This window comes from Chelonia mydas, chromosome 1, assembly GCF_015237465.2.
Source record: "Chelonia mydas isolate rCheMyd1 chromosome 1, rCheMyd1.pri.v2, whole genome shotgun sequence".
Classification (NCBI taxonomy): domain Eukaryota; kingdom Metazoa; phylum Chordata; order Testudines; family Cheloniidae; genus Chelonia; species Chelonia mydas.
Window position 1 is genome coordinate 245,059,381 of NC_057849.1, and position 143,286 is coordinate 245,202,666.

Genomic DNA, 143,286 nt, shown 5'->3' on the forward strand with positions numbered 1-143,286 from the left:
CTGTGCCCAGGACTGTTAGTGTGAATCAGTTTTTAAAGTTAGGTATCAATATACTCAGTTTCAAAACTATTAATAAGTGCTGAGTCAAAGGAAACACTGAAGTTTGAACAGACCAGATTTGGTGGGGCCAGTTCATAAAAAGCTTTCCTGGCTACTGTCCTCAGCTCCAACTACAAGGTAGTCTTGGGCTGGAGGTAGTTGAGCAAAGATCTGAATGGACATGGGAATGCTGCCCTCTTGAGACTACTGGCAGGGATGCCAGTTCTATCCATATCACAAAAGCCACCTGTCCACTAGCACATGGAAACAAATGAACCTTTTCCTCTTCTTCCTCCCCTGCTCCCTGTACAGTCTAATGACTGGGCAGTAGCCAACTCATTGGGCAGAGTTGAGCTGATGGCCTAGAGCTAAAAGATCCCATCATCCAGTGCCTTACATGAACATTTGGGCATGGTAAGTACTTTGCACGTCTAGTCTTTAAGACCCACTTTTGAACACCTTCCCCATCCTAAAATGAGTCCCACACACACAGTTGTCTTGGATAAAAAGAATGGTAAAATCTTTATTTGCATGTTCCACTTTAAAAAAATAAAGGGGAAGGACTCAACAGCTTAAAGTCTGATGCTGTCCAGCAGCTGGAAGTGAAATAAATTAAATAAAATACAAACAAAAGCCAAGTAATCAAAATAGTCGAGGTCTTTGAATCTTTTTCTAGAAATACTGCCCCAGGCATAGCTCTGACTCCCAGGGATTTGGGCTAGAAGATAGTGAATAAGAAACAAAATGTCACAAAGTTAAATATGACAGGGGAATAAGATTTATTTTGAGTTTTAGTTTTAACACTTTATATATGTAATCCCCAAACTGAAGAATTCTAAAAATCACTTCTACCATCCCTCCACTTTGCTTAAAGACAAATCCTGCAGACAGGCAACTGTTCCATCTGTAACTCTGCAGAAGGGAAGGAGGATATACAGACCCACCCACCACCACATTAGAGAGGTTGTATCCTACGGGCCAGCTGTTCCACTGGGCAAAAAGCCCTCACAAATCCAAAGATCAGGCTTCAGGTGCTAGCCTGCAGAAGCCCAGCCACATAATGGTTATGGATGTTTCTAGAAAGGAAAAAACGTTCCTTCAGATTCTGCAGGAAACTCATTAGAAAGTAAAGACATTGAGTTACCTTGTGGGAAGAAAGCACAATGCAATGCCACTTAGTTCATTTCACATTGATCTGAAGTATCTCAGGACTGCTGTCTTAACGAGCATGTCCCAGAGCTCAAATCCTAACTTGACTGGGTGGTATCATGCTTAACTCCCTTTGCTCCACCAGGAGCTAAGTGGTAGTGTCCTGACCTATGGATGGACTTATCTCCTCTTTGCACTTGCCAATGCCCCTTTTCACTGTACCTGCACAGCCAGAATGTTAACGCCACACAAAGGTCTCGGGGGGTGGGGGGAGAGCCTCTAGTTTAGCTGCATGAGAGAAGTAGAAGGGAATCAAGCTATTCCTAGCCTAGAATACAACCAAAACTAACACACAGGTCAGCCAGCCCATTGCATCAGAAGTAACTGGTTTAAGAGCTACAGGACTGAAGCATTGTAATTTATATTGGGTGGAGAAGGTCTCAGACATTTGTACACTAGTCACTTCCAGTCATGACAGCATGAAGCTGTATGAGTGATGGAGTAAGCAAGAACTACTCCAGGGAGTTTTAGCATGGCACTTGAGTCTGTATGGGTCTTCTGCTTCCACAGGGACACTTGTCAGCCTGAACAGTTGGGTGATGGGATTTTCAGTAACCCCCCCACGTAAAGCTGAATGAGCGAGAATTCTTCCCTCCTACCAGGCGCTTGTTGCAGTTCTGTTTGGAAGAGGTTTCAGACTCTAGTCTGGCACATCCCAAGGACTGGTCCTTCCTGAAGGTCTGAGCAAGACGGGCTGCTCTCAGTTCCCTGAGAAAGAGGGAAGGAAGAGAAGTCAGAACTTGCCATACTCAATCCTCACCAGCTGCAGAGACAAGTCAGTGCTTTTCAAAGCTAGACAAGCACCATCCTCCAGTTTACCCAGGTAAGTTAACAAACCTAGATGGTAACATCACTGCAGTACAGTTGCAGGATTGGGAGAATTCATAGTGCTCCCAGCAATACACTCAGTCCACTAGGACTCTCAATAGCTCCAGCTAAAGCTTCTGCTCCACAAAGGGTTAGGTTTTCTGGCAGTTGACCTGATGTCTAGGGTAACTTGTGACAAACTTGCTTCCCAGTCTGTCACTAATATCAAGTGTCCAATTTATTTTTTCCTTCAAAGATTAAAGGTGAGTGGATATTAGTAGATCACAAGCAGTCCTGTAATGCAAGTCTGTTTATTCCTCCCTACTGCCCTGAATCCAGTCAGTCGAAAGCAGTGCTAGTCTCCATTTGCTGTAATACTCATCTGTAGGGGATTCCCTTTTCTGATTCTGCCTTGCTTTTCCAGAGTCTGCATGCTCTCTTGCCCATGGGGAGAAGAGTTTACCCCTTATCTTTCCCCTCCCTAGCTGGTGGTGGGAGAGCCAACACATCTTACCTGATCCCATAACCTCAGCCACAGCCCCATCCCCTTAAGGCCACTAGGAGCAGGAGCTGGAGGGGGATAGGGAGAAGTCTGATCTGCATTAATTCAATATTGCCACTTCCTTCTGGGCAGGGCAGACAGTTCAGTATTTATTCCCCTACCCTACACACTGATTTGATGTTGTAGCTCAGTGTTTCTCAATGAGCTGTCAGCTGATCAACGCCTGTCCCTGAGGCCTCCCTAACAGTTTAGGAAGGCAGCCTGCCAGTTCCTGGTATCAAAAAAGGTTGATAAACACTGTCTGTAGTTGACCACCTTCTCCCCTAGTGACCAGGATTATAGGTCAGCCAAATCATTGGTTAGTCAGATGATCTAGCCAGCATAGCGCTTAACCTGGAGGTGAACTGCTGTTTTCCTAGAGCTACATACAGGTGAATTGTGGCAGAGCCCTAGAATCATAGGTGTAGTTTGACTGAGATATGGGGGGGGGGGGGGAGGGGAGGGGAGAGGGAGGACGACAAAACACATGCATGACACATGTATGTATGGTGAAGCCAGGTACCTTGGCTCACTGGCTGTCTCCCCCTGCCTGGAGCAGTACTTGGACTGCTGGTGCTGGGGTGGGGTTTGGGGAAGATGGTCTGGCTTAATGGGGAGCCCCAGCTGCTGCAGGCAGCCATTCCAGCACTGACTGCTGCTCTGGGCAGCCATGGGAATGCCACATGCTGGGCTCCTGCTCCCCCCCCCACATTCCTGTATCCTCTTCTCCATCCCCTTCCTCTCCCACTTCCCCTGCCCCATCCCCTCCCCTTCTCTTCTCCCTGCCTCACTCCCTGCCCTGCCCCCCAAAAGGAGAGGGCACTCTCTTGAGCAGGAAGTCGGTGGGCACTAGGACCCAGGAGGCAGCATCCAGCTGCTGAGGCAGTGACCCAGAGCCCTTACAACAGTTGCTCCCCTCCAGCAACCTCTGCTGCTCCCTGCCAGCAGAAAGGTGCCAAGGAAGGGGATGCAACATGGGAAGGATGGACAGCCCCCATCTCCTTCCCCCAGTAGGCTGAGCAGAGCAGGGCAGCTCTGTGCTTGCAGAAGTCTGGGTGTGGGAAATGGTGCATGACTGCCCCCTTCCAACACCTTGCCTGTGTTTGGGGGTAATGCCCCCACACTCTCCCCAAACTATACCCATGCCCTTTAGCTGCACACCTGGGAACCAAGTTCCCTAGAGGCCCACTATTCCAGTACTTCTACCACCAGAGCCCTGCACAGATACAAAAGTTTGTATCTGCATCTGAGCTGTGATCTGAAAAAGTGGTCTGCAGATGTGGATATATGCAGGGCTTTGCCAACCACTTCAAGCCAAAGGCTGATGAGCAATTGCCGTGCCATTAAAGCAATCCGCTCAATGCACCACTGTCTGGCAGGGCTCCTCCTCTTTATGCACCAATAGGCCCTACCTTTCCAGCATGGCGGTCTTAAATTTCTCCACATTTAGCTGCTTCTGGAGCTGTGCAGCTTTTCCAAGAGAGGGCCGAAGAATTGGGTGTTTAGTAAGAGCCGTGGCGGATGGTCTTGCAACTGGGTCAGGGTGAACCATGAGCTAGACGAGGAAGTGGGGAAGGAGTGGAGGTTTATGGTTTCTTATAATATGCTAATCAGAGACATCCCTTCCCCCTCTGGATTGCACCCTGAAGAGCCTCACCTTAAGGAGTCCATGAAAGCCATGTGTGAGCTGCTGAGGGATTGGTGGAAGGTTGCCCCTGCGGATGTGGTGCCACATGGCATCATTGCGAGGTAGTGGTCCTGACCCTGCGGCTAGAGCCATTGTTAACGCAAGGGCAAAGATGTCCGCCTTTGGCAGATAGCAGTATTGCTGTGGAGAAAAGAAACAGTTACATGCACAGTCACCCCAGTATTTGGTGTAGTAAGATGGTCCTTCATTAAGATAAAAGTACTTCTAGAAAGAGATGTGCCTGACACTACTGCCACAATCCCACTCATTACTCTTTGCTGCTTTGACTCTGAAGAGAAAAATATGGTCCACTTCCACAGTTCCAAAAATACTGTTTAGTTTTAACAGGTTGTACACAGCTTCGAGTATCCTCCAAATCCTGAGGAACTCCTATCCCACATCCGGGAAGGCAACAGCAAGATGGCAGGACTCCTCCTTAAACTAGCTAATCTATGCCTCTGACGTTTACAACATGGTAGCAAGTCGGGCTACTGCTAGATTACCTCACCTGTCCATCTATTTGATGGAAGGGTGGAATGTGATGGATTGGATTTGGACACTGAATACATTTTCCCAAATTGAAATCTCCTTTTGTGGTAAGTCTCTGGGCCACATCCTCTAGTCTGTGGCCATTAACTTTTTGCCTTTGTGACAGGGTGGCGGCCTTTATTTTGATTTATGCCAGAGTGGCAAAGCTAAGGCTAGTCTAATACAGAGGATTTAGGTAGGAGACCCCCATGTAGGGAAGGAAGGGAAATCATACCTATTGTACAAATATTTGTCCACGTGTTAATGACCTTAGCATATAAAGGTGCTTTAGATATAATTATAGCTCCAATTCAGTAGTCAGGTTTCTACCCACCAGGACCAACTGCATTTGAGATGATCTTTTCCTTCCCATCCCATAAACAGAGGTAGTGTGGTTACAGAGATGACCAGAGACCCAATTGGGGAGTATATTTAAATATTATACATCACCATACAATTGTGCTTTACAGAAACAAATAGGGTTGAACTCTGAGGGAGGAACCCAAGTTGAGCTAAGGACAGGAGAGGACCAGGAAGGAAATGTATAAGCCAGGGTAAAGAAAATCTAATATTCCACTGCCAACCCTCAAGTTTCACATATATGCCCCATCCTCCCCCAAATGAAAGGGGCAACTGTACCTCTTGCAGAATCTCATTGGCCAGAAAACGACTGTCTCCCTCCTCCACTTGGGGATTAGTTATCGATGTCACATGGCCCAGGTCACCTAACAGGAAAATAAACCAACTAGAAATCCAACAGACAGCCCACAGTTCTGCTTTCCTGGGGGAAGTCATGCTATGTGTGCATCTTAAAGGAGCTCTGAGAGGCCAAAAGAACAGGTTGGGATCAGAGAGCTAGTGAGCCAGCTCCTCCCTCAATCCCAAGTCCAAAGGAAAATAGGGCTGTGGTGAATCCAGCCAAGTTAAGATCTATGAAGACTGACATTTCACCAAGTGTCTCTCTCTGCTCTGTGCCTCCAGGACTGAGTTTTGCAGGTCATGACTGAGGGACATTCCTATAGCCATAGGGATACTGTGTATTTAAGAGCAGCTTTAGAAATAAGTCACTAAACAGTTCGTGAGTCAGATTAAACCCACCAATTTTATATGCCACATTAGAAGAGAACCCATCATCTTCACTGTCGCTCTCTTCCTGAGCAGCAGAGCCATCAGTCATCAGCTTGTGACAGATGAAGATGTTACCTATAAGACAGAGGCTTGTGTAGTAAAACGCTTTACTATGAAATATCCCAATATAATAAATGTATCTGGATCTTCAAAGTAGACAAAGGAAATGGACATTGTTTTCTACAACCTCACTGCCACCACCATGGTGCAGGACACTTGAGCTGGAGTACTATATTGAGCAACAAGGGAATAGCCCTCTAAGGAACAAGGAAGTTCCCACACACACACACACACATACTTAGAGCTGACCTGCTTGGTCACCAAATCTGAAACAGAACACTTCTATGTGGGCCAGGGTTATAAAGAGGGAAGGAGAATGAAAGAAAAACCCTGGATCATGATTTCCAACCGTAAAGGAGAAGGTTTCACAACTACATTTTTCAGTACAATAGCAAAATTTGAGACAGACATGAGATGTTTGCTTAACTAGAGATTTGCTTCTTCTAGTTAAGGTACTGAACGTTACTGCAGTGAGGAGTATCAAGGGCCTGAATTTAGGATTTCTGATTGCCTGCAATTCCTAGTAGTCAATGGAAGCTGTAGGGGCTCAGCAAGAGACAAGCCCCAAGCTACTAATTTTACTTCTTTGGAGTTTAAAAGTTCTCATTTGGTCTTGATTTTCCCTCCCTCTGTCCAGTTGTGGGTTTGTTTTAATCTGGAAAAAACAGTCAATTTGAGTTGCGTATGGCAAGACAGTTTTCCCCAGTGATAATCACTAGGCTTATTGGATTAGGGAGGATAACCCCACACCCCTGATTTATGAGACTTTGTATAGAGTCTCCTGTTTGGAGACTAAATCCCTGGCCAACAATCCAACCCTATAGTCCTTATTAAAGCAAATTCTGACAGGCCAAACTCCTGTTAGAATTTTTGCCCAAGTAAAAACTGCAGGATCATGTCAACCCACAATTTTTCCAGCCCTCTTGGAAGCAAGTTACAAATGCTCAAAGTCTGCATGTAGGACACAGGCCCGTAGACCGTTGCCATCTCAAAGTTTACACTGTTCACACACATTTCAGAAACAAATCTGTGTGCAAACAGCACCAGTCAACTTTTGCTGGCTGAATTAAATTAGCTCTCACTTTGAGTAGCACGTTTTCCTGTTACCTCCCTGCCCATTTATGACTAGGATGTTAAAATCATCATTTCTTTGACAGCCAACTGTACAACTTTAAATACAGAGTTGTGAAACTCCACTTCTGTACCATTTTAATATTGGTTCAGTTTTGAGTTGTATACACTAGATTAGAACATGAGTTAGTCAGTCCATTAAATTTAGAGATTTGCATTGATAGCACATCTCTAAAGTGTCCCTTCCATGCTTATTTGAGTTTCCACTAATATCAAACTGTGCTCAGGAGTTCCTCCTCTGAGAGGTTTCAGAGTAGCAGCTGTGTTAGTCTGTATCTGCAAAAAGAAGAAAAAAAAAAAAAAAGGAGTACTTGTGGCACCTTAGAGACTAACAAATTTATTTGAGCATAAGCTTTCGTGAGCTATAGCTCACTTCATCGGATGCACTGTAGCTCACAAAAGCTTATGCTCAAATTTGTTAGACTAAGGTGCCACAAGTCCTCCTTTCCTCTGAGAGTTACTGTAAGTATGTGGCTCTACAGTCTGCAAAGAAAAGTATAAACATTCTTTTACTTTACTATAGGCATACATTTGTTGCTTGAAAAAGCAGGGTGTTTGCATGGAATCCAGTCATCTTACAGTACATTTTGAATATTGCCACGAAAAAGCCTCTTCCCATAGTGGAGCTCTTTAGAGCAACTGCTGTACTATAGGATTTCTTGTTTCCATACCACCCACAAGAAACAGGAAAAGGGAGTGTTATAACTGTACCTGAATGCTTTTTTAACCGTTACATGGAGAATAGCAGTGTTCTGTGTCCAGATCCAGAATGATCAGTAGAAATTTGGGGGGGGGGGGGCGTGTGGAAAAAAAAAACCTAAAAACAACAACAACTTTTCCTTTCGACTGCAAATCTAGACTCCAGGAGGAGTAGGAAGATAGATATCTTCCAGCCTACCACCACACAGATTACCGACACCAGCAGCATGAGGGGAGAGGGACCAGCCAAGGAAAGAGCTGTACTTACTCGGTTTGATGTCCATGTGTGCCAGGCCAGAGCTGTGTATGTACTTTAGCCCCATGGAGACTTGCAACAGGATCTCCTTTAACTCAGCTTCTTGGAAATAGTGCCCAGTCTTAGCATTTTCCAACAGCGCATCCTGAAGGCTCCCACCTAAGCAAAACATTCAAATTTTGATGCAGGTATTTTTCCCAGTGAAGTGAGATGCTTGAACTCATTTTCAGCTGGACTCTGGATACCCATTAATGCTAAGTACTAAAGAACTACACAAAGGGGTGGCAAACCTTGGTCAGAATAGCCATACAAAACGTTTAGGAAAGACTTATGCACTGTACCACCCATCTGGCATTACACTTGCCATTGCCTAGGATGGTGGTTTCTGCAGCTCTTTAGACCTACTTTGTTTGCCAGGAAGGGACCTAAGGCTATTAAGAGTGGCAGATCAGGGAGCAAGGAAGTCTAAGATACCTATGTTTCTTTAAATCACTGATTTCTGTGGCAAGACTCTCATAACAGTGTTGTTTTATTGCTCTTCATTTAGATACACTCAATCAGGTATTGCACAAAATGCTATCTTCTGCCTCTTCTTTAACTCTATGCTGCTGCACCCCCACGACTCTAGTCACGGGTGTCTTTGTAAATGGTGAAAGTTGTGCCAAGTTACAGTGGCGACTATCAAGAGTCATTTGTTACTGCAACCTAATTTTAAACTCGTGACTCCAAAGCAAAAACCAAAAGCACCGCACCACTGAAATCCCAGCCCTCACGAACTATTCAACTCAACCAGATGTTTGCAATAATGCTTGAAGGTGTCCAGATATGGACTTGCTGATCACCCACTAACTCCTGCCAACTGGAATGGGGTCAGGAGCAGGCTGTTCGGGAGTTCTTCCCCTCGCTGTGGTTCTGCCTCTGCGGCACTGCACTATTCACACAGTTAAGTCAGAGGAAAAGAATTTGCTTTCCAGGTATGTTCCACTCATGTACCAGATTGCCTCTTTTTAAACAGCTGTTACTCCAGTACTTGAGGCTTGATGGTGTACAGTTCTGTGGTGGACTCCCAAACAGCAATGGCATCAGGACTGCATTTCCCAGATCAGCTGTACCACAGCAATGAGGGCAAACCTTAAAAATACCTAACGATGAGCGCATACATGAGTGAGCTATGGGTCTCCCACCCTGCATTGAAAGTTTATTTATTTAAGACGGCTCCTGTACCCATTGTCATTCTAGACTTCCCCATCACACGGGCTAGCTGTGACCTTCCTGGCTCAAGGCAAAGCATTAAATGCTCTAGTTTAGAAACTGACCTTAAACCCAACTGAAGTTGATCTCCTTTGTAAGATGGAGCTCCATAGGTTTAAGCACCACAGGGAACCAGATGTCACCCTGCCATTTATGCTCTTAAGGCTGAGGTTCTTACCATTGCAGTGTTCATTTTGAATGATCATGTGATCATCCTCTGCCCAAGCAGAGTAGTAGCGCACAACATGGGGATGGTGTCCAAGCACTGCATGGGCATAGACTTCCCGCAATGCCATTTGCCTAGAGATGGAAACAGAACAGACAATGGTGATCCTCTAGAAATGGGGCTTCGGCGCCCTGCAAGAAACCCTAGTTCAGAACTGGAACTCACCTCCCCAGTCAGGCCAGGATTGAGAGCTACGAGCACCTAAGAGGGAGGAAGGGAAAGATGTGCATTTATGCTGAACAGCAGTTTTTAGCAGATTGAAGGGCATTACTCAGCTCTGAAGCCAGTCCCATCCTGTCCTTAGGAAGGGGCATTTTCAGAAGCTTATGGAGAGGAGCATCTTGAGACTAATATAAGCAGCAGTCAAGATCAGATGGAAGTAATCCGTACTGACACAAAGCCACAGCAGCCACTAATGGAATAGTGGCTGGGCATGTCAGAGCTAAAGCAAGGTTGGCAGTTAGTGAGAAAACCAAAAAGCTAGCAGTAACTTCAGAGTTCAACTTGTGGAGCCTCAGCACAGCAGGGCAATGGCCAATGGATGAAGCATCTGATATTTATTACCTTAGTTGTCTAGTCTACCATGGAGTGATAGAAGGGCACTCCTCCACCTGGCTGCACCCAAAGCTGTGAGAACAGGTGCATTCTTGTGAAATTACTCCCTCTTATGCCAGGAGCGAAGACATGGACTTTGGTTCAACAACCCCCCAATAACTGAGGAAGAGTGGCATTGCCAGAACTACAGAGGAAGCTCCTTTTAGCCAAGCAAGTATAACATGAGCAAAGAGACCCAAATCTTCTCAGAGTATCCATTTTGCATACCCTCTAGGTTTCACATAGTATTATTAACAGATACATCTATCTGGCAAACACCAGTGTATGGGATTGGAGATTATCCACCAGTCAGCAAAGTGGTAGACAGCTACTGTAATGCCAATATGTGTAAAAAAAAATTCCAGAGGCAATCCAGGCAATTACAGGCCAGTGAGCCTGACTTCAGTACCAGGCAAATTGATTTAAACTATAGTGAAGAACAGAATCAGACACCTAGATGAACACAAGATGTTGGGGGAAGAGTCAACGTGGTTTTTGTTAATGAAAATCATGCCTCAATTTATTAGATTGGGGGACGGGGAGGGGGGTCAAACACGGGGACAAGGGTGATCAAGTTGCTATAGCGTACTTGGACTTTCAGAAACCCTTTGACAAGGTCCCTCACCAAAGGCTTTTAAGCACAGCAGGCAGTCACAGGATAAGAGGGAAGATCCTCTCAGTCAGTAACTGGCTAAAAGATAGGAACGAATGGTCAGTTTTCACAGTGGATTGAGGTAAATAGTGGGGTCCCCCAAGGATCTGTATTGGATTAGTGCTGGTCAACATTCATAAATATTCTGGAAAATGGGGTGAACAGTGAGGGGCAAAGTTTGCAGACAATATCAAACTACTCAAGATAGTGAAGTCCAAAGCTAATTGTGAAAAATTAAAGGGATCTCCCAAAACTGGGTGATTGGGCAACAAAGTGGCAAATAGAACAGGAGTACTTGTGGCACCTTAGAGACTAACAAATTTATTTGAGCATAAGCTTTTGTGGGCTACAGCCCACTTCATCAGATGCATAGAATGGAACATATAGTAAGAAGATTTATATGTATACATCTATACATACATATACACACACACCCCACATAAAAAGGTGGAGTAAGAGGCTAATTAATTAAGATGAGCTATTATCAGCAGGAGAAAAAAAAAAACTTTTGTAGTGATAATCAAGATGGCCTGGGGCAAATGAAATTCAGTCTTGATAAATGTGAAGTAATGTACCTAGGAAGACAGTCCCAAGTACACATACAAAATGGGATCTAAATTTGCTGTTACCACTAAAAAAAATTTGAGTCATTGTGGATAGTTCTCTGAAAACATCTGTTCAATGTGCGGCAGCTGTCAAAAAAGCTAACAGGATATTAGGAACCACTAGGAAAGTGATAGATAAAACAGAAAATATCATAATGCTACCATATAAATCCAAGGTATGCCCACACCTTGAATACTGCAAGCAGTTCTGGTTGCCCTCATCTCACAGAAGTACATTAGAATTGGAAAAATTACAGAGAAGGGCAACAAAAAATTAGGGGTATGGAACAGTTTCCATATGGAGAGATTAATAAGACTGGAACTGTTCATCTTAGAAAAGACATGACTGAGGGGGAATATGGTGGAGGTATATAAAAATCATGAATAGTGCAGATGTGTGAAGGGGTAAACAACACTTCCTTATTCACTAACAAGAACCAGGGATCACCCAATGAAATTAATAGGTTTCAGGTTTAAAACTAACATGAGGAATTACTTCATACATTACACAATCAACCTGTGAAACTCATTGCCAGCGGATACTGTGAAGGCCAAAAGTATAACTGGGTTCAAAAAAGAATTAGGTAAGTTCATGGAGAATAAGTCATTCAATGGTTATTAGCCAAGATGGTCAGAGACACAACCCCATGTTCATGATGTCCCTAACTTCAGACTGCCAGAAGCTGGGACTGGATGACAGGGGATGGATCACTTGATCAATTGCCCTGTTCTGTTCATTCCCTCTTAAGCCTTTGGCATCATTGGAAGACAGGGTACAGGGCTGGATGGACCATTGGTCTGAACCAGTATTGCCATTATGTTCTCATTAAATCCAGGGTGCAAATTGAGGTGGTAAGTCAGTCCATATGGCCTCTCCTTACATTTTTATGAGCTACGAATATGAACACCCCACTGTTTTAGTCTACTCCTCCTTCCAAGGTTTATCTTGGAGACTGATGTTAGTTACAAGTTTCCAAAGATATGCTTTTGAGATCCTTAGATCTACACTACTCCCTCCTCCTCCATCCCTCTCAAAGATATGCCTAGCAGTCCATTAAAAAAAAAAAAAAAAAAAAAAAAAAAGATACCCCAACTGACACAGAGCAGCATTTTTACCACTATAGTTTCCAGATCATACACTCACTCATCTGAGGATCCTGCCAGAGGCCTCTTCGAGCGCTTGATAGCATACACACATCCATCTAGGCGTTTGATGCACTTGTAGACAGAGCCAAATTCCCCTACCCCAATTTTTTCTAGCTCCAGGAATTCCTTCTTGTAGCGGGAAACCATGTTGCTCTCTCTCAAGAGAAATCTCTAGGGGATTAGACAAAGCAATAAGAGAAAGAAAAGTTAAGGACTCATGATGCACCAAGGGTAGTCCTCTAAGGCAGGCCCTGTAAAACTAACATGTAGAGTCTCCATTGAGCTCCCTCTTCTTTTTTGTGTACTCTCAACCATTCAGAGACAGAGCTCCTGCCTGCTTCTCTGTAATGGCCTCCTTCCATCACCTGTTTGAGATTCCAGGGCCATGGATGACCTGACATAGACCAAGCAGAAAGTAGCTAAGAATTCCCTCTCCCCATGACTCACTAGCACTGCAATTAGTTAATGCAGATCTGGAATTGGGGATGGTGTTCTAGCTAACTGTGCATAAATGGTCCCATGGCACAGACCTCTAGGCTACTTCAGCTATGCACCTTTAGGCAGTTGTGACCTACAGCCAAGATAGCCATCCTGGATGGGGAACAGCAGAAGAGGGTAATGTTATTAGACTCCAATCATTAACTGATTCCCATGTGACTCTGTTGTAGTTACAGATATTTGATTGGGTGGAAGGAGACCTGTACCACTGAACAGTTAGTTCTTCTCCTCCAGAGAAGGAATTTCCAGATGGAAGACCACTGGAGGGCCAGTCAGAACATATCAGTTATCGGGAGAAGGCAAATTCAGAAGCATAGGGTTAGGTGGGCAGGGTCTACCAGTCTGCAGTGTTTTAAAAGTTTAGTCAGGAGTGCCACATGTCCGGCTGTGGTTTAAGTAAGAACTAATGCATGTTTTGAATTTAGAGGACAGTTTGGTATCTGTGCATAGCTTGGGGGGCATGCTAGCCACAAATTATTCCATCATGGTTGTTCTATATTTGCATGCAGTAAGTGCAATACTGCAGCAGTTCAGACTGTTCTATAAGCTTTCAATATTCTTCAGAGTATTTGCTGAACGTCTAGGACAAGTGAGGCAGTCACAATGCTGCCTGTCCAAGTTTCCAGCTACTACACCTGCCCAGGCCATTCTTCACACAATTAAGAGCCCAGGAAAGCAGCTGGAAAATAGTCAACTTTTGTGTATCAGTGCTACTAATATAGGTACACGAGGAAGGGAGGAACCAGGAGTTATCTGCCACCATCACTAGAGGAATGTCCAAGGAAGAAGGGAAAGATACAATACAGCTGGACAGTATAGCCAAGGGAGCAGGGGACCAGAGAAGATGGGATATGAAATGAAGAGCAAGAGTAGTCCATGAATTTTTTTCTCCCCCCAAAATAAGACTCACGTTGCACATTTTCTTCCCACATATGCAATGTCTGTAGTTACCTCAGATGTTTGTGATCAGTGGAAGAGGTGCTGCACAGGACAGTTAAGATGCGGCCCCCACATACTATTAAGCATAAAAAGCAGTACAGGTACCCAACTCATTGCAAATTTTTAAAGACTTTTTTTAAAGTAGTATTGAAGATACACCAATCTAGGCACCAAGCTAACATGCTCACACTTAACAGTAGGCTCTTTACATAGAGTTTTACTCACCTTAGACAAGTAGTTTTGTCTGATTGGTATCAAACAAAATCTATTGCTAAGTGGTAAGTTAATCAGAGGCTTCCTTTTAACAAGCATGGTAGCTCATAGTAATCCTTGATATCTCCACTGTTTGCCATAGTCATACATGTTGTTATATTGCTGTATTTATTCTGCTTTGCAAGAGAAATTCCAAGACCCAAGTCAAAGTTAAGCTGCATCACTGGCCTTCACAGGCAGGGAGCACCACCTCTCCATTCCTTAGCACAACCCAAGCAATGCTAGACTTCTTTCACTATGAATACACTTGTGGCTGCATTGATTCACTTAATGACTGTGGAGTAGGGAGAGACTCCAAGGTAAAGGAATTGAGATTTTTACTACATTTGAATGGGGATACTGAGTTTTTCCTTTAATGATTCTGGCTTTGTTTGCTTTTTAAAGCAGCTCAATTGTTTGGGTAGCTGTCACATAGGGAAAAACTAAAGTCTATTGTAATAATAAAAGCAAAAATATTGAGTAAGTCCAAGACTAATTCAGATGAAGTGATGAGCTTTTGATTATAAAGATTAGATCCTAAATTAACAGATTCTCAGCTGGTGGAAACCAGTTCAGCTCCAGTGAAGTCAGAGGCACTCAGCCAGTGTAGTTTGGCATCTGATGTGATCCTCTATGGCTAGGTCTTCACTACAGACTTCTGCCAGCACAGCCATGCCAGAGGGGCCACTCCGACCAACATCACTGTGCTAGCAGAAGACCCTAGCATGATGCACTTATACCAGTAAAATGTGTTTTTGCTCTGCTCGTGGGGAATGGTTTTACTATATGGTACAGAACATAGTTTCGCCATTATAACTCTAGGAGCTTTGCCAGTATTGTATGCTGGTTTCCTATACCAGTAAAGCACTTCTAGTGTAGGCACAGCCTCCATTTATACTTCATGGTAAATAAAATGGAAGCATTTAGCAGTGAGTGGGATCCTGACTCTTCTCAGCTCTGCCACTCTGTAGCGCACCTTCCTGATTGATAATACAGTTATGTCATCTTCATTCTTGTGAAGAGACTTCAGGCTTAATTGTCAGTGAAGTGCTGTGAGCTGCCGATAATGTGCAATACAAGTACTATTCAAAACATTTTGAGAAGAGGAGCATCCCTTTCACTTTCCATGACCAAGTACAAGATTCTCTTTCCTGCTGAAGGTGGTGACTGAGAATAAACCACCTAAGCAGCATTTAGGAATGTACTACCCTATTTCAAGTGTTTGTTATGTCAGCTGTTGCAACAGAACCACCAGAGCTGTTAAGACCTTTCACTGTAAAGTTACAATAAATATTTTCTTAAGTCTACAGACTAATAATTTGGAAACTTGAGGTTACTAGTTTACTGAACAATAGGGGTAGCAAAAGGATTATTCTTTCCAGCCATGTTGAGATAGCAAGAACTTGTCCATATTTATAGTAGTCTTATTACTTTCCCCATGAACGAACATGAGTCCTGGCCATCACATGATCGTTTCTAGAATGGCATGTTGGCCAGAACCAGTGAGAATTCTAGGACAAGTTGTAAGTTTCAGATCTGCCCAAATGTAAGTTTGTCAAATCAAGTAAATTACTTTCAGCCTAATGATGTTGACTAATGTACTGTACCCTATTTGGTTCTTCCTGGATTCTCTGCTATTCAAACTTGGTTATATAATCTTTTCTCATAGCATTGAGTTACACAATAGCATACATTATTAGTACTAGTACAAATATAGTAAGGGGCAATTTTTTTTTGTATTAGGCAACTATGCAGAGACACTCACCTTGGCTGGCAGCCCCTGTTCCACCTTGCCCCTGCTTAGAGTGGGATCTCCCCTAAAATGAGATTTAGCCACAAGTGAGCCTGGACACACGCACTATCCTATTGCAGCAGTCACAAGACTTAGGTTTCACATGTTTACATTTTTAAAGAGCAGCTTCAAGACTACTCAAGTCTGGTAAAATATTTATAAGACACTTCCAGAGGATTGGTACACAGTGAGTTTCTTTGTATTAGGCCAGAGAAGGCTGAGGTCCTGAGCTGGGAAATTCCTGTTCCAGTTTAGAAAGGCTACACATTCCAACTTCCATACGGCATCCACACGAGCTAATTTGTTAGTTTGCCACCATTGCATGCTATGCAGCTCTAACAGAGGTGAAAGTTGTGGGAGCACTAGGGAAGAACAGCCACCAGGGGTTTTGTCACTATGTTTATAGAACAGCCTGCTCAGAGCAGGTCTAAATGCAGATTGGAACCTTCGGAAGCGAGCAGAACCTCGCTATAATCAGGTTTCACGATGTACTATGGATTAGGCCACAACCTGATCTGAACCGGACTTTTTGAAGGGGTCAAGGATGTGCAATGTTTTCTGAACATACACCAGCCTTCCTAGCACATATGGGGAGCTATGCTAGACCCACCCTTCAGGACTTGGGAAAGAGGAAGGTGGGGCCCACTCCCACCAGTCTGAATTCTGTTCTCATCTGTTGGTTATAGTACTAGATACAAATATTGTAAGCTCGGGCTATATTACATTCATAGTCCCAATAAAAGGAAGCCAGGATGGTTCTTTATTCCACATTTCTGGTTTACCAACCCCACCTCCCCGTAGTGTTTGCTCTGCATGCCTGATTCCATTCCACTGAGTTTAGTTGTTTCGTCCTGGGAGAGCAAGGAGGAAGATGTACCAAATTCTTCCATCGTTGCTTAAGTTTCTTTTAAAACTCCACCCCCTTCCTCCCCCTTCTCTGTTTAGCAGCAGTACACTTACAGCTCTCCTCTGGCTTTCCTCTTGCCATTAGGAGGGAAGAGCATCTGTCGATAGGACTCTGGTGTAAATGGGTTAATGTTGACCAGCGAAGCCTGAGCAGAATCATCTGGATCAGCACCAGGAGTAAATCTCAAGTGCCGGGGACCTTTGGAGGGAAATTTTCCCATGGTTGAAGGAAAAGCAGTCTTTGTTAAGAGACTCTGGATTTAAAAATAAAAACAAAGTGAGTTACGAGCGTCCTCTAGTTACTGTTTTGACCATAGCTGTGTTTTGTTCTGGGCAGACAGCAATACTTTGCCAGTTTGTCTCCAGTGTCTGATCCACCAAAAGGTGGTTTTGCTGGCCACTAACTGCTCTACCCCACTCTGAAGAGGCTTGGACTTTCTGCAGTTCTTCCCTGCTTTCACGTGAGGGGACTGCAGAGCTATTTATGCAGCCAATTTGTCCAAGAAACCTGCTCCTCTTCCCCACTGCAGAAGTCATGGACACAGGATTGTCAATTTCATCAACCTGGAAGACCTGGTTCTATCAAGCCCCAGATAGAACGATCACAACTTGGTCAGGACAAGTTAGTCAGGAAGATCAGACTGACTAAAAAGGACATGGCTTTAAGTTGCCTTCTGGCATCTTTGCAAGAAGCAGTGCTCAGCGGAAAAGTTAGTTCAAACAGCTTTTCTATACTGCTATTAGAATTTATGATATTTTGACAGTAACTAGAATACAAAGCAATGGTGGTTGATTCCTCAGACATCCAGCTTGAATCAATGAGAACTGGGGAATTTCAAGTTTAAGGCCAGAAGTGACCATTAGATCATTTAGTCGGAGCTCCTGTATGATCAGATTCTACAGTTACCCTCTATGAGCCCAATATGGTTTGGCTAACATGCCTCTTCCAGAAAGGCATCTCCACTCTTGATTTGATGGCATAGGGAGACTCCACCACTTATCAGTGAGGGTGTCCAACCACTGGGAAGAGTTTGTGCCTTATTTCTAATTTGAAAAGGTCAGATTTATGCAGGGGTGAAAGTAAGTCGCCTGATTTACCGGTACGCTGGGGCCAGCTCTGGCCCCCGGAAGAGGCGGGGCTGAGGGGGTCAGAGCCAGCCCTAGCCCACCCTGTAAGGTAAGTGCCCCCCCCCTTCTCTTCCCCCCTCCCCCACAGGGGTAGCAGCAGCAGCCCAGGGCTCCCGGGGCTATTTAAAGGGCCCGGGGCTCCACTGCTTCTACTGCCCTGGTCCTTTAATTAGCTGCTGGAGCCCTGGGGAAGCGGCAGGGCTCCAGTGGCCCTTTAAATAGCTCCTGGAGCCCCCGCTACCCGAGGGCTGTGGGGGCTATTTAAAAGGCCTGCGGCTCCCCTGCTTCTACCACCCCAGTCCTTTAAATAGTCCCCGGAGCAGCGGCAGCGGGGCTCCGGCAGCTATTTAAAGGGCCGGGGCAGTAGAAGCAGGGGAGCCCCAGGCCCTTTAAATAGCTGCCGGAGCCCTGCAGCTGCTACCCCAGGGCTCCAGCAGTGGGGGCTCTGGAGGCAATTTAAAGGGCCTGGGGCTCCAGCCACTGCTGGGAGCCCCAGGCCCTTTAAATTGCCCCCGGGGAAGCCGGGCTGCCCCAGTACGGTGCACCGGCTCTTGCCGGTACGCCGTACTGGCTTACTTTCACCTCTGGGTTTATGCCTCTCTTTTCTAAATTAAAGGGCCCTTTAGTATCTGTATTTTCTCTCCATGAAGATTCATTCTTGTCAATCACTTTTCAATCTTCTCTTTTATAAACTAGACAGATTGAGATCTTTAAGTTTAGCCCATGAGATTTTACAAGACAAAAATGCAATAAGACAATCACTCAAGACTGAGTCTTTGTAGCTTGATGCTCCTCTAGACAAGAGCCTGGTTACTAGAAGGTGACAGGGTTTATTTGTTTTTAGTTAATGTTTTACTGACACAGTGCACTGAATCACCTGTTGGATGACTCATTAATAGTCATTGTTATGGTGCTTTCCATACAGATGGAGACAAGTTTCTAGCCTCACGCTGGAGAGTCATCCCTACCTTTTTTGGCCAGCTAAGGTGCATTTACACTGCTGCTGAGAGGTGTAGTTCCCAGCCTGGGTACACATAAACGCACCAGCTCTGCTCAAGACAACTTCTTGAAATGATAGCATGGCCTCTGTGGTACCAGCAGCAGCTCAGATACATGCCTAGGATCTCAGGTTGTACCCTGGCCACTAGCCTGAGCAGACACCTGTGCCTCCATGGCCAGGTGGCTGCACTGCTATTTTTAGTCACTCTGCTGGAGCAAAGCTAGTACCGCTATGTCTACCTGGGCTGGGAATTATTATACCTCCCAGCAGCACTCCTAGTAGCATGCTGAGATGGCACAAGAACAAACTATCCCAGTGCATAGGAAAGATAGGAAGTATGGTTAAGAGACCATCCTGCCTTAATCAAGAGATCTTTAGTGACCTGAAATGCAAAAAAAAAGTCATACAAAAAAGCAGAAACTCGCTCACATTATGAAGGATAAACAAAAACCCAACAGCATATAGGGACAAAATTAGAATGGCCAATGCACAAAACACAGTTAAACTATCTAAGGACAAAGGGTAACAAGTAAATATTTTACCAATACATTTGAAGCAAGAGGAAGACCAACAACAGAGCAGGCCCATTGCTCAATGAGGAGAGGAAGTCAACAACAAAACACAGCGATAGCCCAGTGTTAAATGTCCTTTTTGTTTGTTTTCACCAGAAAGGCTAGCCGTGATCAGACTACTAACGTAGTGAACATCAGTTTAAATGGAGGAAGATTTTGAGGCTAAAATAGGAAAAGAGCAAGGCAAGAATTACTTAGGCAAATTAGATGTCTTCAAGTCAGCAGGGCCTGACAAAATGTATCCCAGAATACTAAGGAACTGGCTTTTACTTATTTATGATATATAGAGAAAGGAAAGTCTCAACATTTCAGCATTTATTACATTAAAATCAGGTCTTGATTCCCCTATTTTAAGCTAAAGGACTTCTTGGAGAACTAGCAGGATGTCATCAAAAGGCAAGAAAATAAACTTGTGCAATTGAGGAAAGATTTCAGTCAGACTGTTTAAGATTCTGTGGTTTGCTAACATCTAACACCTGAGAGAAAGATTCATTATGCCAAACTCTCAAGTTAAGCCTAAGGAAGCTCCTACTCCAGTTCTCTAATGCTCGAAGGAGTAGAGTGTCCCCGAATTGGAGTAAGGGAACGTTGCAAGTCAGAAGTGGGACACCAGAACATCATCCTAGATAGCAGTTTTGTTTGCCCATCCACTATCTGCATTATTAGTCGTACGACATCTGTTCCTCACCAGACAGCCATAATCCATGAGAGATACAAGGAGATCCAAAAACAAAAGCAAAAGCCCTTTGATGTCCATTAGTCCCTGGATCTACTGGCCAGGAAGAAATCCAAATCCTATTCCAAAAAACTGTATCAAGAAGCACTAAAGGAATTCGGTCTGCTGTGCTCCATTCAACCAAAGGAGCAAGCTAGTTGCCAGTCAGTTGAGAAAGAAATACTGGGTATGATTGTGTGTGACCCTAGCCGGCCTTTGAGTCACAGCATGCAAAGGGACATCTGTGCAGTTACAACAATGCAGAGAAGTCCTCTGAGGACACAGTGAGTTCCAGGTCTCCACCAGTACAGGAGGGAAGCACTGTCTATTTTATTGATACATCACCCTATAGGGGAACTCATTCAGGAACTTCTATCGGAACAGAACCAAAATCAATGACCTTCTCCAAGAAATGTACTTGCGTGCAATAGATACAAAGTTATCTTTCATCAGTGAGCCAGAGGAAGGTGATTAGTGCTTCCACCACATTCCTCTCCTAAGTCCACCCCCTAAGGGCTCATACAAAGCTAGTTTGCCATAAGAATGATTCCTACCCAACCCCAACTTTAATGAACAGTTCAGTTTTGTGTACAGAAGAAAGTATCAGTGTAGCTGGACAGCAGAAACTGGTTAGAGGGGTTTCAGATTTGACAATGAATGGAAAATAGTTTCCCTTTTTCTAGCCAGCTCTTGCTAACAGCAAGTTCCATTTAACGATCCAAAGAATGATCTGGGAACTAGGAATAAGTAATCAACTGCAGCCTCTTGCTTCCAAGTACTATGTATGTCCAAATAATTGTCAGTTTTCTCCTTGAATCCTATTAAGGACAATTCATCTACCTCAGTGGTAGAGTGTTCTAAATACTGACCACTATGAAGAGCATTTCTTTATATGGAGCTTAAGCTTTGTTTTAAGTGGGAGCTGCCTAGACACCAAGAATGCCTAAGGGGCTCTCAACATGAAGGATACATCTAAGGGTAAAGGATTGCCAGTTAACGCAAGGTAGTTAAGCATGTTTGTTAATGCTGGACTAGACACTCCCCAAATGTTTGTTCCAGGGAAGAGACATTTGTGGCTCACAAACAGAACTAGCCCCTGCCTTCCAGTGCTCATAGTCTAAGTTTATGATGAGAAAGTGGGTAAAACATACAAACTGGAAGTGAGGAAGAGGGGAGAACCAATAAGGTGGCAGTCAAACAAGCACATTCCACACAGTAGGCAGTAGCCCCTGCTTATCTTTCTAATGTAATTCTTGCAATATATTTAAGACAACTTTTTCAAATGGGCATAGAGACATTTCCTTGCCTTGGGAGTGTGCGGGGTGTCACACAGCTGCAGTTTTCTCCAGGTGACGTAATGCAGTGGAGTCCCAGGACATTCCCAGGCAGGACCAGTGTTCTTTCTCAAGGATGAAGCAGAGTCCACAGTGGGACTCACCCATGCTTTAGTCCGAGTCAGAGACATATCACCTACTTTTCTTTTGGGGGTTACTGCAAGAGGACTGTTAACTCTCCAACTCTGAAAATCCCAGCTCTTCTGGGGGCTTGAACTTTGGGGAGCCTCTTCTTGTATACTACTGTCCTCTTCCTGTATACTGCTGTCCTCTTCCATCTCATTCTCTTCAGCGCAGCTGGAAAAATCCAGTTTCTGGATAAGTTCATCACTCTTGTCCCAGTCATCCATTGTAGCTAGAAAGACACAGAACAAATACCAGCCTATTTGATCAGTAAGGGGGGATACTGAGTGTTATTTACAAGATTGATTGTAAGTAATCACCCTATTTCCTCCACAGGAGATTCATTATTTCAGATTTGTAGCCTTAACCCCACATATACAGGAGTTTAGATTGATCATAACAGTCATTTGACTATACCAAGTAAGGGAAAATATCTTGGAATTACCCCTCGCCCCAAAAGATCCATTCAGAGCTTAGTTCAATGTTTGTAAAATAAACCCTGGTCCTACTCTCACCAGTGTAAATCAGGAATAGCTAAAATGAAGTGTTGTTGGGATATTAAGCCTATGTAAATAAGATCAGGATGAGACAGAGAGTATCCCCCTCCACCAAAAACAGTTACTAAATATTCCATCCACTTCCCACGACAGATACACAAATCACATTATACTACTTGATAAGCTAGATATAGTGACTCCCACTAGCTCCTTTGCACTACATCTCTAAGGAGAAAGTACTATGTTACATACAGCTGTAAAAGCAGAAGGCCCTCAGACAGTTACCAAATATTTTCTAGGAAAGCCCATCCTTAGTGAGAAACTACCAACTACTGCTGTTCCCGCAGCATTTATAACCACCAGCCTGCAGCTGTGCCATTGTTAACAGGTGACAATTAGAACTCAGCACCACCTGTTTACAATTGCTGGGGCCCATCCTGCTCCAATTGAAGTCAAAGGCAATTCCATTTTGTCATAGACTTAGCTGGTAGTGTGGCAGAGCCCACTATATGCAAACAGCCCGGTGGGACAGCTACACTTTCCTACACCCCGTCTCCTTACTTCCTAATTCTTGTCCCTCCCTCAGTTTCCCAGAGCCTAATGAAGAGGCTGCGCTTCCTGAAAGCTTGTCTATTTTATTTTGCATTAGTCTGACAAGATAGGTAGCCCTTATCTTTGTCAATTATTAGTCCTTTGGCTACAGGACTAATATCTGAGTCCCACTTCTAAGGTCTCCATTTAGACCTGACTGGGTAGTACATTGTTTTGGACTAGTGCTATAACCCATGTGGAGAGATTCAATAACCTTATTTAGAATGTGTTAGACCTCGAAGGGGAGCGGGAGGGGAGGGAGAACAAGACTGTATACAGGCCTCTACAAGGTCAAGGAAAAGATTCACAACTCCAGCTTCCTAGTGCTTGAGCAGCTAAAGATTAAAGAACCTTGTCAAGCCTGTGAATGTATTTGTGAGATTGCCCACCAAGGGGAGGAGTCGTTCATCTCTCACCCACCCAGGAGTGGGACAATGGCCCTTCTCTTTGTGGCTGTCCTTAGAAACCAAGGATTTTGTGTGCCATTGTGAAGTGCATGTTTTTGAAGAGGAATATAGAATTTTAATGAACTGGGAACTAGACTACAGTGGCCTTTTTTTCTTAGTGCCGGGGAAAGCTGCCAGAATGCAAACATGAAAAAGAGGAATCCTCTAGCCACAGAACAGGTACAGCTCTGGCATAAGCAGTGCATATGTTCCCTATCTCCCCTCTCTCTCCACACACATACACACCAAGGGGGCCTAGAGGGGCCACCTGTAGGAGTGAGCAGGGAGGTCAGCTGAGGGCCATGGAGTCCTAGCAATGTGAGCTGACTACTAATAAAAGGGGTGGTAATTTAGGTTTTTGTACCAGTGATTAACTCATTTTATATGGGCTATTAAAGAGCTATCAGAGGATAACAGACCAGTGACCAAGTCAGCTTTTTACCATCTGCAGCTGGCTAGAAGACTGTGAACTTTCCTCTTGGATGTGGACCTTGCCCAAGTTATCCATGCTTTTGTTATTCCAAGATTAGACTGTTGCAATGAACTCTACATGGAGCTACTCCTTAAACCATTCAGAGACTGAGGCTGGTGTAGAACACAGGAGCTCATTTGTTGAATGAGGCATTTTGCTGGCAACACATGACAACAGTGCTCCGGGATGGGCACTGGCTGCCTATTGGTCTCTGGGAGGACTTTAAGGTGTTGGTTATGACCTATGAAGCCATAAATGGCCTGCGACTGGCTTACTTGAGGGATCACCTCTCTCCTAGGCCATACTATCACAACTGCAGTCAGCTGGGGTGCTGGAGCTGGACCCCCAGAGACCAAGCAGCTAGCAGGGTCTTCCTTGTAATGTCTCTCAAACCTACATAGTCTGAAATAACCCAGATTCACTGACCTAGGCACACTGTCAAAGACACCTGTTTGGGAAGGGTTTTGGAGAGAGCTGAGGGTGTGCTTCCCAACATGGTGAAAAGCTGGAATATAGGTATCTGGCTGGCTGAGTTCTTGTGAAATGACTAATTTAATGCTGTGCGGGAGGGAAGGTTTCAATGTGTTCTTAATGATGTGCTAGGGTGACTAGAATTTGGGTAGGAATCTTTTATTTTAAATCTAAGCGAATAAATAAATAATTTCCAGCCACTATTAACTAGCTTTGAACTAGTGACCTAGAGACGAAAAACCTCATCCTGTTGGATCATATTAAAGAAGTTCTGTATTAAAATCACAAATGAGTTTGATTCCCCATAGTTTAAATTCCAGGGTATTGCTAATTAAGAGGTCTCTTGATTTTTGGTACTGTTTCTCTCCCTCTATGTGTGAAACTTGCAAGCTGCTAATTGTGTTAGTACATTCTAAGACAGAGTCTGTTCTCAAAGCAATCCTTTGTAACAACAACTACTCACAGAGAGAGAGAGTCAAAGCAATACTCTGTAACAACAGAAACAGCACCCAGAGACTCCCCGCCCTTTTGTTGTATTCATCTCGCTTTGTTAACAATTGTGATTAAAATAGAGATAGAGGATGTATGTGGATGGATGCTTGGTGTGGATAATAACTGAATGATCAGGGAGGTGCCAGCCTAAGAATCCAGTGTCCATTGGCTGAAGAAGGCGTCAAGTGGAAATAACCAGAGGACCCCCGGAGGGCAGACTGGAATCCACCCAACAGCCTCAAGGATGGGAGAACCAAAGAACAAGATAACATCTGGCAGCACAGAGCCGTCAGGAATGTGCTATCTGCTGATTGATTCAGCAACAGCATGATGAAGCAATTCCCATAGACTGGCATAGGAAGAAATTCCTATAAAAATGGACTCTAGAAAGTGAGAACTTTGGGGTCTGATTCTGCAAACCAACTTCCAGGAGCATCAGATGAGTATCTGACAAGGCCCTGCTCCCTCCTCATGTCCAGGCCACCTGGCCAGTGGCTTGGCATGAGCAACTCTAAGGCTGGTAACTATGATAACAACCTGGCAGAACCTGTGTGTGTGTGTATAAATGAATGTGTGAATAAATATGAAATTGAATGGAATGTTATAGCTATAACTAACTGCTTACTATGATTCTTTCTGTATTCACAATAAATGTGGCATTTTGCCTTTTCCGCTTTAATAAGATCCTGCTGGTTTTTATTTTATTGGTATAACAATCCCCCAATTGTCAGTCCCCTGTCTCCCAAACCGTCCCACCCTTATATCATAAAGGGCTTTACTGAAGAAAACCGGACATGTGACTGGAAAAAGAAGGAGGGGGAGGGGGAGGGGGAGGGGGAGGGGGAGGCTTGTGACTACTTTTTGTTTCTTTTTACCATATAAAGGAGGCATAAAAGGATGTTCACCCTTGCTTGTTGTGGTATATTAGAAATAACAAGTCTTGACTTCCTGTGTTGCTAGACAACTCTTTGGAGGACTGTAGAACTGGTTAAGAGATTTATCAGCCCTCAGTTAGACGTACGGGGATATTTGAATCTGTTTCAAAAAACACTTTTTGCCCAATTGTTTTTCAGTTATTTGAATTAAATATGTATTAACAGAAACAAATAGCACAGAAGGCAAATTCTCTCCTGGCATAATTCCCTTTGTTTCAATGAAGTTACTCAAGCAGAGAATTTGGCCTTGAGTTTTAAACTGTAAGTATGTCTAAAAATTGCTTCAGCTCTTAATGTACTCAGGTTTCTGTTTCCTAAGAAGTTATAATTGCTTTAGTCCTGGGAGGAATTTTTCCAACAAAAAACAACTAAATATTTGGTATTTCTAATATGAAAAATTAAATAATTGTTCAGACTTTTCCCTGGTCCTGCAAACACTTCAGCATGTTTTTAACTTTAAATATTTAAGTAGTCCTGTTGCAGTCAATGGGACTACTTGGAGCGTAAAGCTAAGTATGTGTGTAAATATATGCAGGACCGGCCTTTCTTTATGCCTCATACAATAGCAAAACAGGCCACTTTTTTTCCCCTTTACAAGTCACCTTGCACAGAAAATGCCACAGGCTAAATACCACATGCTGCTGCTAAGTAAACCTGTGTACAGGTTTTGTGAAACAAACAGTGCACCTTCTCAATATTGAATCTACCTGATCTGAAGTTCATAGCAGCTGGTCACCACTTGATCAATTTGAAACACCAAAGCCACTTTTGACGTCTATGGATCACAAGCTTTTGAATGGTGTATTGCATATCCAGATCAGCTCCATGGGAAAAAAGTTAGATCATTAAGAATTTTATGACAATACCTTCCTTTTAATTTGGGCTGCTTAACTGGGTAATCCAATTAATCAGAAAGTCTCCAAGGGAACTGAGTTAAGCCTTATGATATTTAATGACAATGATGGCTGCTTAATGAGGATGATAATTACACTCAACCTGGTTGCTTTTGGAGTGCCTTGGTAGTTCTTAGATTTTTGTGTTTCAATCCTATCCTGATTCTGTGTGCCACTCTGAAAACAGCTCTCAGTCCCTCTGTGGCTGTACTACATCTCAGTCATCATCGCTGCCTCCCCCAGAGGTGAGCTTGCAACTTCCGAGCCAACTATTCCTGATGACGGGTTTCAGAGGGGTAGCCCTGTTAGTCTGTATCAGCAAAAACAATGAGGAGTCCTTGTGGCACCTTAGAGACTAACAAATTTTGTTAGTCTCTAAGGTGCCATAAGGACTCCTTGCTGTTATTCCTGATGAGCATCTCTTAAGCTATTGAGGGCGCTGACATGGAGCAGGCAATAGGTTCTGTTTCTACCCTAGTGCAGATATTGGCTCTGCTCAATTCCATGGACTGATTTAGTATGACATGCTCAGTAGAGCTCTACAGCGACTCAGACAGTAGCATTTCTTCTGAAAAGAGGTCTACTGTTAGTTGGGAATTCTGCCTAATTGGGATGAAAGAGCATCCACCAGGGCCTCTAGATTCTTCTCTGTTAGGATTATAAAGATGGGTATAATAATGCACAGGAAGATTAAGTGATTTTTTTAAGAGAAACAGACTTTTCCAAGTTCCCCAAAAGAATCAGCAGTAGAGCCAGAAATTTAGGAGTCTGGGATCTCTGTTCTTTGCTCTAGCCAGATTACACTTCATTAGCTAGGTCTATTTTGGTTACCTTTGTATTAATTGTTATTAATATATATGGAGCGTTAACATTGCTCAGTGTTATGCATAACATAGCGGAAGTCACAAGGCACAGCCCCAAGGAAACTACATCCTTAAGCACTAATTCTGCAAAGAGATCTGTGCAGGAGTCCATATTGACTTCAATCGGGCTCTGTGTTGGTATAATGAGGCGCCCACACACATCCACTTTCAGGATCAGGCCTAAATTAGCACAGACAATATAGGTCAGAAATATTGCAGCAAATGACATTCTAATGTTTGGATCAGTGGCACAATTATCTGTGTTTTTTTTTTTTTCAAAAAATAATGGCATCAAAATAATTTTATAATCTAATCTATTTATATGATCTACAGTGCATGCCACTGAAAAGTTATCTCCTGGTACAGTATAAATAACCCATATTTATAATTATCTGATTGCACATCCCACTATGCCAGTTGCATTTAACAGGGATGATGAAACTGACAGTTTAGGTTCCAGTTTGTGAGGATACTAATCTCAGTAGAGAAACTGACTTGCACAAACTCCAAGTCACTTGAGATCCAGCAGTTTCTCCACTCTGGGGGCATGAAACTCATCTCTGAGTTGTGGCCCCAGCTGCATGCTCTAGGAAACAAACAATGTAGATTTAATTCCTTTTAAGAAAGTGACTTTAATCTGTGAGGGAAGAAGATGAGAATTTAGTTTTTCTTCCCGGAGGGAACTGATGTACTTCTAAGTTTAATTAATGGCACCTAATACAAGGGGGATGGCTAGAAATATCCTAAAACAAAGAGCAAGAAAAATAATACTGTAATAACAATATTCTAGGCAATAGCACAGTAGCATCATACCACAATACAGCATTTAATTTTTAATAGCACCCAGTATGTCTAATCTATCCAGGGCAGTGGTTTTCAACCTTTTTTCATTTGCAGACCCCTAAAAAATTTCAAATGGAAGTACAGATCCCCTTGGAAATCTTAGACATAGTCTGCAGACCCCCAGGGGTCCACAGATCACAGGTTGAAAACCACTGTTTTAGGGCCCCAGTCCTGTAAATTGCAGTGCCCCGATGGACCCCTCTACTTCAGCCCATTTATGCAAAGCAGTTTGCAGGGTCAGGACCTAGGTGTGTTTTCATCTCTGTCCTTTCAGACCCGAGGAGGTGCTGAAGGGCCTGCTTGTACTTGTGGGTAATGTCACTGGCTCCCCTTGTTAAACTCTGGAGCGCTCACCAGCACCCGCAATCAAGTGACCCCAGCCAGTGACGCACAAACACCCAGGGCACAGAGGAACGCCAGCCCCGCTGCAGCGCCCTGGGGACCCGCGGGGGAACAGCTCTGCTGCTCCGAAGCGCTCTCCGCAGGCCCCGTGCTGAGCGCGTGCCCGGCTCCCCGAGGACAGGGGGTCGCGTCACGCGCCACGCGCCGCGCGCCACTGCCTGCTGCCCCGCTGCGACTCCAAACAGCGCCCCCTCCCCCAGCCCCGTGAGCGCGCGGTCACGTGACGGGCTGCGGCCGGCCCACAGGCGGGCTGCGGGACAGAGCGTGTTCGCAGCCCGGAAGCCCCGCCCCCGAGCGGGCTGAGCCCCGCCCCCTGCTCCGCGGCCGCCCGCCCGGCTCTCCGCGGCGCAGTCGGCGGGCCGAGGCCATGGTGGAGCCGGCAGACGAGGCGCCGCTGCTCTTCTGGGCCGAGGGCCCCGCGGTCTCCCTGCCGCAGCCCGAGCCGGAGCGGGGCGGCTGGAGCCTGGCCCCGGGGGGCGGCGCGGCGTGGGGCGGCCCCGGGGAGCTGCCGCGGGGGCCGGAGGCGGAGGCGGACCAGATCGTGGCGGTGTTCGTGGTCACCTTCGATCCCCGCTCCGGTAAGGGCGGCCCGGCCCGCGGGGATGCTGCGCCCCCGCCGTGCGCTGCCGGGGAGCCGCGGGAGCCCCCCCCACCGCATCCATCCCCCGGGCTCAGCGGCCGGGCTCCGCTGTGATGAGCTGGGCCGGCCTCGGCAGGTTCCCAGGGAAACGCTGCTGCCCCCTGTCGTCTCCTTCCTGACCCCCCCCCGACCCCCACCCCGGTGATGCGCCTGCTGGGGGTGAGGGACACCCTGGGAATCTCGCTTCTCCTCCTCCCCTCCCCCCCCCCCCCCCCCCCCCCCGGGTCCCAGGCTGAGCAGCTTGGTCATCGCTGTTATGAGTTGGGGAAGCCTCGGCAGGTCCCCAGGAAAACACTGCCTCCCCTCGCTTCCACTTTCCCTTCTGCTTTCTATCCTCCAGCCCCCTGGTGTGTCTGCAGGGAATGAGAGACACCTTGGGAATCCTGCTCCTCTTCCTGCCCCGCCACTCTCGGGTTGAGCAGCCTGGCCATCGCTGTTATGAGTGGGGAAGGCCTCAACAGGTCCCTTCTCAAGAGACCTACTGAACACCTCACACAGCTAGTGCTTAGGCCCACAGGGGGATGAGAGAGAAACCGTGTGGAAATCTTTCTCTCCTACTCTCTCCCTTCCCTCCTCCCTGGCTCAGCAGCCTGATCATCACTGTGATGAGTTGGGGGGGGCAGCAGGTTCCCAGAAAACACTGCTATATTCCCCCTCTTTCAGAAAAGATTGCTACATTCCTCCTCTTTAAATCCTCCCCATCACCCAGTGATCTTCATGGGGTGATGGAAAAGCCCTGGGAACCTCTCCCCACTTCAGTACTCTGTATTCTGGTGATGAGCTTGAGGCAGGTCTCTGCAGCTTTCTCTCAAATGAGAATATTGTACTGCGTGTCCCTGTTTTCCCCATAGGTATTTATTGGTAGTGAGGTGAGGCAAGTCATGGAAGCCTCCCCCACCAAACATTGTCTACAAACAGTCATTCGCTGTACATACAGTGCGTTAGATGGTGATTAACATAGCCACCATCACTACAGTATCTGACCACTTCCCCAGCGTGCATGTTGTTTTCCTGTGACTTGCATTATATTTGCCAAGTATAATGCAACAAAATGCTAGTTACTTCCCTTCATGCAACTTTGAGATCTTGGTGTTACTTTCCCTTCCTCATCATGGGACCTGTGCAGATTAATAACACTCTGTTTATCTATAGCGCCTTTCTTCTAGGAATCTCAAGTGCTTTACATACGCTAAGGAATTAAGCCTCTCAGAATTCCTGTGAAATAGGTAGAAGAGTAGTACAGATAAGGAAACAAGTACAGAAAAAAAAGAACAGGAGCACTTGTGGCACCTTAGAGACTAACAAATTTATTTGAGCATAAGCTTTCGTGAGCTACAGCTCACTTCATCGGATGCATGCAGTGGAAAATATAGTGGGGAGATTTTATATACACAGAGAACATGTGTTACCATACACATGTAACAAGAGTGATCAGGTAAGGTGAGCTATTATCAGCGGGGGGGGGGGGGGGGGAACGGACCTTTTGTAGTGATAATCAAGGTGGGCCATTTCCAGCAGTTGACAAGAATGTGTGAGGAAGGTGGGGGGGGGGGGGGATAAACATGGGGAAATAGTTTTACTTTGTGTAATGACTCATCCACTCCCAGTCTTTATTCAAGCCTTAGTTAATTGTGTCCAGTTTGCAAATTAATTCCAATTCAGCAGTCTCTCGTTGGAGTCTGTTTTTGAAGGTTTTTTGTTGAAGAATTGCCACTTTGAGGTCTGTAATCGAGTGACCAAAGAGATTGAAGTGTTCTCCGACTGGTTTTTGAATGTTATAATTCTTGACGTCTGATTGGTGTCCATTTATTCTTTTATGTAGAGACTGTCCAGTTTGGCCAATGTACGTGGCAGAGGGACATTGCTGGCACATGATGGCATATATCACATTGGTAGATGTGTATGTGAACGAGCCTCTGATAGTGTGGCTGATGTGATTAGGCCCTATGATGGTGTCCCGTGAATAGGTATGTGGACACAGTTGGCAACGGGCTTTGTTGCAAGGATAGGTTCCTGGGTTGGTGTTTTTGTTGTGTGGTGTGTGGTTGCTGGTGAGTATTTGCTTCAGGTTGGGGGCTGTCTGTAAGCAAGGACTGCCCTGTCTCCCAAGATCTGTGAGAGTGGTGGGTCATCCTTCAGGATAGGTTGTAGATCTTTGATGATGCGTTGGAGAGGTTTTAGTTGGGGGCTGAAGGTGACGGCTAGTGGTGTTCTGTTGTTATCTTTGTTGGGCCTGTCCTGTAGTAGGTAACTTCTGGGTACTCTTCTGGCTCTGTCAATCTGTTTCTTCACTTCAGCAGGTGGGTACTGTAGTTGTAAGAATGCCTGATAGAGATCTTGTAGGTGTTTGTCTCTGTCTGAGGGATTGGAGCAAATGCGGTTGTGTCGTAGAGCTTGGCTGTAGACAATGGATCGTGTGGTGTGGTCTGGATGAAAGCTGGAGGCATGCAGGTAGGCAGAGCGGTCAGTAGGTTTCCGGTATAGGGTGGTGTTTATGTGACCATCGTTTATTAGGACTGTAGTGTCCAGGAAGTGGATCTCTTGCAGGTACCCATAGCAATGCCGCTGATTTGAAGGTATACGTTGTCCCCAAATGTGAAATGGTTATGGGTGAGGACAAAGTCACAAAGTTCAGCCACTGGGTTTGCCGTGACGTTATCGGGGATACTGTTCCTGATGGCTTGTTGTCCATCTTTGTGTGGAATGTTGGTGTAGAGGGCTTCTATATCCATAGTGGCTAGGATGGTGTTTTCAGGAAGATCACCGATGGATTGTAGTTTCCTCTGAAAGTCACTGGTGTCTTCAAGATAGCTGGGAGTGCTGGTAGCGTAGGGCCTGAGGTGGGAGTCTCCATAGCCAGACCATCCTGCTGTCAGGGTGCCAATGCCTGAGATGATGGGGCGTCCAGGATTTCTAGGTTTATGGATCTTCGGTAGCAGATAGAATACCCCTGGTCGGGGTTCCAGGGGTGCGTCTATGCGGATTTGTTCTTGTGCTTTTTCAGGGAGTTTCTTGAGCAAATGGTGTAGTTTCTTTTGGTAATTCTCAGTGGGATCAGAGGGTAATGGCTTGTAGAAAGTGGTGTTGGAGAGCTGCCGAGCAGCCTCTTGTTCATATTCCGACCTATTCATGGTGACAGCACCTCCTTTGTCACTTTTTGATTATGATGTCAGAGTTGTTTCTGAGGCTGTGGATGGCATTGTGTTCTGCACAGCTGAGGTTATGGGGCAAGTGATGCTGCTTTTCCACAATTTCAGCCCGTGCACGTCGCCGGAAGCACTCTATGTAGAAGTCCAGTCTGTTGTTTCGACCTTCAGGAGGAGTCCACCCAGAATCCTTCTTTTTGTAGCGTTGGTAGGAAGGTCTCTGTGGGTTAGTATGTTGTTCAGAGGTGTGTTGGAAATATTCCTTGAGTCGGAGACAGGATTCTAGGTCACCACAGAACTGTATAATGTTCGTGGGGGTGGAGGGGCAGAAGGAGAGGCCCCGAGATAGGGCAGATTCTTCTGCTGGGCTAAGAGTATAGTTGGATAGATTAACAATATTGCTGAGTGGGTTAAGGGAACCACTGTTGTGGCCCCTTGTGGCATGTAGTAGTTTATAGAGTTTAGTGTTCTTTTTCTTTTGTAGAGAAGCAAGTGTGTGTTGTAAATGGCTTGTATAGTTTTTGTAAAGTCCAGCCACGAGGAAGCTTGTGTGGAAGGTTGGTTTTTTATGAGAGTATCCATTTTTGAGAGCTCATTCTTAATCTTTCCCTGGTTGCTGTAGAGGATGTTGATCAGGTGGTTCCGCAGTTTCTTTGAGAGTGTGTGGCACAAGCTGTCAGCATAGTGTGTGGTATGTAGATTGTAATGGATTTTTTTATCTTCAGTCCTTTTGGTATGATGTCCATCTGTTTGCATTTGGAAAGGAAGATGATGTCTGTCTGTATCTGTACAAGTGTTTTCATGAAGTTGATAGATTTCCACTCCATACGGCTAAATTCAGTGCCTTGCATAATGACAGGTTTCAGAGTAGCAGCCATGTTAGTCGGTATCTGCAAAAAGAAAAGGAGTACTTGTGGCACCTTAGAGACTAAGAAATTTATTTGAGCATAAGCTTTCGTGAATTACAGCTCACTTCATCGGATGCATGCAGTGGAAAATACAGTGGGGAGATTTTTATAGAGGCTCTCTTGTCTGATGACTATGCAGGAAGTCAGTGGCAAAGCTGGGATAAGAATTCAAGATTTTTGACTTCCATCCTCACTAGATTCACTGCCTTTTTACTGATTCTGCACATCCGGCATGGGGGGAGGCAGGGCGGAGAATGTATGTAGGTAGGTGTGTTGCCACATCAGAATAAGTAACTGGGAGAAGAGGGCAGATGGGAAATAGGGGTTAGCACTAGGATTTAATTTTCTGTTAGTGCAGGAGTGGCTTTCTTTAAGGTGCAGCCAAAATAGGTGATCTCAGTGGTGTTACGTCAGCGTAGTGGACCCCACAGTATAATAATCAAGGGGGTGGGGTTTAGTGCTCTAAATAAGTATGATGTTAAATATGATTAGTCTCCCTAAGCAAACCTCAGTTTTTCCTAAAACTCCTCTGCCATTTTGTGAGTAGGCAGTTGGGCACACAGAGTGAAAAGTGGTTCTGCAGAAGCTGGACTACTTTCCAGCTGTACTTTTAAGTACTAGGTAATGGCGGGTAACAAACCAGTACCTCTTGGTTTTGGTGCTGGTTTTATCTGCTGTGGAGGGTTGTACTAAAGTGCTTCCACGTATACAATATAATTCACAGGGAAATATTGAAAATGGGATGTAAGGAGAGGGTCAAATTTGACCTCTATTGTTCACATGCAACTTTTCAAAGGGGGGAAAACAATCACTCTTCATACTTCTCTACAACAAATAACTTTAGAAAACTAGGTTTAGTAGCAATAGTTAAGGCTATGATGATGTCACGGTATTCGTGACTTCCAGAGACCTCCGTGTCCTTTTTCCGCGTCAGCCCTGGGGCAGTGGGGCTGGGCTGCAGCACCCAGGCAGCAGGGGGCCCTGGAGATGCCAGCTGCTGTGGGGGTTGGGGTCCCCCGGAGTTCCCAGCTGCTGTGCAGTGGGTGGGACCCTGAAGCCCCGGCAGCTGTGGGTGCTGGACCCTCCTCCCTCCCCATTTTGTCAGGGATATTTTTAGTAAATGTCAGGGACAGGTCACGGGCTTCCATGAATTTTTGTTTATTGCCCGTGACTTGTCCATGACTTTTACTAAATATATCCGTGACAAAATCTTAGCCTTAGCAATAGTGTCTGTATGGAAGAGGTAAATTACGTCCCTTGATGGGCATGTAGAGCACTGACTTGTGCTGCTTCTTCTTAGTGTATGCGTAACGTGCCTCAGATGGCCCATGACCAGGATTCATCACCGAATTTGGTCCACTGGTTGGATCATTAGCTTCCCCGGCTTGGGCTGGGTATTGACGGGGAGTGCGACATGAACGCTGATCTATGCCTCCTGACTTATGCTGACTGTACCCAACAAATCACAGCTCTGCTACATATTTATTGGTGTAATACCTGTCTTGAGTTCTGTCTGCACAGGCGACTTGGATTCTTTTGTTTGATGCTTAAGAGATTAATGTTGTTTTCCCGAGGAGTGGTGAACTTATCTCTCAACTGTCTTTCATCACGCACTTGCGATCTTGCTCAGTCCTACACAAACTTGGTATTAATTCTCTTCTGTTATTGACCTAAGTAACCAATGCTGAATCATGACACTGAGATTACAGAAAATGCTAACCCCTTCGTTGATAGCCCACCACTGCATCTGCTGTTGTCCATTATTAACTTCCTGTTGGTAGGTCAGTGCATACCTGCCAAATACATTCACACATGCTCTGCTGCTGTTCTGTCTGCCTCGATCTAGAGTCTTATATAGCATCCATCACTTATGTATATGTTTGTACATACACTTCAGATAGTGACCGGCTTCTTGTGGCTTTGTGTGAGAGGGCTAGGGTGGCTATGCAGAAGGGCTGGGTCAAAGAAGTAAGTTTTGCTTTTTGTTCTGAATACGCTAAAGTTTCTGTGTATCCTGACCTCTTCTGGGAATAAGTTATGGGCAGTAGCCAAGAAAGTTTGGTCTCCTGCGTGCACAAGCATTGCTCTTGAGGTTGACAGTCCCATAATGCCACAGGAACCTGGCTCTCATGGGAGATCATGACCACGCAGGGTGTGCTGGTCCCTTGGGTAACTTGTGCCAAGCCCATGGAGGACTCTGACGGCGAAGACTTCTTCTTTCGTATGGCTTGGGGAGGTAACAACAATTACAAACTTATATCTAGATCTGATAGTAGGGACTTTGCGACAGCAGTGAGCTGCTGCATGTCCTTCAGGCCCCTGGCGAAAGAACAAATGGACACTCAGAAATGATGTGCTCAATCATTTGTGCCTGGTGACCACAGTCTCATACAGGTGTTTGCCTCATTTTCCATTTAAAGAGGGTTTGTCCACATCTCCCAAGAGATGTCCTGATTTGATTCGATCTGCACCAGTCTTTCCAACATAAATCAAAACCTGGTGGTTCCTTGACAGGGTCAACAACGAGCTGTTTGTTTTGCGTGGTCAAAACACTCCCTGTGGTTCTCCATTTAGCCTCAGCATCAAAGTTAAGTGTAAGAGTCTTGATGCGGATCCATAGAAGGTTGCAGGATTTTAATTTTGTCTTTGGAGGGTTCTGCAGGTCATCATGCAGCGGGATCTTCGTGTTTGCATTGACATGGTTGAGAAAGTGAGATGTCTGGGCAGCTCTTCTGATCTGTGGAGGCTGGATATGCAATAGGACTGGGAGCCAGTCGACCAGTGTCAGGAATACTCAAATTGACTCTTTGCGCATGGCATTATTGAGTTGAGTATCAAGGCGTTTAGTGTGACTGATGTGAAACCACACTGGCGCACAGTATTCAGCCGCAGAATGTACCAAGGCAGTTGTTGTGGTTTGTAAGGTCCGTGGACTGGAGCCCCATGATGTTCTGGCCAATTTTCTGATAAGCACGACATGAGACCTGACCTTATAGTGGGTGTTCTCGAGGTGTTGTTGAAAGGTTAAACTCTGGTCCAATGTAACACCGAGATACTTTGAGTTAGCCTCATGGCTGACGCTCTCGCTGCAGAACTGCACCACGAGTTTGGTATTAGTCATTTTATTGTTCAGATGGAAAATGGTCACCATGGTTTTTTTCGTGTTAGGCCTAAGTTTCCAGCATTGGAAATAATTAGCCATTGTGCTAAGATCTCGGGTTAGGGTGCAGCTGATGGTATGGAGGGCAATGTCATCCGCATGGATGAATTTCCTCAACTCCATTGCTGGTATATCCATGGTGTAAAGATGAAAAAGTATCGGGGCCAGGACAGAGCCCTGAGGGATGCCAGACTGAAGAGTTCTTGGTCTACTGATCTGGCCATTAAGGTGTACCTTAACAAGTGGTCCCTGGTCATCGCTGCCAAGAGGCGGATCGTTTGCCGACAGTGAATGACGTGGGAGACCTTGAGGAGGAAGGTCCTATCTCCAGCTGGTGTCATATGCTGAGCACAGATCAACAAGGGTGATTCCTGTCTTCAGCTTCTGTTGGAATCCTGTCTCAGTGTGGCCGATGAGTGAAGCTACTTGGTCACAGCAGTTCCTCCTCTGGTGAAATCCTGCCTGCTTCTCTGGGAGGATGTCTTTGATAATGTCAGACAGATGGTAGAACAACCCCCCCTCCCCCCATGAGTTTTTATGTCTGGTAACTTTGTCGTCATCTTTTGAGTGGTTTCTTGGAGGTCCATGATGCCAATGTGATGGTCTTTGAGGGTCCTAGAGACGTAATCCGCTTTTTCTATGGACATCCCTTCTATAAGTTGGTATATTTGGAGGACTGGCCCAACTGTTCTTTTCTGGTCCTGAAAAGGGTGGTTTGGGGAAATATAATCATTGCTACTTTCACTGGGAGGTCGGTAAAATGACGTCCAGTGGCCAGTCGACAACATTGGTACGTTCGTGAATTTGCACAAAACACGAGAAACACCAGCACTTAACAGGAGCATCACGTGAAGGTTGTTGTCTTGCTCCAAAGGTGAAGACTGAAATATAGAATTTGACCTGGAATTCCATGAGCTAGTGAACAGTAGAGCACTGGAGGCGATGTGCTGTCAGAGGCTTGCTTTGCTGAACAGATGGGTTGCTATGTCCTGCGCCACCAGGAACTGTTCTAAGATCAGCTGTTTCATACCTAGGTAGAGACAATTATGGTAATTAAGCCTGGAGGCTGTGAATGCTTGGATCACCAAAATCCAAACCCAAATGGAGAAGCCACAGCTGATCATCCTGCCAGCTGGAAAGGGGAAAAGGTGTTTTTTGTGTGGCTTTATTGGGTATCCAGAAACAGCAAGGAGTCCAGATAGGGCTCACCTGTAGGATAGACACAGGAGGGACAAGATAAAGAGAAGCGCTGCTGTGGGAAGTCCAGGCTAAAGAGAGATACAGTCTCGCATTTTTTGAGAGGCACTTGTATCGAGCTTGTCAATGTTTGGCATCTTGGAATGTTGCGCACAGTGCTGGCTGCCCCATTCCTGTTTCCAGATGCCAATCTCTAAAAGAAATAGGAGCAGGTCAAATTATGTCTCTCACTACTTATGTGATCATGGTGGGCAGCTAACTATCTTGGTAGTAAGTTTGAGATGTAGGGGAAGCCCACGCTTAAAATGCTGCATCGGCGCAGCTGTACCATTGTATTGCTTTAATAAAGACACTCTAAGGGCACGTCTACACTACAAAATTAAGTCGACCTAAGTTATGTTGATGTACGCCATCGCAGTAATTAAATCACGTTTGCATGTCCAATGCACTTGGAGAATTGTGAGACTGTTTCTGAAAGGCAGTAACAGTCAATGTGAGTAACACAGTGTCTGCACTGACACTGCATCGACATAATTACATCGACTTCAGTGCTATGCCTCTCATGGAGGTGGAGTAGTTATGTCAGTGTAGTGGGCGAGTTACATCAGTGGGAGCTACATTTTAGTGTAGACGTTTACTGAGTTAGGTCGACGTAATTAACTCTCGTATAGAGCAGGTCTAAGTCGATGGGAGAGAGCTCTCCCGTCAGTGAAGTTGATCCACTTGCCTGAGATCCAGTAGCTCTTCTGCTGACAGAACTGTCTACATGGGGGTTAAGTCGGTATAACTATGTCACTCTGGGATGTGGATTTCATCCCTGAGCAATGTAATTATTATACCGATATAAGTCTGTAGTGTTCTTAATAACACTGTAGGTTGCGAAGGCCCTAGTCTTTCAGCTAGCTTTGAGTGGCCAGACTACTGGTCCTGCAACTGCAGGATTAGGCCTACAAGTGAACCAATAACTGCTTTAAAAAAGTCCAGTTCACCATTATTAAGCTGTTTGTTTCTCTTTTGTATTTCTTTCATTCTCCAAAAAATGTTCAGTTTCACTTTCTGGTTCTCAGGCATTAGCACAGCGTTGCAGTGTTGTGTTGCAGATACTGCTTGGGAGTGTATAGATCTAAAAGTGTCTTCACTAACATATAGATCTTCATGTCAGGGTGTGATGCCCCCCAGCCGCCGCCATCCCCATGAACAGATGGTTACTTTATTAAAGAGGCTAAATGCTGGTGTCATAGTAGCTTCTGGGAGCATCCAAAAATAAGAGGGGTAGTGCAGAAAGTTACAAGGGAAGCTTTTTTGGCTCCATTCCTTCCAGAAGCTGCTGATGCTGTTTCTGACTTATCCTGGTGCTGTCGAATGGCTTACAAAAGTTCTTCAAGAAACCTGCGAGCTTCTCTCTTTAAAGCCTCGCATTGTGCTCTAAAGTTCAAGTTGTTTGGATGATGCTTGGGAAGTCCTTCCTCACCAGCCTGGGAGCTGCTTTGTGCATGGCCAGGGAGCAGGATAGGCTTCTTGCTCTCACAGAGGCTTCTCCCTTCCCCCTCCCTGTTGTCTGCCGGCAGCTAAGCTTGTACCTGTGGGAAAAGTCGCTCCTTTGTTTGCTCTAGCGTCTCGCCTGACTGATTTTTATCTCTTTGCTTGCTCCGTGACTGCCACGTCGCACAGGGCAAGGTGGTGAGAGTGACTGCCCAGGAGTACAGGTGTTGGTGGCTAATTTTTTTTTTAATGGAAGATCCTAGAAAACAGTGCAACTGAATGAGTTTATTCAGGTGTGAGCATGGTGATCTCCTGTGGTTTAAAGCACAAGACAGGGTTCTAGTTCCACTTGCTCTGCCACTGACCTGCTTTGTGGAACTGGGTGTATTACTTAACCTCTGTCTGTTCACACATCTGTGAAATGGGAATAATACTTGCCAACCCCCGCAGCGATATTTGTGGCTTAACTAATTGAAGGTACTTCGGCTGAAAGGTGCTGTGGAACGATAACGTATTACTATTAACTCTGCAGCTGAAGATCAGTAGTTGATTCATTCTGAGCATTAGACTTTCAATTGTGTTTGAAAGAGGAACCTGCGGGAGAACTTGGGAACTTGGCGCTAACCACAACTTGTGGTTGAGGGAGCTCTGGTCTACTTCCTTAAACTCTTCAGGGAAGGATCATCTCGTGTCTTTTTAAAAACAGTTATACATTTTAAAAAGTGGCTACATATAACTCTAAATACAAACCACAGGCATTATCATAGTGGCTTCCTCTGCCAGCCTTGTACACTGCCGAAAAGGCACATGTACATCAATAAAGACTCTGTCTTCGTATGTATTTGTACAGCACCTAGGGTGACCAGATGTCCCAATTTTATAAGGACAGTCCCGATTTTGGGGTCTTTTTCTTATATAGACACCTATTACCCCCACACCCCCGTCCTGATTTTTCACACTGTCTGGTCTCCCTAACAGCACCTTGCACAGTAGAGCCCTGATTGGGGAATCGGGGCGTTACCATCATAAAATGAGAAATCCCCTTTGTACTCAAGTCAGCCAGATTCTGCCAGAGAGTCCTTTGTAATGGAAAAGCTCTCCCTTATCCCCACTTCCTTGCTTGGTTGTAGCAACTTTACGTTAGCTGTGTGATGACATTGCTGACAAGACAGCCTAGGACTGGCCTCCCCATCTGTGAACAGAATGGATGCACATGAAATCTCTGCTGTTATTGTCATTAACTTGCTGTATCACCAGGCCCCAAAACCTGTTGGAAACACTATCTACTTGAGCAGAAAAATAGGCTACTAAATTCCAGTAGCTAAATAGAATTATTTGTGCTCCCTCCTTTGTGCAATATGTAAAATACAAAGAAGGGCCAGGATTTTCAGCAATAGTCACCTAAAGTTAGGCACTTATTTAAATGTGGAGCACCCCACAGCTCCTACTGACCCACATGGGTGCTGCTGAGCGCTCAGCTAGTTTTGAAAATCAGCTACTTATATAGGTGTCAAATTTTAGGCTCTTGTTTCTCAAAGTGATGGCCAAGTCTAAGGCCTCGTCTAAACACACAAGTGGTACTGTTTTAACTACACTGCTATAAAGTGATGTATTCCCACACACATCCCCAGTGTGGATGTTGTTAAATACGTATAGTGTTTGGGAAGGGGAATAAACTATACTGATACCAGGTGCTTTCATACTGGTATAACTGTGTCTACGCTAGGCCTTGTTGTAGTATAACTTTTGGTGGGAAAAATCTCATCCCTGAATATTTGTATTGATCCAAAATCTGTGTGTAGCCCACAAATCTGTTGTGAAAGAGTTTAGGATTAGATTGATTTGTAATATTTTTTTGTCTTTTTATATGGATCATCTTTCATCTAAAAAAATATTCTCTCTTATCTCCACCCCAAGATCAGACTTCTTAGTTATTCTTTTCTATTTCAGGCATTAAACTTTTTCTTGTTGGGGTGATAGTTGCCAATTTATTCAGTCTTAATCTTTTCTATATCTGTGCACTTTTGAATTTGCTGGAACAATTATTGTGTTGTAGAGTTAGGAGGTTGGGAAATCTGTGAAACATTTCAGTCAGCTCTTAAAATATTAATTAATTTGAGAGGTGTTCCATGGAAGCTGTATTAGGGCGTTGGCTTTAAGATTCCTGTTTGACCAGTCTTACCAAGGAAGATAATGGGTTTCCAGAGAAATGATCCATTGCCCAAGCAGAGCCATCAAGAAGGATAGGCGTGGTCGTGGAGTCTCCACACCCACACTTTGGGTGTGAGGTGGAATACCAGCTGTCCTGTGGTTTGTAGACGTGATGGTTTGTGGGCTATCAAACCATGAAAATATCACAGGTCTAGGACTGAGGATTGCATGTACTGGGCCTTGGACTAGTGAAAAGGAGGAAATCCTTCTTGTAACAACGTTTTATGTACTAAAAAATACAGCCAGCTGATTTGCTCAGAGGCTTGGAATGTTAGAAGCTTTGACAAAGATGGATTTGTTGGCAGAGTGCAGGTGAAGCAGTCAAAGGTACACAACAAACTTGTTAACCCAGTACTTGAGTTTTTCACACGAATATCATGGCCACATATGTGGCGTGCATGTATTTTTATATATATATCTTTTTTTAAGCAGTAAGGTTCCACTGACATGAGCATGGCCGGTGCTACAGTTTACCGTGTGGTATGTGTACACTCCTCCCTACCAGTAGTGATCAGAACGCTTTCACTTTTAGCCATAAATCTACATACAAAGTTCTGGCCTGGGCTTTTTAATACCCCTTCATGAGCCTGGCAGAAAGGAGAGGGAGTCCAGTTTCCATTCTTCTTGGAGATTTGACTTCTAAATGATTTAGATAGTGGCACACAGAATACACCTATAAAGTTTGCGGACAATGCCAAGCTGGGAGGGGTTGCAAGTGCTTTGGAGGATAGAATTAAAATTCGAAATGATCTGGACAAACTAGAGAAATGGTCTGAAGTAAATAGGATGAAATTCAATACAGACAAATGCAAAGTACTCCACTTAAGAAGTAGTAACAGATTACACACATACAAAATGGGAAATGACTGCCTACGAAGGAGGACTGCAGAAAGGGATCTGGGGTCCTAGTGGATCACAGGCTGAATATGAGTGGAGAACAGTGTAACACTGTTGCAAAAAATAAAATAAAATAAGCAGACCTCATTCTGGGATGTATTAGCAGAAGTGTTGTAAACAAGACCACAAGAAGTAATTCTTCTGCTCTACTCCATGCTGATAAGGCCTCAGCTGGAGTATTGTGTCCAGTTCTGGGTGCCACATTTCAGGAAGAATGTGGACATATTGGAGAGAGTCCAGAGAAGAGCAACAAAAATAATTAAAGGTGTAGAAAACATGACCTGTGAGGAAAGATTGAACACACTGGGTTTGTTTAGTCTGGAGAAGACTGAGAGGGGACATAAGTTTTCAAGTATATAAAAGGTTGTTACAAGGAGGAGTGTGAAAAATTGTTCTCTTTAACCTCTGAGGATAGGACAAGAAGCAATGGGCTTAAATTACAGCAAGAGAGGTTTAAATTGGACATTAGAAAAAACTTCCTAACTGTCAGGGTTGTTACACATTGGATCAAATTGTCTAGGAAGGTTGTGAACTCTCCGTCATTGGAGATTTTTAAGAGCAGGTTAGACAAACACCTGTCAGGGATGGTCTAGTTATTGCTTAGCCTACAGGGGACTGGACTAGATGACCTCTTGAGGTCCCTTCCAGTCCTATGATTCTGTGCTTCTTTCCTCTCTTGAACAGATTTCCTCTAAAATCCTTTCTGAATCCAAGATTTTATCATGGCAACATGATGCACTTACCAAATGCCTGGCTATTTAACATTACATCCTTCCCTTTGCTCTGCTTTTGCACTACAGTGCTGTGGAGAGGGATCAGATTCTCAGCTTTGGAGACTGAAGTCTTCTGTCCACAGAACTCACGCAGCACAAACATCAGTAGAGTTAGCCCCTCTTTCACTGCCCTGACCCAATACCTGGCTGCTGCCTGGCAAGGCTTGGAGGGGCAAGTCTGCAAGACATTAAATAGGTTCCGAAATAACCGTTGAGGCTCATGCGATGTACTGGTGGTCAATGCAGCATGTCTGTCTCACAGGCAGTACATGGAGTGTGGTAAGGTTGCATTTGTGCTCTGTCTCAGGTACTGGAGAGACCCATCTCACTGTAATGCCATGTAATCACCGCCCTGTGTTGCTCCAAAAACTTGCCTTTTAAAATAGTGTTATCAGTGCACTGCTCCTTGGTACCCAAGTGGTTGAAACCTGACTGCTGTTGATTTGTTGCTGCTTTATCTTTAGTAGAGTGTGGGACCCTTTTCCATGCCAATGAAAAGTTATTGCTCCTTTGCCCCACAGGTAACATGGTGGAATGGTGTTTGCCCCAAGACATTGACTTAGAAGGTGTTGAGTTCAAATCCATGGCAAGTGGGTCGCACAAAGTCCAGTCGGATTTCATGTGAGTATATTTGTGCTGCGCTGCTCCTTCCCATCCTCCTTAGCCACACACGTCCTCCTCCCTTAGTCCAAAGCAGTAAAAATGAGCACTGCCCATCAACTAAGGCCTCCCAAATTGACTTGTCACAAAACTAGCTGCTTTGGAGTGAATTTTCCAGATGTTTAGCATCTGCTGCATCAAACATCTGCTATTTATGTAGGTCCTAAAGTATAATGACTTCTGCTGTGGTGGCCAGCCTGCCAACAAGAGCAGACCTGGTTCCTAGAGGTACTGACACTAACGCATGAGGCAGGAACAAACAAGGAAGCTAACAGAATTGCTAATTTCAGGCTCTGTTAGGAATATCCGCAGTCAGGCCACGTGGTGGGGATGGGGCAAATTCTTTTCCAGATGGAAAAGAGTAAAACTGGGGGGAACGGGAGGTTTTTTTGTTTGTGGTTTTAAGAGAGAACACAAAAGAAAACATGTTTAAAAAAACTTGGATGTCTCCTTCAGATGTTGAGTAGTGATCATGTCCTGTCCCCATTTCACTTCCTCTTCCCTCCCTCCTCCTAATGGGAATTCTGGTTCATGCCCTTCCCGTTGTATTCCTCCCCTCTCTGCTCTCAAGGGCCCCAAGTTGTGGTGCCTCCCTTAGGCCAAGGAGGACCGACAGCTGCTCCCTGTAGAGCTTGTAGATTCCACTCTCTGCTTGGCCAGAGGAGGTGTTTCATCTGCAATGCTTCCATTCTCTGCAAGCCTGGGAGATGGCTTGGGGGCCAAACAGGCCATTGTTATGACAGCTAGTTTCACTTACTTTATAAAGTGTGGTGTGTTATCCTCACTGTTCTTTGGAAACATGACGTTATGCTCCCTGGGCCTGGCTTTCTACCCGAGCCTCTCTTCTGAAAATTTCCCCATCATTGCTGACACAGGTTCCACTGCACCAGTGCTAGCAAAGGTCTGGCTTTTAGTGGCAGGAGAGGCACCGGAGGCTGCCAGCTTTCTGAATGCCGTGTAATGTAGACCATGCAATAGATTTAGAAGACTTGGTTAAAATGGCAGAGGCCTGTGTGCACAGGAGGAGATGAAGGGGGTGGGGAATTGATATTTTTGATGGCCCTTCCTAGGATCTGCTTGTTATACCTTGCCATGTATATGCCTCTCTTCCCACTCTCCCCCTTTCTAGTTATTTTTTGTTGCACATTTGTCCCCAGTTATTTCCGGAAAGGGCTCTGCTTCGGCCTGGCCTGCTTTGAAAACATGCCTGTGGAGAGCGAATTAGAGCGTGGCGCCCGCATGAAGTCTGTGGGGATTCTCTCCCCTTCGTACACCCTGCTCTATAGATACATGCACTTCCTGGAGAACCAGGTCCGGTAAGTTGTCTGTGGGATACAGGATTGGCTGCCTGTGCACCTGTACTGAAAGGTCTGAACGTTTGTGTGGATGGTTGGATGTGAAGGTTTCCCAGGCTACACTGAACATCAGGTTGGGTGTCATTTGAAAGGTAACTTTCCCTGAATGTGCAATAAGGTTTTGGCTTTGAGCTAAGACTTTGAAATGTTGCCCCACTAAGACCTTTTTCCGAGGAAAAAGTACTTCTCCGTGTGTGTGTTACAGGAAATGAAGATAATGATGGAGGAAAGAAATTAAACTTGAGTTAGTAATATAGGACCACTTCAGTGTGTAATTTTTTTTTAATCTGCTGGAGAATTGCTTGTTTTGAACAGGTATTAGAAAAAAGTAATTGTTGATTTCCCTCCTGTTCCTTAAAACATCAATTTGCTAAAGGTTTCTTGAAATATTTTTAGAGCCAACAGTGAGATTTTGTTCTTGGCTACATGCATGCTTCTGCTGTCTACATGAAAAGCGCTGTCCAGTGGGACTGCAGGATCAGAGCTTGCTAAGGGAATTAAGTAAGGGTAAAAGAGGACTTGCAGGAAAACACCATCTTGTTTGAACTTGTTCTAAATGTTAAAAACCAGGATCCATTCTACCATGCATGGAGTATGAGAGTCCTGCCTGACCATATCAGCCCTGCCCAGGTTCCTTGGATGCACTGAAAGATACAGATGCTCATGATGCTGGTGCCACAGCCTGTGAAAACTGAGGCACCCAAGGCTGAATCTCGGACTAGGAGACATATGTGGCTATGGGCACGGGCCCTGGGGTCTGTGGACTCCATAAACCTTTGCTACTTTTTGTCTTTTCCAGACACCAGCTGGAGATGCCAGGGCATTACTCCCACCTAGAGGCGTTCTATGATGACAAGAAGGGGGTTCTCCCTGCTGGCAAGGGTACCTCCAGCTCTCAGCCACCCGTCCACTGGCTGCCCTCCATCCACAGATACATGTATCCAGAGATGAAGGTGAGGCAGGCGCTGTCCAGCTTGTATGAACATGCAGTGCACTGATGCTCCCGATGGGTATAGGACTAGCTAATTTGCGTATAGCAAGTCTCTCTGCTGGCCAAGCTAGTGGAGTTTTCTCCATGCATTTCAGCATTCGTGGGCTGAGCCCTAAGCTACTCAGGCAGCAGCTATCCACCGTTGCAGTGTGCTGCTCTTGCTCCCACGCATCTAGTGTTACAAGCGCTGGGTGGTGTGTATCTACAACTTGCTCCCATATTCTGCTTCTGTATTTAGCATCTGTGTGTGTTCCTGTAGCATCTCTCACAAGCCATTCTCTTCCCCTGGCCCTCAGATCACACACCCCGCAGGCTGTATGTCTCAGTTCATTAAGTTCTTTGGAGAGCAGATCCTCATCCTCTGGAAGTTCGCTCTGCTACGCAAGCGCATTTTGATATTTTCACCACCGCCAGTAGGAGTTGTCTGCTATAGAGGTACGGAGTCAAGGTCAAAACCCTCAAACCTCTGCCTTCCCACGCCTGAAGGACAGTGACTTTTACACATGTGCACACACCCCTCCTCGCTGATACGGAAGGATGCAGTGCCGTTCTCCCAAGCCCACTGCTAGAGAAGGGGATGGGCAGGGTTTTGCAAGGCAACCCGGAGGCTCCCCTCCCCCACTTCTTGCAAGCATGCTTTGTTGGTCTGAAGAGCTATGAACCTGAACTCTTGTTTCTGTGTGGCCGCACCAGATGCTGTTGCCTGACTTTCATTCCACCAAGCAGCGGGGTGTAGGGGGAGATAATGTCTAAACATTCCGCAGGAACTTAAGTAAGAATTTAAATAATGTGTTGCCCAATGGGAGAGTCAGAGGGAAATGTAAGCATTTCAGTGTCAGTCAGATGCCACTACGCTGTGCTGTGAACACTGTGTGTTAAGGAGCACTTGGGGCAAATGGGGACAAGAGAAACAAGGAGGGGGCACTGTGGACCCTACTCAGAGGGAATATTGTGGGCATCATGTTATCCCTTTCTCTCACCTGCAGTGTATTGCTGTTGCTGCCTAGCCAATGTCTCGCTGCCTGGCATTGGGGGGACCGTTCCAGAGTCTAAGCCTTTTTTCTATGTGAATGTGGCAGACATAGAAATGCTGGAGACTGAAGTGTCTTATGTGGCCTGTAAGTACAACAGCTTCTTTCCTTCCCTACTGCTTCACCCCAAGCTGCAATCTCTGATGGGTCAGGAGGTACCTTTTAGAACTTAAGCTGAAAAAAATCTCCTGATGGTGAGAGATACTGTGAAATAAAAGAGGAGAGATCTTAACCTGCGTGGGTATGGCCAGGTCCTGTTCTCACCCAACAAAGACTGGATTGTAACGTGCCTGGGTGTGGCTGTGTTTTGTTCTCATCGAACAGCAAAGCAAGAGAGAGTGTCTGAAAATCTCCCTCTCCCTCTGGTCCCGGCAGGCACGACGGAAAAGATCTTTGAGGAGAAGCGAGATCTCTACGATGTCTATGTGGATAACCAGAATGTGAAGACACACCATGAGCACCTGCAGCCGCTCCTGAAGATTAACAGTGCCGACAAGGAAAAATACCGGCGGCTCAATGACCAGAGGTAGTGGAGGGGACCTGAGTGGTGGAGCGATGGGACCAGTATCTCGATCTCTGAATTGTCTTGTCTTCATTTTCCTGATTTCTTGCTGCTTTGGTTCATTCTTTTGACCCTCTCATTCAACACCTTTATGGTGGCTGTTTGTATTACAGCAGGGCCTAGAGACTCCAGCTGAGATCAGGTCACCTTTGTGCTGGGCACTGTGCAAACACATAGTAGTAACCTGTCCCTGTCATTCTTAAATAGACGAGGTAGATAAAGGGTGTGAAGGGAAACAGGCACGGAGATGAAGTGACTTTGCCCAGGGTCATGCAATGGGTTTAGGGGCAGAGCTGGGAGTAGAATCCAGATTTCCTGACTCCCAGCCAAGTGCCCTGTCTATGGGACTCTTCTGCCACCTATAGATTAAAGATGAAGGTTTTGGTATCTGTATTTCCAATAAATGGTGATGTCTTCAGTCAGAATACTGTTGCTATTGCTGTGGGTTTCGTTGTTTGTACATGCGTTTGATTTGCCTCCCTTCTCCCAGGCAGATGTTGATGTACTCTCAGGAGGTGGAGGAGGACTGCAGCTCGTGTGAAGAGGACCTCTTTATCTTGTGAGTTGCTCCCTGCACCACTGAATAACAACCAGGCTGTGGGGAGTCTTTAAAGTGTGGTTTCGCACTGAGGGCCTATGCACCAATGACAGCCTGGGGTCCAGTCGTTGTCTCACTGGTTTCATATCACACTAGCTTAGCTTGCAAATAGAGATGTTTGGGGGGCTGGAAGTGTTTGGAGGGGATATGGAGACCCATAAAGCATGGGCTGGAAATGGAAGAGATTTCTAGAACACCAGCATCTTCTGACCCTCTTCAGAATTCCTGGCTATGCTGGGGCAGGCTAAACAGCTTGTTGAGATGCAGATGGTGCTCTGGCTGTGGGGAGCAAACTGCCTCTGCTTGTTGGCTGGGCGGTTACATGTGTGGCAGTTTCAGAGGAGGCTGGGGTGAAGGGTTGGGTCATGCTTGTGCGGTTCCTGAAGTCTGTGAGGAAATACATGGCAGCCGAAGTACTAAGGAGATGCTGGCTCCTCCTATGGAACCCTTCACCATGGACTATTATTGCTCATGCCTGTGGTGGGAAAGGGATATACATGAGAGTAATGCGATGAAATTGTCTAAAGGAAAATTGAGGGTGAATATTAGGGAGGGCTTGCCAAGACTGAGGTGCTTTGGACTATGAACAGCCTGCCACAGTGCACAGGGGGAGCCTCGTTACTCGAGTCATTTAAAATTAGACTGTGGTTGGAGAGGATATGGGACCAGGAACAGTGCTGTACCTGAAAGGGGATGCAGGTGGTGGCCAATCGAGCTTTCATCTCCAAGTTCTGTTCATTGTTTGGTGTGGAAGATTAGTCATAGCTAGAATCTGGTGGCTCAAGAACAGGTAATGGAGAAATCATTTGGGTCAGCGTAGTGGCTTGGTGCTTTTGTCCACTCAGTTCCCCTACTGTATTAGGGGAAGACATATGTTGGATTTTTACACTTGGTCTTTTACTCCCCACAGTAAATGTGTTAGTTGAGTCAGCACCTAGCTTAAATAAGCCAGCCTGAAGCCTGTTGAGTAAAAGTTGTTACTGACCTATCACAAAGGTCAGGACTGTGCAATACCATGGTGCAAGGAAGGTAGGAATGTTTAAAGTGGGACTCTGGGAACGGTGTAGAAAATCTGTCTTCCATTTTTCTTTTCATTCCCATCTCCTCTTCCCTTTTGGCTGTGTCCTCCTGCAGGTTTTTCATGGAGCAGAACAATCGGATATTTCAGACACTGATGGAGGTGTCAGCTAGCCAGGACAAGACCTTGACAGCTGACCATGCCCGGGGCATGGGCCTGGACCCACAAGGTGACCGAAGCTTCCTAATGGACCTGCTGGAAGTGTATGGCATTGATGTCATGCTAGTCATTGATAACCCCTGCTGCACTTAAACTGAGGACAAGAGAGACAGGGAGCAGCGATGGCTTTTTATAGACTATGGAACATTGCTTAGGAGCATCACTGGAACTCACCACACAGTCACTGGAAGGATCTCATTTATTTAATAACTTTATACAGAAGAGTATTTATAATTTTAAACAATGTGATTTTATTTTCCTTTCTTCAGGATTGACTGCTCAAGGTTTGGTTTGTTTTTTTCCTGATATCCATAGGAGCAATGGCACCTTTTCATCAACCCTCACAGTTGACATTGGCAACTGTTTTTGGCCTAGTCTGGATTTGTGAGGCGCTGGAGATTTCAGGGAAAGCACCTTCTCTCATGGGGACCAATGTGGAATCACGTATATTTGAGCCTTCAGGAGTTGACTGTGGAGAATGTCCCCTCCAACTGGGTATCATACAGTGCTCCCCAATCTTTTCAACATCCTCCACCCTACCGTGTGTCTCACTGGGGACAGTTAATTATGCAAATTAGACTCTGTACACCCCACTTGCCCACCTTTTCAGCAGTTGAGTTGGGGATGGTGGTTGGACTCCATCTATGGCAGAAGAAAACTGTTAAGACTAGATGCGCTACAGGATCACGTGATCACTTTAAATTATGGGATGGTAGAAGGGGTTACAGTCTCACTTCCAGCATTTGAAAGGTGGAGTTATCTCGAGCCGAGCCTACCCTCCCCGTTTCATGCCAGGAGTGCAGCAGAACAGAGAAGCTCTTCACCTCCTGGTGTCTCCTAACTCCTCCTTTATTTATTAGTTGCATGGATCCTGCTTTGGTTAAAGATTTTAAAACAGCAGGATAGTGTCCAGGTAGCTCCTGCTGAGCAGCGACCAATATCACAACGGCACCCTGCAGTTGCTGTGCTTTGCAGTCTCTTCTGAGGGCAGGCTTGAGCATCGTTGATAGAGCTGTGTGGGAAATGCTTGGCTCTAACTCCTCATCAGCCCTTCCTTCATGGCTAACTTCAGCAACAGAACGGGCAGAATCTTTCTGCAGGGTCTGCTACTTACTCCAGCTTCCTGTTTTGTTCTCCCAGTGCCATGAGTTTGTATCTGTTTGTGCTTAGCCCTGGCTACCTACCAGTTATTGTTCTGCTTGGGCATTCAGTTAAGTGGATCATCTTTTGTCAGGCAGCTGTCAATGGGACAGTCCACTTATTTTTCAGTCAGAGATACCTTTTGTAGCCCTGGTGCCTGGCTGGCCTTCCTATTTGCAATGAGTTCCCTTGTGGCTTGGAGTTCTCTTCTGACTCAGCTGCCAGAGGAGGAAATGAGGATGTGTGTGTATTGGTGGGGGGGAGTCAAAGTATCAGATTTTTCTTCCTGCCAATTAGCTCTGCTTCTCCTCAGCATTAGGATTTCTCACTCCTCAGCAACGGGTGTGGGCCAGTGACCACTGGCTGGACCATAGGGCCCCTTGCTTGTTCCTGTGAAAGGCTGGCTGTGTTCAGCATGCCTTCCTCCCCTTGCAACACTTGAATGTATGGTGCTAAGTCCTAGGAGTAACTGGCTGCCTTGCAGCACCTGATGTTCTTACTGGCCCTCATTCAGCAAGGCAGTACCACTGACTGCCCTGTCCTGGTGACTTCAGTAGGTTTACTCACATGTTGGAAGTTAGGCTTATGCTTAAGTACCTTGTTTGAACTGGGACCATAATGATCTAGCTGCCCTTTCCCCTACCCTTATTTCAGCATCGTGGCTCTCTTGTAAGCCATAATCCAGCATTTCATGTTCTAGCCCTATAGCTACTATGGAAGTGTTTCTTGCCATCAGCAGAGTGGACACTCCAGTCCTTCTTTCTTCTGGATTTTGCTGCTGGATAGGGTTCAGCCTGACCACCCTACATTCCCCCAGTTCCTTGTTTTAACCCATATATTTATTTACACACACCTCCCCCTCAACGAATCTCCTGCACTGCATCACTGATTTAGCGTCCGTGCCTTTTGAGGTGCTTAGAGGCAGGCACGTTCCATCTCTCCATGGAGTTTATCTCCAGCAGACATCTCAGCTGTTTGCTTGAGATTCAGGGTCTTTCCTAACCCAAGGGAGCAGAGAGCTTGATGTTGAGGGAAGGGAAAGGATGTGGCACAGGCAAATCAAGGCCCTCCTAGTGCTAGTTTAACTAGTATAATACATAGCACTTCACAGGCTCCAAGTGCTGGGTGAGCAAAGTGGACTCTTTTTTTTTCTCTCTGCTTCTCCTGGGCTCTGGCTACTTTCCTACCAGAGAAAAACATGCTGCTACTTTTGCTGTGTATCCTCTGCAGTTGTATTGCATTAATTCTCCCAACAAGGCTAGGGTGTGACAGATGGAAGAATCTGAACAGAGCTGGTTGCAATTAAAAGGTCACTTCTGAGGAAGGCTTTTTCTTGATTTTTGTTTTGTTTTTCTTCTGACCTCTTTTTCAAGCAGAATCGCCCAATACAATCCACATTTGACTCTGCCTTCCCACCTCATTTCTGTTGGGTTCTATCTCTCTAGCCATCCCCACCCAAAGAAGATTCTCTCTGCAAGGAGGACGGTATGGCAGACTTGCATTACTAGGGCTTGAGTAACCTGTTAGGCATAAACAAAGGCATTGAAATGTGAATCACCTAGCTCCTTTTCGCTACTGCTTGCCTAGGAGTTTTGCTCTGATCAGCTTGTGGGGGCCCTCTCCTGCTCCCACTGAAGTCAGTAGTTCTGTTGATCTGAGTAGGAGCAGGCATTTAGTTTGTATCCTTGGAAAGTTACAGCCCTCTGCAACCTGAGTCTTTCGAACATGTTTCTGAGCTGTAGCAGGGCTGTGTGTTCATGTGCTGTCAGAAAACCAGCTCCACCAGATGGCATTGCCAGAAGAGGATAAAGGAGCAGCAGCAAAGCAATGGCATAGCTAGGGTAAAAGAATCGGCTGTCTTGCATCCCAGCTCGATAGCTGTAGCCTGTCTGCTCTCCTGTGTAATCCGGTTTCCATAAGTCTCCCTTGAAAGGCAGATGCTGCAGGAGGTGAGAAGTATCCAAACAAAAAGGGCCTCCTTGTTACCCTGTTGGAGGGAATTTGCTGCCTAAATATGAGGCAGTGCTGTGAGTCATCTGCTTTGGCTCTCTGAAGTAATTCCTCCTCGTGCCTGGCTTCTTGGTAGTGAAAGCAGTGGTAGTTCTGCAGCCTTAGGGTAGATGTGTGCGACCCAACAGTGTGGTAAGGGATTGGTTAAGAATTGCTAAGGAAGCAGTTACTGGTTTCTGCCTTATATGCAATAGTGCTTTGTCTTCAATTTCCTCCTAGCATAACAGCCAACATGGATCTGAATTCTTCCCCTCTTCCTTCAAAAGCCAATACTTGAGAATTACTGCGACCCTGGGTAGTGCTTTGCTGCTCTGGGTTTTTTTTTAAACAATGCAGCTAGAACATCTTGGTTGAGGAGTGTATTTTGGCGGTGGGGGCAGAGGAGGAGAACGTGTTTAACAGTAAAGCTTGTTTGTTGATTGTTTTGATTTAAAAGGAGGGCAAGATGTGACAGTGTCTTTCTGTAATTGGGAACTAGTGGAAAATCCTCTTCTGTGGAAATTTTGAAAGTACTTTGCCTTTAAAGTGGTGCCTTTAGGTTTTTTTAAGGTGACCTTGGCTGTTAGCATTTGTAGTTGCATGCCATCTGATCCCCTCATAACAGCCATAACAGCCCTCCATACAGTTTCGGAACCCCGATTTGGCCCTGAGGCCAAAAAGTTTGCCCACTCTTGGTGTAATCCATTGTTCCTTCTTAAGTGGAGTACTTTGCATTTGTCCTTTTTGAATTTCATCCTGTTTACTTCAGACCATTTCTCCAGATCATTCTGAATTTGAATCCTATTCACCAAAGCACCCACAACCCCTCCCAGCTTGGTATAGTTCGCAAACTTTATAAGTGTACTCTATCTAAATCATTTGATGAAGATATTGAACAGAATCAGACCCAGAACTAATCCCTGTGGGACCCACTTGATATGCCCTTCCATCTTGATTGTGAACCACTGATAACTACTTTCTGGGAATGGTTTTCCAATTAGTTATTCACTTACCTTTTGTGGCTCCAACTAGGTTATATTTCCCTAGTTTGTTTATGAGACGGTCATGCAAGACGGTATCAAAAGCTGCACTAAAGACAAGATATACCACATCTACTGCTTCACCCCCCATTCACAAGGCTTGTTACCCTGTCAAAGAAAGCTATTACATTGCTTTGACATGATTTGTTCTTGATGACAAGGTGAAAAGTAACAGCATGGATTTATCTTCTTAGTGTTTGCAAATTGATTGCTTAATTATTTGCTCCATTATCTTTCCGGGTACTGAAGTTAAGCTGACTGGTCTGTAATTTGCTGGGTTGTTCTCATTGCCCTTTTCCAGTCCTCTGGAATCTCTCCCTCCTTCTTCCATGATTTTTCAAAGATAATGGTTAATGGCTCTCCTCAGTCAGCTCCTTGCGTATTCTAGGATGGATTTCATCAGGCCCTGGTGACATCTAACTTGTTTTCCCTATTTTAGCCTCTGAGTCTACCTCATTTTCACTGGCATTCACTGTGTTAGACGTGCTATTGCTACTAATCTTTTTGGTGAAAACTGAAACAAAACATTTAATACTTTTGCCATTTTCACATTATCTGTTCCTGTTTTTCCCCCCTCATTGAGTAATGGACCTACCCTCTCCTTGGCCTTCCTCTTTCTTCTAATGTATTGTTTTCTTGTTACCCTTTGTCCATAGCTAGTTTAATCTTGTCCCTACATACTTGTTTGTTTATATTCATTCTTCATAATTTGACCTAGTTTCCGCTTTTTGTAGGACTTTTATTTTGAGTTTCAAATCAATGACAATCTCCTGGTTAAGCCAGGGTGTCCTCTTGCTATGCTTCCAATCATTCCTATGCAGTGGAATATTGTGCCCTTAATGTCTCTTGAAGTGTTTTTCCCCTTAGACTTGCTTCCCATGGGAATCTTACCTACCAACTCCATGAATTTGCTAAAGTCTGTCTTCTTGAAATCCATTATCTTTATTTTCCTTCCTACCATTTCATGATCACTTTCACCTGTTGCCTTCCCCTTGTCAAGCAAATCTAGAACAGCCTCTCCCCTCATAGCCTATGTGTCTGTCCCGCAGTGCCTACAGTCTGAAAGGGGTACATTTATTTCTCTGGGACAGAGAAATAGCATAGCTCTGTCTATCAATGGTATTTAAATAGCCCTATTACCATAGCATGATCAGCTTCTATTCTTTAGTGTATGCTCACAACAGCCCTGTGAAGAAGGGAAATGTTATTACCCTGCTTTACCACTAGGAAGTCTGTACTGGACAGGGAATTGAGTGCAGCTCTCTCAAGTCCCAGGCTTGTACACTAACCACTAGGCCACTATTTCTCTGTGCTGTCTTAATAAAAAGGGGGTCCCAGATTTAGTAAAATTCTGCAGGGGGTTTTCAGCCAGTTTCCTTATTTACCAAATGGATGGTTAGAGCAACCTGGTTTAGTAGACTGGTGAGTACTGCTTGAGGAAGGCTGGAGTTATTTCCTCAACTGTTAGTGGCTTCCAGAGCAACCACTAAGCTGCAAAAGAGCAGCGTGCATGGGTATAGTGACGCTTGTATTTCTCAGTGAGAAGAGGAGCACTGACGTTTAAAGGCTGAATTGTTTCCACAGAGGGGCCAAGAGGAACTTGCACACCAAAACAGCAATTTCATTTGTTTTTAAACTATTAAAGCTCACATTTTAACATGACTTCCTTCTTGTTTTTCTGTCCTGGGACTACAATTATGCCTAACGGGTTCATGATGAAAGCAGAACTCAAAGCATTAGGAAGCCTTGATAATTCACTGAATGCTGTAACCCAACTACTCCTGTTTGTATAACATGGGGGGAGTGATAAGTAGCCAAGCTTAAAAAAAAACAAACCCCACACCCTCACTTTCCATAGCACCTACAGTTAGTTAGGCATAGCAATTTATACAACAGAGAGAAGGAAAGTGATAGAAAAATACCACTCAGCTTGTGGTGTAGCTCTTTCAGGTAGGGTGGTCTCAAATGGGCAGTATTCAATTTGGCCTCAACCTGAGTGAAAAGTTGTATTTCCTTAGCCTGGCCCCTTACACTGAAAAGCATGTTGCTGCAGTGATGTTTGGAAAGAGAAGGCAGCAGCAAAAGTGTCATTCAGGCACGGATGGATTTCCTACCAAGGTCCTGTAATGTGATAATACAAACAAAGACAAAGTAATGAGTATTAGCAGGGACAATTTAACCTTCATGTTACACACTGCAGGACTAATCACCAAAACCAAGGACTGATTTTCTCAATTTACAGGGCCAGGCCCCCCAGAATACATAAACTGTTAGGAATATTCAGAGGGTTAAGGGATAGAAAAAGAACATTAATCAGTGCAATGACTTCATTTCAGTCACTGTAAAGAGAGAAACAAAAATAATTAGGTGGCAGCTACTAAGAAAGGACAGTGACCCTTCAAGTTTGAAAAGGAGAGGAATACAATAAGGAATGGGATAAAAGGGCCAGTTCAATGCTTCTTTTTATGTGCTATGCTGCTGCAAGAACAAAAAGGAGAAACTTATTAGAAAGCAATGCACCTAAACAGCATCAAAGGGCTAATTTTATAGAGTGTCACCTAGTAGAACTTGGTGGTGCTGAATATTTTTTGAAGATAAATATTCAAAATGTAAAGCCAACCACGCAAGGAACCAGCAAAGGGTTTGTTTTGCAGAGATGGTATTCAAATATGAATGGAGCAGGATGCTCTCTAGGCAGGAGGTTTCCTTATGGAAGGTCTTCAGTATCTAAAGTTACACTAGTTACAATAAAATTAACAGTTTCAGTTCCCACACTTAAAGAGCATAAGCTGAGGTCACAGAAGTATTTCCCGCCCTCCAATACAGTAAGACATCATAGAATCATATAGAATATTAGGGTTGGAAGGGACCTCAGGAGATCATCTAGTCCAACCCCCTAAAAAGCAGGTCCAATCCCCAATTTTTGCCCCGATCCCTAAATGACCCCCACAGGGATTGAACTCACAACCTTAAGTTTAGCAGGCCAATGCTCAAAACTACTGAGCTATCCCTCCCCCAAAATGTAAGTGCATTGTGGCCTTCCTCCGAAGCATCCATCACTGACAAAAGGAGATGGGAGACCGGACTAGCTGACCTGCGTATCTGTTCTTGTGTGGCAATTCCTGAATTTTATAAGCTCCCCTCCCATTAACCGCAGCAGCATCTTGTTCACAGTTTTTCCATAAATCCCAGAATTCGCAGCTCTAAACACAGGTAAGAAAGGTGGCTCTGAACTCTCAACCCACAGAAGTGTGTTTTCATTTCACTTTAATAGACGCTTGCGGTAGAACGGTAGCATGTATTACAGCACTCACCTGTAGTACCGTACCAGGAACAGGGACGGCTTCTTTAAAAAAAAAAAACAGACACCACTAACTTGATCTGTTTCTGAGAGTCAAAGTTACACTTTTTACCTCTTTGGTACTTGCCAAGTCAGCAGTTCCCACCAAGGTGCCAACACCTTGTGTGTTTACTGGCCAAGTAACTAATGACTCTATGGAGTTAATCAGCTTAGTGCTCTCCTGGGTGACCCCGAAGAGCCTGATGAGACTGGTCCCTCTGAGGTGACTTCTCACTGCACTGCTGGCTGGAGCATCTGTTCTCTCCTTCTGGGGTCACAGAAGAATTGGAGCTTCCGGGGTAACAGCTTCACTTCAACAGGCATGGCCTCATACTCCTCGCTATCTATGCCAAAGGAGCCCTCAGTGCCCTGTGTAGAATCAAGTGTAGGTCAGACGTAATAGTGAATCAATTGTTACAATGATGCTGTAACAGTGGTACCTGGGCCCACTTATGTCTCCACTTCAGAGTGCTGCTGGGTTCCCTGCTGGGTCTTGACCCCCCTCTGCCGTTTAGCCACACCAGTACATAGAGAGCTGTTACTGGCTGCACATACTGTATTAACCAGCTGTCATGTAAAATATTACCTCGCTTAGTAACTAATTGGCAATTTGGCAGGAATTAAATGCTAGATCCCTTTAATGGTCTGCATTGTTTAGGTTTAAGGATTCTTTGCCTTTGGAATTACTATTTACAGCTGGGCTGAGTTTTTCTTTGAGATTGAAAAAAAAATTAAACTGATTATTTTGGTTCAAAACAATCCCGCTCAGACCTCTATTTTACACTGACACATACACAAAATCACCAGTGATTAATGCCAGTCCATCAACATGGTAATGGGTTTACTTTTGTACATAAATCATGTGCTTGCCTTCTGTTATTAAAGACCTCGTCAGCAGTTAGGGAGTAAACAGAGTCTGTCTTGACTGTATCCAGCCCTGAGCCGGACAGTTTTTGCAAGTATTTGCAAAGCCACAGATTGTGATGATGTTGAAGTCATGTGTGAACGAGGATGCTGGCTAATGAAAACATTCATTATTCAGTCCAGTTGCCTGGGTGAGGACTTTACCAGAAGAGCAGAGTGCCAAAGATTCTCTCAACTCCTGGGAAGGGCCACTCTACCAGGGTATGGATCTCATTTCTCCACAAGGCACATCAGGTCTCTAAAGAGGATTATAATAGCTAAAGATGTGGACATAACCTAGTAGATCGACTCTATACCCTTGCAAATGCAGGGCTTAGTATGATGTACTGGGATGTTAAACCCAAGCTAACATCTACCCTGCTGCCTTATTTTTAGGAGGCAATTAAAAATTAATCTGCTCAAACATTTCCTCAGTGTACGGGCTGCCCACTTATCTAAGGTATTGGGATTTATATCCGTAGCGCCTTTTGATCATTATTTCCCTCCTGGCCTCAGCTCAGTTAGCATGGGTCTTCATAATCCCACACCTCTGCTCTCCATCTTTTCACCTCTGGCAAAACCCTTCTAGACTGGCAATCTAAAGAAAGATTTAAGTACTCAGAGACTAGCCAGCAGAGGGGATGTGCACGCACTAAGACATGAACTTTAGCAGGAAGCTGTTTTCCTATTCTACTCACACTGCAAGCATGTTGACACTTTTTGCTGGCTGGATGGACAGGAACGAACTGCTTCTGGAGCTGGGCCACACAGTTCCTACACTAGCCACAGACATGTGCAGTAGTGATGCCTGACTCGGGATTACATCTTGGGTCTCCTGGTTTGGGAACCCATTTGTCTTTCTGACGGGCTGCACTGGAGGTGGCTTGCTTTATTGACAGTGAGGACAGCATGACCACCTGTCAATGCTGGGCGTTGGGGTTTCTTAGCATGTCGCACTAAGAAACAAGTGACCCAGCTTTCCACAATTTCTGGCTTCTCACCTCTGTAAGCTGCAAGATGCATCTGCTGGCTTGGACACACTGACTTCCTTCAGGGCACAACTGGGGGTCACACATCTTTTGACTTCTGTTCAAATCAAATGAGGAAAAAGAAATATTAGCTTCCAGCAGAAGCAACCACGCTTACAGGCACAAGACATACAGGAGGGTCATCAAGTGCTTGTTAATTTAATTTCCTCCTTCCAAAAGAAAGTATGAGAGCTTTTGTGGCTGCAAGCATGAGGGACAGTTAGCGCTTCCTGGAGGTAGACGTTGCTTCTCTGCCACACAACTATTAATGCACCTCAATACTGACCTTTAGCACCCCACGCTTCGTGATGCTCTGGGTTTGTCCTGAGCAGCATCTGCCCACTGTGTCATCTCATAGGGTGGGTTTGTGATGTCCACTTACATGCAGAGCAGCATCATTCCTGCCTTCCTCATTTAGCACCAAACCCACAAAAATGACTGATGGCCTCAAAAAGTGTTCAGTAAATAGTTACGTGATTGAATACAGAAGCTAGAATCAGATGTACTGGTATTTTTAAGCTGGTGTTTGACAAAAGCTCTTCCAGTTTCATCACCAGCACAAGGTGAAGCAAAGGCTGCTTTATTAGTTTCACTCCTGTTTGGCGGTACAAACCCCATTCATTTTACCTATTCTAAATAAAATGTTCACTTTTGTAAACTACATCAGCCTGTCTCTCAGGTACTTACATGACCTCCATTGCCTTAGTATATGAGCACCTCAATCTAACATGTTTATGTGGCTACAGTGTATTTAGGGAAGTACTATCATCTGCACTGTTCAGATGGGGAATGGAGGCACAGAGCAGCTAAATGACTTGCCCAGGAAGTTTGTGGCAGAACAGGGACACGAATCCAGGTCTCCCACATCCCAGGCCAGCATGCTACCCTCTGGTTCATCCTTCCTCTCCAACTGGTAAAAATAATACTGTCATATATTCAGATCCTTTTGTTTTGTTAATTTATCAAGGGTTAAATTCACCTCAATGCACAGAGGCAGCACAAGGTCTATGCATTCCTAAGTCCCATTAACATGTGCTTCATTTAGAGGGATTCAGTGGCACACAGACCTTTTGCTGACCCTCTGTACGAGACATACCCCAAAAGAACTGATCGCTGTATGTCTCTTCCTGTTCCCATATGCCAGAGACAGGCAGGTAAACAGAATAATACAGTCCCAACCTTCGTGTATTGTGGCTCTCAAGAAATAAGCCAGAATAATCATGGCTATTTCCACACGAGAGTTACAGATCTCCAAAACAGGTGGAGTTGCTGCAGTATTATCTGTCCAGGGTTGTTCAATCAGGGCTTGTCTACACTTACTGGGGGATTGACGCACGGTGATGAATGCATCGGCAGTCGATTTAGCGGGTCTAGTGAAGACCCGCTAAATCAACCGCAGATCACTCTCCCGTCGACTCCTGTACTCCACCGATGGAGAAGCATAGTGGGAGTCGACGGGAGAGCATCTCCCGTCGACACTGCGTAGTGTGGACCCCGCGGTAAGTAGACCTAAACTACGTTGACTTGAGTTACGCTATTCACGTAACTCAAATTGTGTAGCTTAGCTCAACTTTTTCCTGTAGTGTAGTCAAGGCTTAAGGTACAGAAGGCTGTAACAGGCTGAAAAGAAAGGAAGGGGGGTTCAAACATCACTCAGTAATGGATGTCCTATGAATATATAACCAGGAAAGTCCCCTCAAAAGAGTTATGTGACTTTGGGAATGCAAACACTCTTAGAATTCATGCTGTGAAGTTGTGGGGGACAGGGGATGAGGGAAGAGGACCACAAATAGGGGAGGAGGACAAAACCACAGAAAGGAAAGCTGAGATACCACAGGAAAGGGACAGGTGAGGAGACAAGCAATGTAGACATTCGGAAGTTTGTTTTTAACCATCTATATTAAAAGATTAATCAGTGAATTCAAGGGAGTTAACTTTCTCATAGTAGTATATATTTATAAATCACTGACAGCATGCAATGCTCTTTATACTGTGCTTTATAAACCAACAGTTAGACACCTTCCCTATTTCAGAAGGGTTCATGTGTTTGAATCCTGCAAACACATCTGTACAGGCTGACCCCTCTGTCTGCATAGGGCACCACTAAAGTCAATGGGCCTCCATTGTGGATCAAACTGCATGATCAGGAAAGGCAAGACAGAGACAGGGAACAAAAGATCAGGAAAGGGAGCATGTTAGAGAAGCAAACAGGTACGCAGCTAGAACCAGTGTTAAGTACTCCTCTAGAGGTCCTACATAAGGGTCATAAGGGGTTTACTATTTATTCAGATCCTTACTCCGGTCTCTTACTCAGAGTAAGAAGAATCAGCAACAAAAATAAGTAACAACAACAAAGTTTTCATAGGTAATGATATCCCATTATATACTCTAACATACACACACAGAGAGGCAAAAAGCTACTCCCTGCATCACATCGCCAACTGGCAACACATGCTGTCGCTGGAACATACCCCAAAAGAATAATTATCCCCTCAGTCTGTTACCTAGTCTCCAGCAGTGGCCAATGCTAAACGGTTATGAGGAACCCAAACCCCATCATAACGCACAACAGTGTATAATGGAGAAATGCCTGACCTACTCCACCTGGTAACCAAGCTCATGCCCTTAGGTGATTTCCCTTATAATTTTATACAGAGCTCAAGCTGGGGAGCGGGAAAGAAAATTAGTAGTGGTACATGGGGTATCTCCTCTTTTTCCCCCCCCCACAGAGCAGCAGTTTGAAGTGGGGCTATGATGTAATCATCTCAACTTAAATATTGACTTCATCCTAGCTGCTTGTTGTTATCCACATCTGAGATCTACAGTCCTGGGGCCATACAAAGCACATGGTATGACCTAAATCTCACTTTGCAGTCCGATGGCATTCAGCCTCCAGCACTCCTTTCAGGTTCCAAAGCGTCCACTACCTTCAATCTCAACCCATCTTCTGATTTCCCACACAGATTTTAGAGAGGGAGGCACTATCAGTCCTGACAGATTCACCTCAATGCATTTCCACAAACTTTTCCACCCCCTGGCGAGGTAAAAAGGGACAAAACTCCTCTATACAAATGATTCCTCAAATGCTTCCAAAGACAAGCTCCTCTGCTCTGGTGGCTGGCAGCAGGGACTCTGTGATGAGGTGGCTTTGATGGTGGTGTCCTTTGAGAGCTTTTCTTTCAGGTGGCATTTTCTATTGGTGTCCCTCCCAGTCTTCTCTTTTGAGGGCTGAGCAGACCCTCTCCCTCTGTTCTCTCTTTCTTGATTTACCTACAGAATTCTGGGACTAGATTAAGAAGAGGTGTTGAGTGCATGCAGCCAGCTGCATGAGTTTACATTCTTCCGCAGCTTTCTGCACGAATGTGTAACCAGTCACAGAATGTGACATACTGCTGGGAACCATGTATCCCATGTAGCCGGGAAACAATCTGTGTTGGGTGTGTTGGTGACTGACTGGGAATGGAAGATACTTTTCTCTCTGAATTCCCACTAATTCGCTGGCACCTTCCTGGTGGTGAGATGTCCCAGGCAAGATCACGAGCTCTTTTTTCCCCCCTCTCCTGGTAAGGCAGATTCCTTTGGCTGCCGATGGTAACAGTATCATAAACATTTCCTTCTATAAAGTCTTTACAGCACAGATTCAAATGGCAGGCAACCTACAATCAACATGGCTGATTCAATTTACACCCAATGCCACCTGATCAGTTATGTATTCATAGTTCTGAAGATACTGTTCCCACTGAAGTAATGTGGTGTGCTCAAATAAGTTGCCTACTACTGCTATTAATATTGTAAACAAGGTACAGATGTGCAGTAGCCATGCGGCACCTAAAAGCTGCTTATGACATTTCCACACCTTTCCATCTGGTTTCACTAGAGGGGGCCCTAGGACTGGAAAACAGCAGCTGCAACCAAAAGACCAGCCTGCTGGAATAAGCAGAATCTGATATTGTGGGAGACTCCTTGTGACACTTCTCTAGAAGCCTCACACTCCACTTCAACAAGGAGTAATAATGTGATAAATTTGGAATTGAGGGTACTTAGAGGAGGTAGGAAAGAAGCTCAGATCAGCACCTAGTGCCTCCTTTACAGAGTAGGAGAAATGAGCATCTCACAGGAAAGCATTGCAAGCAGAGGGGAGATGGTGAATAAGGAGGTCAGAAGACTCCAGACCTCCTTCCATGTACCAGGCCCCCATGCCTGGACCCCCTGGTCTGCCCATGCTGTCACTCTATTTGTTCAAGTCCCTCCTTAAAATGCACTTCTTCCAAAGGGGCCTTTCCAGCTGAGACCTTACTTCAGAGGTGTGTTAGTCAGCTGAGGGACTGAAGATCTTTATCCCTTCCCTTAAAAACTGAATCCTGGCACTAACAAAGGCATGTGCCAAACATCACCAGTGCCTCACATTGATTCTGCTGTATCCCAGCCCCGCCATCGTTCATCTAAACTGCAAGATTTCTGGGGCGGGGATGTTGTCTTCCTACCTTTCTTTAAAGCACCTGGCCTCTTGATGGTGTTATACCAATAATAATGTCCGTCAGCATTGGAGGGGAGGAAAAGGGGAGAGTGCAGAAATCGTGGAAGGTGGGGGGGGGGGGGGGCGTTCTAGCCACACAACATTGGCTCTTGCTTTCAAAACAAGAAAATTAAAGTAAACCTGGATTTGAATGAACAAACCCAACAATCCCCAAAAGGCATTCCCCACTTTTGTCCTTGCCACAAAAGCCAAGAAAACACAATCAGTTTTGCGACTCATCTAGAAAATCTGACATCCTCCCCGTACTCACCCCCTATTTATGAAGTCTCCCTTGCTGACTGTATCTGGTTCAATGCAAATATTCATGGAGTCTTCTGTGCGCTATGGAAGAGATTTAAATCACAGACAGTTAGTGTTTCTGCAGCATCACACCCTCCATACTCTCTTTAAGGAGACAGCCCATTTCCACATCCTGAACTGTCCCAGGAAAAGAGGGTTGGGTTGGTTTGTATTTTGTAAGGGATGAAAGGAAAAAGAATTAATTTGTTTCCTGACTTAAATGGTCAGCGTCAGGTTTCGAATGATACCTAATGATTCCTTACCAACCATTATTCTGTACTAACCACCACATTACATATTCAACAAAAATATTAAACCAATTTTTATCATTTTACCGTTTATGGCATTGGTTTCTTTTTGCATTCCGTGCAACTAGTAGGACCATGGAAGTAGGCTATTCAGTCTGACTTCTGTTCACAACAGATCCTACCTAGTCAACGCCTCTTTCAGGTTCTTATGTAGCACGATGCTACAACATTTGGCCAGCAAGTGCTGCACGAGGAAATGTTATTCATTTTAAAAAAAACTATGCCCACTGGAGTTAAAAAATATGAACGATGGAAGCATTTATTTTGGTCCTTGATTCTGTAAAAGCTTATCTGTAGAAAATGTAGATTTGGGGTCAAAGTATAGCTGACATTGTCCCTTTAAATTCCTGGCTCAGTTGACCCGTTGTCTTGATTTCTCACTTGCTACATGTACTTACATCAGGCCTATACTACGAACATTTGCCCTTACAGTAATGTTGGTTAGGGGTGTGATTTTTTTTTTAACAACATTTCTATTATGGCAAAAGCCCTAGTGTAAATTCAGCTAGACTGGCAAAGAAGTTCTTTTGCCAGCATAGCTTATTCCATCTGCGGAACTGGTGTAAGCTACAGTGGAAAGAGCACTCTTTTGCTAGTACAAGCTGAATCTAAACTAGGAGGACTGGCTGATATAGCTATACCTGTACAGCTATACCAGTCAACTCTATCTACTGCAGACTAGACCTCAACCTGGGACAGGAGGGAGGAAGGAATGACTCGTGCTACTCAGCTGAGATGCCGATGGCTCATTAACGAGCTACGTGACAGATTCCAAAGAGTCTCTATCCAGTCCCTTCAGGCTGGGGGGACAATGACCATTATATGTGGTCTCAGGGATGAGTGTAAAAGCACGGAGGACCTAAGGGGATCCAGATGGGTGGGGATAAGACATGATATGAAAATGCTTGTTTAATGGGGGTGAAACTGCACGAATGTAAACTGTTTTGCTCCTCCAGCCACTCACCCAAAAGGTGGCCAGTTCGTGGGGCTGCACTGGTGACCACGGCAGCGAGCACATGCCCCTCCCCATTGACTAGTGACGTGCCACTAGCGCTGGAGGCAAAGTGACTGGAAATGAAGAAGTGGCCACGGGGACCGGATTATGGTCAGGGAACACTGAGTTCTTCACTTCAGTTCACAGGTTCAAATCCAGTCCAGCTCAGTACTGACCAAAGCTGTTACCAACCAAGGACTGTTGATGCTTTCAGTCCAGTTCCTGTTGGTAGCCTGCGCAGTGAGGCCAAAGGCTGCGTGGAAATTAAACTATCCCCGCTCCTCCATATTGTGGCACGTTGGGGCAGGGCAGCATGGGGAAGCTTACACTATGTTGCCGGTTTTTTACCTGGTCCTATAAAGAAAGGGCTGTGATCACTGAGAATGTCAGTCCAGCACTTTCCATCAGAACTAAAGACTTAAATCAACCCAGAAATCTTTGCTGTGATTTCACTGCTATGAAACATGGATTCCAGCCAGAGATGGTGTTAGGGGCGCTTGAAATAAACAGCGGCATATTGCGCCAAGGAGGCTCTCACAGGGACAGCTTTACGTATCTCTCCCCCGCCCCTCACAAAACAAACAAATAAAAATTACCGGCTCCTATCCTCTTTAATTTAAAATGGCCACTGTCCTTGTTTTCGTGCCAGCATTTCTGAGTCCTTCGCTCTGCAGTTGGCAGAGGGACAGGGTCAACATTCCAGGCACACATCCAGGCTTACTGTTCCACTTCAGCATCAGTAAATAATATCTCCCCTTTCCCATGGGGCAAGGAGAGGAGGTGCCTAGCCCCTGCCATGAAAGTGTTAGGATTTCATTTGGTTACTGAAAACTTCCTGTTACACACACTCTGCCCTCTCTGCCCCAATCTGGCTTCTGCAATCCAGGCTTGCAGGATCTTTACAATGACCCTTAAAACTGGCCCTCTCTCAGATTCTCCTGAAGTCCCATACTCACAAAGACAGAGTTTACTCTGTGTAGTCAGGAAGATGGGAGTTCAGCAAGGAAGGAGCGCTCTGCACAGAAAGGGATTTATTTAGACTGTGCTCTTACTGTCAGGTCAAGCTGCCTGTTCTGAGTCGTGATGGAGAGTTCAATGGTGGACAGCTGCATTTCCTCCCAGGCCTCCAGGGTCACCTCATGGGGGATTTCTGAGAATCCAGAAGGGAAGAGACCATTAGCCAGAAAGTAAATTACACAGACCAGAGTTTCACTGCTGTGAAATATGAAAGAGCAGTGCCGGCTAAAGCGGCTCTGTCCCATTATTTCCACAGGCTTTGTTTCCTTCAAATTTAAAAAGCGACAAATAGAGAAGGGAAGCTGTGAGGGCCGAGGCTGGAAAGTTGACAAACAGCACATTGCACAAATGCTTTAAAAGCAGTCCCGAGTGACCCCAGATTGACAGGTCTCCTGGGCTCACAGAACAGGAGCACTTAGCAATCTATTAAAGGGATGTAGCCCCCACTCCAACAAAATCCAAAAGCTGTGACATTGAGGATGTTGTGCTAATATTTATTTCCCATAGACAACCTCTACTCATCCCTGCCACAGCCTATGCTCACCACTTAGTCCTGCTTTTAGCTCATCGATACATTTGTAGGGCTTCTGGCCCGGAAGAACTGGATGGGCGTTGGAAGCCCCTCAATACCGGTGGAGCGTGCAAGGCACTCCCCTGAGGGGCTGAATGTGCTGCCCGTGTGACATTCCCACCCCCTGCTGGGCCAGGGACTAAGTGGCAAGAACTCCTACGGGGCAAGGTAGTGGGCCAAATCTAGGCCATCAAGATGGCCCTAGACTCACTATTTCAGTGAGTGTTTCTCACTCCTGTCGATACTTGCTCTCCATCCAGTAAACGAGAACATGCTTCCTCTGAGGGAGGAAGGATTCAGGGACTACTAGAAAGTGACATGGTTGGCCGCCTACCGCCAGAAGTGCCTGCACTGTGCCTCTACAAAGTGCTTGACTTCTGTCTACGTGGGCATTCATACCATGCCCATGGCCACTGTGTCTGAGCACTTGCTGGCCCAGCTAACAGCTCAAGTCCTTGTTGTACGTATGGTTTGCTGGGAGAGGGTCAGAGCATATAAAGTACTTCTCTGTCCTTTTTTTGAACACCATTACTTCCAAGCTAGCAATAACCATGATGGCTGCATCCCCGCAACCAGCCTGACAGGGCTTTTGGGACTGCAGACATAGTGAAAAAGGATGGAAACCAGAAATAAAACCTGGACAACGTTTATACACTGCAGTGGAGTCTAAGGATAAAAGCACATGCAGACAGGATCCGCTCCAGTGGTCTCTCCATGAAACAGCCTTATTGGATGGTGCACTGTTGGATAAAGCCCATCTCTGACTCTATGTCCACACACATGCTGCTTACCCTTTTGGGGAGATGCCCAGTACAGTGAAAGCCTTCTGTAAATCCTCACATACAAAGAGGGTCTGGACGGCTTCTCTTCTGGCTCCTCAGGGGGTCTCTTGGTTGGGCCCAAATATGTAAGGGATGCTTGATGTTTCTGAGGCCATTCCTTGGATTTACCCAAAAAGGAAGAAGAAAAATGGCCTTCTGGTGAGCAACCATCTGCTTATTCTGTGTGAGAGAGTGGGAGGTGACAGCTATGTTCCCTTCACAGCCCGAAGATCCCACTTTAAGGTTCTCCATCCTTCAGTTTCCCATGTGGGAGCTGACATTCTCCCAGCTGGGAAGGATTACACAAGACTCCAGAGCCTTTTCAGCTAGTCCTCCCTAGCAGAGCAATGAGGTGTATTTACTCCCTGGCAGAGGGCTAAGTGTGTGTTGCTCTGCTGCAGGAGGATGAGAGAGAGAAATCTGTGCTAGAAATCCAGTTCTCCTGCCCGGCAACAGACAGAACTAACCATAGGGCCACAGAGGCAGCTCCAGTAACGTTATAAAGAATTTGAGAGGCAAAACACTAACATATAGCACACCGTTACTAGAGCCCTGCAAATCTGCAGATATCTGCAGACCATGTTTGCAGCTTGCGGGTGGATGAGGATCCAAATTTTATATCTAGAGCCCTGCAAATCTGCGGATCTATGCAGACCATGTTTGCGGATCGGAGGCGGATACAAATTTTGTATCCATGCAGGGCTCTAACTGTTATCCACTGATATTTATGATTCTAATGCCAGAACTTCAGAGGCTAAAACAAAACATTAGCTACTCAAATAGTGCCCATGGCTAAAACTGGGGACACCATTTACTTCCTTTTTTAACTAACTTCTAAAAGACTAAACACATAGCCAGAGGGAATAAATGTTGCCAACTGCTGGTTTGGTATTGAAATTAACACACTACAGAAATTTAGCTGATAGCCCATGTGCACAAGGTACATATATTCTTCTTTGCACAGGACAATGGCGAGGACTGTAAGCGAAAAAGTTACAAGCTTGTTTTGGATCATAGGACTCACAGTGTAGAGCCCCGCCCCCGCGCAACTCTGAGCATGGTGAAAAATTGCATCATAGCTCATGGTCACATTAATAGGACTGATCGAATTGCTCAGAAAAAGCAGTACAAGCATAAGAATATTAATGATCCTGGGGAAAAAGCAGGGCCTGAACTTGGTATTTCTTCCAAATTACTGCTATGGCTCAAAACACTGTAAAAACTGCAATGTTTTGGACCACCATTTTAGAATAAAGGAGAATAGTCACTGTAATGACATTATATACAATCATGGTAAGTCCTTCACCCTGACTATTGTGATCAATTATGGGCACCCCATTTCAAAAGGGGTACAGCAGAAATTGGAAAGGTGCAGAGTAGGGAAGTGAACATGATTAGTGGCAAAGCAAGACTTCAGAAAAAGAAGAAATAAAAATAGTGGGACTATTTAGTTTAGAGAAGAGGTGAAAAAGGTAACGTAGTAGAGTAATGAATGACACTGAAAAAGTCGATAAAGCTCTTCTGTCTACAAGATGGCTCTCGAGGAAATTTAAAGGCAAGAGATTTAAAAATGAGAAAAAGATTTTTAAAAACACTATATATAAACAACCTGTGGAACTCACCGCCACTAGATATCACTGAGGCAAATATCAGAATGCTCTTTAAGTCAGACATTTATGTGAACAATAGGAATATACCCAGTAATGCTAGCTACAATATAAATGTATACTATTACCAACTCTCCTGCTTCAGGATCTAAAGACAACCCCTAGCTGCCTGGGGTTAGGGAGAAACTTCTCTCATGGGCATGCTACTGCATAACTATCAATTATGGAGACATATGAAGCATTCTGTGCTGGCCACTATCACAGACAGGATGTGGGCTACATGAATCTGATCTGCTGTGGCAATTCCTGTGTAATATCACAGCATTTTTATGAAGGTTTGCATGTTTTACAAGTTAAGGGGATCAGGAGGACAATGTGAATAGAAGTGCACCGCCTTTAACACAGGTCAGATGTTAAGCTTCACCCTGTCCCTTAAAGCATCTGAGAACTTTAAACTGAGATATAAGCAATTAACCTTTTTGTTCAATTTATCCTGCCTGGGAGCCTCTGTCTGATTATCAACACTCATATGCAGTCTAATTAGAGGCATTTTTTACATCAGATGAATAAATCAGGGTGAAACGTTACCATAAGGAAGCCTGAAGACAGACAGAATTGGAGAAAGATGGCTGAGCTCCCTCTACTGGTTATCAGCTGCACTAGCCTCTCTCTAGCTTCAAAAGTGGTTATTAGCTCCCTCTAGTGACTTTGACTATGGTTCCAGCAGTTCCTCAGACCAAGAATTTTACAATGTATTGTAAGAAACAACATACCCCACTCAGAGCTTCACAATTAAGGCGGAATGTGTTTCTAGGTATATAAATGAGCTGAACTTCCCTCTTAGTTTATGTTGTCACTGGAACTCCTCAATGGAATTATAATGCATGGAATATTGCTCCACGTACAATGCACACACACTGCCTCTCTTCCCCCCTCGCTGGGTATACTTTGCTTTATTTTGTTATTTAGTAATGTAATAATACTTTACCTTCAGTGTATTGAAAAAATGAGCTGCTTTGGTTTTCAGAGGCCCGAGGTACCAGTATCTGAAAAGAACCAAGGCAAAATTCATGAGAAAACTCAGGGGGCATTGGGTAAAGTAAAATCTTCCTTGGTGCAACACATGCCAATGTATATACACTTGCTTTCCATTGAAGTTTATTCTTGTGCACTTGAACTTCAAGATACAACAAAAATGACTTATACAAGACTTATACTACAAAATGTGTCGTTCCCACAACATAATAGCAGCAATATGTAATCATTAGCACTTTTAATCCTTTGATCTCAAAGTGCTTGGTGAAAGAGAGTATCACTATCCTCATATTACAGAAGGAGAAACTGCAGCACAGAGAACTTGCCCAAGGTCACACACCAAGTCAGTGGCAGAATCAGGAATAGACTCTTGACTCAAGTCCCATGTGCCATTGCTGGGTTGCACAGATCAGGGAAATGCATGACAAAACCTGCACTACAGGTGGCCCGACGCCTCAGCAGCAGAGTGCCACCTAGTTATCTGACACAATCCAAAATGACTCAGGTTCCCATGGTCAACAGCTGGTGGGATGCATCTCAGCAGGCTGCAGGAAGGGATGGGATGAAGGATGTGAAATCAATGACTTCAGAATTAAAGGAATGGATGCTCCTAACGTTTACTTGCCTGAAAGTGCTCTCAGACCAAATAAGTACAGTTACCATAAAGTACTGGATGACATTTAATGACACACGCAGAACGTAGACACAGCACACGAACTTCAGCAGATCTGAAGAGTAGGAAACCCAAACTATACAGGCTTCCATAAACCTCAGCCAGGATCCTGCCACACGTTACACTGCCACCACTAAGCCACTGACTCATCTGTCTACTAACCACCTCCCATCCCCACCATGGCCACCGCCACACAAGACCACAGACAACATCACGGCAGTCCCACTGGATAGCGTCTAGACGAGAACTGAGGGATAACCATCAGGCAGCCCACAGAGGTCCCTGGAGCCAGTTACTACTCTTACAGTCCCTTCCTTGCTGAACTTGTGGCCCAACTCCATCTGTGCCACACCTTAGCTGGTGCCTTCCCTTTTAGCTACCCATTATGCCACCGGCGCAACATGGAGTCTGAAGCAGACCAAGTCCTGCAGAAGGACATCACTGCACAGGAAAGATTGGGGGGTAGCAGTGTGTCGGAATGAGTGAAGACGTGGGAGTCTAGCGGGTGTTTAGGGGAGAAGAGAATGCATCCCATTAGCTACTGGCCATGGGAAACTTGGGGCTACATCTAAGAGGCACTCCTGTCACACAGTGGCAAGCACCTTAGTGCCCTCACCAACCGCTGAATCCCCCTAGTGACAAACACTCTGATCCAAGCCGGACCGTGTCACCCCATTCTGCTAACTCCCGACCCCTCATCTGCTGACTGAGGTGGTTCATTTACGAACTACCACATCCCTTTGCTTCCCAGGCACCCAACAGCTGCAGTATAGCTCAGTGCTATTCATTTGGAGCAAACCCAGCATTTATTACTTTAGTGATCAGAAAATCATCAGACAGTACGTTCCATGCCACTCCTGGCAGAAACTGAAGGACATTTCTATTGCATCTAATGTTCTTTGCTGGAGTTGAATTCCATTAAGAGTGAGTGTGTTGTGTCTTTTCCTTGGTGACTGATGAAACACAACGTACCTCAGACAGGACTCAGGAAAAAGCTTTCCCATTGGCTTTGTCTGTGAAAGAACTTCCAGAATTGGAGATCATAGGGCAAGTGTGAGGTTAACATTTGCAAAATCAGGTCAACAGAAAGTAAAATGCTAAATGCATATGAAAGGGAACACTGAAATGCCTTACACTTTATCATTATAAAATGCTATGGAATGGGCCTATCTTTGTCCTCTTCTAAAGCTCATAAGGACCTCACTGCAAGATTTGGGACAGGAAATACCAAGGGGTATTAAAAAAAAGGCACAGCTACAAAAAACACATTGTATTTCTTTACTTGCTAACTTTAACTCCTGCATCTCTGTAGGATCCCCATCTTAATCCAGTCACTGCAAACACTGGCTGCTCCTTCTCTCCCTGTAAAAAAAAAAAAAAAAAAAAAAGCAGTGAGTGCACATTTACATTCTTTTTTGCAACCATGAAACAGTCATTCAGCTAATCTATGACCAATCTCAGAAGTGAAATTTTATAGCAAGGGTGTCCTATAATAACCAAAAGCAATAAGGGCTGGACAAAGCTCAAGTCTACTCCAACAGAGAGAAAATCATAGCTGAAGGTTTCCAAGGTGCCAGCAGTTCACTTTGACTGCACGCCCAGCAAGGATTATTTCAGTTTGTGGATACCAGGAGCCCAAAGAAAGGTGTGCTGCATAGCACCACTAAACACCGGCTGGAAAAACAGATACACCAGAAAAAGGAGGTACACAGAAACGTGACAGACATGGTCAAAGGTTTTCCAGTCTCAGATTTTCCAGGATGGCAGGTTATTAATCCCAATATCTACACAAGATGTATTTTAAATCAATTCAGACAGCTATTATCATCTCATTCCTCCGGAAATACCAGCATTTGCAAGTTATGCATTCATCGAGCACTTTCAGCCTCAAAACAACATTTTTAAATACTCAAATATTCCCTTTAGCTCAGAACATCCCACTTTATTGTATGCAACCCATTAGGAGGGCAAATGAAAGGATTTCCACTATAATAACTATTGTCATAAGCACAAAGTGATGACATCACTGACTGGAGGGGGAGTATTCTTGTGTAAACATTATCTAACAGGATTCCCCAATACTATGGAGAATGGAATGGCCAGAGTGCATGAGAAATAAACAGAAAAGCCTTAAGAATACTGTTTTCACCTAAAAGTGTGAATGGAAGGTGCCATTTAAAAGATTTTTTTTTTTACCTTGATCTGCAGTACATCAAGTGGAATGGTCTCTCCCTTCAGAATGGCCAATGTAGCATCAGCAATGCGTCTGAAAAAAAGCCAGAAGGCCACAAAAAAGAAGTGTGGGCTTTTAAAGTATTATTTATTTATATTACAGTAGCACATAGAGACTGAGCAAGATCAGTGCCCCACTATGCTAGGCACTATACAAATACACAATAAGAGACAGTCACAGCCCCAAAGATCTTACACTCTAAATAGTGTGTCATCTTCTTATAGGATGGGAAGCAAAAGGAGTCAGCAGCAGTAATGAATGACAAAAGCCAGGGTAACTTTTTCAGAGAGGTTCATCACCCAATTACTTTTGAGGAGCATGCACCTACTATATTCCTTACCTCCTTAAGGATTTGAATTGCAAATTTCTTTTACTATTGGCAAGCAGAGAATGTGCTGGGGGTCTGTGCATAGGACTGAACTCAGTCAAAATACGAGTGCATATTGCTGCTGTTTTTGCAGCATATCAGTGCACTTATCTGGACAAGGGAGCACAATACCTATTTCCTTGCACAAGACAAGATTCATTCCTCATTGTCTTAGATTTTGTAGGCATTGACGCTAAGACAGTGACTTTTGATAAAATATGGGAGAGATTTAAAAATATCATTGCTCTTAGATGGTATAATTTTTATAAATGATTCAGGGATTTAATGTACGTTATTATACTAAATTAATCTGTTCTACCCTCCTTTAGCCATATATTGTGCCCATTATTGCCAGTCTTAACCCAGCCTTCATGCTGCTGCTGCTGGTTGCTGCTTATCCCCCAGGGTTAATATTAAGCCATGACACATGGCCTCAAAGCTTTTCTCAACAAACTATTTAAGATTCTGTACCACAGAGCCTGTTAAACATGTTTAAGGTACATTTTCTCCTTCAGTCACTGAATAAGACCTGAGTTCAAGATTGCGCACATTTCCCATGACAGCTGCATATATAAAACACTTTAGGTCAATCCAACGTCCACTGAAGTCAATAGGAGTTTTTCCATTGGCTTCAGTGGGCCTTGGATCAGTCCCTTAAAGAAGGAAAAGGAACCTTTTTGTCCATTCCTTGGCTCTTTATGGCGTTTGAACTCAGAATTTAAGTCCAATAAACAAAGGAGGAACCAATGTCCAAATATCTAAAACGTTACTATTTATCATTCTTATGTCTGCACTCAGGTTCTGTTACCAACATGGGCTGTTAAGCAGCTTATTGACAAACTCTTTTCAACTCCACCAATGTATTGTGGTCCCCATCTATGAAATTTATCAACGGACAATAAGATCTCTTAATTCAAATGGCTTCTTCAAAGCCCAAACATAAATTATTTTTATCCTACTGTTGATTAGAGCAGTGGTTCTCAAAGCCGGTCCGCCGCCTGTTCAGGGAAAGCCCCTGGCGGGCTGGACCGGTTTGTTTACCTGCCGCATCTCCAGGTTCGGTGGTTCGCCCTCCAGGCCAATGGGGGCTGCGGGAAGCGGCGCGGGCCAAGGGACATGCTGGTCGCCCTTCCCGCAGCCTCCATTGTCCTGGAGCGGTGAACCGCGGCCAGTGAGAGCCGCGATTGGCCGAACCTGCAGACGCGGCAGGTAAACAAACCGGTCCAGCCCGCCAGGGGCTTTCCCTGAACAAGCGGCAGACTGGCTTTGAGAACCACTGGATTAGAGCATTGTCTATCTTGTTGAGCTGCAAAGCACTCGGAGTTTTAATGAAGGATCAGATGTTATGCCAGTTTGGCTTGCAGGCACTGTGTATACCAGCAACGCTTCCACAGAGCAGAATGCTAATGAGTTACTGTGACAAGAGTGAACAGAGCTTACAGTGAAGGGAATAAATCCATTAGTATGGGAGAAACTGGAAGGTAGAAAAACGTGGGAAGAGGAAGAAAAGTTGATTAATTACATGTTTTTAAAAACAAACAGGAAAATAAGCTTATGTTTAACATAGCGAAATGCAGAAATATGGTCACTGCCTGACTGGATCAGACCCATGGTCTGTTTTGTCCACTCTCCTGTCTCCTGGTGACCTGGAGAATCCTAAACAGATGCTTCAGAGGAAAGCACAAGAAGCCCTGCAGTGGGCATATACGGTGTATATTGTCCTTTATACTGGGGAAGTTTCTTCCTAGCACCTATTAGGCAAATATTGGCTTATACACTGAAGCGGGAGAACTTGTATTCTTTCCAAAACCATTGGGTTGTTTTGTCTGTTGTATCTCTGGCTAGTCTCATTATCCATATAAATGCCCAATCCTGGTTTGAATCCTGCCAGGCTCTTGGCTTCAAGGGTATCTTGGGGTTAGGAGTTCCACAGGATAAACTGTGCATCCTAAGAAAAAAATATTTCCTTCTGTGAGTTTTAAATTGGCCTTTAAATTTCATTGACTCACATGCCCATCCAATTTCCCAATAAACTGTCAGGCCCTTCAGACTACCAATTACTGTGTAACCCAGAGGGGAAGGGAGGAGAGATAATAGAAGAAAGATCTAAAAAAAACCCCAAATTACCAAGCAGCACTTCCCCCTCAAAAATAAAACCAAATCTCCCCTCCCTCTCACATGCAAAACTTACTGGACTTGGTTTAAGCTTCCAGGGTAGAGAGTTTGGCTCAGGGTACTGGTCTTTCCAAGGGGAATGAATCCAATAGGAATCTTACTGAAGGTAGCCTGGAAACATGAGGGAAGTAAATTCACATTTGCATCAGCTGAATTAAGCTTACTGTGTGGACTATTGCCCCCTTGGCATTAAGCAGTCGGGCACTTCCCAAAATGAGACAGTAAACACATAATGACTCAGAACATGGCACTGGAATCTCTGAACCCACCAGTGCCAACTGGCTACAAAGGAGCTTTCTGTAATCATTAGGAGCATCATTACACACAGGTTGGCAGATATACACTACCTAATGTATGGATTTGGTCAGCAATCTGCCATCTCTCTGCAACTCAAGGTGGCATCTGAAGCCCTGCTGCACTGAATCTCATCTACCTTTGCAGAAGCCCTCTTGATAGAGAAACCTTGCATGACAAAAGAGATTTCCTCAAAAAAAAAAAAAAAAAAAAAAAAAGTGTGAATTGATACAACAGAGGCTTTGATTGTGGAAGTCATTGCTTGTGTTGGTTTCTGGCCCATGGTGCAGTAAAGGCCTTGTTGCTGGAGCAAGCTAGTGTACCACCATCACAATAAACTCTGTTCCCTGAAGTGTGTAAGCAAAACAATGTAAACTACTGTATATCACAATGTACTCTCTCTCTCTCTGCTGGGTACTGTGGCTTGTAGCACTGGGACACTGCAAATCCACATCAGTTAAACTGTATCCCTTTGCTATCACTTTTACCTGCTATCCCCTCACTTGTAAGCCCTTGCACCTCCTAGCACCCTCTTCTCACTCTACACAGTGTCATTTTATAGCTTGCAAGAGATTGGCTCTTCGTAGGCCTACTTGCTCCTACTTTGAAGTGAGCTGTAGCTCACGAAAGTTTATGCTCAAATAAATTGGTTAGTCTCTAAGGTGCCACAAGTACTCCTTGTCACTTTACTAAAGAGGGCATCTCTTTAGCGCCTTTAATGGGCTCTTCCTATAATCAGAAGTGTTGTTAAGACACAATCCATAAAGGGAAAGCAGAGCACAAGCAGGTGGACAAACCTGCAAGAAACCATTACCTCTACCATATGGACGGACCGTAGAGACAAAATTCTGTGGGGTAGGAGAATTCTGTGGCCCAAGAAAAGCAGAATCAGAAGCTCTGACTATGCTACAATGAACTCCCACACCCTGCAGAATAATGCAGCATACAAAATATTCTGGGCTGTTGTAAATTAGCATAAACTGCATTGCAATGCACAGTCTTTCAGAATACTATCAAGTGCTCGAAGTAAACAAATGGAGAAAACAGAACAGTCATTCTTTTTTCTCCACTCTCTTTCAATGATAGGGAACTTATGGGTCAACTGCAACAGTAAGAAGTACAAAAAACTGCAGAGAAAAATGTTTTGTTGTCGTTATTCGTTTTTTAAGTTCACAGAGTCCCTTTAAAAATTACCGGCTTATTTGCAAATTTTAAATATAAAATGTTTGTCTTGTCACATTCAGACAAAGTAATTGTGTAAGCAGCCACAATTCCAATTGCCAAGAGGATCATCAGATCCTTGTCTGGATTATTTCATTGCCTTTTTGCCAGAGTTCTGCCAAGAGGTTTTGGGAGCACTGCTCCCCTGCTTTGTTAATAAGCAGTGTCCCATCCCTGGTAAAACATATCATCGCTTCCAGCGTGAATATTCTAGCATGAGCCATTAAAATTAGCTTTCTGCAACCATTTATGTCTGTAGAAATTCACGGCTTGAATACGGACGTTAAGTGAGCATAAAAGGAGTAGGAGCACAGCCAGACTGAATTCAGTTATAGGTTGCAAATACAGAAAATCACTTGTAGTTTTTTCTACAGCTCTATTGCCAAACAAAAAACTAGACACAATTGGGCCACAGGCCTTTGAAAATTTTGTGTCTGGCTTCTGCACATTCCTTGCTCTGTAACTGGAAGCCCCCAACAGTTTGGGCTGGGAGCCATTCCACTCGTTGAAAAAGGGAGAGAGAGAAAGGAAGTGCACAAAACTGCAGGATACTAGCACGGCTGACTCATTAAACAGCAAGCTGGCCTTGGATTATCTGCAGGAGTCCACCTGGACCAAGAGGCTCAACTGGATGCTTGGGAGTGCCCCTCAGATATAAATTAAAATAAATAAAAAACAAACACACACCCTCACCTCATCTGCTCTGCGGAGGAGTCCGGTTATGACCTGAAAGATAGTGGAAATATTTGGCTTTTGGATTCTTTTGTGCAGTTTACAGTAGAAACCTATGAAATGCAGACATTTGCTGTTCAGAATAGATGCACTTTTATGAGGCCTCCAATGTTTTATGGAAGGAGCTGTAGTTTCTTACACAGAAAGGGGTACATTTTCTGTACCCACCATAGAGAATGGCAGGGGTTTGAATGTACAATCACTGATTAAATGCATATGCTGACTTCAAAGATGTAACAGAACCAGATGCTTGGGCATGTTTTATGATGGCACTCAGTGTGCTCTTAACACATGAGGAAATCTAAAACGTATCTTCCAGAAAGGCATGGAGAATCCACTACTTCCCTTGGTAATTTGTTCCAATGGTGAATCACCCATATAATATGAAATTACTGCACACAAACACCACTCTATTTTGAATCCTTTGTAACTGTTTAAACATTCTTTGTCTACATCCTTTCACCCTGGACAAAGCATGCATCCCTCACGCAGGGCTATGAACCCCAGTTTTCAGTCATTACAACTTTCTGGTTTGTGTGTGGAATATCTGCAGATTAGTTTTAACCCCAAAGTGATGGGATGTGCATGCATAGGTGGGTGTGTTCTTTCACAGAGTTTGAGTTATGCTACTATGAACATCAGTTGCTTGGGAAAGCATTTTCTGATTTCTTTATTGCACAGTAACTCTCAAGTGGTTTCACTGTCAAAACTAATCCACAGCATGTTTTGGAATGAACATGTCTCATACAAGAACAATAGCATTCTGCAACTATGTTACACAACCCTCCATCTTTCTATCCCCAATATGGTATTGTGACTTTTTATATACAAGCCAGGAGAAAGCTCCTGCGGTACCTCCTGTACAGTTCCATCCCCTCCTGCAATAATGATCAGGTCCGTATTTTCCATCAATTCCAGCAGCTTTTTTGCTTGTCCTTCGTAATCTGTCTGAGATACCAACAGAGACCAATGGTCAGAAACTCAGTTTACCATGCCTACGGCTGCATGTCCACAGAGAAGTCTTGGATACATATGATTTGCTCTATTATTGGTCGGGTCAAAACACCATACACTTATTACATTACATGCACAGAAATCACTTCACTGAGGAGTGAAACAAGTCCCCTGTTTAATAGCACTACTTGTTGAAGCAGCTCACATGCCGCAGTGAACCCAAGACAGATGTATTTGGAACACAGTTGTATTCCACTGAAACTGCATGGAGAATTAAGATTGACTGCATGTAGTCTAAAAAGAACTGAACACAAACACCTGGATTGTGACTCTTGTTCTTGCAAAAGAAAATATCACAGGATCTTTTAACGGTCATGAGTGGTAAGGACTGTAGTTTTGTCTGCTCCAAAAAAGGCAGCACATCCAGAAGAATAATGCCTCTAAACATGCTGGGGAAGTGGTTCAGTGTTGAAGGTACAATGCCCCCTACTAAACCACAAGAGGGTACAATGCCACCTTCTGAACCACAAACTTTTCTTCCTGCAGCACCTCAGTTTTTTGTAGTGGTCTCTCATCTAAGTACTGGCGCAGTCACATTCTGCTTAACTTGTGAAATCTAAAGCAGCACAGTTGCAGTTTGACAAGAGACTTGTAAAATAAATACAATAAATAGAATTTCCTCTTGGTCTGACACTGTATTTTTTAGTAGAACAAACACCAATAAAAATAGGGGGTTTATCATGGAAATAACACAACCTCATCAATAAGGCTATAAGACAGAAAGATACATTCATAAGAGTACACATATCTTCCAAAGAGCAGTTTTTATTGCCAGTGTGTAATGCATACTAAACAGCAAATATATCAGTCTCAAGGATTCTTCAGAAACAGCAGGAACCCTTCACGTTTGTTTTTCTTTTTCTTCCCAGTGAAGGCTCTTTGCAAATTCACACCCCTTTGTAGTTCAGCATTCCCTCAGGAGAGCAGAACATTTCATTTGGGGCGAGCTATTAAGGTATGCAAGATTATTTTTAATTAATCTGCAGCTCTCAGCTGGATCGCAAAACTTTCTCACATCAATTTTACATGTTGAGGCAGAACTGGTAACTCCAAGGACCGCGTGGACTGTGTGGCTGTATTACCATCTGACACTCAAATATTTGGGAGAGTCTCCTCTCAAATATCAGTTATAGAAGGGTTGCCACTCACACCCACACACATGTACACTTACCCTCAGTCAACCCTACTGAAAATTAAAAAGCATTCAAACAGTCTTTAAATTAATTGGGAAGTTTAAAAACTCAGCATCAGTCCAAGGTCTCAGCATAACACACAGGTTAATGTAACAGATCAGGTCTTACCTTAACTATGGTTATATCCAAGCCAGATAAATGTAAAATTGGGGCGGCATTCTTTTCAAAAAGGTTTCTTGCTTTTCTGGAGAAAGTAAGGGGGAAATCATTTAATCATTGAGGAGGAAGAGGAGGAGGGAGGTGGTGAAAATTCAAAGCAAAGAAAATCCAACAAAAAAAAAAAAAAGAGTACATGTTCTGTGGTACAAGTCTTTCAGCCTGTCTGTCAAAAGTCAGTCAGAAGAGGTGGGTTTTGTTTTGGTCCAAATGTATGAATTTTGTGTATGAATTATGTCAGCTTTTTTATGCAGTCTTTATAAAGGCAAAGGAGTTGTTTTAAACATGTTCCAAAAATAATTAGTAATAATCAAAACAAGAGCTTGAAAGAGTAATTTATTATTTATTACACAATTAATGTGCTATGGAGCACCATGCCTTAAAGTCATGAAGGAAGCAAATTCTAGTTTTAAAGGGGAAATATTTTTAAAGTTACTTCTTCTATATATTATTTAGTAAGTTTAAAAACAAAAACTTTACCTGACCTTATTTTGGTAAAGCTCACATGCATTTTATGCCTGGAACTGCATAATAAAATAACCAAGCCATTAATTATACATTACTTGCAAGGAGCAGAGCCCAGGGAATAGAAAACGGAGGCTTTAAATTATGGACACTGTACATTTTTCAAAGATGAGTGGTTTGTCACAATTCCACCCCATCGCCATAGAACAAAACATGTGAGACAAAGTACTTCCAGGACAGGTAACTTAATGGTCCTTTATTATTATTCACTGAACCCCTCCAGAGATGAGACAGGGAGTAAAGCCAATCAGTCGAGATATACACATGCATTGCCACAGACCATTTTTACCAATACAATTTTCAAGACAACCGTTGGCATCTTCTAGAAATCCAGCTCGGTGTCTTATTTAAGCGTGTATACCATGCTCAGCCCCATGGTACTGGACAGAACCCCTTCCCCAATGGCTGGCTTCCATGCAACAGGATCATTGGTTACCTCTGACCATCACAAATGTGGAAGACCCTATTATTACTGGTTACTATTGTTGCTGGGGTGGAAATCAAGGTCACTTGCAGGAAGGGAATACTGATGGCCCAAAAGCAGGAAACAAGAAAACCAACAATGGAGGAAGCTTAAAATGATTTGGGATCCATTCTTTTAACATAAACAACATTTTCTTTAACTTCTATATCTTGATCCAACATTTTTGGTGCAACTAACCTAAGTAAGAGCTAGATAATACCAGCTTTGAGTGGAGTGGAGGCACACGTAAGCCCAACAGGATGGCTGACCTTCACAATGAAGGGCAGTTTAGAAGTATAAAGAAGGGGTGCGTGGGATTTGGGGAACGGAATGTAAGGGGAACTTTACCCTTTGCAAGCTGCTGGGTTGAGGAAAACTGTTGCTTTCTTCACCTGCATGTTGGAAGGAATCAGCTGGTTGCCAAACACCTAAATAAGAAGAAAAAAAAGGAGGAAACAGGGAGTTTCTCTTCTAAGTCACCTGTCACTACAGTTTTAAATAATGCATAACAAACATCATCATCATCATCCCCTCACCCTACACTGCATACAAATGTCTTCCCTATCAGGCCTACCACATAGCTTCTCATCTTAGCAGAGCCTACTATTCCTCTTCTTCGTGATTCCGTGTTCCAGTGACACAGCGCATTTCAAAGGCTGAAGTCCTCCTGAGCAAAAAAAATCCTCTTTGTCTCTCAAGTCTCTGACTCCCATTACCATTCTTCTTTATTTCAGAACTAAATTTTTCGGCCACAGACAGAAATCTTGGGAGTTATTCTTGATCCTAAACTTCTTTTCCCTCCAACATATTCCTTGAGTGTCTACCTACCACCACCTCCACAGCATGGCCAGAATTTGCCCTTGCTTTGACCCCATTTCTGCTGAAAACCTTACTAAGGATGTAATCACTTACTAGGCTATTGGTACTCCGTCTTGTACATTCTCCTTAAATTCATATTTTCTAAGCTTTCATTTAAAGGGGGAAGGAACGCTGCAACCAGACTACTTGCTCTCACAGAGAGCAGCACCTTCCCAGGCCTGTGTTTTCAGATTCCATCAGTGGATTCCTATCCCACCTCTGTCCCCAATTCTAAATAGCCCCCTTGGTTCTCAGAGCTCTTCATGGACTTACTTCACTCAGCCTCTCATACCATCTGCTCACTCCTGGCCACCTTTCTGTCCCCTTCCCACAATTCTTCATTGTGGGGGTGGGCAAGGGAAGATTGTGCTTTCACTTGTGCTGTTGCACCTCTGTAAAACTCCCTCCTGGCTCACGGGAAGGCATCATCACTCCCATACCAAACCCTTACAGCCTTTATTATTAGTATTACTTATTATTTGCATTGAAGTAGCACCTAGAAGCCCCAGTCATGGACCAGGGCCCCATTGTGCTAGGTACTGTACAAAGAACAAAAAAATGGTCCTTGACTCCTTTTACCTGGGAACCTCGTCAAAGCATTTTGTGATGCTGAACAAGGTGGCCACTATATAAAAAAAATCTCATATTTTAGTGATTAGCTGTTCAAAATAGTAATTAACTCCAATCATCATCTTTACTATGGGAACCCGAGCTAAGAAAAAAATTATACAATTAAAAAAACCCACTGAGGGATAGCTCAGTGGTTTGAGCATTGGCCTGCTAAACCCAGGGTTGTGAGCTCAATCCTTGAGGGGGCCATTTAGAGTTCTGGGGCAAAAATAAGGGATGGTACTTGGTCCTGCTGTGAAGGCAGGGGACTGGACTCAATGACCTTTCAAGGTCCCTTCCAGCTCTGTGAGATAATAATAATCAGGAGATATACCTATTATAATAAAGCAATTGGAAAAACACGGAAAGGAAAAGGGTGTATGAAAGTGGTTGTTGGGGGAAAAGGAAGGGGGCGGAAATCAAACCATCAGTTCTTAAGTTTTATTGAAAAACATCTGGGAAAAGCCACTGATTAAATTTTATTACAATTCTTTAAGGAAAATCAGGGAAAATGAGGGCCTTCATCAATAATGCCCTGGCATGTTACAGCTGTTAAAAACAATTAATTATTCACTCTGGGGGAAATGTGATATATTTACTTGTTCTACACAAACAACCTGTCACTCGTATGATTTATGACTAATGACAATCATTTCTTTATGTGATATATTGGGGGTATTTCTGTAGCAAATGCCTGTTTTAAAAAGGGGAAATTAAAAATAATAAACAGAAGAGTTTTAAAAAACGGTTGAAGAGTCCAGCATCACGAAAACAACACAGGAGCATATTTTAAAATAATGTAATAATATATTTTAAGACAACATTTGAGAAGGTCAGTTTCTCTTTCATGTTACCTACCAACAGCAGAACTCTTTTACTCTTCACCTTTCATACAAATACGCTTCACAAATATTACTGCACCACTTTAAGGTGTATTATAATCCCTATTTCACAGAGGGAGCAGCTGAAGAGCAATGTGACAAAACAGAAAGTTCCTTAACGTCCTCAGAGGTCCAACAAGAGTAAGATTCAGAACAATGTCAACCAATCAGATCACATTTGCAAACAAGCATATATTTGCAGGTCAATGACAGCTAACTTCTTCACAAGAAGGAGTTGTCAAAAGTTTTAAATGGTGTGGTGGGTCCTGTGAAGTAGAATTTTAGATGGACATATGACATTACAAGGTGATGAATGTTCAAATCACCATACCTTGATGGAGTCTTTACTTGAAATGTAGATGTACTGGTCACTTTAGCACACAGCTTGCTCCTTCCTGAAATCTGTATGCATAGGACTTGCAATATGCTTAATTCAATGAAGAATTGATATTTTAAAAATTAGCATCTCTTGTATTATTCTTTCACCAGAATGGGTCTTTTAGTCTGTCTTCCTTGGATTTTTATTATTTAAATGGCACCAGAAGCCCGCATGGCATTTTGCAAACAATTAAACATTACTCTTGCCCTGAGGATCAGCTCTTGCTGCTGTTTCAATATATGTTTTTATGTCACACTCAGCATCACCATTTTGTTGATAAATGCATTTATGGAAATTAGAGATTGAAAAGAACTACTCATCCACTTAGTCTATCACCCTTCCAATGCAGGACAGTTCCCTGCAGGATAGTCTCCTGCGCTTTATCCACTAGAGTTTTCAAGTGTCTCAAGAGATGGTGTTTCCACCCTTTCATTTATGAGACTAATCCATAATCTAACATATCCCACCTTTATGACTTTCCCAATACACAGGAAAATTTAGCTTTCCTTAATTTCAAATCCATTACTTCTAGGGTAGTTCTACCTCAGTGGTTCTCAAACTTTTGTACCGGTGACCCCTTTCACATAGTAAGCCTCTGAGTGCGACCCCCCTTGTAAATTAAAAACACTTTTTTATATATTTAACACCATTATAAATGCTGGAGGCAAAGCGGGGCTTGGGGTGGAAGCTGACAACTTGTGACCCCCCCATGTAATAACCTCGCGACCCCTGAGAGGTCCCGACCCCCGGTTTGAGAACCCCTGTTCTAGCTCCTTGTTCCACTCAAAGCAACTCTCCCTCTTTGCAATGACATCCTTCTGACACTATGCACATTTAGGTCTTTTAAGCTTTCTGCTGGAATTATCAATAATATTTGAAATTATAAATATTAATATGGGAAACCACCAAACACTAATTTAACCATAAATTCTTTTATTAAACCCAAAGGCCAAATATTATACAATTGCTCTAAACATGCCTAAAAAGCCTAAATAATAGACAATTTACTACATCCAAACAGCAACAAAACATTTATAAGTATTTGATCAAGACACTTACCAATGGGCTAAACCCAGGGGTGCTGAGACTCATATTGGTCAGTTCCGACGTGACCAGGTAGTTATTAGCAATGAACCCTTTACGAGTTTACTTTTTATATCCTTTAACAAACAAGTGATGTCATTGCCAAGTACCAACTTCACCAAAAAACCAAATTGAAACAGTTTCACCCTTCTTTCCAGTCTTAATCCAGATAAAATTGACAACCTCCTTTCTTCCCAAGGCCTTTCCTCTCCTCCTTCTTGCTGCCCAACTGTTTTCCCATTGCACCTGGATTCAGAGAGGCTTTAACCCTGGTGTGTGGGGTGGGAAGGGCCACGGTGGCTCATTTTAAGACAGATTCTCATTTGTTTTATTAAAAACCATCTTTAGTCACTCCTACTGGACAGAGGCCTTCTTTTTAGACACTTCCCCTTGTCTCATTAGTTATTCTTTGAACGAGACATCCTCCCTACTTTACTCCTTCTTGCCTTATAACTCACTGTTTTCAAGGCATTCCTTCTACTTGCTAGTCAGGCCCTTTCTTTACAATGCCCGCACACTTCCCTAACCAAACTGAAATTAACTCTAATTCTTTAATTTCATATTTAGCCGACACTTTCCTTATAAATCAAATCAATCCCTCAAACCCTTTATTCGTCTTTACTCTTCCGTGAACTCCCTCCAATCTGGCAGCATCTTTCAGGTAGTGAGGTATTAACAGCTATTTATTGGAGGTACATATAAGGCACTTATCACTTTGTTATCCAAACTGAACAAGACCAGAGAAAGCATAAGAGTTTAGAGCAACTGATGTTTTCTATCAGAATTAGTGGAGAATTTGAATGTACAAATGTGGGGAAATACATTGATTTATTGTGAGTAGGGTTCGTGGGGAAAGGTTGGATATTGAAAAGGTTCTCTTATACTTTGATCAGGCTTGGGGTCCACAGACTCTCTTCCAGCGAGAAGCTGCACAGCCTGGGTCATGCTGTTGAGAACGCTCTTCCTCGCAGCACTTAGTCTACATTGGGGTTTCTCTATGGGCCTCACTATTGAGCAGTTATCTTGGGTGAAGGTGTCTGAGGAGAAAAATAATTTACACCCACACCTCTTGGCAGGCCAATACTACAGTGACGGGCAATGGTTCAGAGTCCTACAAGGGCCCCTGTCAAGGTTCTGGCACGGGAAGCATGATCAGAACAAGTTTTGGCTGGCACGGGCAAGGAGGCAGTAAGACTCTTGCAATATCTACTGTGTCAACAGTGGAATAAGAATGGAGTGTGCAGTGGCCCAGTCCCTGGTAGACAGCACCCACGCCAATGAAAGAATATTTGGTAAGAGCAGGCTTCCGTTGCAGGAACACTACAGTAAGAAGTCTGCCCTTAGTTAGTTGGCCTTACAGATCCTAGATGGCAGAAGTAGATGTGTAAAGAGAAAGCCGTGAGGCCAATGCTCCCAAAGCACAACCACGCAGACTTTCACTAGAAGCTAATATTCTCCTCGGTGACCTATGTGAAATAAGTTGACGGTCTCAGTTCACTTCCTCGTGGACAAGTAGGAATATTACAAAATCAGCCACCACAACTGATACCCTCATTAGAAAACTTGGTAGACACACACAGGATTGAATGGGCAAGTATACTGAACTACCCCATCAGCCCCATAGATAATCTCTCTCGGTCAAGATTAGCATAAAGCAGCTTGCATGGCTTCTGCCATACCTGCTCTAGGGTATATATAAAATTTCAGACTCCAGTCCTGTCGATCCATTTCCTCTTCACCATCACTTTGCAGACAGATGGAATAATTAAATCTCCGTAACTGAAGGACTTTGCAAACTGAATAGTACCAAGAACTACCTTAATGATGCAACCACGTTGTACCTGTAATTCAGTGCCATAATAACCAATTAGGTACACCAGCCCGTTGAAAGAAGGGGGCCTCATTTAGGCTATGGCTTGTCGCAAAAAAAAAATAAATAAAATAAAAAAAAAAAACTACAGCCAGCATCTCTGTTAGGTTTGTCACGTAGATGAGACCTGCTGGGAGAATCTCAGGAGTCCTGCACAAGTGAGATAAGATGGGGATTTTAACCTAATTGTATCACATTAAATGGTATTACCTGGGCTTCCTGGCATGCAGCTCTCCTTAGCAGGTTATCACTATCAGAAAAAAGAAAGGAGAAAATGGACGTTACATAATATAAGCTTAAGGAGCTAATGCAGAAGTGGTTAGTTTTTTCAAAACATATGCATCTGCCCTCTTTCTACTGCTTTGACACCCAGTAAAATATCAGGCTGAGACCTTTAAAGACCTGCTTAACGCCATATGGAAAACATTCTGCAAAAGAGTAATTTTGCTTTTATATATACACATATATAGCATGTACATTATATATTTAGTTATTTATTTCATTACTAAAGACCAGGGCTCCAGGTATAGTAATTTACAAGGCCCTAAATCTCTAGCTATTATGGCTGTGAATAAAACCTTCAGATTGTGAACTGAACTTAAACTAATGCAGCAACTGATATCTGCCTGAGTCTGTAGACAGCCTGAAACAATAACTCAGAGAGACATAAGTTACCCCATACACTTTAGTGTATGTAACAATACACATTCACAATACATATACACAGAGGTGTAACAATGAAGTCTTGTAGTGTATCAGTACTATTTCACTACTGATCATTTCAGCAGAAATTCTAGAGTAAATGTACTGATTTGCCACTAGTAAATGTGGTGGATAATGGGCCAAGGTGTAGTGGGTCAATTAGCTAATAATAAAATTTGCTTGGCTGGGGAAGAGAAGGTTACTCACCTTGTGCAGTAACTGAGGTTCTTCAAGATGATTGTCCCTGTGTGTGCTCCACTTTAGGTGTCTTGGCACCCTGCACTTCTAGTCAGAGACTTGTGGTAACAGTGCCCTGGTTGGCCACTCCAAGCGGCTACCCTACGAGCACAGACAACCGCCACCCAGTTCCTCCTCCAGAGGGAAGGAAGGTGGGTAGTGGAGCAACCACAGACAATCATCTCGAAGAACCTCAGTTACTGCACAAGGTGAGTAACCTTCTTTTCTTCTTTGATGAGTGTCCCCGTGGGTGCTCCACTTTAGGTGACTGAAGAGCAGTACCCCTCAGTGGAGAGGAGGGGCTTCGGAGTTGATATATGTACGGTGGAGCGCACCGATAGACCAAAGTGAGCATCTGCAGCTGACTGCTGTTCCAGGGCATAATGTTTGGTGAAAGTATGGGGCAATGCCCAGGTAGCTGCTTTACAAATATCCGTGATGAGTACATGTTTGAGAAAGGCTATGGATGTGGACATAGCTCTAGTGGAGTGTGTGCAAAGTCCAGAAGGAGCTTGCAAATTGTAATTTTGGTAACATAGTTGGATACAATTAGAGATCCATTTAGAAAGTCTCTGCTTGGAAATGATTTGGCCTTTAGATTGTTCTGTTGTGGATACGAATAGCCAGGACGATTTTCTGAATGTTTTTGTTCTCGCTATATAGAATGCCAGCGCTCTGCGGATGTCTAGTGTGTGAAGGGAATCCTCCCTGATGTTGATGTGTGTCTTGGGGAAGAATACAGGTAAGTAAATGGGTTTGTTGAGATGGAAGAGGGAGGTGACCTTGGGTATGGATTTTGGGTGTGGGCATAGGACGACTCTGTCCTTGAGGAATGTGGTATAAGGTGGGTGTGCCATAAGGGCACCCAACTCTCCCACCCTTCATACTCATATGATAGCTACTAAAAAGGCAACCTTCATGGAGAAGTGTAGGAACGAGCAGGTCACTAGCAGTTCAAAGGGTTTGCCCACGTGGGCACGGAGAACAAGGTTGAGGTCCCACATAGGGGTCAGGTCCCTTAAAGTGTTCTCTATACCCTTGAGAAAGCGCTTAGTTAGTGGATGGGTGAAGACCATGAGTCCATCCACCTTGTCGTCAAAGGTAGTGATGGCTGATAAATTCACTCTAAGGGAGCTAGTTGAGAGGCCCGATTTTTTGAGCGTCAATATGTAATCAAGGATAGTGGGTAACAGGGCCGATTGTGGAATGATGTGCTTGTTTCGGCACCAGATGGAGAATCTTTTCCACTTGTGTGCGTAATGTTTTTCGTGTGGAGAGACGTCGGCCATTAAGCAGAATGTCTTGGACCTCCTTGGAGCAGCATGTTTCAAATTCTGTCATCCTTGGATTAGCCATGCCTTGAAACAAAGCGTTGGAATGGTGGGGTGATGGAGGTGTCCTGTATCCTGTGTCAGTAGGTGAGGCAAGAGGGGTAGGGTTCGTGATCTGACAGCCATCTGGGCCAGGTATGGGAACCATGTCTGTCTGGGCCATGTTGGTGCAATCAAGATGACTCTGGATTTGTATTGTCTGATCTTGTGTAGGACACGACTCAACATGGGGGGGGGGGGGGGGGAGGGAGAGAAGGCGTACAGGAGCAGGGTCTCCCATTTGTTAAGGAAGGCGTCGCTGAGGGAGCTGTGTCCCAGTCCCACTCGGGAACAGTATTGTGGGCATTTGGCATTGTGGGTTGTGGCAAAAAGGTCAATACAGTTTGCAGAATTTGTGGGTCTAGTTCCCACTCATGCGTCCATGAGAAGTTCCTGCTGAGGTTGTCTGCTGTGACTTTCTGGTTTCCAGGTAGGTAGGATGCCGTGAGGTGTACGTTGTTGCAGATGCCACAGGCATTGCCAGAGGCAGACTACATCTGTGCAGAGCAGGTAAAATCAGGCCCCTCCTTGGTGATTTATATAAAACATAGTCGCCAAATTGTCCATGACAATCTGCACAGTTGTGTTGCGGATCAGGGGGAGAAAGCAATGGCAGGCGTTTTGAACTGCTCAGAGCTCCAGTAGATTTATGTGAAGATTTGACTCCTCTGGGGACCATCAGCCCTGGATGGTGTTGTCAGCCAAGTGTGCCCCCCATCCTACCAGAGAGGCATCTGTGGCGATAGTGACTGAGGAGGTTTCCCTTTGGAAGGGAACATCTGAGCAGATATTTGTTTGTTTTGTCCACCATGCGAGCGAGTCTTTCACTCTGCTGGGCACTGTAAGCTGTCTGTTGATCGAGTGCCTGAGGAATGTATACAGTGCATAGACATGTTTGTAGACATCTTATATATAGCCTGGCATGTTTCATGACAAACGTGGTAGCTGGCATGTGTCGAGAAGTTGTAGGTATGTTCTGGCGGACGTTTGTGGGCTGTCTTACCATTGTGATTAGCTTTTTTAAGGCAAGAAACCGTGGTTGGGGTAGCTGTGCTGATGCTGTGACACAGTCAAGGTGTACCCCTATAAAGTCCAGTTGTTGGGTTGGGGTCAAGGTGGATTTCTCTAGGGTGGTTTGTAACCCTAAGTTTGTAAACAGGGTTAAAGTGGTGTGAGTGGTGTGAACTGCCTCGTCGTATGTTGGTGCTTTTAGCAGGCAGTTGTCTAGATAGGGGAATATGGTCACACTCTGCTTGCGAAGATGTGCTGCTGCAATGGCCAGTACTTTGGAAAAAACCCTTGGAGCCGCAGAAAGGCCCAAGGGAAGTACCTTGTACTGGTAGTGTTGGCTGCCCAAAGTGAACCGTAGGAATCTCCTGGACGCTGGGTGGATAACGACATGAAAGTAAGCGTCTTATAGGTCGAGGGCCGAGAGCCAATCTCCTTTCTCCAATGTCGGATTTATGGTTGCTAGGGTTACCATCTTGAAGCGCTGTGTTCTCATGAACTTGTTCAGTTTGCATAAGACAAGAATGGGCCTCCATCCATCTGTTTTCTTTGAAGTGAGAAAGTAATGTGAGTAGAAGCCCCAACCCCTGTGCTGAACCAGTACTGGTTCCACAGCATGCAATTGCAGGAGATGGTGTATTTCCTGCTGTAACAGGTACTCATGAGCTGGGTCCCTGAAGAGGGGCGGGGAAGGGAGGTGAGTAAGTGGAATGGAAAGAAAGGGATGGAATAGCCCTTCTGTATAATTTCCAGAACCCACTTGTCAGTGGCGATGGTTCTCCAGACTGGGTAAAAGGGTTTAAGGCGGTCCTCAAATGGGCTGGAAATTAGAGGTGACTGGAATTGGAGAATGTTGGGCTCTCATGTCCTCGAACAACACTTCAAAATGTTTGCCTAGAAGTGGATGGCTGAGACGCTAACAACTGCTCCTGAGTCTGACGGCATCTCGTCTGGTGCTGTTTGCAGCGTTGATCATACTGTCGTTCAGGCTGAGTGTATGGGGCAGGAATCGTTGGACGTGGAATCTGCCCTGTTTATTTTTGTTCGCAGGGATATAGATTCCAAGTGTCTTTAGCAGGGATTCTCAAACTGGGGGTCGTGAGGTTATTCTGTGGGGGGTCAGGAGCTGTCAGCCTCCACCCCAAATCCCGCTTTGCCACCAGCATTTATAATAGTGTTAAATATATTAAAAAGTGTTTTTAATTTATAAGGGGGGGGGGTCGCACTCAGAGGCTTGCTATGTGAAAGGGGTCACCAGTACAAACGTTTGAGAATCACTGGTCTTTGGTGTCACACAGGAGTCCTTCATGGTGCATAAGGAGATGTCCGTGCTCTCTGCAAACAATTTTTGCCCCTCAAAATGTAAGTCCTCTACTGTCGCCTGAACTTCCCTGGGGAAGCCGGAGAGATAGAGCCATGAAGCCCTCCACATTACAATGGATGTGGCAATGGAGTGGGCTGCCGGGTCAGCAGAATCCAGAGAAGCCTGCAGGGCAGTTCTGGTGATGAGGAAACCTTCTGCTATATCAGCTTTATATTGCTCTTTTTTGTCAGCTGGGATTTGCTCAATAAAAGAGGACATCTGAGAAACAATGTTATTTGGGTACTTGGCCAGTAACACATTAGTTTGCTATGTAAAACTGGAGGGTCTCCGATGAATAGGCTTTCCTGCCAAAGAGGGCTAGGTGTTTCCAATCTTTATCATAGGGGGTGGCTTTGGTTTGATGTTTCTTCCCCTTTTGATTAACTGCCTCTACCACCAATGAGTTTGGAGTAGGGCGGGTAAACAAAAGCTCAGCTCTTTTAGCCAGCACATAGTACTTCTTGTCAGATCGCTCACAAGAAGGGGGGGCCCATGGCTGGAGTCTGCCATATGGTTTTTGCTGGGTCCAGGACGGCAGCATTAATGGGCAGTGCTATCTTATCTGATGGAGCAGCTTGCAATATATCTGTCAGCTTATGTTGAGTCTCCGGTGACTTAGCCAGTGAGATGTCTAATGAATCAGCTACTCTTTTAAACAAATCCTGAAAGGATTTGAAGTCATCTCCCAATGTGGGGGAAGGCAGCATTATTATTTCGTCTGGAGACAAAGTCAGGATGTGGGTAGGTGGGAGGGTGTCACCCTTCAGCCTGCCACAGATTCTTCAGCTTCCTCTTCCAGCAGTTCTGGGGAAGCTAGAGCAGATGGCGGAGGTGATCCCTGTGTCCTGGACCTAGGTGGATTGAATGGCTGGGTGTTTTGGGCTCTGTATAAGGCCCATGGGTCCCGGTATGCCCACTGCGGTGGGAAGGCCATGGGAGGGGGCACCCATGGTGGGGGTTGCCAACCCACGCCCTGTGGCCAAGTGGGCTCAGGTTTAGGAATGGGGTGGTGAGATGTGCCCACTCCTGTCTCGAGTTCCTCCTCTTCATCACTGGAGAGAGGAGGGGCCGAGCCAGAGGTGTGGTGATAAAGCTTGGCCCTGACATGGCCGGATGCCATCGGTGCCAAAGAGCGGAGATCCCGGGGTGGAAGCAATGAGTACGTCCACATGGCTGACAAACTGTTGCGGGACTGGGAGACTCAGTGCCAAGTGCAGGCAAGCTCAGGCTGGGAACCAGAGGGAGCGTTGTCAGTGCTGCAGACTTGTCATATTTTATTGTTGTAGCACGTGGTGCCACAGTGCTGCTCTGTGCCGGAGGTTTCTGTTCCCTTGGTGCCGAGCTAAGAGGCTCAGTTTTGCTGCTGTGAGAATGAGACTGCACAGGGTCTTTCGCTCCTCAGGACGTCTCGGTACTGGATGGTCCCGGTGCCTCATGGTCCGGTGCTCTGGGTGCTGTTGGTGTCCTGGACTCGGGGTCCGAGGGATCTCTCAATCATTAAAAGTTTCAATTGGCGGTCCCTGACCTTTCTTGTCCATGCTGTGAGTTTCTGGCAGTGGAGACACTTTTGGGTAGTGTGTGTCTCCCCCAGACAACGGACTCACTGTAAGTGGCCGTCTGTCACTGGTATTGAGAGTCTGCAGGTCAGACAGTGCTTGAAACCTGGAAGAGCCAGGCATGTCTGAGAAGCTAGCTGAATGAAGAATGGTAACAGTCCCAGTCTAATGCTTCTTCAGCGACTGCCCGCCTGAGGCAGGAAGAAAATTGGGATTTTTTTTTTCCTTTTTAAATATGAAAACTAAAAGAAAAATGAACAGAGATAAACAATGAGGAAAATTAACAGACATGAGAAAAGGGCAGAGATTAAAGAAATATGAGAGTAGATAAGGGCGCTGCTGTCATTCCGACCAAAACCAAGGGCGGTAGAGAAGGAACTGGGTGGCGGTTGGCTGCGCTCATGGGATAGCCGCTTGGAGCGGTGAGAGACGGCTGCCAAGCATGCGCAGCCAGCCGGGACACTACTACCACAAGTATCTGGCTAGAAGCGCACGGTGCCGAGACACATAAATTGGAGCACCACAGGGACACTCCTCAAAGAAAAAAAAGAATTCAAACCCCCGTCTCCTGAAGTAGTCACTTCTGCCCTTACCCAAAAGAAGGGGAGACGATGTATTGCCTTCCACAGTACCAAAAGCCCCAACTGCCTCCTAGATACAAAACCACCTCCCATGCCTTTCTTCCGAGCACCAAAAGCATCCCCAGCATTCCCTTGAAAATTTTTGAAGCATAAGTCATTGTCAACACAAAAAAATCTCTAGCACAGTAAAAATTTAAAATCTGTAGTGAGTGTATAATAAATTGAAAATAATACCAAAACAAATACTGACTGGATGGGACTGGGGGCAGCAAGGGAAAAAGCACCTGGACGACAGGGCAGCCCACTTCTGGAGTCCCTGAACTGTGTCAGCAACTCTTGTCAGGCCTGACATACTTACTATACATATCACCCTGTTGTCATGATATATACCCAAAAAGGTGGCATGTAACATATTGTGGGACAACTAACAACTTACTGATCGTTAATATTCTTGTGTCATGTATGTACAGGTGTGTACAAAGAGTTATGCATATGCTAGAATTATGTTCTTAAAATGTGTTTGGCAAGACAAAGGCCTCTATTTGCTGGTCGTCATCAGGCAGAGACAATGAAGGCACATTTACTTAAAAGCTAAGCAAAGCCATCAACCTAGGAAGCTGGGGAGATAACATCTTGGGAGAGTCTGAACCTGCAGTGATAAGTACCTGAATCAACTGATGGAATACAATATTACTGTATTATAAAAGTGTGTCAAGTAAGATCTTTTATGAAAGTTCATGACATACTGGTGATTAATATCATTGTGAAATATACGTATTAACACTATGTGAAGAAATATGGATAAAGCATAATATCATTAAGTAACATCTGTGACCAAACACAGGGTGAAATAGGTTCTCTCAAAGACTGGAGAAAGGGCAGCCATTTACCTGTGTCCAATTAAATTAAGCAGTGTGACCAAAAACAACGGAAGCCCCATTTACGTATGAATCAGCAGGGGGATGGGATGTCCGGAGGCAGGGAAGAATAGCATGAATTGATCATGAATCTGGGGACAAACCAGCGAGTTTGGGAAGACACAAGGAGAGAGAAGACACCATCTTGGCATTTCATCAACGGACAGACAAAGGGACGAGAGTTCTTGCAAGTTAAGAAATATGGGTCCTTCAACCAAGAAGTCTCTGGAAACTGAACATAGGTGAGAAACCTGCTTAGGCAAAGATCTTTCACCTACAAGAGAAAATAGCAACTTTTCACTTTTGAGGAAGGTCCTGACTGAAAGTCAGCCATGGCTGGGAAGAAAAAGACTAGTAAGAAATCTAACTTGAACCAAGGCTGTAGCTCGTTGAGTCAGGGCTTTGGAGCAGAGTCCGGAGCTGGAGCGCGGAGCAGCTCCAGAGCAGTGGAGCTGTAGATTTTTGCCTGGAGCTGGAGCGGAGCCGGAGCACAGCTCCAAAGCCTTGCGTTGAGTTAAGTCTTGGCCACTGGAAAATGTATTTTACTTTTATTTTCTTGTAACCATTTTTTGTCTTTATCCCTTGAACTTGAATTCACTTAGAACCACTCTCTTCTTCTTAATAAACTTCTTTAACTTTTAGTCCTAACCAACCCAGTTCTGTGTTTGAACCAAAGCAATTGTTAACTCCAGCTAAACCAACAAACCGCTGTGCGTTTGTCTCTTTGAAGGAGCAATGGACCTTATCACTCCTCTGAATGCTCCAGGAGAGTGCTGAGCATTCAGAGTAGACAGTTCAGGGGAAATTCAGGACTGGGGGTGTGCTGGGGTCACTCAGCAAGTCATAACTGAGGCTGCTGGAAGCCAGGCTGGGGTGGTTGCGTTGTAGGCAGGCTGCTGGTATCAGAGGGCTGAACCAGGCCTGCACACCACAGAGACACTCAGACAGCAGCATGCTTGTCTGCTGGTTGAAAGCGTCCAGACAGGGAGCTATAGCAGCACAGCCTTTTAAGGCACCTAGGGCTACAGGACAGATGGTGACAGTGACACAACCTACTACTGGTCTAGGTTGCACGACAGAACATGACACCTTGTTAAAGAAATTTGGATTAAAACAGGACCATTGATTGATACAATTTCACAATCTTGGGCTGTTTCCCTCACTCGGAATCAGATAGTCTGCTCTTTGTTACATCACCACTGGTTACTGTAGCAGACAATCGTGATGCCACAAAAGCAGAGGAATGGTGATTTCAGGTGAGGAATAAATTAGGGGAACAAATAAATTGACTTAGCAACACAAAAGCCATGGAAATACCCTTAGTAATAACAAAAAGACAAAAGGAAGACTAAAACAAGAGAGAAAGCATATAATATATCCTCCAAATAGTGCCTAATTGGAATATTAATCAAAGTTTTTCTCAGAGACAGCAGCATTCCTTTAACCTAATGTTTACTCTTTAAAACTAAAGAAATAAATCATTTGTATTAAAAAACAGGAACATTACTTCCAGAAGTGACAGATTTGTGACTAATTGCAGTAATTTTACTATGGAATAATAGTTAAAGCAATTCCAGCTCTCAAATGGATTGCACGTCAAATATTTCCCTACATTTTCCTTACTGAGTGCCAGGGTAACAGAACCCTCACGGCTAATTCCAAATAGCAAACCATGAAGTTATTAATACAGCCCAGTAAGTCCATACTGCACCACTGATTAGATACTTCAGCCCCATCTTCAACCTTCTGGGCTCAGATCAGTAACCAAATTATGGTTTGGACTAGGCTATCTCCAATACCTATTCTCCCCTATGTCCTACAGCAGTTATCAGATGGCATGCTCTTGTTGTTCATACCCAATGCTGGCCTCCTAGAGTGAGGCAGCAGTCCATTATTGGTGGAGAACCTCTACTTTAAAATTCACTGTCTCTTGTGATCCACCAAAGCCTGGGTTTGATGGATTTGAGGCTATAGAGCAAGATGAATCCATCCAAACCAATTTTCAACTCAGGAGAAGACAGTACCTTATTAACAGATAGGGAGTTCTTTGTCAACAGATGCGTATGGTCTAGTTTTTAAGGCCATATTATTTGAACATTCATGTGTGACAATCAGGGTTCAGACACCCTACAGGGGGAACAGAAGGCCTGAACCCCATAAAACAAGCAACTGAATCAACTGAATATATACAATATTGAGTAAGGTATATTATGAAAGCCAGGGACACACTGGTGATTAATATATTGTGTGATGTATGTATGGTTAGCATGTAAGGAGTTACATGTGCACGGGAAATATGTTCTTAAAATGTGTTTGGGAGGCAGAGCATAAAACCCAGCCTGCCCTAGACAAAGGAACATATATTTATCTGTCTGACCAGCTTGGTTACACGCAGAGGACAATGGAAGTTCATTTACATACAAGGTAAACAAAGCCATCCAGCTAAAGGAGCTGGGGAGAAGACCATTTAACAATCACATCTGCGGTGCATAAACTGCACAAAAGGACAAAGATAACTTGCTGAAATTGAGTTTTAGTCACTAGAAAGCATGTTTTGTATGTAACTATATCTGTCTTTATAGTCTTACCATCACTTAAACTTCTGTTCATTGTTAATAAACTTATTCTTGTTTTATTACAAAACCATTTCCGTGCTGTGTATTATAGCAAAGTGTGAGTCTTCAGCTAAACTAACTGGTATGTGTTCTGTCTCTTTGGAGGCAGCAAACTTAATAACTTCTGTGAGTGTCCAGTGAGAAGGACCAGACACTGCAAGGAGAAGTCTCGGGGAACTCTGGAGTTCACTGATTGTTACCTGCAAGGCAAGATTTGGATTGTCAGTGTCCTGAATATAAGGTGACCAGACGTCTCGATAAAAATCGGGATGGTCCCACTATTTAGTTGTTTGTCCTGCGTCCCGATATTTTGCTTCGGCAGCACTCCGGCTTTTTTTTTTTTTGCTTGGGGAGGCAAAAAACCTAGAGCCGGCCCTGGTGGGTGGGTGAGCCTGTGCTGCCCCCCCCCCTCATGTGTCCTGATATTTTGTTCTTGTCATCTGGTCACCCATCTGAATAGTTTGTTGGCAAGGCAGACAAGCTGGTGTATCAGGAAGCTGACACACAGCTTAGCAACAGCAAAGCTCTCACTTGCTGAGGCTGAGAGGGGTAACACAGTGGCTTACAATTCTGGGAACCTAGGATGACCAGACAGCAAATGTGAAAAATCGGGACAGGATGTGGGGGGTAATAGGTGCCTATATAAGCAAGAGCACCAAATATCGGGACTGTCCCTATAAAATCGGAACATCTGGTCACCCTATGGGAACCCCAAGCAGGACGTCCCATCATGCTCTCTTTAATATTTGTATTCAAGGCCAGATATGGTGAATGTGGGCAAGTAATACATAAATAATCCCATGGACCAATTTACACAAACTGCAAGTTTAAACCAGGATATTCCATAAAGTCTGCAGTGCTCATACCAACTTCCAGGTGCAGGTTGTCTACAGTGAGCTGTCAAGTCAGGAATATGCTAAATAGCCCCACCAGAGCATGCGCATGACACTTCCAAACACAGGAACTGCTGCCACTGGTGGTTTTTCATTCATTTCCTTCTTTGTTAATTTTTAGATTCAGTATATGTTTATTTAAGTCATAGAATATCAGAGTTGGAAGGGACCTCAGGAGATCATAGAGTCCAACCCCCTGCTCAAAGCAGGACCAATCCCCAATTTTTGCCCCAGATCCCTAAATGGCCCCCTCAGGGATTGAACTCACAACCCTGGGTTTAGCAGGCCAATGCTCAAACCACTGAGCTATCCCCCTCCCTAATTGTTTTCACCACATGGTTGGTGCTACCCCTTATTTTCTACGGTCAAAGTGGAGCGATGTTATGAGCCAGTACTTCTTCCAAGATAGCTGCTATCTTGTGCTCTAGTTTTAATTTCTTTAAAAATTTAGTCTATCCCTATGGATCCTTGGTAAATTGTTCCAATGGTTAATTACCCGCCCTGTTAAAAAAGAAAAACGCTCGGAGAAGTACCAGTACTTTTCCTCCATAATTCATCTGCCCTTATTCATTCCATATGGTGGAACCAAAGCTCTGAAAAATAGGTTTTTGAGGGCTTCTACAGATAAAGTTTGTCATAATTTGAACCATACTGCTCAAAAAACAGCAGATAAACTGGTAACATTTCAGCCTTCTGTCCATAAAACATGATTCAGTCTCTGTGCATACTGGGTTATCAGACCATGGATGTTTGAAATGCAAGCTAGTAAAGAATGATTAGTTAAATATGGGACATTTTGTACTGCTTTCTGTATTTTATTTACCAGCACCAGATAGTAAAGTAATGAAACAGTTAATGTAACACTCTGATAAGGAGAAGAAAGAGGCAGAGAGAAGTTACATATTTACCAGCTGACTGATCTATCATATTGCCTGAAAGAGTGCACAGACATTTCCTATAACTATGGTGATATCCACAGGTAAACCATGAAGCAACTTCTACCCTGGTCTTTCCCTCGAGGCTTACAGACACAGCTTATGCCTTACAGCAAAACAAATGTAAAGTACAGCACTCGCTGGTTTATCCAGTGCTGCTTTCCTGATGTCGAAATTAACCATTACATTGCTTACAACTGGCCTAGCTAGGTTACGCTGCGAAAGTGAAGGGAGAAGAAAAAAAGGGGAAGGGGTGCCTCATTGACCGACTCCATTGACAGAGCCCAGAGTGAAGCTCTTTGAAGAGTCCCGCCCGATTCTCCAGTAAGAAAGGTCACAGTGTACAGAGCCTCGGAAGGGTGGACAGGGCAGGAGGGGATTTTATGCGAAGAACCCATATGGGAAAATACTATTTGTTGCTTCTGTAAATTAGTTTTGGTCTTTTGCTACATAGTGTTGAACATAAAGATAGTGGCCCTGATTCTAGAACCTGCCATCTGGAAACACCTCCAGTGACACAGACCCAGCAGAACAGCTGTATGGCATCCTCCCCTTCCTCCGCCCCAACACAGAGGCATGCCACAGGAAGAAAGGACACGTGGCCAGAGTCCATTGCACTCTAGCTATTCTGGGCTGCCATGCCAGACCACTGAGAGCTGCTGCAGCACAGTGTACATTAGAATATCCCTTGGGGCTCCTCTAACTCATACCTCCAGAACCCTGGACATACAGAGGTGCTCTCTCCCCCTGGTTTCAGTACTGAGTTTCCTCAGCCAGGACTGAGAATCAAAGACAATATTTTACTCAAAAATCACCCAAGGAGAGTATTACATCTTCCTTTGTCTTTTGTATAGCACCAAGCACAGGTTCAGCACTTAACAACTAAACTACCACAACAGCAGCTCCTAAAAGATGTTCGTTATAGCAAAGAGGCCTTTGGCTTTTCCTGATATAACTGCAGCATCCGTGCCACTTGTCACGACCAGAATATTAGTGTTTCTATTACAAGCTTGGCTTTGGGAGGATGTGAACATCAGATGCTCAGTCTGAATCAGCTTCCCCAGACTTTGCACTTATGCTCAATGTTTTTAATGAAGTTAATATCAAAAAAGCTGCAGCAGCTGCTCAGGATGGAACCTTCAAAAAAGTGACAAACCGAGTTATCATCTGGCAGGGACATAAAGTGCAGCAATCAAATTAACGCTACCAATGACACTTAGCTTACTGGCAATGAGAGCCAAAGCCCTGTGAACCTTGCCAATATTTTCTGTGGTGAAAGTCAACTCCTTGTTTGCCACACATGGAAGGTGAAAATGCATCACTTATTTAAAACAGATATTTATACACGGTGCCCACCACTTTGACACAACAAATATAAAGGCCCACCATGTCAATTATGATTCAAGAGTCTATCAAAAGCATCACTGTAACAGGCTGGCAGCATTTGCCTGAAACACCCACTTTGTTAAGCAGGTGCCGATCGTGACAGGAAAGAGTTTAGCAAACGTAATTTGGCAGAACTCACTTAAGCAGGTGACTCATTATGCCACCTGGATATACGGGAGGTGTGGAGGAGAGGTCCTGGGGTGTAAGCCGAGAAGTATTTTGAGAAGTAGCCAAAACTGGGTAGAAAGTTTGAACTGACTTTTATGTTATAAATTGTTGTTTTCTTTGTGAGTGATGGGGCAGAGTTTGGACTTCATGTATTGCGTGGAGTATGTCTGTAGAGCAGGTTGGACAAGGCACCCGCTCACATTCAAAGAGATGATTTGTGCACTGTGCCAACAAGGTTGTCCAATTCAGACCCTGTTGCCAGTCTTGGAGAGTTCCAATACCAACTCATTACATCTAACCGCTGAGACAGAATGTAAGAAGAAGCAATCTGTCACCAGGGGGTTCCAAACTTTTAGGATTTTAGAGATCATAACCACTTAGGCCAGCCAAGTCACAGAGTCTCTTTGATCCTCTGAAATGACTCTACTGTAGTTCCAGCCAATTACCATGCAGTGACATAACCAGATGAGGTTATCTATCCTGTCCTCTCCCCATTTCCAAAGATAATTCAACTCTATCACCTTGATTTTGTAACCAAAGTCTCAAGTAAACCTCTATTTGACTTTCAACAAAAGTGCAGTATTGTCACATAGCTGCATGCACACAAAGCTTACCTTAAGCTTTCGCCTTGCATCTTGAGCACATCCTTAAATATGATACACCAGACAATATATACACAGGACAAAAGGAAACCCAAGTGTAAACTGGCATAATTCCAGGGAAGGTCAATGGAAACATACTCACATGCAGCAGGACGGTATTCCACCTTTCCTTTTCCTGTGCTGCTGGAGCAGCCTCTATCCTGAATGCAAGAACTTGGATTTTTTTAAGCATTTGTATTTTATGAGAAATTAGAGTTTTGTAATAATAGCACCAGGGCTATAGTCAGGCACAGCCCAGTCAGGTATGGTACAAATTATCCCACTTCCCGTTCATCTCTCACATCTTTCTTGCCTATTTTACTTTTTACCTGCAATACCTCAGCTATTCCAGTTCAGTGCCTCTCTCAAGGCGATACCATCCACCACACTAGAATATGGGACCTCCCATGCCAAACTCATTTTCACTTGTGACCTAAATCAATCAGGATGTGAACTAACGTGTCTGAAGGTGAAAGGCTAGTGCAATGACTCACTGTCACTCCCTGGGGCAAATGCTGCATTTAAAAATTGTGTCTGCCACAGCCAGGCTAAGATACCAGCTCTTTGACCTTCAAACTGAGCTACCACAAGCCTCTGCCATCTGATTAGCATGGTGGCGAGTTACCATGCTCTACTCTCTCTTTCCTGTTACCAGCTGTAGGACAGAAGGGGCATTTTCTTCATACCCAAAAGGTAGGTTCTGGGGTCCATCCACTATAGGACACTAACCAATTTTCCCACAGGAAAGGGGTGCAACTATGGAGAAATTATGAAGATCAAGTGCAAAATTCTTGCCTTAGATATACATGTGCAGCTCTCAGTAAAGTCAGTGAGAGCCACATATGTATCTGAAGGGAGGATTTGGCCAAAAGCAGCTACTCCAGAGTTCTTCTGTCCCTAAGCAAATCTAGGATGGCTTTGGCTGGTTTGCCATTCATTTGCTGGAGAGGTCATTACTTTAAATAGCTCAAATGAATGCTACGATCACAGCATCTGAATCCAAAAAGGGATGAACTTTGAAATGGCAAAAACTAAATGAGCTTCTTCCTGCAAAGTCTTGAGGAAAGGATGGAAAAGCCAAAGGGAACAAAAAACCTTCCTTCCGCAGCACAAATGAACAAGCAAAGCCTCAGACAGCTAATTCCAAGATGTCAAAGGCTAATATGAATTGATGTCAACTAAAGTAAACCCTTTCGTCAGACACTCCAGCAGTGCCAGAAACAGAAGCACAAGACTTCACTAAAGCTTTAATCTTTTCTAAAAGGATAGATATAAGTCTAGTCAAGTACACCTCACGCATAGTAATTTAGCCTCAGATGTCGACAACGGCAAACCTCACAGGCAACATAATCTACACTCAGTTTATTAAGCGCTTCAAGTGTTGCCTCGCGCACAAGGTACTTGGGGCTAAACGCACCTCTAGTGCTCCCCAGTGTAACCAGTACGTCACCAAGGGAGCACGGGTGCATGAAAACATGCTGCCACAGTCTGACAGCCCAGACCCTGCAGCACATTCCATCAGTGGAGGAATAACTATAGACAAGGATCCTGACCTGTCTCTGCTCCTCAGAAGCCACAAGACACATCCTCCTCCCTAAGGAAAGCGGCCCCTAGAGGTTTATGGGGAAATCCTGGAAATTAGACCATTCCCATATGATGTCCATCTGGGAGAGGTTAGCTAGTTTCCTGAAGATTAGCATTCCTTTCTATTGTATTTATACAGCCCTATAGATGGACCTGGAGCTCTCTATTTTTAACAACGTACTTCAAATCAGAACACACTAAAGATAAAACAAGCCAGTTCTAAGCCAGAATGGATTATAACAAGGAAACCACAAACAATGCCTAATAAGTAATAATAATAATAATAATAATAAAAAAAACAGACAAGTTTTAAGCAAAGGGGTATTTTAAAGGTTACTGTCCCAACAGGCTCAAGATACTCCTAGGAATATCCATCTTTCCTTTCCACAAAAATCTGGCACTCTGACAAGGGATGGGAAAAAATATTAAACTAAATATGCACATAAATAATTCACACCCATCTTTTGGCTTCTCTGTCTCCTGCCCCAGCAATAGCACTCCACAGAGATCCAGAAAGATCTCTATGTCAAGCCTTGTTTTCAAGCACAAGAAATACTGTTTTGAGATAAATAACAACAACACTTTACAGTTATGTTTCATCTTCCACCCAAGGAACTCAAAGCACTTTGCAAATGAATTAATCATCTTCACAAAAACCACATCAGGTAGGAAAGTGTTATTTCCACTCTGTAGACAGGAAAACTTAAAACACAGGGAGGTTAAAGGGGCATCAACTTGAAAAATCACACTTCCATGTGAAAATACTGTGCCTACTTTTGTTACAACTAATCCCCAACATTACTGAAACCGAAAGAGATTAGAGGGGTTTTTTTAAACTCCCCTCTATTTTTTCCTGTTTATTTGTGTTGTGCTTTTGACACACTTTGTTTATAGTCAGTTTCACTGTTTCCTTGATGGTGCAGGCCCCTTCCCCAGGTCCTAAGGAAGTGTGTTTGCCAGGAAAAGCATGGTGGAGTCAAAATTGACAGTAAACAAGCAGGTGCTCTCACAGAGAGTGGCTCTTTGGCCTGTCCACGAGACCCTTCTACACATAAATAGGGGAGTGGGTGAGGCATGTTTAAAACAGGATTTTTTAAAAACAAATCTCACAACATTCTATTTAAATAGTTCTTTATAGTACAGAGACATCTCCACCCCCAACCCACGGTGGCAGCAGCTAGGAGGGTCTGTGATAGGAAGGGAGACCAATAAGAAAGGTGGTCTAAGTGAACAGGGTCTACAGACAGGACTCTACTAGGACTCCCCACCACTAGTGGAAGGGCCACTTGGCTTCTCAGCTGGACGTTGCTCCTGAATAACAACCCATCCCCATTATTTTTCATATCAATTTTTGGCTAGTGGGTTTAGTCCTCTGGCTTTCAGGAATCTAGCAAAATTTTCAAACACTTTGTGGTTGTGAGGTGATGGTTTAATTTATGTGGGAGTGGCCAGGTGAGAGACCAACAAAGTAAGTTAGAAAAGGGAAGTATGGTAGAGGGAGATTTTTAGAGTGGAAGAAAGGAGACTGAAAATATGGGGAAGGAGGTAATGAACATAATGTAGGGAAAGAGATATAAAGGGATTGGAGGAAGAAGAAAGAGAAAAAAAGATGCTGAAAACAACATAAGGAGAGATAAAGCATGATTATAGAAGAGAAAATGCAGAGTTAGTGTTTCTAATTCTCATGATTTTATTGTGAATCTTGTGATATTTGGTGTTCTTCATTATAGCTCAATTCCTGGAGACATGACCATGTGAGAATCTCAGTTTTCATTTAAAAAAAAAAAATTAAGCTTCTAGCTCTCATGGTTGTAGCAAAAATGTAAAACGTGAGCCCTAAATGCTGAAAGCTCCAAAGGCAACCAAAGAGACTCCAAATTTAGTGTTTTTAAAATCTCATGATTTCTAAGAAAATCTCGTAGTTTTCAAATGCTCTGAAAGCAATACTGTGGATTGAAGCCCAGAAAGAAATGAAGGCATTTAAGGGGGGGGGGAAGGAAGGAAGAGGGGGAAGAGATAGCAAGTCAAAATTTTAAAACGTATGTAGAAAGGTGAACGACAATTTATTGTAATCAAACAGCACACAGTAAATAGTGCACAACTGTTTTATTCCTTTTAATTTCAGGAGGGTGTGCCAACATGTATATTTTTCAGGTGGGCTAGGATGTGTTGGGATTAGGTACATTTTTCAAGTCCTAGCTGTTCTGTCTTTTCCCACCAAAGCATTATATTTTATATATATTATATTTATAGGGGAGAGAAAGATTCTGAGACGAAGACATGGAGAATCTCAGATACTTTTCAAAGAGACGAAAGTGGAGAAAAGTATATGAAATTCTCAGACCTACCAACCTTTACAGCGCCTTTTTAAAGTTAAATAGGATTATATAGATTAGAGATATAAAGGACCTATTACGCATTTTCTTGTCCATTCTCTCCTGCCTGTGTGGCATTGTTCCCCACAGTATATTCTCTTGTGCTTTGTCCAACATAATCACCTCTCTGTAGACATACTACAGAACTTGAAATAATTGCTCAATTAAATTTTATTATTTAGAATGAATTCAGAAACAACTGAACTAGTTATTAAGTTACAGGTAATTACATGGGACCATCTGCACAAAAATCCGTTGCAATTTAAAACATGAAATATACCATATGCAAAATGTTCACATTGTACAGTAAGTAGAAAAGAGTACTCCAGAATACACCATGTGGGCCAAAGGCAGTACAGTGATTTTCCCTCTCTGTGCCTCTGTTTCCCCTTCCACCATATGTCCGTCTTGTCCGCTTTAGACTGTAAGCTCTTCAGGGCAGGGATGTGTCTTGCTACGCAGATAACATGCCTAGCAGAGGGGGGCTATGATCTTGCATGGGCTTTTAGGTGCTACTGTAATACAAATAATAATGGAATAAAGCTCACATAAATGGACTGATGTGTCTTGGGGCGGGGGAGTCACCTGATGAAAAATGGAATTCTCTGTGCCAGCTACTCTTATGACAAGACAAGACGAGCAGTACTGAATGTGGCCCATCACTCCTTCTGAAGGCCAGTGGATCATGCAATATGTTGACCCACTGGGCACATATTCCTGTGCTGTCCACAATCCTCCCTGAATATTGCTGCAGAGGACTGTTCCACTGTGCTGTATGAGGAGGGAGTGTGGAGTCACCCTCAAGGGGCTCTCCAAGGCCTGCCCTCCCCCACCCCCGACCCATGCAGCAGAAAGAGCTTGAATATGGTTCTATTTGGGCAAAGCTTTCGCACAGGAACCAAAGGTCAGCTTTTCTGCTGCTTCTGGGGAAAGAAAGGGGGGAATAGCCTCACTCAAAGACTCACTGACATCTCATAGAAAAATTGTGAAAGGCAACCTATTAAGAAGAGACACTTCTACTTATAATTTCGTGTAGTTGACATTTCTCTTTCATTGGTCTTTTGGTTATTGGAGGCATGTACATGAAATCAGAACCTCCGTTCAAGTGAGGAATAAGCAGTGACAGCAGATGAAGTCATCATGCTCCATGGCATCAATCAGTGCCACAGTAACCAATTACACTATCACAAAGAAAAGACTATGGGCCAAATTTTCTGCTGGTGTGACTTCCCTGAAGACAGCTAAGCCCCAAGAGTTAGGCATGAAGAAAGCAGCCAAAGCAGACTGACACTTCAAAACAAAGATTCTGATTTAATGCAGATATCCCTAGGAAGAAAAAAAGAACCGGGAACAAGAAATAAGAAAAATATAATGCACAGTATAAGCAGATTTGTTTTCCACTGAGGCCTTGGCAGCATTTTAACATTAGGGGGAAAAAACAGTTAAGCCCTTGTCACACTGATTTAAAAGACACAGGGAGATGATGGAGCAAATTGCAACCCCCAAAGCAACAGCACTTCAGAATCATTTGGCTATATTTGCACTATAGTGAAATCATGTTAACAGTAATCTTAAAAATTGGGATTGAAATTTAAGTCTGTTTAAATCTTTTCAGAAACCAGTCCAGGATTTAGAGCCCTGTGGGGAACATTTATTCCAGAGATAACAGAAACGAGCAACAGAGGAAACTACACTATACATGCTGTTGCTCTAGTTGGTGAGGGAGGAGCGGGTGATCTTATTTCAAAAGGCAAACAATATTTTGCCTATGGCAGATGCTGACATATCTAGAATGCAATCACGGGAACTAAAGTTGTGCTGATGCTGAAATCACATGTGTGCTTATTGATGGGCACTTAAAAATAGTACTTTAACATGCAGGTGAAGATAACAATTGCACTAGTTGCATATAAGGTAATTAGAATGACCGTTAGTGCCCTATCCACACTCTGGTAAGGGAGCTACCAGTAGGGAGGTCAAAAACTGAGTATGAAGCCTGAACTACCAAATCCTTCCTGAAGGTGGCCCATCCAGTTCTGTTGGTTGCACAAGACAAAGCAAGGCAGGGAAGCTTAAATGCTGCGGCTAATGCTGTACCTGTTATAGAACTAAAGTTTCCAAGGCCTGTGAATTTGGCACCTTTCATAAGAACTACATTAACAACAAAAATAATGGGGAAAACCCTACTTGTGCAATCAGATCCACTTGGGCATATCACTGTGTGCATGTGGAGTGCTACTGACATCCACACAGGCACAGGAATCTGTGCTAGAGAAACTATTTGCAGGCGCAGGACCTATATTTTTATTCATTGCTATAATGCTGTTCAAACAACAACAAATATTTGGCCGACTGGATTTTACAACTTAGAGGAGAAAAATCTCTCTCTCCTCCAGCCTAATTCCGAGGTGATCCATGCTACTCCACTAGTCTGTCTCTTTAAGGTACTGTAGGAACTACCTCAAATTTATGACAGAGAAGCCATTGGATGACTGAGTCTGGAAGTCATAGGTTAAGTTCAGCAGTCTTCTTAAGAATGTGGCTTAATGGAAGGGGACCACCAATAACCCCAAAGGGCTTCCTGTGCTTTAAAAATGTATTTTAAAAAACTTAGGTGAGCTTGAAGGAGAGTATCTCCAGCAGGACAAGTGCTTCTCAGAATGTCAGAAGAAAAGGAAGACAAAGAATTAATGATATATTTTTTTAAAGTGATATGATGCTTTCAAAGAGAACTGAGCCATGTACATAGAAGGTACCTGTCTTAATAGAAAACAAGCATTCCTGTTGTGTCGAAATTTAAGAATAATATTTTTTTTTAAGAGCCAGTCATTATAAAAAAAGTTTAAAAAGTAATCCCTTTTGACGTATCAGATACTCCTGGGGGAATTCTGCGTAACTGTGGTGCACAGAATTCATGTCCCCCGCAGATTTCTTTGCTTCCCCGCAGAAAAATTACTTCTGAAAGGGAAGCAAAGGGAAGCTGCAAGAGCAGTCAGGCGCCCATACCCAGCAGTGCAGGCAGGTTGGTCCGGTAGAGACTTAAATCACCGCCAGGGAGGGGAGTGGGAGCTGGGCAGTCATGTGTGAGAGAGAGACACACTGTTCCTCTCACTTGCTATTACAGCACGGTCGACGTGGAGGGGCAGGGTTTTGGGGTGTTTCTGAGGAGGTAGGCATGGGGCAGGCACTGTCCCCTCAGGCAGAGCAGAATGCAGCAGCCTGACTGCTTAGTGAATTGTTCCATTGTCTTTGTGAATTCCCCCAGGAGTATAAAACAGATGTAAACATTTTAAAGCTCCATTACGTTGCCAGAGTGGTGTAAAGGGCAGTATGGCCTTATAAATGCTTATGGTACATTAGTGATTAGAATGAATCTAAAGTTTTGTACTGTAAAATTTCCTATCAAAATCTGCTCCATGAACTGTTTGTTACTGACCTTTCTGGAGATGATCAGTAGCCAATATAAATTGTGGGTTTGATTCCCCAGCTCTCACTTGCTCTTCAGTTGCCTATGATGTAACACTGAGCATATGGCTGCATATATTTGTTGACTAATAAATATAAGAAATAAAGGGTCAAACCTATCTACATTACTATTAGGCAAGGGGGTTTGGGGATTTCCTCCAGTGCTTCCCCACTCCCATTCTCCAGCCGTTGTATTGTAGTTTAAATAAATTATCAAAATAATTAAAACCAGAGTGATTACACTGTGTTATTTTGACAAATAAAATATGCTGAATTTTAAAATACTGTGTGCAGAGTGTTTTATTTTTTGGTGCAGAATTCCCCGAGGAGTACACTTCCTATAGCTAAGCTACTGCAGCTTCTCTCTGGATAACCATGCCTCTCAGATAAAAACCTCTCAGTCTTGTCATTGCCCTGTAGGCTGTTAACGGGTCCCAAGCAAGCCGCTCTATCTATAACCACCCTTCTCAAGTTTTACAGATGTTTGCCCAATTACACTACTATCCACATGTCACATCAAAAGGTATTAGCAAAAATACAGACAAAGGTTCATTGTTATTGTACTTCTTTAAGGCCAGGTAATAATTACCAGTGTTTTCCATAGAGCCAGTTTCCTCCCCAGGTGAGCAAGCAGACCCCAACTGTGGTTTTCTTCCAGTGAGTCTTGAAGGTTTTAAACATTCTGACCACCCTGGCCATGTCTATCTTCACGGGGCAATGCAGGAAGAGGATGGAGGATGAGAACTTGGAAGTCTCAGTGTGATGAGCTAATAATAACAAGATTAATTCAATGAGAGCAGAGACAACTGTGATATTATTGCTTCTAAAACCCCTGCTTCCTTTCCCTTCAAGGAAACTAGACACTTCCTCAGCTCTCGTCCCCTTACGCCCCTACTCTACTTCTGCTACATTGATGACATCTTCATCATCTGGATGCACTGAAAGGAGGCCCTTGAGGAATTCCACCAAGATTTCAACAATTTCCACCCCACCATCAACCTCAGTCTGGGCCAGTCCACACAAGAGAACCAGTTCCTAGACACTACAGTGCTAATAAGCGATGGTCACATAAACACCACCCTATACCGGAAACCTACTGACCGCTATACTTACCTACGTGCCTCTAGTTTTCATCCAGACCACATCACATGATCCATTGTCTACAGCCAAGCTCTAAGATATAACCGCATTTGCTCCGATCCCTCAGACAGAGGCAAACACCTACAGGATCTCTATCAAGCGTTCTTAAAACTACAATACCCACCTGCTGAAGTGAAGAAACAGATTGACAGAGCCAGAATGGTACCCAGAAGTCACCTACTACAAGATAGGCCCAACAAAGAAAGTAACAGAACACCACTAGCTGTCACCTGCAGCCCCCAACTAAAACCTCTCTAGCGCATCATCAAGGATCTACAACCTATCCTGAAGGACAATCCCTCACTCTCACAGACCTTGGGGGACAGGCCAGTCCTCACTTACAGACAGCCCCCCAACCTGAAGCAAATACTCACCAGCAACCACACACCACACAACAAAAACACCAACCCAGGAATCAAACCCTGCAACAAACCCCGGTGCAAACTCTGTCCACATATCTATTCAAGGGACACCATCATAGGACCTAACCACATCAGCCACACCATCAGGGGCTCATTCACCTGCACATCTACCAATGTGATATATGCCATCATGTGCCAGCAATGCCCCTCTGCCATGTACATTGGCCAAACCGGACAGTCTCTATGCAAAAGAATAAATGGACACAAATCTGACATCACGAATCATAACATTCAAAAACCAGTAGGAGAACACTTCAATCTCCCTGGCCACTCAATAAAAGACCTAAAAGTGGCAATTCTTCAACCAAAAAACTTCAGAAACAGACTCCAACGTGAAACTGCAGAACTGGAATTAATTTGCAAACTGGACACCATCAGATTAGGCCTGAATAAAGACTGGGAGTAGTTGGTCATTATAAAACCTAAATCTAATTTCCCCAATACTAATTTCCCCCTACCGTTACTCACATCTTCTTGTCAACTGTCTGGGCCACTCTCATTACCCCTTCAAAAGTTATTTTCCCTCCCTTGGTATCCTGCTGTCAATTGAATTGTTCATGAGACTAACTTCACACATGGTAAGGCAATTCACATCTTTTCATGTATTTATACCTGCTCCTGTATTTTCCACTCCATGCATCTGATGAAGTGGGTTCTAGCCCAAGAAAGCTTATGCCCAAATAAATTTGTTAGTCTCTAAGGTTTCAGAGTAGCAGCTGTGTTAGTCTGTATCCGCAAAAAGAAAAGGAGTACTTGCGGCACCTTAGAGACTAACAAATTTATTTGAGCGTAAGCTTTCGTGAGCTACAACTCACCTCATCTAAGGTGCCACAAGGACTCCTCGTTGTTTTTGACCAAGAGCTGTAAAACACCTATTGATAGAGGGATAGATCCGTCTGCACAGTTAGCCTGCACAACAAACATGCTTTCCACAACAGGAAAACTATTATAAGGTCACCTAACCATCTCTAACTGGTGAGGAAATCCTCTCCTCCCTTGGCGGGTCCATAAAAATGCTCTCTGTTTCTGCATACCATATACCTAGGGCCCTACCAAATTCACAGCCATGAAAAACACATCACGGACCTTGAAATCTGGCCTCCCCACATGAGAGCGGTCTTTTGTGTGCTTTTACCCTATACCACACAGATTTCACGGGGGAGACCAGCATTTCTCAAATAGGGGGTCCAGACCCAAAAGGGAGTTGTAAGGTTATTTTAAGGGGGGTCGTGGTATTGCCACCCTTATTCTGCACTACCTTCAGAGCTGGGCGGTCGGAGAGCGGCGACTATTGGCCGAGTGCCCAGCTCTGAAGGCAGTGCCCCACTAGCAGTAGTGCAGAAGTAAGGGTGGCAATACCATACCATGCCACCCTTACCTCTGCGCTGCTGCCTTCAGAGCTGGGTGACTGGAGAGTAGTGGCTGCTGAGGGCCCAGCTCTGCAGGCAGCAGTGCAGAAGTAAGGGTGGCAACACCACACCATGTCATCCTTACTTCTGCACTGCTGCTGGCGGCGGCTCTGCCTTCAGAGCTGGGCTCCCGGCCAGCAGCCGCCGCTCTCCAGCTGCCCAGCTCTGAAGGCAGCTGCTGCCACCTGCAGCAGCGCAGGAGTAAGGGTAGCAGTACCACGACCCTCCCCCGCCCATACACACAACTCCTGTTTGGGTCAGGACCCCTACAACTACAACACTGTGAAATTTCAGATTTAAATAGCTGAAATCATGAACGGTTTCAGAGTAGCAGCTGTGTTAGTCTGTATCCACAAAAAGAACAGGAGGACTTGTGGCACCTTAGAGACTAACACATTTATTAGCGCATAAGCTTTCCTGAGCTACAGCCCACTTCATCAGATGCACCATTGAAATCATGAAATTTACAATTTGTTAAATCCAATGGCCGTGAAATTGACCAAAATGGACCATGAATTTGGTAGGGCCCCACATGTAGGCACTCAATGCCCATACGCCACACACGGTTTTCACCATCGAGTGCAAAAAAGAACAAATGAGAGACACTCTCTGCAGTACAATACCTGGGGGCACGCAACTAACTGAACAGCCCAATGCCCTCTGTGCAGCCTACCAGACCCAACCCCGTGCCCGGCAGCCTCTGCAGCCCCCCACGCCCGGTAGCCTCTGTGAGCTCTGCTCCCCTCTCGCCCCGCAGCCTCTGCGCCCCACGCCTGCCCTGCCCCCCTGCAGCCTCTGCGCCCCATGCCTGCCCTGCCCCCCTGCAGCCTCTCTCCCCCTGCAGGCTCTGCGCCCCATGCCTGCCCTGCCCCCCTGCAGCCTCTCTCCCCCTGCAGCCTCTGCGCCCCATGCCTGCCTGCCCTGCCCCCCTGCAGCCTCTCTCCCCCTGCAGCCTCTGCGCCCCATGCCTGCCCTGCCCTCCTGGAGCCTCTGCGCCCCATGCCTGCCCTGCCCCCCTGCAGCCTCTGCGCCCCATGCCTGCCCTGCCCCCCTGCAGCCTCTGCGCCCCATGCCTGCCCTGCCCCCCTGCAGCCTCTCTCCGCCTGCAGCCTCTGCGCCCCATGCCTGCCCTGCCCTCCTGGAGCCTCTGCGCCCCATGCCTGCCCTGCCCCCTGCAGCCTCTGCGCCCCATGCCTGCCCTGCCCCCCTGCAGCCTCTCTCCGCCTGCAGCCTCTGCGCCCCATGCCTGCCCTGCCCTCCTGGAGCCTCTGCGCCCCATGCCTGCCCTGCCCCCCTGGAGCCTCTGTGCCCCCGCAGCCTCTGCGCCCCCGCAGCCTCTGCGCCCCATGCCTGCCCTGCCCCCCTGCAGCCTCTCTCCCGCCGCCTGCCCTGCCCTGCCCTGCCGCCCCCTCTCACCCTGCGGCCTCTGCCTGGCGGGGGCTTCGGACGCGCAGCCGGGCCCGGATCCCCGCAGCCCCCGCACACGCCGCAGCCTCCTTCCTGCCGCCGCCCGAGCACGGTCCCCGCTGGAAACAGCTCCCGCGGCGCTCGGTTCCGCCCCGCGCCGAGCTGGCGGGGCCGCGGGGAGGGTCAGCGGGGCGCTGGGCTGGGCTGGGCTGACTCCGGCCCTCGGCCGCCGGGCCTGTGTTAAGTGGCGCCCTTATGGGGCCCAGCCTCCTGCCCCGAGGTGGTGCGTTCGGGCGCTGCCGCCAGCCAGGCGTTTGGCCAGCTCCAGCGCTTCGGGGGGGGGGCCTGTCTGGGCTGGTCAGTGCCGGGTTTGCCCTTGACTTCAATGGGGGAAGGGGCAGGATTTCACCTTTCCTGGTTTCCCAGCTGTGCCTATGACTTACCGCACACCACCTTATGGTGCCAGGTCCCCCAACAATAACCGCTCTCCTCCTTTTTTCATAGGGGTATATCCTGGGTGGCCTTGAAAAGCAGCTGATCCCCTCGCTAATGCTAATGCCAGGCACGCAAAAAAAATTGTGAGGCAAGCCCCAACATATCTCGAGATTGGCTTAAAAATCATGAGATTTTAAAATATAATACAAGGTGGGGTTCTTTTTATTTGCCTCCTGGTTTTTGATCATTTAGCGTTCCTGTTTTCCCCGCTTTGCCCCTCTCCCATGAGGGCTAGTGTCTTGTATTGTTGTTGTTGTTAATGATAGCTGAGATTTTCACATATTCACAGGCCTCTAAGAGGTGAGGCTCTAAAAAGAATACTAAATGTCGCTAGAGCAGTGCTTAATTTGTAATGAAAGGTGCCAGGGCTCAAGCAATTTTTTTACTTTCATAACTGACACGGCAACCCCAAAGGTAGCAGGGCTATGAATTGCCAAGCCTTGAGGTGCTGAGGCTCAGCCTTGGCAAACCCTTGCACAACTTAAGCACTGTGATAGACTCATAATAAAATTGTCAGTTGGCAACACAGTCCCACTAATTTGACCGGAGCTGGATGCATTGGGCCCACCTGCGAGCTATACAACCCCAATAAAATTAATTGAAATAGAATCACTTTTTTGAGAAATAAAATGAAATAATACTGCAACTGTAATGGGGACTAGCCCTCCGCTCCCTTCCTTTATACATATCTTGCTCCATGACTCACTCATTTAATAATGGGATACTCTTTGGGGACTAATTTTAAGGTAGTGTTTAAAGTCTCTCCTGGATCGCTTGGTAAAGTTGGTGCAAGCAAACAATGTATGTTTTAATATGGCTAGATGTACATGTATACATCTAGGAACAAAGAAGGTAGGCCATACTTACAGAATGGGGGACTCTATCCTGGGAAGCAATGACTACGGAAAAGATTTGAGGGCTTTGGTGGATAATCAGCTGATCATGAGCTACAGTGTGATGCTGTGGCCAAAAGAACTAATGTAATCCTGGGGTGCATAAACACGAATCTTGAGTAGGAGTAGAGAGGTTATTTTACTTCCGTATTTGACACTGCTGCAACCACTGCTGGAATACTGTGTCCAGTTCTGGCACCCACAATTCAAGAATGATGTTGATAAATTGAAAAGGGTTCAGAGAAGAGCCATGAAAATGATTAAAAGATTAGAAAACATGTCTTACAGTGATAAACTCAAAGAGTTTCCACAGTATGCATCCGATGAAGTGAGCTGTAGCTCACGAAAGCTCATGCTCAAATAAATTGGTTAGTCTCTAAGGTGCCACAAGTCCTCCTTTTCTTTTTGCGAATACAGACTAACACGGCTGTTACTCTGAAACCTGTCAAAGAGCTCAGTCTATTTAGCTTAACAAAGAGAAGGTTACGGGGTGATTTGTTTACAATCTATAAGTATCTACACAGGGAACAAATATTTAATAATGGGCTCTTCAGTATAGCAGAGAAAGGTGCAACATGATCCAATGGGTGGAAGTTGAAGCAAGACAAATTCAGACTGGAAATAAGGCATACATTTAAAAAAATGAGAATAATTAACCATTGGAACAATTTACCAAGGATTGTGGTGGATTCTCCATCACTGACAATTTTTAAATCAGGACTGATTCTAAAAGGTATGATCTTGGAATTATTTTGGGGATGTTCTCTGGTCTGTGATATACAGGAGGTCAGACTAGATGATCACAACGGTCCCACCTGGCCTTGGAATTTATGAATAAAGGTTTTTTTCAGTGGGTTACTGTGTGAACTGAGCCCTAAACTGGGAATCAGGAAACCTGGATTCTATACCCAGCTCCACTGCCGACTCACTGTGTGACCGTAGGCAAGTTACTTCTCTATTCTGTGCTCACTTAGTTGTTATGCATATGTCCTGTTATGTATATGTTCCCCAATATGTACAAATCTCTTCCACTTGCTAAAATCCTCTTCCAGGGCAAGTATCCCTTACCCGGCTTTCACTCACCCCAGTCTTCTTCACTAACCATCCTCCAAGCCACTATCTGACCCTCACTCTCACATACATGACATTCCTGGGCAAGTCATCCTAGGTACCCTCCACACTTGTCCCTGAAAATCAGTCCTATGCCTCAGTACAAATCGTCTTCGTCTGATAACAGAGATTCCCAGGGCTACAAGGGCCTCTCCCATTCTTTCTCTGCCCTGTCCAGTCAAACAGCCTGCATGAACAAATAGCTGGCAATGTTTCTCATGCATAAGAACATGAACATGATGTCTGTTTAGTCCATCTGCTATCTGACTCCTCCTGTGCTCATAAGGTCATCATGTATATCCAGGAACAAATGAGCAAAATGTGATAGGGTTGCAGAGGCTTTGAAGGCACCAGGTGGCACACACTTGCCCCATCTACAGCAGATGTAGCTGCTGCTGGTACAACTTCTAGGAGTAACTGTTTTTTCCACAGGCCACATCCTGGGGGTCTTATGCCTCTTGGGAGAAGGGAGTCATTTCCTCCACTGCTTTTCCAGCTCCCAGGTACAATATAACTTTCATTCCTCTTACGTGCTGGGGACAACGCACATGATGATGCGGTCATAGGTCTTTGGCTGTTCAAGAAGCCTGTCATGGAGGTGACGTAGGGGAGAATCCAGGGGGCATTCCGCCCTTAGCATTTTGGTGTACAGAAAATAGACCAAAACCTATGGGTTCTTTCCCCTGCTGTGAGATATCTAATGTTTCATTTTATGCTCTGGAACAAATTGTCTCTGGAATAAAAGGTCTGTTTTGGTTTGATTAACTGCTGATGAACATTCCAGGTACATCCTGATGCAACAAACATCCTTTGCTGCTAAATATTCCAGCTATTTCTCTGTACAATGCACCTGGTGTGTTGTTAACTGTTCTAAATATGTCCACTCATTCATAGATTCATAAATTCCAAGGCCAGAAGGGACCATTGTGATCATCTAGTCTGACCTCCTGTATAGCACAGGCCATGGAATTTCCCAAAAATAATTCCTAGAGCAGATCTTTTAGAAAAACATCCAAACTTGATTTAAAAATTGTCAGTGATGGAGAATTCGCCATGACCCTCGGGAAATTGTTCCAGTGGCTAATTACTCTCTCTCTTAAAAATTTATGCCTTATCTACAGTCTGAATTTGTCTAGCTTCAGCTTCTAGCCCTGGTATCATGGTACACCTTTGTCTGCCAGCTAGACTGAAGAGCCTGTTATTAAATATTTATTCCACATATAGATACTTACAGACTGTAATCAAGTCATCCCATAACCTTCTCTTTGTTAAGCTAAACATATTGAGCTCTTTGCGTCTATCACTATAGGGCATGTTTTCAAATCCTTTTATCATTCTCATGGCTCTTCTCTGAACCCTTTCCAATGTATCACCATCGTTCTTGAATGGTGGACACCAGAACTGGACACAGTATTCCAGCAGCGGTCACAGCAGTGCCAAATACAGGATAAAATCACCTCTCTACTTCTATTCAAGATTCCCCTGTTTATGCATCCAAGGATTGCGTTAGCCCTTTTGGCCACAGTGTCACACTGCTGGCTCATGTTCAGCTGATTATCCACCAAAACCCCAACATCTTTTTTCAGAGTCACTGCTTATAGAGTCATACTTGGGGTGCTGCTGAATGTTCCAGTTATATCCAGGTAGAATAGGATGACTGAATGCCCTACTTTTTGTAGGATTGTCCTATTTTTTGCCTGTCTTAAGGCAGTGTGGCCAATTGTCCTTTTTTAACACTCCCATTCTCCCTATTTTGTGAAAGTATAATATGCAGTTATAACTTTTTAAAATGCAGGGACACTTTATGATGTGTCAGAAATAACTGGCAAATACTTACAATTTTATTTCCTCGGCAAATCTCTTCAAACATGTCAAGTCCCCGTGTGCTTATTGAAGACTTCTGCCATGGCAAGTGTACACTTTTAAAATAAAGCCATTTTTGAGTATGTAAACACACACCCAAAACAATCTGGAAAATGGTTAATGTCTGAAGCATTTTCTATGCTTGGGGATCTCTGAAATGGCCAAATGGAAATATATCAAAGTTCATACACAGGAAAACACCTCTGGGCTGAATGTAAGCTTGAGAAATTTAGTTCAAAGAATAATTGTCTATCAACACCAGCGCTGAGCCCCAGCACCCTAGGCTTGGCAGTTTGTAGCCCAGCACCTCTGGGATTGCTGCATCAGTTATGAATGTAAAAAATTGCTTGAGCCCTGGTACCTCTTTCTTTACAAGTTAAGCACCGATCAACACCTTAAAATAGGGTTTGGAATAACACTGGGGAAAAGGGTTTAGAATAAAATTGCAAAAGGGCCTTTCCATAAGGTTAGTGGGACACTACAGTAGCAAAATCGGTCTTTGTATCTACTTAAAGTTAGCTTTCAGCTAGATGCTTTCTGTTTAATGTAATCACATGGGAAGCAAGATCCTCAGATGGTGTAAATCAGTGGATTTTAATGATATTGTGCAGACTTACAGTAGCTGAGAATCTGGCTTAGAAATTCTAGATGACGCTTTCAAGTGAGCTGTAGCCACTAGTAACACTAAAGAAAACAACAGATTTTACGCTTGCCTTACTATCTGGCTTTGCTTATGTACGGTTGCAGAGTCCTTGCTGAAATCCCTCCTGGCAAAAATACGTGTCCTATTTTTTGGCTGTGAACATCTGATCACCCTAAAGGTAGAGCGCACCTACTGTGCCGCTGAATATACTAAGTACCTTCTTCCAAGTATTCAATTATTTTTCATATAATGTTAAAGGCTATTGGTAGCACAGCAGGTGCAGTGGAAGACAAGGTAAAGGGTCAATCTAAAACACCCTCTGGATTCTATACTGTAGTCATTTTTTAAAATCTAAACAAAACAGTTCTGCATTTGCAGACTGAAGGAAGCTGAAATAAATGTTTTCTTCGCGTCTGATTGTTAGGAGGGTTTATGTAGTTTGGAGGGAGTCAATGTTCAAAAGATTGGCCTAACTGTCAAAATGCTTCTTATGGGAGCTTGAGATGTATCACCTGAAATTAGCCCATAAATTGTTTGCAATTGTAGGGTGATGCCTCATCCTCAGTTACTCAGGTCTGACCCAATTTGAAGGACAATGTTTTTCTCATCCTACCAGCCTGCCTGCACTACCACTGCCAAGTTTGCCAGCAAAAGAAGCCTGAGAAATATGACACTGCCTCTGGGACATCTTTGTTTTTAGCTTACGTAAATTCACTGCATGTCAAAGATGCTTGACTAAGAGCTCTATATCTTGATTCCTCTCTTTAGCCATGCAGAAGCTTCAGCAGGAGCACAGGCAATGGAAAGCTTCTCCCCGCTACCTGGCCAATGTCCTTCAGTTACTCACCCACACGGGGCAGAGTAGTTCAATCTTCATGGCTTTTTACACTGAGGCTATGTCTACACTACCGCGATAAGTCGACCTACGCTACACAACTCCAGCTACATGAATAACGTGTAGTAGCCAACGTACCTTAGGTCAAGTTACCGCAGGGTCTACACCATGGCGGGTTGACAGGAGAAAATCTCCCGTCGACTTACCTTACGCTTCTCATCAGGGGTACAGTACAGGGGTTGACTGGAGAACGATCTGCAGTCGATTTGGCAGGTCTTTACTAGACCCGTTAAATCGACCGCTGGTGGATCGATCTCAGAGCATCCCCTGCTGTAGTGTAGACCTGCCCTTAATCTGTCCTAAGACCACCAATTAGGGCACTAATTCAGATGTGGTGGTAGGCTGTGACCTGGACCTGTCCACTGAGAATGGGACTGAAGTTACCTTCTTGTTTCATATAGGCCATTGAATTCATCAGCTGATATGTAATTTTGAGTGACATTTTCAAAAGCACCATGAGTTATAAACCCAAATTCCACTAAAAGTCACTGTTGAACACTACAGGTTCAAGTTCAAGATCTGAAGGCAACAGACCTGAGCTCGATTCTGGGCTGCATGTGGAAAGTGAGAATTGCAGCTTCATTGAGTAATTCTAGTGTAGCCGACTAAGTTGCACCATGCTGAATCTCCAGTTCGTTCTTACACCAGAAATACACAGTGCATACAGGAGTGTCTTTAGGTAACTGGAAGAGCCAAGGCTGTGAGCCTCGCACTCACACGTCCATCCCTATCTGTTTGTTCTCTTCTTTCATCTTTGCAGCAATGGAAAATGGAGATCTCTGTATCATACTACCAGTTTGCTGGGTAATCCAAACCCTGACCTCTAAAATTTCAGCCAAGGCAAGGGTGTGGTGGTGGTGGGACATTCTAGGGCTACAACCAAGAGCTCCTACACCAGTACCAGAGCTCCCTCCAACTCAGTGGTGACTGTACTTCAACAAATTCCCTGCATGATTCTCAGTGGCGGAAATGGAAACAAAGCCACCTGCACTGCCAATAGGCCGAATGCAGCTGTCAGTAGGAGTTGCGTGCTTGATAGGCCAGAATACGACTATATTCTTAACCAAACAAAGGCAGCAGAGTGCCTGGTTACTATCTTCCTCTCCCTGCACACTACTAATGTTCAGCTGGTTGGGAAAAGGAAGTGCTTCTTGCTTCTGACACAAAACACTCAAGCTTTCCTTTTGATGGTGAAGAAACTGCAGATTCACACTCTCCCATTGTCTCCGACCCAATTAGGGGATTGTAATCAAGTCTCATTCAGGCCACCAGAATCTCTAAAACCAGGCCTGGTTTAGAATATGGTGACCAGTCCCTTTTCATTGAAGTAAAAATTGTTCTCAGGATTGGAAGAGGGCCCACTAGGTGGCTCTCCAGCTCAGGCTGTTAGAAGGGAACTCTGGCCTTGTAAGCGTACACATTCCTCCAGCTACGATACTCTTTGGTAGGCTGGAGCCTTTCTATCATGGCTGAGCCATAGAAACAGGCTGGGCTGCAGAAAGCAGCAGTCTTTCCCTACATGAGGTGGGATCCCTCAAGAGACTTGTGTCTTTGGTGGGTTTCCCTCCTCACGTCTTTCACTTTGTGTGTCTATCCTCCTTCTGCTTCTATGCTGCTATCTATGCTGCCTATCCATCTGCTGGGTCTGCTTGTTACCCTTTCTTCCCTAGCCTCCACCTTCCAATACAAGGCACAGCCTGGCATGGGGGAGGAGGCACGAGGCAGTTAGTGAAGCCAGGCTGAGCGGTTTTCTGGACTGCAAGAACAGAAAAGGTTCAGGATGGGCTCCCTTGCCCTCATTTCTGACGCTGCCTGAGGCGGCTGGTCCCCAGGCTAGTCACATCCATCGTTAATGCCTGCTCCACTGGCTTAGAGAATGATCTAAATTACACTGGCAGAGTTTTGGTTGGGCAACTCAGAGAAAATCTGCCAGGGAATAACATTTCTTCCTTCCCCTCCACGCTCTCCTTTTGCTCTTGTACTAGAAGAACAGGTTCTGGGAAGATTTCTTTACCTTCCCCAAGCCAGAAATTTAGAAGGGATGTTCCTGACACAGCACTGCAGCAAATAACAACCACTTGACCCACAGCCACCTCCCTCCCAATACTAGCCCATGGCTCAGGAATATTCCCTGGTTCTCAGATTGTATTCTTTATTTCCCTAGGGAAAAGTTTATATGGAAATATTCATGGCTTTTGAATTACACTGGTAAGCCATTAAACAGCTATACTGCATCACCCAAATAGCAATCCTGTAGCAGGTCTATTCCTAAAATGGGGATTCATTTCAAAAGTCTCTGCACTCATATGAGGCATATTTTGGACAGAATGTCACCTAGATATTAGAGAGAATGTCCAGGCCTGCATCCTTAGCTCTGGCACAGCACAACTGAGGTGGGCAGGGAGGCAAAGGTGGATCTAACCCACCTCCTCTGATCCTGGCGCAGGCTGCAGGTCAACTGTCCCCCAGCATAAGTTAGAGCTGCCACAGGGCTGCCCTACTTTACACCAGGTGGAAGAGTCCCCTAGGGAACTCTTCTGACACCCCCAACATTGATGGAGTGTAGTCCCATTCTGGAGTCTCCCGTGCACAGAGGAATCCCAAACTACTTCTTTAATAATCATAATACTTAATTCGTCAGAAGATCTCAAAGCACTTTACCAAGGAGGTCAGTGTCATTAACTGATACTGATTCCTACTTTTAGGAATCTCCAGCTGCCCAAGGTGAAGGCCATATATCTATTCCTATCTGAATGTATATCATTAACACAGAATGGACTGAGTAGCAAGGACGCCTTCAAAGAAACTAGTTTTACACAGAGACAGCAGATTTCAGAACTGCTCACGTGATTGTTATGCCTTTTAAAACAATGTTCATTTGGAAGGGCGTTAACTACAGGCCAACTCTTTGGAAATAGCTAACTTCTCTCGGGCTTAAACAAACAAGCAAATATTTTCACTTCCATACATAGAATCTCAGGAGCCTCCAGAGTGGATGATTCAGAATGGATGAAGGAAACCATGGGTTTTTCAAGTCAGATATCTTACCTCTTGCAGTGACTAATACCTGATGTTTCAGAGAAAAATGCACTTCTCCTTTTCTCCATAATTCATCTGGTCAACTGTGCAACTCGGTACAGGTAAGGGGAAGGGGGAGGGAATTTAAGGTTTTTCCCTTGTTGCTGATCCCTGTGGCAATCAGCTTATATTCCAAAGCATGAACTTTGATTATCTGTATCTCAGTCTACATTATTGATAGTTATAATATTAGAAATCCAGACCCAATATTTAACTCATGGCTGCCATTAATGTAGTCATGTCTACACCCCATATCTAGATGACACTGTTTTAATCAGAGTCTTTGGAAACAACTAATACATCATTAACAATTCGTTCATTTTGTATTGAGCCAGTGACCTGTGAACCTATGGGACAACGCATGGAACAATGTTAATCAAACAGCAACATCTCATAATCCAAAAGAAAGAGGAAAGATTCACTGATGATTTTCCATTAAACATCTCAATTTTCATTTTGTTTGACTCAGTCGTGTAAATCACATTAGCCCCACTGGATAAGTCTCTGACAACTTGGACCATGTGTCCTGTGCATTCTTGCATATGCTTGATCTTTCACCTCTTCCAAATTTGGTGCCAATACTCTACAAAGACAAGATTTTTACTTCCCATCCTTAGGCAGAGATGGGGGCAACATTATTAATCTTAATTCAAAGCAAGAGGAGTAAATCCATCACTGTAATAGTCACTCCCACACTCCGATTTTTTCCCTATCGGCAAAAATCTTTGCAATCAGAAGGGCATGAGAATTAACTTGATTTATATTCTGGAGAATAAGGAACAACCACCTGGGAAAAGGATCATCCCACTGAGTCACTCAGGTTGGACCAATCCAACCCCTGCTGAAATGCATGTCCTGCACTTAATATCAAGAATTCTCTTTGCTTAGGAAAGCTTACTTGCCACTTCAACAATTTTTATGAGATAGTTTTATTTTATGTCTTTTAAAATAATGTTGATGAATGCACATCCATTTGTCTTTTCAGTTACAACTACTATGAACCCAGTTTAGATTATTCTGCCTGTTCAATAACTCCCATTTTTTCCATATTATAAACTTTTGTTTGTTTGTTTGTTTAATGTGTGAGAGAAAATGGAAATTTTCTTGGTGGGTGGATTGCTGGAGTTACTGATTTGTCAGTTTTAATGTGATAGTCTACTTCCAGACACCTTGGAAGATACCTAAGAATTCTTCCAACTCTGCTTTGACTGTAAGTTCTGTGACATTTACTGAAAATATGTTTGTACCTGTTTTCATGGCCAGTTAGGTTTTGAGTCATTACACTGGTGGTACAGATGAATTTACCTTCTGGAAAGTTATTACATGACACTGTTTTTTAAAACAAGTAGTAAAAGATATTTGACTTTGTATTGGGAATTTATGTCCTCAATATGAAACAATCATTGCTTTAGAATTCTGTGCAGTTTCTTTAGCTACTTAATACATTTTTTCTTTGAAGTAACATTGCATTGTGGTCTGGGATCCAATTTAAAGGATACAACTCTGCCATTAATGTTTAGTCATATTCATGTCACTTAATACATTGCTGGAAGGTGCTTAGGCACTATGGTGATGAGGGCAGTATACGAACTTGTACAGAATTGAAGCCGTTTCCACAGTTACCATTTACTGCACCTACAAAGATATCCATCCCACTTTGTTGCTGTTCTCGAAATGGACCCTCTTGGCTGCGACCGTGTGATGTTCTTTGAAAAATGATTTTCTTCCATTGCATTAATTGCGTCTTCACCCAAAAGCCAGGCAAATTCTCGACTTGTTATTTTGGTTGTCTTCATTTGTTTCTCCTTGTGAAACGGTGGTACATTGATGAGCTCCTCAGGGTATGTCTACACTACGAAATTAGGTCGAATTTATAGAAGTCGGTTTTTTAGAAATCGGTTTTATATATTCGAGTGTGTGTGTCCCCACAGAAAATGCTCTAAGTGCATTTAGTGCATTAACTCGGCGGAGTGCTTCCACAGTACCGAGGCTAGAGTCAACTTCCGGAGCGTTGCACTGTGGGTAGCTATCCCGCAGTCTCCGCTGCCCATTGGAATTCTGGGTTGAGATCCCAATGCTTGATGGGGCTAAAACATTGTCGCGGGTGGTTCTGGGTACATATCGTCAGGCCCCCCTTCCCTCCCTCCCTCCGTGAAAGCAAGGGCAGACAATCGTTTCGCGCCTTTTTTCCTGAGTTACCTGTGCAGACGCCATACCACGGCAAGCATGGAGCCCGCTCAGCTCACTGTCACCGTATGTCTCCTGGGTGCTGGCAGACGCGGTACTGCATTGCTACACAGTAGCAGCAACCCATTGCCTTGTGGCAGCAGACGGTGCAATAGGACTGGTAGCCGTCATCGTCATGTCCGAGGTGCTCCTGGCCGACCGCAGGGACAAAATTTGGAGTGACTTGATCAAGTCATTCTCTTTAGTCCTGCAGTCAGTCCTATTGAACCATCTTATGGTGAGCAGGCAGGCGATACAGATTGCTAGCAGTCCTATTGTACCATCTTCTGCCAGGCAGGCAAGAGATAAGGATGGCTAGCAGTCGTATTGTACCATCTTCTGCCGAGAGCCCTGAGATGTGGATGGCATGCAGTCCTTCTGCACCGTCTGCTGCCAGCCAAAGATGTAAAAGATAGATGGAGTGGATCAAAACAAGAAATAGACCAGATTTGTTTTGTACTCATTTGCTTCCCCCCTCCCCCGTCTAGGGGACTCATTCCTCTAGGTCACACTGCAGTCACTCACAGAGAAGGTGCAGCGAGGTAAATCTAGCCATGTATCAATCAGAGGCCAGACTAGCCTCCTTGTTCCAATAAGAACAATAACTTAGGTGCATCATTTCTTTTGGAACCCTCCGTGAAGTCCTGCCTGAAATACTCCTTGATGTAAAGCTACCCCCTTTGTTGATTTTAGCTCACTGAAGCCAACCCTGTAAGCCGTGTCGTCAGTCGCCCCTCCCTCCGTCAGAGCAACGGCAGACAATCGTTCCGCGCCTTTTTTCTGTGCAGACGCCATACCAAGGCAAGCATGGAGGCCGCTCAGATCACTTTGGCAATTAGGAGCACATTAAACACCACACGCATTATCCAGCAGTATATGCAGCACCAGAACCTGGCAGAGCGATACCGGGCGAGTAGGCGACGTCAGCGTGGTCGCGTGAGTGATCAGGACATGGACACAGATTTCTCTGAAAGCATGGGCCCTGCCAGTGCATGCATCATGGTGCTAATGGGGCAGGTTCATGCTGTGGAACGCCGATTCTGGGCTTGGGAAACAAGCACAGACTGGTGGGACCACATAGTGTTGCAGGTCTGGGACGATTCCCAGTGTCTGCGAAACTTTCGCATGCGTAAGGGCACTTTCATGGAATTTGTGACTTGCTTTCCCCTGCCCTGAAGCGCATGAATACCAAGATGAGAGCAGCCCTCACAGTTGAGAAGCGAGTGGCGATAGCCCTGTGGAAGCTTGCAACGCCAGACAGCTACCAGTCAGTTGGGAATCAATTTGGAGTGGGCAAATCTACTGTGGGGGCTGCTGTGATGCAAGTAGCCCATGCAATCAAAGATCTGCTGATATCAAGGGTAGTGACCCTGGGAAATGTGCAGGTCACAGTGGATGGCTTTGCTGCAATGGGATTCCCTTACTGTGGTGGGGCCATAGACGGAACCCATATCCCTATCTTGGCACCAGAGCACCAAGCCTGCTAGTACATAAACCGCAAGGGGTACTTTTCAATAGTGCTGCAAGCACTGGTGGATCACAAGGGACGTTTCACCAACATCAACGTGGGATGGCCGGGAAAGGTACATGACGCTCGCATCTTCAGGAACTCTGGTCTGTTTCAAAAGCTGCAGGAAGGGACTTTATTCCAAGACCAGAAAATAACCTTTGGGGATGTTGAAATGCCTATAGTTATTCTTGGGGACCAAGCCTACCCCTTAATGCCATGGCTCATGAAGCCGTACACAGGCAGCCTGGACAGTAGTTAGGAGCTGTTCAACTACAGGCTGAGCAAGTGCAGAATGGTGGTAGAATGTGCATTTGGACGTTTAAAGGCACGCTGGCGCAGTTTACTGACTCGCTTAGACCTCAGCGAAACCAATATTCCCACTGTTATTACTGCTTGCTGTGTGCTCCACAATATCTGTGAGAGTAAGGGGGAGACGTTTATGGCGGGGTGGGAGGTTGAGGCAAATCGCCTGGCTGCTGCTTACGCGCAGCCAGACACCAGGGCGGTTAGAAGAGCACAGGAGGGCGCAGTACGCATCCGAGAAGCTTTGAAAACCAGTTTCATGACTGGCCAGGCTACGGTGTGAAAGTTCTGTTGTTTCTCCTTGATGAAACCCCCAGCCCCTTGGTTCACTCTACTTCCCTGTAAGCTAATCACCCTCCCCTCCTCCCTTCGATCACCGCTTGCAGAGGCAATAAAGTCATTTTTGCTTCACATTCATGCATTCTTTATTCATTCATCACACAAATAGGGGGATGACTACCAAGGTAGCCCAGGAGGGGTGGTGGAGGAGGGAAGGAAAATGCCACACAGCACTTTAAAAGTTTACAACTTTAAAATTTATTGAATGCCAGCCTTCTTTTTTTTTGGGCAAACCTCTGTGGCGGAGTGGCTGGTTGGCCGGTGGCCCCCGCACCGCGTTCTTGGGCGTCTGGGTGTGGAGGCTATGGAACTTGGGGAGGAGGGCGGTTGGTTACACAGGGGCTGTAGTGGCAGTCTGTGCTCCAGCTGACTTTGCTGCAGCTCAGCCATACACTGGAGCATACTGGTTTGATCCTCCAGCAGCCTCAGCATTGAATCCTGCCTCCTCTCATCACGCTGCCGCCACATTTGAGCTTCAGCCCTGTCTTCAGCCCGCCACTTACTCTCTTCAGCCCGCCACCTCTCCTCCCGGTCATTTTGTGCTTTCCTGCACTCTGACATTATTTGCCTCCACGCATTTGTCTGTGCTCTGTCAGTGTGGGAGGACAGCATGAGCTCAGAGAACATTTCATCACGAGTGTGTTTTTTTTTCTTTCTAATCTTCACTAGCCTCTGGGAAGGAGAAGATCCTGTGATCATTGAAACACATGCAGCTGGTGGAGAAAAAAAAGGGACAGTGGTATTTAAAAAAAGACACATTTTATAGAACAATGGGTACACTCTTTCACTGTAAACCTTCCTGTTAACATTACATACATAGCACATGTGCTTTTGTTACAAGGTCGCATTTTGCCTCTCCCCAGCACATGGCTAGCCCCTCCCTCTTCTCCCCTCCCCGTGGCTAACAGCGGGGAACATTTCTGTTCATCCACAGGCAAACAGCCCAGCAGGAATGGACACCTCTGAGTGTCCCCTGAAGAAAAGCACCCTATTTCAACCAGGTGACCATGAATGATATCTCACTCTCCTGAGGATAACACAGAGAGATAAAGAACGGATGTTGTTTGAACGCCAGCAAACATACACTGCAATGCTTTGTGTACAATGATTCCCGAGTATGTGTTACTGGCCTTGAGTGGTAAAGTGTCCTACTATGAAGGACGCAGTAAGGCTGCCCTCCCCAGAAACCTTTTGTAAACGCTTTGGGAGTACATCCAGCAGAGCCGCGAATGCCAGGGCAAATTAATCCTTTCACATGCTTGCTTTTAAACCATGTATAGTATTTTAAAAGGTACACTCACCGGAGGTCCCTTCTCCGACTGCCGGGTCCGGGAGGCAGCCTTGGGTGGGTTTGGGGGGTACTGGCTCCAGGTCCAGTATGAGAAACAGTTCCTGGCTGTCGGGAAAACCGGTTTCTCCGCTTGCTTGCTGTGAGCTATCTACAACCTCATCATCATCATCATCTTCTTCGTTCCCAAAACCTGCTTCCGTGTTGCCTCCATCTCCATTGAAGGAGTCAAACAACACGGCTGGGGTAGTGGTGGCTGAACCCCCTAAAATGGCATGCAACTCATCATAGAAGCGACATGTTTGGGGCTCTGACCCAGAGCGGCCGTTGGCCTCTCTGGTTTTCTGGTAGGCTTGCCTCAGCTCCTTAAGTTTCACGCAGCACTGCTTCGGGTCCCTGTTATGGCCTCTGTCCTTCATGCCCTGGGAGATTTTGACAAATGTTTTGGCATTTCAAAAACTGGAACGGAGTTCTGATAGCACGGATTCCTCTCCCCATACAGCTATCAGATCCCGTACCTCCCGTTCAGTCCATGCTGGAGCTCTTTTGCGATTCTGGGACTCCATCATGGTCACCTCTGCTGATGAGCTCTGCATGGTCACCTGCAGCTTGCCACGCTGGCCAAACAGAAAATTGAAATTCAAAAGTTCGTGGGCCTTTTCCTGTCTACCTGGCCAGCACATCTGAGCTGAGAGTGCTGTCCAGAGCGGTCACAATGGAGCACTCTGGGATAGCTCCCGGCGGCCAATACCATCTAATTGTGTCCACAGTACCCCAAATTCGACCCAGCAAGGCTGATTTAAGCGCTAATCCACTTGTCAGGGGTGGAGTAAGGAAATCGATTTTAAGAGCCCTTTAAGTCGAAATAAAGGGCTTCATCGTGTGGACGGGTGCAGGTTTACATCGATTTAACGCTGCTAAATTCGACCTAAAGTCCTAGTGTAGACCAGGGCTTAGTCTGTAATAGCCAGAATGCGCATATCATTGGTTCTGCAAATGCCTGTAGCTTGGGTTAAGCTTAAATCAGCTTCCTGCAGCAATTTGCACCTCCTGTGGCCACTCATACAAGCCTGTCTTTCATTAAAGGATGACATAGTTCCCTAAATTAATATGTTTGAAATTCAGGTCAGTCACGAATGGAGCAGAAAGTTCATATTGCCTTATATTATGAATAAAAAAAAACTAATTAGTCATCCTAAGTAAATTTTTAGCTACAATTCCAACATCTCTCATATTTATCCATCATCTTTGCCAAATGTTCTTTATCCTCTACCTCCCCACCTTTAAACGTATTGTTATAGGAGACACCAGGTGACACTGTTACACATATTATTGCACATTCCTTTTCACAGAGCGCACCAGTGTATGGTCTTTGTTGTTTGTATTGTTGCAGTACCGGGTTTAACATGGTTTAATACTTGCTGGGCCCATTATGGTTGCCAGGTGTCCAGTTTTTGACCAGAAAGTCGGGTCAAAAAGTGGACCTGGAAGTGTCTGGTGAGCACTGCTGACCGGACACCAAAAGTCCAGGAGTAACCGCAATCAGCCTCCATGCCAGGAGGGCAGGAAGAGCAGCGCTGCTGCCTGGAGGAGCTGCAGCTCAGTTGGAGAAAAAACTGGCTCCCAAGGACCTGGCTCTGGCGGAGAGAGTTAGGTACTGGCTCTGCACCGCTCCAGGGGGGATCCTGTCCATACCCCTCACTGCTTTGCTGTGCTTGTCCCTGGCCCCTGTCTCTCTCCAGAGACTGACCCTCCCCATCCCACTGTGCTCTTGCCCCGGCCCCTGCCTCGCTCCGGGGTCCAACCTCCCCACCCTGCTGTGCTCTTGGCCCATGGTGGCCACAGATATGTCTTGCGCTGGGCCCACAAAAGGTTAATCTGGCCCTGCACTGTTGTTAGCTTTATGATGCGGATCCCTTAAGGGGAGTTGTGACAAACAACAAGATAATTTGCTCTCTACCTTAATCCTCCCACTAGACTCAGTTCTTCAGTGGGATAGAATTGCTTCCTGGTCACCAGTGCTGAGGTTGAAATATCTGAACGAGGGGTTTGCCTGCATGCTGTTTGTGACACCTTTGTTTCAGGACTTGTGTATATTTTGTAAATAAACAAGTTACACTAAGAAAGTATACAGATTCCATGTCACTGATTTCTCCTTCAATGGGAAATTTTGAAGCCTCTTAATCTGCTACCACTTGGCAGAGGGGCAACAGTACCTGTCACATTGCTCGGGTCACTCCAGGGAAATATAACATTATCTGTACTATGGCCCCCACGGCAATGAGAAGGATTTCAAAGTGTGGTGCAGCATTTCCTTTCAAATTGTGTTGCAGAATCAATTACTCCTTCTATGGTCTGATATAACTTCTGACATCATGTCATGTTTAGCAAGCACTCAGGAGGCAGGCTTGCTAAGGAGCGAAAGGGCTGATGCTGTTATTAACTATAGGAGCACTCAGCTCAGTCTGGCTGCTTAGTTTTCTCAAAACATCATCACTCATACTGGCCCTGTCTAATGGCTTCACACATGCACTAGGGCTGTCACTGCAGTAATTACAGCCTCTCATTAGTAAAGACACGCCTCATGCTAGTCACGTGATACTTAGCCATACAGCAATGCTCTGAACAGGGCTGTCCTGCCACTGTTTGTCAGTGTGCAAGTTGTGTGGGGCTGGGGCCACACCCAGGTGCACCTCTTGTGGGTCCTGGAGCACTGCCAGTACCACTAGACTGAATGGAAATTCCAGCACAAATCTGCCAGTTGCTGACTTTTGGTTCTTGTTGGTGACTAGATTTTAGAACAAAAGCAATAAGTTTACTTGATCTGCTGGTTCCTGGGCACACAGTTGTTCCAGGGGAAACCAGCTGAGACCATTTGAAAGATTCTAATGAAGTTTACTGGACTAGTCTAATGCACTAGAGCCAGTCAGCAGTCTCACTATCTTGCATTTCTCAGCACTTTGCAGCCAGATTCAATTTCCGTGTGCCCTCTCTGCCCCCTAGCATTCCCATGCAAGACAAGACAAATGAGCTGAGGGGTTTGGTATTTCAACATAATACTAATATGAGGGTGTATCCTCTTAACTTGGTAATAACTGCATCCTGGACTAACTACCATTACAATCTTCATCCTCAGAGTTTATTTACTCCAGGACATAGCTATTGCTATGAACAGAAAGCACCCTCAAGATGTCATCTAACTAGCTAATCATCTTTTTGAAAATCTGTTTCCTATTATCAATACAATTGCAGTACTCATTAAGTGAGCAGAGCACAATAAAAATATATATATATACACACATACACAATAATTGCACGCAAATGAAATTCAAAGCTCATCATGAATGATGGATAATTGTGGAGCAGATTGTTCTTCTCAGAGATTTTTATCTGTTATTTTCTGAGAAAGGTTTACATCCTTCAAGGAAATCATATTCCAGTCTCAGGATTCTCTAGTAGGATCTGGCCAGTTTGCACCACTCAGGCAGTGCGAAGTGGCCAGGTTATGCCCATAAATGATTGGTAGAGAATACCCCTTGTGAAGGGAAACTCTCAGCTGGTGTAAAACTGGTGGAGGCTCTTCCTGCACTAGGTGCTACCCCTTTCCTGGTGTAGGGAGCAAGCGAGCGGCAGCTCAGGGATGTGATGGAGCTGAGCACTGCTACAACAATCCAAAGGTCCTTAGGTACATAGGCTGCTCTAAGTGACACTGGGGCCAGATCTTAATTTAATGCCTAATCCAAAACCCATTGGAGTTGATGGATAGACTCTCACTGACATCAATGGGCCAAATGTTCAGACTGCTTTTGCATGCCTACTTTTGTGCATACAAATGATTGCATGTCTCCAAGTGGGATCACCTATTTTGCACCAGCAAACTGCCAATTGCACATGTAAATTGAGCAGCCAGTTTTACATACAAAAGCGGGCATGCAAAACTGGAAACTTGGCCCAATAAGATTTAATACATAGATCTCCCCTTAATCCATACTGAATATTCTAACATAATATTCATTCTGTCTCTGGTAAAAGAAATATTGGCAGATAGTTTCCATTTGGAAGAAAAATGACTGTTTGAAAGTACATTGGAGCAGCTTTCTTGAGGTGTCGTGTGTGATGTAACATTTATGCTTCTTTCTTGGCTTGGTGTATCAAAAATGTCTTCCTCTAACATATCTATTTTTATCAAGTCGATTTTGTATTGTGTTTTATTTATTTATTTTCTCCTGGAAGTTGTTTCCATTTATCAAAGATTAATTTGTAAGCTCTTCACTACAGTTTGGTCCAAAGAAAAATCTCTCTTTATCTACAGTTTAATAAAATAGGCGTGTGTGTGTGTAAAGCTCTTATTGAGAGAAAGCTAAGGCAGAAAGATGAGTTTTGCATGTAGTTCAGAATGAAGAGAGATTATTTGTCACTACTCCTTTCTTTTATCCTGTTCCTGTCTACTTTACATTAATCTGAATGAATGACCTTGATTTCTTCAGAGACCTGCGTTTATTTTGAATTTTTTGAGGGTGGGATGAGGGGATATATAAACCCCACACGAACAGAAAGAGTTAAGGGCGTGCTTTGGGCTGGAATGGCCCCATCCCTATGCACCTGGAAATCAAGCTAGGACTGGAGCAGTAGTTAAAAGGGAGGGAACGTCTCTCAGACCGGGAAAACGCTGGCAAAGGAACAGACTATTGAGCCTTTCCAGCCCTGAAGAGAGGACCGATGGCTTGCAGCGCCCCCTGCCCTTGCAAAGGGGGGTTGCAGGACCGCTGAGCTGAAGGGGAAACAGGACTGATACTTACACTGGAACGAACCCAAGTGGACCTTTAAGTGGACAGTGATACCCCTAGGCCCTTCTGACATCAGAGAGGCCCATACCCTGGAGGGAGCTGCTGACAGGTTTTCCTTTAGTTTGTTTAGCCCCATTTACCGCCTGTGGGCTGTTTGGTGGTTTCACCTGCGTCAAGGTTCCTTCCCCACTCTGAACTCTAGGGTACAGATGTGGGGACCTGCATGAAAACCCCCTAAGCTTATTTTTACCAGCTTAGGTTAAAACTTCCCCAAGGTACAAACTATTTTACTTTTTGCCCTTGGACATTATTGCTACCACCACCAAGCATCTAACAAATATATAACAGGGAAAGAGCCTGCTTGGAAACGTCTTTCCCCAAAAATCCTCCCCAAACCCTACACCCCCTTTCCTGGGGAAGGCTTGATAAAAATCCTCACCAATCTGCATAGTGAACACAGACCCAAACCCCTGGATCTTAAGAACAATGAAAAAGCAATCAGGTTCTTAAAAGAAGAATTTTAATTGAAGGAAAAAGTAAAAAGAATCACCTCTGTAAAATCAGGGTGGTAAATACCTTACAGGGTAATCAGATTCAAAACATAGAGAATCCCTCTAGGCAAAACCTTAAGTTACAAAAAGACACAAAAACAGGAATATACATTCCATCCAGCACAACTTATTTTATCAGCCATTTCAACAAAACAGAATCTAACGCATATCTAAATAGATTACTTACTAAGTTCTAAGACTCCATTCCTGTTCTGTTCCTAGCAAAAAAACAACACACAGACAGAGAGAATCTGTGTTTCTCCCCCACCTCCAGCTTTGAAAGTATCTTGTCTCCTCATTGGTCATTTTGGTCAGGTGCCAGCGAGGTTATCCTAGCTTCTTAACCCTTTACAGGTGAAAGAGTTTTTTCTCTGGCCAGGAGGGATTTTAAAGGTGTTTACCCTTCCCTTTATATTTATGACAGAGAGCAACTATGCCACCTGTAATGGTAATACCACTTAGCAATTACCTCTCCAAAACATCTTTTTAACATTAAACCAATAAACCCTCACAATACCTCTCTGAGGAGCACAATTACTACCATTTTACGGGTAGGTAAACTGAGGCAGACAGGTTGCTTGACTTGCCCAAGGCAACAAGGATGTCAGTGTCACAGCTGGACCTAGAATTTGGGAAGGATGGCTCTCAGTCCTGTGCCACCTCTCCCTAAAGGGCTCCTGCACACATCTCAGAGGAAGCTTTCAGTTTCCATCGTTAGCTTATGAGCATTCAAACTATGTACGTAGAAAATGGATTTCAGTTCTGATTGTGAATGTTTCCATGCCTCCACTGACCTCCTTGCTCCTGAGGAAGTGTCCTGAGACCCAGAACGGAGACCTCAGCAATCACAAAGTCAGCCTATTTGAGAGAGAAAGACAGAGAAGCCACCCTGCAGCTTTAACAAGAAACAGCTGGGATTGGCTAAACCAGTGGTTCTCAACCCATGGCCTGTGGGCTGCATGCAGCCCAATTAGCACACAGCTGTGGCCCAGCTGTGTGAGAAAGATTGCCAGGCTGCGCGGGGTTTGGGTTCCCGGCTACCTGGCCGCCCAGCGTTACGGAGTCTGGGCTGCCCAGCCAGGTGCAGCAGGGTCAGGGTCACCGGCTGACCCTGTGTGGCAGGGGTCGGGGGCTGCCAGCCGGCCCCATGAGGTTTGGGCTGCCTGACGACCAGCCCCACAGATCCGGTGGGGTCCGAGGCTGCTGGCCAGCCGGCCCCACAGCAGCAGAAGGTCTGGGGGCTGCCCCACAGGGTTGGGATCCGAGGTCGGCGTCAGGGCTGCTGGCCAGCCCTGCGGGGTTGTGGTCTGGACTGCCCTGCCATCTGGCCCCGCATGGCTGAGTCCAGGGTTGGGGCTGCCACCCGACCCTACACAGAGGGGTCTGGGGTCTCTGTCACCCAGCCCCCCACCCAGGACTCCACTCCTGGCCCCACTTTGTGGAGGGGGTCTCTGGGCAGGAGGAGCTGGGCATAGGAGTCAGGGGAGGGGCTCCGGGGGGAGCGCAGTGGTTTTCAACCTGCGGCCCGGGTAACACACTGTGGGCTACATATGCATCCCTCAATGATAAATAGGTTGAGAACCACTGGGCTAAACTGTTGTGAGGACTTGGATCTTGGCCATTACTATCTATACACAGTGATTTCATTTGGCATGCAAGAAGCACCTGTGTCCTCACTGGAGAAGCAGCATTCTGGGCTGATATTTTTTTATTTTCATTCGCTTCCTCCTTCCTTCCCAGCTAGGTAGTAGGATGTCAGTGAGGAAGTAGAACTGTGGCACAAGGAGACTTGCCTTACTCTGAAGAGAGATGTTTTCTTTGGCTTTGCATTAACCTTGTGTACCTAGGGGCCTATGTGCATGGGTGCTGACATACTCATTCCCATGTTTGCTTAATCATCACAAGGGGCTGCAGTGCTCTCTTCTCTTTTGGCCTGGGGGTGTGAGTGTGACTAGGGGAATGGTCCTATTGTGGGGAACTTTCGTGGCTTATAAAGTACCTGGTGGAATTGGCTAGCGAAAGGATCTGAGTCCTCACTCCCACTTCCTTTACCCAGAGGCCTACCTGACCTCGAGGACTCCCCTTCCGCTCTCATGTGTGGCAGAGTCCTCGTAACCCCGACAAGGCTGGGCCCAGGATTCTTGGGGGGCTCGACCCCCCCATCTTAGGGCAGGGGCTAGGATGTCCCCACTCCAGGGTACTCTCTCCACTCTGGATGCTTCCCTGACCCACTGATCATGGCATGTAGTTCAAAGCAAATACAATTTATTAAACAGCAACTGATTAAAAAAATAAGGAAAAAATGGAAAAGGTGAACGGAAAACACGTAACCCTGCTTTGTGGCACAGGGAACCACAAACAGCCATCGCAGGAATGTCAGGGCAGTTTACAGTCTATTCTTCATATGTCCCACGCCTCCCACCCAGGCCCTGGCTGTGCTGCAGTGATGCTGTGGTCACACACTTGCTCTGGCAGTGGCCACACGCCTTCAGGCTCTAGGTGGCAGGACCCTTCTTCCCAGCATCATCCCCCCATTGGGGTTACGATCAGTGATGAGCTGCCAAAATCTTAACAACCGGTTCCCTATAAAAAGTTCTGGTTTAAGGGATGTGCCCCAGTATGTATTTTTTGTACAACAGGGTTACCATACGTCCGTATTTTCCTGGGAGGAATTTTAAAAATTTAAAAATTCCTCCCGGAGAGCGATTTAAGAACCAAAAAGCCTGACCTGTCCGGGAAAATATGGAGGTATGTTAACCCTGCCTAAAGTTCTTTTATAAAAAGATGGGCCTGAACTAGAAATGAGCTCCCTTTCACAGGTGTGGGTCCCCGCCACTCCCTGGGGGTGTGCTAGGGTGACCAGATGTCCCGATTTTATAGGGACAGTCCCGATTTTGGGGTGTTTTTCTTATATAGGCTCCTATTACCCCCCCACCCCCTGTCCTGATTTTTCACACTTGCTGTCTGGTCACTCTAGGGTGTGCACATGTGTGGGTCCCAGCTGCTCCCTGCCCCCCTCATTGAAGCAGGTGTGCAGGGTTACTGCCCTGGGAACTGCAGGGCACCAGTGGACGTGGGGCCAGCTGCAGATAGGGGCATGGGGCAGGGCTAGCTGGAGGCAGGGGGTGCCGGGCTGGCTGCAGGCAGGGCAGGGGGTGCAGGGTTGGCTGAGGCAGGGGGGTGTGGGGCTGGCTGGAGGAAGGGCAGGGCAGGGGCTGACTGGAGGTAGAGGCTGGCTGGAGGCAGGGCAGGGGGGGTGCGGGGCAGGCTGGAGACGGGGTGTGGGGCTGGCTGGCTTCGGGCAGGGCTGCAGGGGGCTGTGGCAGGGGTTGGCTGGAGACAGGGGGTGTGGGGCTGGCTAACTTCGGGCAGCGGGGTGCGGCAGGGGCTGGCTGGGGCAGGGCAGGGGGTGCGGCAGGGGCTGGCTGCGGGCAGGGTAGGGGGTGCGGCAGGGGCTGGCTGGAGACAGGGCAGGGGGTGTGGCAGGGGCTGGCTGCGGGCAGGAGGTGCAGGGGCGGCTGGAGGCGGGGGTGGCTGGAGACAGGGCAGGGGGTGCGGCAGGGGTGGCTGCGGGCAGGGCAGGGGGTGCGTGCAGCAGGGGCTGGCTGCAGGCAGGGGGTGCAGAGGGTGGCTGGAGATAGGCTGGCTGCAGGCAGGAGGTGCGGCAGGGGCTGGTGCGGGCAGGACAGGGGTTGCGTGCGGCAGGGGCTGGCTGCGGGCAGAGGGTGTGGGGGTGGCTGGAGACGGGGGCTGGCTGAGGGCAGGGGGTGTGTGCGGCAGGGACTGGCTGCGGGCAGGGGGTGTGGGGGTGGCTGGAGACGGGCTGGCTGCGGGCAGGGCAGGGGGTGCGGCAGGGGCTGTCTGCAGGCAGGGGGTGCGGGGGTGGCTGGAGACAGGGGCTGGTGCGGGCAGGGGGGGCTGGCGTGGCTGGAGACAGGGGCTGGTGCGGGCAGGGTGGTGGGTGCTCACGGGGAGAGAGGCTCGGAGCAGCCCGAGCAGCAGAATGCAGCCCAGGCCCAGCAGAGCAGCCGGGGACCCAGGGCCAGGGGAGCAGCAGCAGCACCAGGGCTCGTGCCCAGGGCCATGCGGCAGCCCACATGGCTCCCGCAGCGCAGTGCCCCCGGCGGCCGGAGGAGGAATTACATCACTTCTCAGCCAGAGCCCATCAAAGGCTCAGCGCCCCCTGCAGGGAAGCGGGTTAACAACTGGTTCTAAAACTGCTTCCAAATTTAACAACCGGTTCGTGCGAACCGGCTCCAGCTCACCACTGGTTACGATCCCCCTCCCAGTCTGGCCTGAGAGGCGTCTTGGCTGAGGGCTTCTCCCTGCACTGGGCCCTCTGCCCAGGGCCCCCCTTCACTCTCCCCAGCTGCTCACCCCACCCGGCTCTGGACTGCTCCAGCCCCAGCTCCTGCTTCAGCGCTAGGGTGACCACGTGTCCAGTTTTCGACCGGAATACCCAGTCGAAAAGGGACACTGGTGGCTCCAGTCAGCACTGCCAACCGGACCATTAAATGTCCGGTCGGCGGTGCTGCAGCACTAAGGCAGGCTAGTCCCTACCAGTCCTGGGGCACTGAGCTATGCCTCAGAAGCGGCCAGCAGGTCCAGTTCCTAGGCAGGGGTGCCACGGGGCTCTGTGTGCTGCCCACACCCTGAGCACCGGCTCTGCACTCCCATTGGCTGAGAACTGGCCAAAGGGAGCTGGGGGGTGGTGCCTGTGGGCGAGAGCAGCAGGCACGGCACCTCCTGCCCCCCACCCCCAGCCTACTAGCGCTGGACCTGCTGGCCACTTCCGGCACGCGCACAACACGGTGTCAGGAGAGGCAGGCAGCCTGCCTGCCTTAGCCCTGCCCGCTGAGCCACTGACCGGGAGCTGCGCAAGGTAAGCTCATGCCCCAACCCTGAGCCCCAAACCCCTGTCCCAGCCCTCCCAAACCTGGAGCCCCCTCCTGCACCCCAAAGCCCTCATCCCTGGCCCCACCCCAGAGCCAGCACCCTCACCCCAGAGCCCTCACCCCCCCCGCACCCTAATCCCCTGCCCCAGCCCTGAGCCTCCTCCCACACCCTGAACCCCTCATTCCCGGCCCACCCCAGAGCCAGCACCCCCACCCCAGAGCCCTCACCCCCCTGCACCCCAACCCCCAGCCCAGAGCCCCCTCCCACACCCTGAATCCCTCATCCCCGGCCCAGAGCCCACATCCTCTCCCGCACCCCCAGCACCTGCCCCAGCCCAGTGAAAGTGAGTGAGGGTGGGGGAGAGCGAGTCACCGAGGGAGGGGGAACGTAGTGAGCCGGGGGCAGGGCGTCAGGGAAGGGGTAGGGCGGGGGGGGCCTCGGGGAAGGGGCGGGGCTAGGGTGTTCGGTTTTGTGCGCTTAGAAAGTTGGCAACCCTACCCAGCGCTGCTGCTTCTCTGGCCCCTCTGGCTCTGGCTGCTGCTCTCTCCTTCGCTGGGCCCTGCTCTGGCCAGGCAACTTCAGCACACACAGGGGACAGGACCCCACGCTCCTGTCTCCCTCATTGGCCTGCCTGCCTGGATAATCAGGCTGACCTGGACCACTGACCTCTCCCCATTGGCCCTGGAGACTGTCAGTCTCAGGGTCTTGATTTCTCATTGGCCCTTCCCCTTTCTTTTGGTATTGGGAGAGGCCAAGCAAAGCCCCCCACTAAGTTTCAGTAAGGGGCTAAGGGTCTGCTTACATTAGCAAATGTGTAACTAACAAGACATGTGCCTATCACTGCACAGATTGCTCTCCCTTTATCTGAGTCTGTGGCTGTCTTTGTCCTTTCCGACAGTACTCCTCTTTGGGGCAGGGACTCTTTGGCTCCTCTGTGTTGACCTGGTGGGATCATTTCAAATGGCGAGATGACAACAGAGTCTGTAGTTGTTTAATCTGTGAGCTGTTGTCTGAATGAATTTGCAGGCACACAGTCCCGCCAGGAGTGGGCATGCATTGGGACCAGTGACTTGTTTCAGATTAGGAAGTAGCCGTCAGAGGACAGTAGGTTGCTATCACTACGAACATGTGCAGGATTGAAACCAGCAACGCACAGATGAAAGGTTCTAGGTACCCATTACCACCAGTAGTCTGAGCCATCCAGTCCGTGGTCCCCCTCCTCCCCCCGGCCCAGCTCAGTGTTAATGTTGAAATCAGAGCCATGTGAAACTTAGTGGATTTAATTCCCTGAAAACATTTCCCTTGGCTTTCATTTATTGGATTTGATTTTCACTTTGAGTTCTGGCTTTGAACAAACCCACAAACTCACTTACAGTCCCAGAGTCTGGAAGAACAGGGAGTGCTGCAAGTCAAAACTGAGGTGCATTAGCAAAGCTGGGAGAGGGGGACTTTGCAGAGCACCTTCCTACCCTATACAGTCTGTAACTCTAGTCATTTCTGTTAGGCTCCCATTTTCATGAACAGAATGTTTTCTACCAGAAGTGAGAGCATAAATGTGTGACAAAGTGGCTGTTCCTTTAGCTCTTGCCTAGGGAAAGGGTTCTAATCCCTGCACAGGCCTCGACTTCAAGTCACGGATTCAGGACTATTAAATGGCACATTTGTGATCACCTCTTGCAGTGCTCTGTGCATACAGATTATCCCCTTCCCCTCCATCACACATATTACATGATGAGTAATAGTGAATGAATGGCATTCAGGGCCTGATCTGGGGGATGGATGCTTTAAACCCTAGCTCTGAGAAGGTTTTAAAAGTGATCTGACGATTGGAAGAAACAATCATGAATTAGCAATCAAAGGAACAGAAGCAGTCAATATCACAGAAAAGCTTGGCTCATGCTAGCAGAGATCTGAAGTCAACCTTTGCGCACACATACTGGGATCAGTATAGCAAAGAGCGCGAGAGTGGGATAGTAGATGTGCACTGGGTCTACAAGGACTGGTATAGCACAGATTAACTCAGCCCAGTATTGTAAACTATACTGTATTCATCAGAAGCTGTGCTGTATGTACGAAACAGGTCTCATCTCAACAGTCAGGCAGCCATTCTGGAATAGACTGGTCAGGGCCTTGATGCCACTGCAGAAATGAAGCAAGTGCAATGTCCTTAAGTGTAGGTGCATGGTGGCAGCTGGTTTCTGCAAATTACCAGCCCCCAGAGATCCAGTCTCTTCTTCATGTGGCTCAGGATCGGGTCACTGCCAGGAGAGAGATCGGAAAGGGTGCATTAATGGGTGTCATTGTAGACAGTGAATGCAGAGGACGTGTCCAAGATGCACCCAATGTGACCCAGTTGTTATTCCTTAAGACTTTCCATTTACCAAATAAGTGCTCTTCAGCCTCTTCAGAACTGCTCTTCAGCTCTTCACCTCCTGTGCTAGTCACTTTTCCTCCTGAAAGGAAGATGTAGCATTCAGGCTTGACTAGCCTTGAAAGACACAGGGCCACACATTTTGCTTTGTTACTCCAGCATAGCTTCACAGGAGCCGGCGGAATTCTTCAGGGTTTACAGAGAGTGGGAGTTAGTCCATCAGCTCTGTTTGGTGTGGGCTATAGGCTGATGATAGCACAATAACACTGTCACACTTAGCCCTGGTCTACACTAGGAGTTGAGATCGAATTTAGCAGCGTTAAATCAATTTAACCCTGCACGCGTCCACACGACAAAGCCCTTTTTTTCGACTTAAAGGGCTCTTAAAATCGATTTCCTTACTCCACCCCCGACAAGGGAATTAGCGCTGAAATCAGCCTTGCTGGGTCGAATTTGGGGTACTGTGGACACAATTAGATGGTATTGGCCACCGGAAGCTATCCCAGAGTGCTCCATTGTGACCGCTCTGGACAGCACTCTCAACTCAGGTGTGCTGGCCAGGTAGACAGGAAAAGGACCACGAACTTTGAATTTCAATTTTCTGTTTGGCCAGTGTGGCAAGCTGCAGGTGACCATGCAGAGCTCATCAGCAGAGGTGACCATGGTGGAGTCCCAGAATCGCAAAAGAGCTCCAGCATGGACCAAACGGGAGGTACGGGATCTGATTGCTGTATGGGGAGAGGAATCCGTGCTATCAGAACTCCGTTCCAGTTTTCGAAATGCCAAAACCTTTGTCAAAATCTCCCAGGGCATGAAGGACAGAGGCCATAACAGGGACCCGAAGCAGTGCCGCGTGAAACCGAAGGAGCTGAGGCAAGCCTACCAGAAAACCAGAGAGGCGAACGGCCGCTCTGGGTCCGAGCCCCAAACATGTCGCTTCTATGATGAGCTGCATGCCATTTTAGGGGGTTCAGCCACCACTACCCCAGCCGTGTTGTTTGACTCCTTCAATGGAGATGGAGGCCACATGGAAGCAGGTTTTGGAGACGAGGAAGATGATGATAATGAGGTTGTAGATAGCTCACAGCAAGCAAGCGGAGAAACAATTTTTCCTGACAGCCAGGAACTGTTTCTCACCCTGAACCTGGAGCCAGTGTCCCCCAAACCCACCCAAGGCTGCCTCCCAGACCCGTCAGGCGGAGAAGGGACCTCTGGTGAGTGTACCTTTTAAAATACTATACATGGGTTAAAAGCAAGCATGTTTAATGATTAATTTGCCCTGGCATTTGCGGCTCTCCTGGATGTACTCCCAAAGCCTTTGCAAAAGGTTTTTGGGGAGGGCAGCCTTATTCCATCCACCATGGTAGGACACTTTACCACTCCAGGCCAGTAGCACGTACTCGGGAATCATTGTAGAACAAAGCATTGCAGTGTATGTTTGCTGGCGTTCAAACAACATCCGTTCTTTATCTCTCTGTGTTATCCTCAGGAGAGTGATATCATTCATGGTCACCTGGTTGAAATAGGGTGCTTTTCTTCAGGGGACACTCAGAGGTGTCCGTTCCTGCTGGGCTGTTTGCCTGTGGGTGAACAGAAATGTTCCCCGCTGTTAGCCACGGGGAGGGGAGAGGAGGGAGGGGCTAGCCATGTGCTGGGGAGAGGCAAAATGCGACCTTGTAACGAAAGCACATGTGCTATGTATGTAATGTTAACAGGAAGGTTTACAGTGAAAGAGTGTACCCATTGTTCTATAAAATGTGTCTTTTTTTAAATACCACTGTCCCTTTTTTTCCTCCACCAGCTGCATGTGTTTCAAGGATCACAGGATCTTCTCCTTCCCAGAGGCTAGCGAAGATTAGAGGCGAAAAAAATGCACTCGTGATGAAATGTTCTCTGAGCTCATGCTGTCTTCCCACACTGACAGAGCACAGACGAATGCGTGGAGGCAGACAATGTCAGAGTGCAGGAAAGCTCAAAATGACCGGGAGGAGAGGTGGCGGGCTGAAGAGAGTAAGTGACGGGCTGAAGAGAGGGCTGAGGCTGAAAGGTGGCGGCAGCTTGATGAGAGGAGGCAGGATTCAATGCTGAGGCTGCTGGATCAAACCAACATGCTCCAGCGTATGGTTGAGCTGCAGGAAAGGCAGCAGGAGCACAGACCGCTGCTACAGCCCCTGTGTAACCAACTGCCCTCCTCCCTAAGTTCCATAGCCTCCTCACCCAGACGCCCAAGAACGCGGTGGGGCGGGCCTCCGGCCACCCAGCCACTCCTCCCCAGAGGATTGCCCAAGCAACAGAAGGCTGGCATTCAATAAGTTTTAAAGTTTTAAACTTTTAAAGTGCTGTGTGGCCTTGTCCTTCCCTCCTCCACCACCCCTCCTGGTGCCTCTCTCCTCCACCACCCCTCCTGGGCTACCTTGGTAGTTATCCTCCTATTTGTGTGATGAATGAATAAAGAATGCATGAATGTGAAGCAACAATGACTTTATTGCCTCTGCAAGCGGTGATCAAAGGGAGGAGGGGAGGGTGGTTAGCTTACAGGGAAGTAGAGTGAACCAAGGGGCGGGGGGTTTCATCAAGGAGAAACAACAGAACTTTCACACCGTAGCCTGGCCAGTCATGAAACTGGTTTTCAAAGCTTCTCTGATGCGTACCGTGCCCTCCTGTGCTCTTCTAACTGCCCTGGTGTCTGGCTGTGCATAACCAGCAGCCAGGTGATTTGCCTCAACCTCCCACCCCCCCATAAACATCTCCCCCTTACTCTCACAGATATTGTGGAGCGCACAGCAAGCAGTAATAACAGTGGGAATATTGCTTTTGCTGAGGTCTAACCAAGGTCTAACTGCGCCAGCTCGCTTTTAAATGTCCAAATGCACATTCTACAACCATTCTGCACTTGCTCAGCCTGTAGTTGAACAGCTCCTGACTACTGTCCAGGCTGCCTGTGTACGGCTTCATGAG

The 143,286-nt window shown here is 45.4% G+C and overlaps 3 protein-coding genes and 1 long non-coding RNA gene across 15 annotated transcripts; 2 read left to right on the plus strand and 2 right to left on the minus strand.

Moving 5' to 3' along the window:
- Positions 1–532: 532 nt before the first annotated feature.
- Positions 533–26,564, minus strand: WEE2 (WEE2 oocyte meiosis inhibiting kinase). Of its 5 annotated transcripts, none has more exons than XM_037878929.2 (12): positions 26,430–26,564; positions 21,668–22,050; positions 17,001–17,200; positions 16,014–16,065; positions 12,558–12,730; positions 9,515–9,636; positions 8,098–8,244; positions 5,910–6,014; positions 5,451–5,536; positions 4,254–4,424; positions 4,009–4,151; positions 533–1,956 (listed from the first exon to the last, which is right to left on the minus strand). In XM_037878929.2, the coding sequence occupies exons 1-12, from the start codon at positions 26,443–26,445 to the stop codon at positions 1,797–1,799; spliced, it is 1,758 nt and encodes a 585-aa protein (XP_037734857.1). In that variant the 5' UTR covers positions 26,446–26,564; the 3' UTR covers positions 533–1,796. The 5 variants fall into 5 exon arrangements, with proteins under 5 accessions (XP_037734857.1, XP_043397165.1, XP_043397159.1 ...); XM_043541230.1 differs by having other exon boundaries at positions 21,836–22,050; positions 26,430–26,559; XM_043541224.1 differs by lacking the exon at positions 26,430–26,564 and adding an exon at positions 22,601–22,739.
- Positions 1,939–17,145, plus strand: LOC114022485. Of its 2 annotated transcripts, none has more exons than XR_005222394.2 (3): positions 1,939–2,071; positions 4,623–4,879; positions 17,032–17,145. It is a non-coding gene; the product is annotated as an uncharacterized LOC114022485 (long non-coding RNA). The 2 variants fall into 2 exon arrangements; XR_005222393.2 differs by lacking the exon at positions 4,623–4,879 and adding an exon at positions 7,989–9,059 and having other exon boundaries at positions 17,032–17,142.
- A 2,482-nt stretch (positions 26,565–29,046) lies between the features above and the next one.
- Positions 29,047–55,402, plus strand: DENND11 (DENN domain containing 11). 2 transcript variants are annotated; one of them, XR_006289055.1, is made up of 10 exons: positions 29,047–29,301; positions 43,659–43,758; positions 44,955–45,113; positions 45,952–46,105; positions 46,440–46,578; positions 47,130–47,261; positions 47,550–47,700; positions 48,227–48,295; positions 49,469–52,354; positions 52,388–55,402. XR_006289055.1 is itself a non-coding variant. In XM_037878954.2 (9 exons), the coding sequence occupies exons 1-9, from the start codon at positions 29,091–29,093 to the stop codon at positions 49,662–49,664; spliced, it is 1,311 nt and encodes a 436-aa protein (XP_037734882.1). In that variant the 5' UTR covers positions 29,047–29,090; the 3' UTR covers positions 49,665–55,402. The 2 variants fall into 2 exon arrangements, 1 of the variants encoding a protein (XP_037734882.1); XM_037878954.2 differs by having other exon boundaries at positions 49,469–55,402.
- Positions 55,403–56,990: 1,588 nt separating this feature from the next.
- AGK (acylglycerol kinase) lies at positions 56,991–113,648 on the minus strand. Of its 6 annotated transcripts, none has more exons than XM_043541272.1 (16): positions 113,524–113,648; positions 109,292–109,469; positions 87,117–87,156; positions 81,575–81,654; positions 80,191–80,266; positions 78,731–78,823; positions 77,837–77,869; positions 75,645–75,739; positions 73,050–73,119; positions 72,136–72,215; positions 70,134–70,191; positions 67,509–67,656; positions 66,182–66,279; positions 63,799–63,869; positions 58,985–59,069; positions 56,991–57,449 (listed from the first exon to the last, which is right to left on the minus strand). In XM_043541272.1, exons 2-16 carry the CDS (start codon positions 109,399–109,401, stop codon positions 57,312–57,314), a joined length of 1,275 nt encoding a protein of 424 aa, XP_043397207.1. In that variant the 5' UTR covers positions 109,402–109,469; positions 113,524–113,648; the 3' UTR covers positions 56,991–57,311. The 6 variants fall into 6 exon arrangements, with proteins under 6 accessions (XP_043397207.1, XP_037734912.1, XP_037734894.1 ...); XM_037878984.2 differs by lacking the exon at positions 113,524–113,648 and adding an exon at positions 113,090–113,458; XM_037878966.2 differs by lacking the exon at positions 113,524–113,648 and adding an exon at positions 113,090–113,355 and having other exon boundaries at positions 77,831–77,869.
- Positions 113,649–143,286: the final 29,638 nt, after the last annotated feature.

Coding starts and splice junctions, on each gene's coding strand:
- WEE2 (XM_037878929.2), bottom strand. Junction 9,637..12,557: donor CTGGCAGGATCCTCAGATGA/GTGAGTGTATGA, acceptor TTCCATCTCTAG/GCAAATGGCATTGCGGGAAG. Junction 8,245..9,514: donor TCAAAATGAACACTGCAATG/GTAAGAACCTCA, acceptor TGTTTTGCTTAG/GTGGGAGCCTTCAGGATGCG.
- DENND11 (XM_037878954.2), top strand. CDS start 29,091: ATGGTGGAGCCGGCAGACGAGGCGCCGCTGCTCTTCTGGGCCGAGGGC. Junction 43,759..44,954: donor AAAGTCCAGTCGGATTTCAT/GTGAGTATATTT, acceptor ATTTGTCCCCAG/TTATTTCCGGAAAGGGCTCT. Junction 46,106..46,439: donor ACATGTATCCAGAGATGAAG/GTGAGGCAGGCG, acceptor CCTGGCCCTCAG/ATCACACACCCCGCAGGCTG.
- AGK (XM_037878966.2), bottom strand. CDS start 109,401: ATGGCCAGGGTGGTCAGAATGTTTAAAACCTTCAAGACTCACTGGAAG. Junction 75,740..77,830: donor GCAGAGCAGATGAGGTGAGG/GTGTGTGTTTGT, acceptor TCATGTTTCCAG/GCTACCTTCAGTAAGATTCC. Junction 66,280..67,508: donor CTGGGCATCTCCCCAAAAGG/GTAAGCAGCATG, acceptor CTGGATTCTCAG/AAATCCCCCATGAGGTGACC.